Raw genomic sequence first — 144,179 nt, 5'->3', positions numbered from 1 at the left:
CCATGAGCTACCAATCAGAACAACAAATTAAGTTCAACAAACAAAATTTTAACCATGAAAGTAGTCCAGGGAGACCATGACAAGATTTTGAAAAATCTGGGTAGATTTGGAGTTGATGTCTCAAGTACGGGAGAGGAAAGAAATTAAAAAATGGAGCCCTGTCTTAAGTGTACCCCTTACCCTTAGTTTTTTTGAAACCGTGCACCCCTTACCCATACTTTTTTTTTTTGAATGGTATCCCTTACCCTTACTAGTCATTAAATTAGGGTACTTCAGAAGTTTTACGCCAGGTATCAGAGGTTATATCCATATTGCAAGTCAAACTTGGGAGTCTGTCAAAACCCAGTGAGAAAGTAGAAACACAAATGGAACTACGAAGTTTGTCCTCTCCTATATGGCTATACATAACAGTCATGGCTCATGAATTTCATAAGGGCTCAAGAATTCTAAAAAATAAAAATGAAAGCAAACGGCATGGTGTAACCCTTAACTTTAAATAAATCAGGGTTCAAGAATTACATTTCATAGTTGCATATCCAAGCAGCATCAAGAATTACATTTCATAGTTGCATATCCAAGCAGCATAACTTTCTGCCACTAAAATGCTTCCCACAATCAGTAATTTTTTTTTCTTTTTTATTTTTGAAATGGCATTCCCACAATCAGTAATTAATTAAAGTTTTCCAGGGTCCTTACCTTGGCCGAGGGCTACGGCTTCTAGAACTGCCGCCTCTTGTCTTTGGAAATACTTCTATGATCCTTCCTTTCTGACTCAGAATTGAAAAACATAATAAACCCATTAAGTGATCACCTCAACTACCCCAACAAGTAATAGGAAAAAAGTATAAAGCACTTTAAAATCACAGAGACATAAATTAGTGCACGTAGAAACACTAGAGTAAGAGCAATATAAGAAGAATAACAAGCGCAAGCATAAACTTCAGTGAGAACTCGATCATCTATAATATATGATCTTGAGATGATTCCAACAGTGCACTGTCAAAAAATCCCTACAGTAATGGATAGTGGTCGATAAACCACACACCAAATACCGGTGCTACCGTGCTAGTTTATCCACCTGGTAATTTCTCAAAATAATAACTGTTTAAATTGGCTGATTCTGTATTTCAAACAATGAGAATAACTGGAAACATTTGAAATACAAAACAATACTACATTGTCAACGCATAGGACTTTAAGTCTGAAGATATATAGCAAAAAATGGAACCCTAAACTAAATTTCAAGTTTCATGGATAAAGAGTAAATGAAAATGGGCAGATGCAAATCTATGAGGCAGAAATGAGAACACAAGAAACATCCAACCAACCAAGTGGCAAAAAGTAGGGAGTTAATAAACAGGCAATAAAAGAAAGAATCAGAATTGCATAAACTGAAATGGGTAGCCCTCAATTTAGGTTGAACACAAGATATAAGTTTCGGTCAAGAAAGAACCAAAATTATAATATCATCTAATCAAGTTCGTTTTGTAATGGTAATTGAATCAAGTTCGTTACGATATTGAAATCTTAAAACTGAATTCTTTCAGGGGCCGTTTGGATACACGGATTTTAGAATCTTGAATTTCCTCAAAATCTTGGATGGGAGACAATCCGTTTTGCTTCTCTTTAGAATCTTGGATTTTAAGTAAGAAAACCAGGTTTTAAAAATCTCTCCCCCATCCTGAGATTTCTAAAACCTCGAAACATGGGATGATCTACTACTCTCTTGCTGAAGAAAAGAAGTGCGAGAAATCAGAAAACGAGTGCTGGTCTCCTTTTTCTCTCGTCTTCCATCTACAATTTTGAGGAAATCCAATATTCTAAAATCCGCTTATCCAAACAGCTCCTCAATGTCATCTAATCAAGTTCGTTTTTTTTTCTTTTGGAAGGTAATTTAATCAAGTTTGTTTCTATGTTAAAATCAGAAAACTGAAAATTCCCAACATTTCGATCTCTAACTTACATAGGTGCTGCATTGGGCCCATACTTATTCTCTAACTTGCATAGGGCAGTTCGTTACGATAATAAAATCTAAAAACTGAAAATTCTTTCAATATCATCAAATCAAGTTCGTCTTTAGTTTTTTGAATGGTAATCTAATCAAGTTCGTTACAATATTAAAATCTGAAAAATGAAAATTCTTTCAATATCATCTAATCAAGTTTGTATTTTCTAATGGTAACATAATCAAGTTTGTCACGATATTAAAATGAAAAGTGGAAATACCCAACATTTAGATATCTAACTTACATGCATTCTGCGTTGGGCCCGTACTTTGCAAATTGAACCATAATATCCCTACCATCAACATTTCTTCCTGCCATAACTTACATGCGATGGGTTTTTTAAATGAAAAAAGAAAAAACTTGCCATCGAGCTTGTCCACAGCCTTCTGTGCCTCATCCGCGTACTTATAACGAACAAATGCAAAACCTCGTGAATCTCCAGTCCTACATATAAAAAAAGGAGCAAAAGCTAAGGCCCTAGTGGATTGCAAGAAAAACATTTGCTGAGGAAATTTTTTTCTAAGAATTTGTTTTATTTCTACAATTTAGAGGGAAATGATGGATTTTAGGGCTTGCATTATAGATTAAAGGTCCTTGTAAATAAAAATTGAACGGCCGTGGTGCAAATTTCTTTTTTCATGGGTAATCAAACAGTGGAAAATCGTGAAATTTTGGAAAAACAAGCCCTAAAAGATGTTAATAACAAAATCCATGAGAGAGAGAGGAAGAGAAAAAAAAAAACCTTCGGTCCCTAGGGATGAATATATCAACGACTTTCCCATACTTATCGAAAAGAGGAAAGAGATCATCGGCTGTTGTTCCTGGCAAAGAAAAAGAAAACAGATTACAAATAAAAAAAAGGAAGGAAAAAGCGGGAAAAGGGTTAGGTCTGGGAAAGAGGGATTTTGATGGAGTGTAAAAACAGCAGCCTATAGCAGGCCACCACCTGTCCTTGGATGGGTAACCCCACGTCATCAACTTTCCCTCTATAAAAAGAGGTTCAAAGCTCAAACCAATGGGTAATAACCTTCCTCTCCACCCAAAACTCTAAAAACTAGCTCTGCACTCCTGCTCATACTGACTTGAGTGTCGAAGGGCTTGTCCGGAGTAACACCCGGGTCGGTCTTCTGACCTCGTTTGCCTTTGTGCAGGACTTAGCTCTCTAAGCAGGACTCAGTCCCCTCACTCCGCTTCACTCAGCTCCCTCACCTCGACTTCTCGGGTCCTACAGCTCGGCTCTTACGTCACTATCGTACCTGTTACCGATTTTCGGCCTAACAGATTTTACTGAAAGTAATGTTGAGAACGAGGAGAGAGAAGGTGTCTCTGATGTCTGGAGGGCCAGATCTTCCGAAGTGCGACATTTTTCTTCAAAGAAAGAGAGGGTTAGGGTTTCAACTTCAAGGGCGACAGAGCTTCAGGACAGAAGTTTCTAGTTAGCTCGACGAGCCCATTAAAGATATTTGGGGGAATTCTTAGCCACGATTAGACGGAACTTGCGCTATGTCCGCCGTACACGTGGCATTCATGTCATGGCAGGCAAGCTCAGTCACTATTAGCAGATTTTTTTTCCTTGAGAAACTAATTGCAGACCCGTGCGATGCACGGGGTGCTCAGTTTGGATGCAGAACTATTTTGGTTCTTGGGACTTTTGTGGAACAAAAAACTTCCTGGGAGATTGGGGGGTAAAAAAACTCCCTGGAAGTATCCCGGTAAAATAAAAATCCCACGTTTGGTTGACCAGATTATGGTGGGAAAAAAAAATCCCGCTTTGTTTGATTGCTTGAACTGTTGGGAAGAAAAAAGTTTTTCTTTTGGTTATTTTGGTCCTCGGATTTCGTGCGGGATTATTTTGGTTCCTAGGATTTTTTTTTAGCTTTGGGTTTCGTGCGGGGTTATTTTGGTTTGTGGGATTCTTTTTTGCCCACTATATAACTAGCAACCAAACGTGGGGTTCCTGCGGAAATTCCACAAAAGTCCCAAGAACCAAAAAAAATCTGGCATCCAAACGGGGAAAGAATGCTTTATAACTTATTTTTTTAAAGCTCTTAGGTAGTTCCAAAGGACCTTAATTTGTAGAGCTTACCACAGAAAGTATCAGAGAAATAGAGGAAAAAATAAAATTAAAGTTGCTCATTTTGATCAACTAATCAGTTGCTATATACATAAAAAAATGGGAAAAACATCAAAGAAAATAGAGTAATATTTATTTTTCAGAAAATATTTTTCCATGAAAATATTATTTTTCATAATTTTCATTGGGAAATGATATTTTCACCCCTGCTGCATTACTTGCACACCCCCTTATAACCTGATTTGGCGTGAAAACTGAAAAGTGGGCAACTTTATGTCGAATCACGTTATAAGGGGAGTGTGCAAGTAATGCAGGGGGTGAAAATATCATCACCCTTTTCTTTTCCCTAGATCCAAACACCGAGCACATATGCCACTGTACACTATGTCATGGCTGTTTTCCTTAATAAAAAAGATAATCTTTGCAAATCAATGTGGTAAACTTACCAATCAAAATAAAAAATCATAAATGCCATTGATGTTACGGATCGAAAAAAATTCAAAGTTACACCTACTTAGATTGGCCTACCAAAAGCAAACACTAAAAAGTCAGGGTACACTCAAAATTTGGGCACCTTTAAATTTCTTATAAATAAACACCTCTTCTCTCAGACCAGAAAGAGAAAAACATGGCCTTCACAAGACTTCCAATCTCTCTTCTTTTCCTCCTTATGCCTGGTATTCTCCCTTTTCTTTTCTTTTCTTTGTGTGCTAGATCCATACCTATTTTAAGAAGGGAATTTATATGATGCCCGACTGTCAAAGCAACACTAGCCCTTGATTTTTCATCTGGTCAAAACACTCGACCAAATGAAAAATCAAGGGCTAGGCGGTTGTGGCTAACCGCCTAGCCCTTGAGATTCTCAAGGTCGGGCATCATATAAAAACTCTTTTAAGAATGTATGCAAGAAAATTATATTTATAGCCCTTTTTTATGCATACTCCCCTCTTCGTCCTTTGAACTTCAATCACTGGTACAGATCAGCTGAAACAAGTGCCAAGCAGCCAAAAAAGTTTAAAGCAAAGGAATGGGTGTATCTATCTAAACAAAGAGTGCAAATATTAGGTTTGTATTAAGTAAAAGAAAGAAGTGATAGAACTGACCCTGTTTTCTTTCTTTTTTTGTTGTTTTGTGTTGATGGAAGGTGTGATTTTGGTTGGGGTGATGGAAGGGGGTGTGCAAGCAAAAGTTTGTCCCCTGGTTTGCTTGAATGTGGACTATATGACTTGCAAGTCTAGTGGTAATGAACATCTACCTGGGAAGTGCAACTGTTGCTTTGCTTCCCCTGGCTGTACCCTTTATATCAGGGGTGGTGGTGTAGTGAATTGTCCTTGAAAAAAAAAAGACTTCATGTCGCTCTGAAATGGAATAAATAAGCAGCTTTGGGTGCTGGTTCTGGATAAATATAATAAAGGTTGTGTTTGGTTAAGTATGATTGGCCTTTGTTAGCAAGGTAGATGGTAACTTGTAATAATCTTTTCTTTTATTTTTCAAGGCTTTATATGTTAAGCTCGTGCCTTAATTTCTATCCAATGAATATTTCTATGGCTTACCATATAGGTATGAAATACCCACATCTGGTTATCTCTGTACCGTCACTAATTAACATGACACTGGCCTTTGAATCGAAGCCAATTTTTCCGCCAAACAAATAATTTCCATAATTGTCTGAAACTTTTGTATTAAGGATAGAGATATTACAAGGTCTTCTTTATAGATAGTATGATCCACTTTGTAATTTAGACTTGCAGAAGCTATTTGATCACCTTTGCTCATAAACTTTATCACAGAACGTGGTGAACCATGTAAATCTCTTGTAACCCCAACATTTTCACAAAATAACATGACAGGCTACTCAAAAATATAGGATGTATCAGTAGTTTGTCTATCTAACCAAACAAAATTTGAGTAAGGGAATTGATGTTCAGACCGATAAATATAGGCACTTCGCACTATGTTAATTTGTCTTATTTGATCTAGTTTTACATCTGTATTTATCGAACAAATTGACATAAGTTTATGGCTGTCTAGACTCTGGACAGCCAAGACAACCATAGAGGAAACATTATAGTATAAACATTTATAGGACGTGAGCTGATATGGACACACCAAACTAACCTTAGAGGGATGGCTGCTGATATGGGCACACCCTATTCTTCACAAGGACACCGTTTCTTAGGGAGCTCATATACACACCACTGTGGAGACCTGCGTCGGCTTCTTTGCACTAGTTTTTAAGTATCCTGGCGCCACTTTTATTCCTTTTTTTTATCTGTAGTGGAACTTGATCCCTGATCTGAAGACCAGAAATCAGATTGCACTGCCTCTCCTCACATGAACAAAAGTAGGATGGGGAATCGAGTAGAGTCGCCACCTAGGATGAGGGACCTTATGACGACCCTGTAATCTAGCTTATGTTCCCAGAGAAAGGGTATGTTGCTTGACTACGAGGGTGGAAGGTGTTAGGCACCACCCTTGCCCAAAAATATTCCGGTCTCTATGCCGATGTTTGCCAATTTAGGTAAATTACAAAGGAAATGCAAACAAAAAGTGACCACATTTGGGTTCATCCTTTCATGTTCTCATTTTCCTTTCCTCTGAGCATAAAATAAAATTTCCAGATTTAACACAGCCGAAATTCCCAAAACCGGAGCCAAAATGGGATGAAAAACAAGAAAAGAAATCTTGTATTTGGGGACCGAATTCACCCCTAATTTGTGGGGATTTTGGTCGATGGGGACTGATCAAATCACTTCTATTTCATCTCCGAGAAGTAATAAAGAAGGGAAGAAGAGAAGAGGAGATTAGAAAAAACCTAATCCCCCGTTATAGAAATTCCTTAAAAATTGATGATAAAAAATATCCTCAATCTTCATTTAATTCCCTTAATTGGGATTACATCTTTTGAATCAAACTCATTCAATCAGGAGAATTTCTGTAAATTTTAACTAACCTAATCAACCTAATTATGTTAATTAGATTAATTAAGCTAATTGGACCAATTAAGATAACTTAATTCCTTATAACAAAATGAAAGTTATCCCTGCATATTGGATTCTATATTACTATTTTGTTAAAATTCTATTCTTTTGTTTTGAATTTTGCTACAATATTGTTTTGAAATTATTACTCTTGCAGTAGACAACAGCCCCTGAGCCCCCTCGGACTATTTCAATGAATAAGACAAAATCTGCTATGAGGTAGCTGTTCTCTCCTACAACAGTGAGTAAATGAATACGACAAAATCCGCTGCAAGGTTATTGTTCTCTCGGCAAAAGTGAGCCCCGCTGCCCCAGAATGGTTTATCTCAAAATTGCATAGCATATTCCATTATTCCTTGAACTATATTGGAAAACAACAGCCCTCTAAGCCCCTATCCGTTTCAGATTATGACAGCGGACAACATCATCGGTGGTCTCAATCTGAAACGACCAGGGCCTAATATGTATAGGGTTGCAACTCGGTCGGGCGGGTCGGATTTTCCAAAACCCTATCCAACCTGAGAAATTATCTCAGCTCGGAGTAGGTCTATTTTTTAATGAGAAACTTGACCGTACCTGATATAGTTTCTCGGGTAGGGTTTGGGTGGGTTTTTTATTTTTTATTTTTTTTTTAACATTGGATGTTGACTATTTTTTCATCAAGTGTATAAATTTAAAAAGGAAACTATTTTCTCACATCATAAACCTGATCACTTCAATGAAAACAATTATCTCAATATACAGGAAAATACTTTGTCAGGTTATTCAAGAGATAATTAAGAAGTCACTGTACACCTATATGAGTTGGGTCGGTTTTGTTTTTTTTTTCTTTAAATCCAACCCTAGCTTCCCAAGATTGGGTCTGGTTTTTAACCTAAAACCCAACCTAGACTAGTGATTTGTAAACCCGACCCAGGTTATTTTCTGGTCTGATCAAGTTGCAAGTTAATACTTTACCCGACCCAAGTTGCAACCTTGGCTCTAAATGCTTGCGGTCAAGGACCAGTTTGAATTAATGTCTATCACCATCATTGTCCCATATGTCACTTCCTTATACAGTCAAGGTTAAAACTTTTTCAGTGGAAATAATTATCCTTTCAAAAGAGAAACGGTTTCAGCACATGCGCTCCTACCTTGCTTGGTTTAGTATTTAATTAGCTTGTAAGTGCTTTTTGAAACCGTAATAACATTTTTGCAGCTCTTTAACTACTAAAAGACAAGCTAGGTGCGGGCATGTATCAAAACACGTTTGTGTTGAAATTATTTCCCAAAACAAAATCCTGAAGTGGTCAAATTTTTGGCAAACTCATTTTCTATGGATTTTTTAGCAAAATTGAAAATTTTCCTTGTTTTTCATTGTGCAAACATACTTGAACCTGGGATTTTGTTTTCCAGGGAATGTTTTTCCCACAGGAAGTATAATTTTACATATTTTTTTTCCCTATACTAGATCCAAGATTCCAAACTCCCCCTAAGATTTCATAAAGTTTTTGATTCTTTGGATGCCTCGATCTTGTGAATGAGATTTCTATTCGGCACCAAACCTAGTCTCATTGGGTCACCCTGTATTCCTGTAATGGTTGTTTTCGTTAATCAAAACGAGATCATCTTGCAAGCCGAAATTTAATCATTTACTAATCAATGGGGTAAACCTAGGAATCCAAATAAATAAATCATAAATGGCATTGATGTTACCCATAGAAAAAAAAATCAACGCTACACCTACTCAGATTGGCCTTCTCAAAAGAAAAAAATTCAGACTAAAAAAAGTCAGGGTACACTCCAAATTTGGGTGGCTTTATTTCTTAAAAATACCCAAAAACTTTTTTCAGACCAGGAAGAGAAAGACATGGCTTCCACAAGACTTCCAATCTCTCTTATTTTCCTTTTGGTGTCTGGTACTCTCCCTTTTCTGTTCTTTGTGTGCTAGAACCATACCTAGTTTAAGAATTTATGTTATGAAAATTATATTTATAGCTCTTTTTTTATGCATACAACTCTCTCCCTGTTTTGAACTTCTATAAAAATTATATGGGATTTGCTAGGGTCCATCGCAAAAGGCATTTCGCAGCTGGTATGTTGCATATCAGACCAGCCACCTCATGAATGAAGACAACAGCTTTTGTCTCTATTCACGAGGTGGGTGGTTCTGACATGCGACAGACCAGCTGTGAAATGCCTTTTTTGATGGACGCTACCAATTGGCGCGCGAAACGGATAAAATCCCCCCCTTTAACGGTTTCTGTGAGAATGGTTGAGGATAAATTCATCCACTTAAACGTCTTTCTTTGCTTTCAAAACCTACCGAATATAAAGTTAAGGGGGAGATTTTATCCGTCAGAACGGCGCCGGGGGGGGGGGGGGGGGGGGGGGAGGGGGGGGGGGGGTTGGGCGGGCGCTAAGCGAGGTTGAACTTCTATCACTGATTCAGACCACCTGCAGTGATAGAAGTTTATCAATGAAGGGGCGTATCTATCAAAGTAAAGGGTGTAAATATCATCTTTGTATAAAGTAATAGAAGGAAGTGACAGAACTGACCTTGTTTTCTTTATTTTTGTTTCTTGTTTTTTGTTGATGGAAGGTATGATTTTGGTTGGGGTGATGGAAGGTGGTGTGCAAGCAAAGGTTTGTCCCGAGTTTTGTTTGAATGTGGCCTATATGACTTGCAAATCTAGTGGTAATAAACATCTCCCTGGGAGGTGCAACTGCTGCTTTGCTTACCCTGGGTGTACCCTTCATCTCAAGAGTGGTGGTGTAGTGAATTGTCCTTTAAAAAAATGACATTATGTTGCTCTTAAATGGAATAAATAAACTGCTTTGGGTGCTGGTTCTGGTTAAATGTAATAAAGGTTGTCTTTGTTTAAGGATGCTTGGCCTCTGTTGCCAAAGTAGATGGTAACTTCTTGTAATTTGTTTTCTTTTCTTTTTTCTTCTTAACTTTTTTCATTTTATATTTATCAGTACATGTGGCAGGACCTTGGCCTTTGAATATTCGTCAATTTTCCTGCCAAACATATAATTCCAGTATTTGGCCGAAGTTTTTGTATTTTGTATTGGGATTAGGATAGAGATATTATATAAGGTCTTCCTTGTAGATAGTATGATGGGCTTTATAATTTTCACTTGTAGAACCCATTTGACTGGCAGTTTGTCTATCTCACCAAGCAAGATTAGAGAAAGGGAATTGATACTCACACCCATAAATTTATCATCTCGCAACATGTTAATTTGTCTTATTTGGTCTACTTTTACATTTATACATACCAGTAAAAATGCACGTGCTATCCATTTAAATTATCCATTTAAAATTGTACAAACCACATCATAGGTTGATCTAAATCGTCCATGTGATGGAACACAACATCAATAGGCCGTGTCCGTAAAATCATTTCCATAGGTTGATCCTAGCCCTCCAATCTATAAAGGTTTCCATGATTGTTGTCCCTCTTAAGGTGCCCAGAATTCGTCAATATTTTTACAGGTGTCCTGCATTCGTAATATCAACATTTCTGTAATTTGACCCGCACATAGTGAATAAGGAAAAGTAGTTTTTTCGTCATTGTTAGGGGTGCAACTTGGGTGTCAACCCGACCCAATTCGGGTTGGGTTGGGTCGGGCTGACCCGATTTGATATGGTATTAATTGTTGACCACCTAAACTCAGACCGGGTTGTTTTGGATTTTGAGAACCAATAGTGTGTCACCAATAATCAGTTTTAACTCACAATCGGTTCTCAAAATCCAAACCAAACAGGGACTAACAATTAACAAAGGAAAATATTATTCGCACTACTATATTTTGATGATCACACTCCTCACTTTATTCAAGTACGGTATGGCCCGCACCATAGAATTATCCAAACCGTCCATTGTGGACTGTGGAGACTATTTCAATGTTGAACAAGAAAAACACAAATATACAGAACTTTTTCAGATGGAACCCAAATTCGGGTTTCGGATCAGGTCAGGTTGCCCGACAGCCCAACCCGACTCAACCCGATTTCCAATTGGGGTTGATTTTTCCCAACCCAACCCAACCCAATTTGCGAAAAAGCTTAACCCGACCCAACCCAAATTCGGGTTGAACCCGACCTGCGTGAGAACATCCAAGTAACAACGACGGTTGGAAATTATATATAGTGCTAATGTCCTCACTACCGACTGTTTGAAATTATATATATTGCTAATGTCCTCACTACCATATTTTATAATGGCACTACTCATCGTATTTTGATGATCGCACTCCTCACTCTATTAAAATGTTCGGTATGGCCCATACCCTGTGTCGGTACTTTTCGTATGTAGATTACGATTTGACCCTAAAATAATTTCTCATAGAGATAAATGTTAGATATCAGAAAAGGGGTTAATGGTAAAACAGTAATGCTGACGTGTAAATCCCAGATAAAAAGAAAAGAAATTTCTTTTGGATGGGCCACTTCCTACATAGGTTGTCCCCCAAAAACAATTTTCAGAGGTTGATCCGAACCCTCCGATCTATAGCGGGTTATAGGTTGATCTAAATCGTCCATGTAATGGAACACAACATCAATCGGTTGTGCCCGTAAAACCATTTCCATAGGTTGATCCTAGCCCTCCAATCGATATAGGCTGATCCTAGCCCTCTGATCGATAGGGATTTCCATAATTGTTGTTCCTCTTCAGGTGTCCGGAATCCATCAATATTTTGCAAGTGTCATGCATGAGTAATATAAATTAGTTCTTTCGTCATTGTCATATGTCTTTACCTCTTTTTGGTAGTTTTTTGCCGTAATTGTCATAGACAGGTACCCTGTGTCCATACTTTCCGTATGTAGATTACAATTTTACCCTCAAATAATTTCTCATAGAGACAGATGTTAGATATCAGCAAATGGGTTAATGGTAAAAGAGTAATGCTGACGTGTGGATAAAAAAGTGGGACACAAGCGGAAATAACGGCAAATGACACAAATGTCCTTACATGTGAGATACAATTGGAATTATGGCAGTGAGACACAAGCGGAAATAACGGCAAAGGTGGAAGAACTTAACCCACGATTCCGCCTTTACCCTTACATGTGGGATACAATTGGAATTATGGCCAGTGGGACACAAGCGGAAATAGCAGCAAAGGGTGAAAGAATTTAACCCGCGATTCCGCCTTTATATATAGTAGTTAGATTAGATTAGATTAGATTAGATTAGATTAGATTGGGCAAATAGACCTAAGAGTGTCTAGACTCTAAACAGCCAACCACAGAGGTAACATTATAATATAAGCATCTATAGGATGTGAGCTGATATGGAGATACCCTGTTCTTCCTATATAAGTGACACAGACAACGGAATCATTCTTTGTCCTTCGAATCAAATTTCAGAGGCGCAGTAATTTCCAAATCTTGCTGAAATAAGCTTGGCTTACCATGAGGGAGGGGACGCAAGGAGTCGAATCAAGAGCGTAATCGGTGAAAAGGCACACTTGCATTCAACAAGAAGAAAGTAGGTGGGAGAAATGGAGAAAAGCTAGAATCACAAGCTTGCAACTCCAATTTCAAGTAAAAGATGAAGATAGAAGAGAAGATTTCAAAAGACAATCTCTACCAACCTCAATTCATCAAAAACTAAGGGCATGTAAGAATGGCTTTATATATGAGCCCTATACAAAGTTACTTCGTAAACTACTTCTAATAGGGAAAAAGACCACTAAGGGAATGCACTAAATGCAAAAATGACATGCATATGCAATTAAAAATAATAGAAAATGATTAGGTAGTCTACTAATTCAACTACCCTAAGGAGACATGAAGGTTGAACATAAAATACCCAGGGGATGCTCCCAATCCCAAACCAATCTTAGGGGAACGGCAGCTGATATGAACACACCCTGTTTTTGAGAAGGACACCCTATCTCAGTATGCACATCACCTGCTTGTTATTAAGACACCCTATCTCAGTATGCACATCACCTGTTTGTTATTAGGACACCCTATCTCAAGAGGATTTTGATCACATGGGACACAAGAATGATACACATGACTGTAATGGGCATTTAAGACTAAGTCATGCTGTTTTCCTTAATAAAAAAGAGACCATCTTGCTAGTCAAAATTTAATCATTTGCTAACCAATGTGGTAAAATCTACCAATCCAAATAAGAACTCATAAATGCCATTGATGTTACTCATCTAAAAAATTTAAAGCTACACCTACACAGAGCCTGCCCAAAAGCAAAAACTCAGAACTAAACAAAAAGTCCAGGTCCACTTTCAAAATTTAGGTACCTTAATTTCCTATAAATACCCAACACCTCCTCTTGGACCAGGAAGAGAAAAACATGGCTTTCACTAGACTTCCAATGTCTCTTCTTTTCCTCCTTGTGGCTGGTATTCTCCTTTTTCTATTCTTTTTGCACTAGATCTACACCTAGTTTAAGAATTTATGTAAGAAAATTATATTTATAGCCCTTCTTTATATCTACACCCCTCTCCCTGCTTTGAACTTCGATCACTGGATCAGACCAGCTGCAACAAGTGACAAACAGCAGTAGAAGTTAAAAGCTAAGAAAGGGGTGCATCTATATATCAACACAATGGTATAAATATAGACTAATAGAAACAAAAAAGTGAAATAACTAACCTTGTTTTCTTTCTTTTTTCTTGATTTTGATGGAAGGTGTGATTTTGGCTGGGGTGATGGAAGGTGGTGTTCAAGCAAAGGTTTGTCCCGACATTTGCTTGAATGTGGCCTATATGACTTGCAAGTCTAGTGGTAATGAACATCTTTCTCCAGCGTGCAACTGCTGCTTTGCTTCACCTGGATGTACCCTTTATCTCAAGGATGGTAGTGTAGTGAATTGTCCTTGAAAAAATGACTTCATCTTGCTCTGAAATGGTATGAATAAACTCCTTTGGGTGCTAGTTTTGGATGAATGTAATAAAGGTTTGTCTTTGGTTAGTAATGCTTGGCCTTTGTTGGCAAAGTAGATGGTGACTTCATGTAATCTTATCTTAGGACCGTCACTACACGTGGCACGACTCTGGCCTTTGAATCGTCACTAATTTTCTCGCCAAACATATAATTTCCATAGTTGGCTGAAACTTTTGTATTGGGATTAGTATAGTGATTGTAGCATGTACCAGCAGTTTGTCTATCTAACCCAACAAGATTAGGGGACAAGGGAATTGATATTCACACCGATAAATTTAGGCATTTTGCAAAATGTTAATTTGTCTTAATTGATATACTAGTTTGTTTATTGTTATATAGATAAACCTAAAAAGAAAGAAGGAAACGTGTGGTTATCTTATCTAGGTGAGTTTTGGTATGACTTGGTACATCACTAGTTTGTGGTGGAGTTCTACTAGTAGTTGGTTTTGGTTTTGGTTCTCTCTCTTTTGGCTTTGTGTTTTATTCTCGGTTTTTTCTTTTGCTTTGATTTTCTTCAACAACCACGAGTGTCAATGGAAATCTCAATGGATAATCATAAACAAAATACATAATATTACTACATATTCCTATATATGAACATAAAAATGATAAATCGACTCCCCAAATTGATAAATCGACTCCCCATGTGTCTTTCTCTCTCCTTAGGTTAGAGAGAGAAAGAGGAGAGAGATAGACACATGGGGAGTCGATTCATCCATTTAGGGAGTCGATTTATCACTGCCCTAAATTTAACATATACAACCCTTTATACCAAGTAAATAAGGTTTCTTGGTTTGTAACAGGGGATTTGCTAGCGTACATCGCAAAAGGCATTTCACGGATGGCATGTTGCATGTGAGAGCAGCCACCTCGTGAATGAAGACAAAATCTGCTGAAAAGTGAGCCCCTGTGGCTGCTCTCACATGCAACAGGCCATTTGCGAAATGCCTTTTGCGATGGATGCTAGTAAATCCCTTGTAACAATTAGGTAAGTCCAAAAACAACCTAATTTTTAACCCGGGTTGAGTTCGGGTCAGGGTCGGGTTCGGGTTGAGGGCTTGGGCAACCCGACCCGAGTCAACCCGACATTTTTAATAATTTTTTTTATTTTTTCAGCTTAAAATCTCGGGTCGGGTTGGGTTGAACTCGGGTCGGGTTGGGTTCAGGTTGGCAAAAAGGGTTCCTCGGGTTGGGTCGGTTTGAAACTCGGGTCGGGCTCGGGTTCGGGCTGAGCAAATGGTTGGTTGGGTCGGGTTCGGGTTGGCCTCAACCCGACCCGAGTTCCACCCCTGAAAATACCCAAAGTATGAAGTTTTCTTCATGGAAAAATATTTCAATGTCTTTTAGGTTTGAAAATTTCCTTGAAATATGGAAATTTTTTAATTTTGGGAAAAAATTACCATGGAAAATGAGTTTAGCAACCGTTGGAAAGTTCATTTTCCATAGAAGAAAATGTCTCAATAAATTTTTTCACGATGTGCGAGAATGCCCCCCTTTTTTCTAGAAGTATTTTGGAGCACTTTTAATAATAATTATTTTCATTCCCCATAAGATAGTAAATCCCTTCCTTATAACAAAAAGAAAAGTTATCCCGATAATAGAGGCATTCATAATTAGTATTTTGTTAAGGGAAATGATATTTACGCCCCTGATCACCAGTGACACCCGATGTCAGTGTATGTTGCAATCAAATGCACTGGATTTTTCTGACATCAAGTGCATTAGCCCCCCTTTTGTCATTAATACACTGACACCGGGTGTCCCTGGTGATCAAAAGGGGCGTAAATATCACTTCCCTTTTGTTAAATTTCTTACCTTTTGTTGGGGATGTTGTTCGTGAGCTTGAGCTCATAAAAAAAGTCAGGGTACACTCCAAATTTGGGTGGCTTTATTTCTTAAAAATACCCAAAAACTTTTTTCAGACCAGGAAGAGAAAGACATGGCTTCCACAAGACTTCCAATCTCTCTTATTTTCAGGTAATCTCCTTTTTCTGTTCTTTGTGTGCTAGAAACTAATTAATAGAAAAAAGAGATAGAACTAACCTTGTTTTCTTCATTTTTTTGTATTGATGGAAGGTGTGATTTTGGTTGGGGTGATGGAAGGTGGTGTGCAAGCAAGGCCTAATAATTGCCTTTCACCTTGCTTTAATGTGGCCTATAAGACTTGCCAGTCTAGTGGTAATGAACAGTTCCCTGGGGGGTGCAACTGCTGCAATGTTCTCCCTTGCTGTACCCTTCATCTCAAGGATGGTGGTGTAGTGAACTGTTCTCGAGACAAACATGACTCCATGTTTCTCAGTACCGGTCGTGGTTCAATGAGTTTGGCCAATTTTGTCATGAAGCAACAAACCAATTGTGCAATCTCTCCAGGCCGAGGTTCGTGAGCCGCTGGTTATCTCTAGATCATCACGACATGTGGCATGATCCTGACTTGACCTTTGAATCAATGCTAATTTTTCTGCAAACATGAGCCTTACTTTTCTCTTAATTATGTGATCAGATCCGTTGATTTTAACGACAACCATAGGCCACCCGATCAATGGTCTTGATTAGGGCGTTTATTTTCCTATGAAAACTTAATCGGTAATTATAGATAGGCTTTAAAGTTGCAAACAAAAAAAGTGGCCTGTTTAACCCTTTTATGGGTTTGTAGGGCCTACTATATTACCACAAGACCATTAGACCATGAGCCCTCGTGCTCGTAGTACCCAACCACGAGATCCAGACTCTACCTACATTACTTTTGAAATTTCAACTGAAGTTGCCTTTTTTGCACTCAACGGAAAAGTTTATACGAGGAAGTGGTTTCCCAGTTTCGTGAACGGCTGAGATTAAAAGAGAATTGTTACGGTACTTTCTGGCCGTTAGTTGTTCCTCCGACGTGGCAACACGAGGCAACTTTCTAATTTGCGTGGGAATTATATAACGAAACTACCGTTGGACAACGGTACTTTCACGCCGTTAGTTGCACTTGTAACGTGGCACACGAGACAGCTTTCTAATTTGCGTGGGAATTATCTAACGAAACTAGGTCGACCGTTGGCGGTACTTTCACGCCGTTAGTTGCTCTTCTAAGTTCTAACGTGGTACATGAGACAACTTTCTAATTTGTGCGTGCATTATTGTATAGGGAAATGATTTTTTCAACCCCACTATAGGATTATGCGCCCCACTCTTTTAACATGATTTGACGTCAAAAAGTGTTAAAGTCTGCCCACAAGGCCACAATTCCGTCACAAGGGTGCGCATAATACTAAAGTGGTGGGGGCTGGAAAAATCATCTCCCTTTTATTTAAGCCGTTTGTTCCCTTTTGTTTTTTTTCACGCGTTCGAGATTTTGTTTTGGGTTCTTGCACAGAGAGAGAGAGAGGGAGGAAAGACATTAAAAAAAAACAGCATTATCAGGTGCATTCTTTTCTACGGTTTCAAACCACAGAAACCTTCTCTTTCACTTTCAGAGTTCCCATTGTTTTCCTTAGGACACACAGCCTAGTTACACATAGGTTGTAGGAACCACCTGCATTAGTTTAGGGCTAACCTGCATTTAGTTAGGGCATATAGGGTGTCCTAAAATTCACAATCCACTGGAATTTAAATAATCGCACAAGAAGCTTTAATAACTAGTCTGATCTTTTAGGTCGAGTCTAGAATAGAGGTCTAGATGTCTCCGGCATCATAGCTTAGAATAGGTGCGAAGAACTACGTGACTCTGATTCTCGTGGAGGCGGGGATACGTAGGCTTATTTGGATGAATGTCAGATCATCTAAGGACTCGGGTTTAGGCCTTAGAGTCTTAGAGTTTGTTGTTAGTACTTTAAGATTTGTGTTTGTATATTGATTGTGATTTCTTGCATAGGATTATGATAGTGTGTCATCATTTATTTAGTTACTCGCATGTTTAGCTATAACAGTCACCTACTTATTTACCTTGATCATATGCTTAGCTGTAGCTCATTTATCTTCGTAGCTTATCGTATTTGTTATACATTGTGCAGACTTTATATCTTTAGCTGTAGCATGTGTGTGTTTGTTCATCAGAACTTAGACACCAATTAGGCATGACACTCATAACCTATTTATTCTTAGGTAACATTTCTTTCATTTCTTTTGTGTATGCTTATTATTCATCTCCGAGACGTGCATGATTAGATAGAAGTCTTCTCGGAGATATATGTTCCCATTTCACATGATTTTCGCTCAAAACTCTTCAAAATTAATAAATAAATGGCATAAGAGACCAGGTGCTTGCACTTGGGCGGATGAGGTGCTCTTAGGACGTTCCAAATTCATAACCAGGCACGAACTTTTTGTATCTTTGGTTACCATTGCAACAGAGCATAGTTTGGGATCTAGGGCCGACTTCCTTAGATGGCGACTCTTCTTTGTCTATGGTACGTCTCGAATATGGGCTAGTCCCCGAATCGAGAGGTATCTCACTTTACATTGTCACTCATGCTGTGAGAGACACTTTTTTAAGAGTTCCTTGGTAGAGCTCTCCTTCACGTGGATGATCTAGAGACTTTCGGGGGCTCGTCCCCCGCCTCTCTCGGATCGGGGTCCACAGCCGTGTTCTTATCCTCCTCCTTTAGCCATTTAACTCTCGACTTTTGTCTCCAGGATATTTCCTCATGCAGTAGTATACCATTGTGCCCTTCCTTAATTCTACCCAACTCCTCTCTCAAGATGATGTTCCCATTCCCCTCACCCTCAAGAACATTTATTTCCCCTATCCTATTCTCCAACTATCTTTTACGATTTTGGATTTTGATCTGAGGCTCTTTTCTCTTTTACCCATTCCCTCAGCTTTTTCTTAACAAATCTGAGCTTACTACCTATTACCACATCTGAAGGCCCCTCCTATTTAAGAAAACTCCACCATTCCCCCAACCTTTCCTCCATACTAGGAGCTTGCAACCATGCAATCTCAAATCTAAACGGAGGAGGACCTCAAGATTCAAGCCTATGATCTAAAAGAATAGGGCATTGATCGGACACCGAGTGAATCAGGGATCTTTGATACACATCAGGAACCAGATTCAACCAACCGGGACATATAAGGAACCGATCAATCCTACTCTGACTCTCGCCTCTATTCCAAGAAAAACGAGCCCCAGCCAACGGAAGATCAACTAGCTCATGGTTAGCAATGAAATCATCAAATGCTACCACGTTTCTTGTTATTCTCCTACAACCATTTCTTTCACATATGAATCTAATCTCATTAAAGTCTCCGCCTATGCACCATGGAAAGACCCACCGGTCCCTAACCACATTTAATTCCTCCCAAAACCTTCTATTTTCCACCCTTAAGGAAGGCCCATAAACCCCAGTGAACAACCTTTGATGCATCCTCCACCCGCTGGAGGACAACGGAAAGTGAATAATTTCCTATCCATTCATTCACACTTATCCAACACAGCTCATCCCATGCTACAAGAATACCCCCCGAGGCCCCATTGGAACCCATATACGAGAAACTCCAATCCCCCCTAACCCCTAGACTCTTCAAGGTAAACCTATCTATTACTTCTAGTTTTGTTTTCAAAATGCATATCAAAGTTGGTTTTACTTTTCTAACAAGGTCTTTGATTTGGGCCCTTTTTGCCAGGGCCCCCAATCCATTAATGTTCCATGAGAGAATCTTCATAACGAAACAATTTTGATGAATTTCCTCCCCTTTCTCCCAGTCATCTTCTTAGCAGATGGAGAGACCAACACCTCCACCTCACTCGTTTTCCCTTCGTAATTTATCTCGGATTTCAATCTCGCTAACTCCCTAATGCTGTGTTTGGTTCTTTTTGGTGAGTGGGATTTGTTTGGAATTAGAAGTCAAACGAGAGATGGGTTGGATGTCAGTCAAAGAGGAGATAGGTGGCGTCTTTCAAAAGTGTAGTTTGGTTGTAAAGGCAAAAGGTGGAAGTGGTTGAAAATTCCATGCAAAAATAAATCCCACAAAAAAAACTCTGATTTAGTGGTATGCAAATGGGCTCTCATTTGTATTCCATGTCACCAGACAAGCTTCCGACAATCCCAATAGTCAAAAGGAGTTTTGGGCCAAAAAAAATCAACCAAACGACGTTCGGCTTTTCAAATCCCGTGCAAATGCTACAAAAGTCCCATTTTTAAGGCAACCAAATACAGCCTAAGCGACTTCTTAGAATACTCAGCAAAACTAGACTTCCTAGATTCACCCCCTCTCCACCTCTCTAATTTCTGCCGACTTTTATCATCTCACGGTAATTTTCCACCGGGCCTCTATACTTCACTCCTAATTTTTTACTTACCTCGATAGTATGATCTACCATTCTATCCACCTCTCTAGCCCTCTTTCCTTCAATTAGCCCTACACTACTCTCCATCCCTCCCACAGAAATATCCCTAATCAGGGAACAAGAATCAGGATCCCTTAACGGATGTTCCAAATCAAGTGCTATGCTTCTAGTGTAATCGACATTTAAATCAGAATATGGTAGTAGAATTCTCGGATTTAATCTATCAACACATTCATAAAGGCCTCTATAGCCCAAATCAGTTCTCTGCACATCAACACAAGGAGAAGAAAATTCATTAGCCAAAACCAAATCAAAGGAACTCATACCTTCGACGGACATGCCTCTAGGGTTACAAACCCCTAACCCCAGTTGTAGTCTGATGAATTGATCCCGATAACTCCCACCCTCTTTATCTTCTGTGGGTGTACCGCAAGGGCTACAAATATCATCTTCCATTTGAAACCTGATTGCATGGTTCCGATCATTTACACCTCCTCTGCCTAGAGGATTTGGACTCCTTCCATCTTCCAAACAGAGATCTCCACCCGGTACATCAGAAACCTGATCTACGCGTGATGAAGCTATGCAAGTTGCTACATTAATTCTATGGAACACAACTTCCGTAGAAATTTCCTTCTCCACCTGATAATGGCCTCCTCTTCTCGCTCGAGGATCTCTCTGGTTCAATATATATCTCCCTCCAATCACCCCATACACTCCTCACCACCGATTACCCTTTCTGCCCCAACAGATACCTCCCTCCAATCACCAAAACTAAGTTCTTGTGCATCCAAAGTTACGATCCCTATCCCAGGAGGTGATAAACACTGGTTTGAAATGGGAGAGAACTCAATCAAAGGTGGAAATGCAATCCCGTGGGACAATTCCCTGCTTCTAGAATTAGAAGGCGTCTTGGGCCCATAAGCATGAACCACGTTGGCTTTCAGAGTGCTGACTATATTATCCACCATTTGGTCCTGATGTAGGACGTTAGTGGTAGATTAAAAATGCTCTCTTGAAATGACTTCAATGTTGTTGCTCTTAAAAAAAAATGACTTTAATGGGTTGCTCTTAAAAAATGTTGTCTATTGAACTGCTTTCAGTGTTGAATAAAGCAAGTTCTGTTTCAGAATGTTTGGCGTATGTGATAAAGGGCATGATAATATTGGAAGCTCCTGATGTTGTTGCTCTTAAAAAATCAAGATGATCTGATAGTTTGACAATCCTAACCGTCTGATATGTGATGTTCAGATTGGTGGAGAGGAAGATAACTGAGCGATGGTCCACATTCAATTCCTCCACTAGGATCATCTGAAATGTTTGGCATATGTTATAAAGCTAAGAGCAAATGAAAATTACTTTTATACCACTTCCTTGTAAGATATTTATTGAGCCTAGCTGAGAACACGATGATTAGAGAGACTCTTCCTGTGATATCGATATCCAAACAAAACGCAAAGGCAAAACAGGGGAAATGTGTTTAGAAGCTGGTATTGACCACCTTGTTACTGCTTTACCGCCCCATTGGTCCTACAGGACTCATAAATGGGAGGCTGCGGGCCCCCTCCTGGTGCCAAAATCAAAACTTCCAGCGTTGCGGGTCAATGCACGTCATGACATCCAAATCAGTTACTACTTCCCAACTCAATTATTTTTTCAACAGTCAAGGATATGAAATTGCCAAAACTTCGGAAAATTATATGCCATTTATTGGGAAAGGGATTTGCTAGCGTGTACATCGCAGAGGTAAGGGTCCTTTAGGGGATTAGAATGATAGTGGATAGAGATGTGGATAATCTCATGGTAGAGGGTAGATTCCCTCAAATATCATAACCCTCAGAGATTTTTAGAGTTCATAGATTCTTTTGGAGCATTTGGAAGGCCACTTAGTTTGCTTTTGCCATGTCAGGACATCAGCAAATGGAGCAGCATCCGGGTAGTAGGCATTTCCATAATAATCTCCCATCTCCCATCTTCACGATAAGATTTATAACGGGGATCAATATTCATTGATTCAAGTGCCACGGCATTGTTTAGAATATACACAGCAAGCTCAACTTCAGCCAAAAATTACTTAGCTCAACTTCTTTGAGGTGATTATGAGGGCACACTGGAGGCCTTAGTATATTGTCTGGTGCTTTACACGGTCTGGTCATCAGACTAATCATCTGCAATAAGAGAGAGAGAGAGAGAGAGTCACTTTTAATTCTTCTAAGGACCATCATTTATAAGACTATCAACCGAATACCTTGCTTTTGACTCGGTTTTCTTTAATTTTCTATGTAAAGTGAAAGCGAGGTTACTTGAGAAACAGAGGGCATGGCAAGGGGAGAAAACAAGGAGATGAGTTTTGTATGATGCTTTAAAACGAATAGGGTTTGAGAAGTAAGAGCATTAAAGAATAACTGGAATGACATTAAAGCAGAGAGAGAGAGAGAGAGAGAGAGAGAGAGAGAGAGAGAGAGAGAGAGAGAGAGAGAGAGCAATGCTAATTTTCAGGTGATTTGATCAATTAGCGACAGCCGTCCATGAAGAAATTGGTTATCTAAAGAATCAATCACGATCGGCCTCCCTGGAAGCATCCAATCATGAAAACAACCCGCAACATGGAGTTCGCCAAAACGCCGACGAAATTGATGGACCACGTCGACCACCTACTGACCTACATATCATCGGTTCGTTAAACTTGACTTTCCATGATTAGATGAAGCAGATCCATCCGGATGGGTTTTCAATGCCGAAAAATTCAAAGATTTTAACAATATTCCGGATGATCAGATGGTAGATCTAGCTACTATCTATCTATCTTACTAGTGATGCGACGCACTATTGGCCAGATGACATGGCAGCAGTTCACTCGTGCTTTATGCACGCGGTTTGGGCCTAGTGAACAGGAGGATCCAAATGGGGCACTTGAGAAACTCGAGCAAACTTCGACGGTCCGAGCCTCCCAATCAAAGTTCGAACGCTTGGCAAATCGCACCTCGCGTTTACCGGAATCATTTTTGGTAGGGTGTTTTATATCTGGTTTTTGAGAGGATATCCATGTAGGTGTAAGAAATTCACAGCCGACTAGTCTAATACAAGCTTTCCAACTAGCAACATTGCATGAAGAAGCCATTTATGCACAACATCGCTTTAATCATTCGAGTGTACTAAAGTTTATTTGTAGTCCATCTAATTCTACACCAAAAGAGGAGATCCCCCAACTAAACGACTGATGGGATGGACGAACGCAGAAAAAAGGGGCTTTGTTACAACTGCGACGAACGATACAAGCCGGGTCACCAATGAAAGGTACATCTTGCCATTATAATCAAGCACGAACAAGAAGACAATGAGAGCGGTAACAATTCCGATCAAGCTATCGTGTCTCAAGATCAGGAGGTTTCCCAACTTCAACCCTTTGAGGACAAGGGTGTTTTCAAGGACGGGGAATGGTACGACTATTTTTTAGATTACGCATGCCAGTTGTAATTAGTTTTTATTTGTTATTATCTTATTAGTATTATGCATTTCCTTATTGGTGGTTAGATAGGGTATCTTTATCTAAATAGGTTAGATTTATTTCTATCTTTCTTTTGGTTGCTAATAAAAGAGCTGGCTGTAACGAGAAGAAATTAGTGAATGAAAAAGTCTGGAATTAGGAGGTCGTAGCCCTTCTATTGGCTATTTCTCTTCCCTTTCTCTTCTCCAATTTTTTTACAATATGATCTATGATCGTATTAGTGTGAAGAAACCCTCCAGTGTGAAGAACCCTCTGTTTTCTATGAGTGCTTGTTCTCCTCCGTGAAGAAGCCCTAGTCCCTGTTTGGTTGCAAAAACCATGGAAGACGGCTGGGCATTTTCCGGCATATGAAACACCAAACGTTGTTTGGTTGTCAAATTTTAGCTTAAATTGCATTGGACTACTAGACATGGAGGAGACATCATTATTAGATTTTTTTTTTCTTAGGTGGCGCCTATGTGGCGGGAGTGTCCCCTCTACTAATCTTCCAATGCAAAACCCCCATTTTGGTGGATTTTAGAAGGGAGAAGAGTGAATATGTCTTGTCTTGTGTAATCATTATTTTCTCTCTCTCTCTCTCTCTTTCTCTTCCCTTTCTCTCTCTTCTACAATTTATTTTGTTAATGACACCCCTATATTCTCCACATGCTTTGACATCCAACCAAACACACTACCACTCTTCCCCTAATCTCCTCTAGACAACTCTACACATCTCCCATCCTTGTCACCTCCCTGTGACTACTTCTTCCACTAATCTCCCAGTGAACCAAACACACTCTAGGGTTTGTGCGAACCAATTCCATCTCTCTCTCTCTCTCTCTCTCTCTCTCTCTCTCTCTCTCTCTCTCTCATGAAGAAACCCTCCCGCGTGAAGAACCCTCCATTGGTAAGTTATGTTTTCTATGAGTGTTTGTTTGATGAAAAGCTCTAATTTTGTGATTTAGGGTTTGTGCGAATCGATTATTTTCTCTTTCATTGTGAATCTCGAGGGACCTCGGCTTTGAAGATTTTTTTTTTCATTATTGGACTCGCGATTGTGAAATAATCAAATCCTAAGTTTTCCCTAACCCAAAATGTTTGTAGCCTTGCACGCTTACTGGCTCCACCGTGTAAGCGTGAGCTCCTATCATGTGCCTCAAGGGTCTGGGGCGTGACAGATTGAAAACCCAAAAATGATTTAGGGTTCCTCCATGAATCAGTTGGGGTTCACAATCTGTTGGCACACTCTAAAACGAACAAGGCCTTAATTTGAGTCCAAGAATCAGTTTGGGGCTGTTAATAGGCTGTAAAAAAAAAATTAATGCCCAAATTGATTCCGGTTTTGAGGAAGGCTTGTTATTTCAAAAAAAGTTGGAAAAGAACTTGATTTGGTATGGCAGGAGGTTTGTTATAATTTATGTCATAGGCATTCTTTCACTCCATTAACTGCTAGGTGAGTTCTTTTAACTTATCACTATTGATTATGAAAATGGGTTGTGCCCATAAAAAATTCAAATGATGAGACTGTGTAGGGCAATTTTCATTGAATTTTGACAGTTTTTGAAATCTCAAGGTTTTTATAGCTATTAATTTGATTTATTATATATGATAGCTATTAATTTTCATTCGGGCTGGGTCCACTCCAACTTTCACCCGTTTGAGTATATACAACGGGATTTGGTAGAGTCCATGGCAGAAGGCATTTCACGGAACGTCTGTTGATGGACCCTAGCAAATCCCCATACATAAATAAGAGGGCCAAAGAAAAGCAAAAGTCAAATTTTGATTAGCGTTATGTGCGTGCTAGAGTTTTGAATTAGTGTCTAATTGCCCTAACTTTCACGTATATAATTTCCTAATCAAACAATCAACCTCGAAATTGTCCAAAACCACCCTTTTTATTGTCGTTCATGCATGGTTATCATCGTCAAATATTTCATTTCTTAATCAAATAATCAAGGTCAAAATTAACCTTGTTCATTTGAAGAGCACTTAGTTTTTTTAAAATTTTGGGTACCTTCCTTAGTTTTCCTTATAAATACCCGACACCTCTTCTTTCAAACCAGAAAGAGAAAAACATGGCTTCCACAAAGTTTCCCATCTCTCTTCTTGTCCTCTTTGTCACAGCTGGTATTCCTTCTCCTTTGTGTGCACTTGATCCTTATCAAGTCTAACCATCTCTATAAGAAACTAAAATTTATACCCCTTCTTGCTATATACACCCTCTCAGTTCAGATTTTCTGAACCACTTTCATTGGTCCAGAGCATCTGCAACAAGTGAAAACCAGCAAAAGATATTTAAAACCAAGAAAGGGGTGTATCTATTAAAATAGGGGGGGTGTAAATAATACGTATCGAACTTTGTATGAAATATTAATATAAAGAAGTAATAGAACTGACCTTGTTTTCTTTCTTTTTCTTGTTTTGTGTTGATGTAAAGGTGTGATTTTGGTTGGGGTGATGGAAGATGGTGTGCAAGCAAAGATTTGCCCTGATATTTGCTTTGAAGTGGACTATATGACTTGCAAGTCTAGTGGTAATGAACAGCTCCCTGGGGCGTGCAACTGCTGCTTTGCTTCCCCTGACTGCACCCTTTATCTCAGTAATGGAGTTGTGATGGATTGTTCTACAAAAAAATGACTTCTTGATGTTGTGACATGGTATAAATAAATTGTTTTGGGTGCTAAAAAAAATGTAATAAAGGCTGTGTTTGTATAAGAATGTTTGGGCTTTGTTGATGGAAATGTAATGGTACCTTGGTGTAATCTTTTCACCTTTTCTGCCTTTTTTGGTTCGAGAATAATTCATATGGCGGGCATGATCGTAGATTTCTACTCAAAATATAGGATGAAATAGCAGTTGTGTTTGTCTAAACAAACAAGATACAGAGAAAGTGAATTGGCATTCACACCCATAAATTAAGCCATTTTGCACCATGTTAATTTGTCTTATTTGATTTGCATTTATTCTTCCACATATAGGATAAAGTCGCATAGTGTCATGCCTAATTTTACGGTTTTCCATCCCACTAACATTCGAGGAAACTTATGCACCTAAAGTCATGTAATGGATTGAGCTTGGAAGATTCGGCTACAAACCATATCAAATTGATGCAATTTAGCACCACACCCGTACAGGTGTGGCTCTTTGGCTTAAAGTCTTGGGTATGATCCCCAGACGAGAGTTCAAATCCCCCTGGGCTTGGCCGATGCACATGGTTTACGGGTGATTGCGCGCATCCAGAGGGAATTAGCCCCGCTCTACAAAGTGGGGTGGGGACACCCTACATCATAAAAAAAAAAAAAAAAAAAATTGACACAATTCAATGGAGAGTTTCGAGAAAGCAAAAGGGATGAAAGAGCAAACTTTATGGGCGTAATCTTCATAAAATTAAAATTCCAAAACTCTCCAAAATTGGGTTACATGCAGATATATATACTAATTGCCAAGAAAGGCAAAATACTAAAATACCCCTGATATTGAAAGGGAAATGTTATCAGCACTACTGTATTTTGATGAGGGCACTCCTCACTTTATTAAAGTATGGTATGGCCCGCACCATAGGATGATCCAAACCGTCCATTAGATGGGCCACAGCCTAAGCAGGTTGTGCCACAAAAATTATTTCCATAGGTTGATCCTAACCTTCCGATCTGTAGAGGGTTAGGATCAATCCATCACATAAAACGAGGAATTTGTGTAGGAACTTAAAGCGACACATTAAATTTAATTTGTTAATAAGAATAAAAATACAAAAGGAAGACATAAAACCTTGCCTCTAACTCATAAAACAAGAAAAATAAGACATTAAACCCCCTTTCTCCCCCCCCCCCCCCCCCCCCCGAAAAAAAAAAACAACATTATTTATTGCATTATGTAAGGAATACACAGTTGATCGCATCTAGCTGCTCCTCTAGATCGAGTTCCTTGGCAGGCTGACCTAGTCTCAAAAGACTGAATTTATGCTTGTTTCGCAGGCATAATTTGCCAAGCCCTCCATGACAAGATTGCCTTCCATGTAAATATGAGGGATAGCAAAATCCATAGCGGATAATATGTTTCTTATTTCATATATAATAGTCGCCCGGTGTGTCCTTTCTTATAACTTGAGAAATTATACGGTGCCCGACGTGAAGTACCATAAAAAAAAGTGGTCTGCTGTTGGATCAAATATCAAGGGTGGTACCAATGATGTAGGGCCTTGATGGGACTTCACGGTCGGCAACCATATAATTTCTCAACTTATAAGAAGGGAGCTGATATGAACTCACCGGGCGAGTCAAAGGAGCTGTTAATATACAACACCTGTTTTTTATAAGGACACCCTGTCTCATGGATCTGCCAACAATGAGATGTAAGAAATTTACATCCCATTGTTTTATAATGGACACCCTTTTGGATCCCGCAAAAATGTGGGACCCATGGAAGAAAAAAACTACATAGCAGAAAAGAGTGGCCTCATAAATACAAGGGGGGAGGCTGTCCCAGGTAAGAAAAAGGGGCGAATAATCACTTCTCCAAAATTGCTTGATCCCTGAAGACTCCGTATCTGGTCAAAAGTGCCAAAGAAGAAATTTCGAGTTTGCCGGTGAAGGCACTTCATGTTGTGTCAACATTCAACGGTCAAAGATATGAAATTAACTTCACACTTATTAATGAATTGACGACAATACCCTCAACTTCATTTGAAAATATCTTAGCAACCTGCGCAACATTTGGCCTAATAATCTCAGGGGAAATGATATTTTCACCCTCTTTACGGCATCCATTCCTCTGGAAAAAGTATAGGTGGGGCTCCCCTTTTAAACTGTTTGGTCTTGCTGTGGAAACAAAATCATCATTCATCTCGAGCAAATCTAACCCTCCGATTTATGGCAGTTCACAGATGGTTACTCCTTTATCTCCTCACCATCAATTCGGTGGCCACAAATTGGAGGGCTAGAATCATTCAATGGGATCGGACAAAAGACCTAACATATAAATGCTTTGGACCATTGAAAAAGTGGACCCCACTTGGTGGCAGCCAAGATAGCCTTAAACTTACAATCTAATTTCTCCCTCATTGATCGAACGGCTAAGATTGTACAATCAGATCATAGTGTCATCATGTGTCTAAGCCAAGCTAATGCTTCTTCATGCTTTTTTTTTTTTTTGATGCCATAGGGTATCCCCACCCCACTTCGTGGGGCGGGACTAGTCCCTAGGGATGCACGCAGGCACCCGGTAGACCACACGCATCGGTTGAACAAGGGGGGATTCGAACGCTCGTCACTGGGGAGCATACCCATGACTTTACGCCAAAGAGCCACACCCTCCCGGGTTCACCACTTGAAAACATTGGAAAAAAATAAATAAACAGGTAAGGTCTATTTTGTCATCCTCCATAGTTGCATTTATGTGTTACCTTTGAAATTGGGTGCAATAGATATGATCTAGGTCAATAAAGGATTGCTGCTCAACATTTCCACTCAAGCTATCTGATTTTTTCATAGCTTCCCAAATCGACCAACCCAAAAGGGAAATCAACTTCTTTTTCTTTATAAATACCCAATTCCTTCTTCAAGATCCGCAATTGAGAAACATGGCTTCCACAATACGGGACGTCTCTCTTCTTTTCCTTGTGGTTTCTGGTAAGTACAACTATGGCTAGAATAAGCATTTATGGATTGCACCCCTTGTTTCAATATTGGCACTCCTCTCTTTATTTTGGACTTCTATGAATAGTTGTTGTTGGCAGCTTGATTGAAATTGTAACAGCCAATGACAGGAACAAAGAGAGGGATCCCAAATTGCCAATATCAAAACAAGATGGTGTAAATATCAGTTTCCTAGATTCACATGAAATAATTATTTAAAAGATAATTATATGGATATTTGGCACCAAGCATGGGATTCTGCCTTCATTCGCCCCCCATCATAGGTGGTTAGGCCACGCCTGGTGCCGTATAAAAACTCAGATGAACAATTTTTGGGATCCCAAATTGCCAATATCAAAACAAGATGGTGTAAATATCAGTTTCCTAGATTCACATGAAATAATTATTTAAAAGATAATTATATGGATATTTGGCACCAAGCATGGGATTCTGCCTTCATTCGCCCCCCATCATAGGTGGTTAGGCCACGCCTGGTGCCGTATAAAAACTCAGATGAACAATTTTTGGGACGCCATTCAGATTTGGATCAAAACATGATCAGTGTTTTCAGTAGACATGGAATAATCATACTTTTCTATGGAATAATCATACTTGTATTATGTAAAAAAGAGGTGTCTTAAGCAAAATTTTAATTTCTCTGTCTTTGTTGTTTGTGTTGATAAAGGCATGATTCTGCTTGGAGTGATGCCAAATAATATGGAAGTAAAGGCATGTCCTCAATATTGCTTGGAGGTGGATTATATGACTTGCAAGTCTAGTGGTGCTGAAAAGCTCCCTCCCAAATGCAACTGCTGCCTGGCTTCTAAGGACTGCACTCTTCATCTCACTGATGGGACTGTTATGAATTGCTCTTAAAATGACTTTAATGTTGTTGTTCTTAAATATGTTTCTTAATGAGCAGCTTTGAGTGTTGAATAAATCAAGTTATGTTTAGAAAGTTAGACATGTTTTACAAAGGGAGTGATAGTATGGGAAGCTCCCACATCATACGCTTGTGGTTTGGCCCACACATATACCATCTTGATGATATGATAGACAACCTGTACGGGTGTGGCTCTTTGGCTTAAAGTCATGGGTATGCTCCCCATTGAAGCGAGTTCTAACCTCACGGGGTGTGTGGTTTAAGGGCGAAGGTCACGTTCTGATATGGGTCATTGTGTCTAAAAGAAAGGCTAAAAATAAAGTCAGTTATAGGTATAAGGCACTTGGTAGGCCCCTTGGCCCCACTTTTGCCTCATTTATATGATCAAATCTTGACCAAATGCCATTGAGGACACATTGATCAGGAAACACCTAGGAAACGTACACCAGACCTAGCCTTAGACACACCTAGGAAATGTAGCCTAGACCTAGACTTAGGCTAACTTGGAAATCTCCGTCTCTCTCTCTCTCTCTCTTTCAATACCCCGGATATTGAAAGTGCAAAAAACACCCATCAAATGATATTGGATTGACGATCCAAGTGCGTTGTGACATGATTGTCAATGAAGGTCACGTTCCACAATATTTTTTGATTGGTCACGTTCCACAATAGAAATATCTTCAATGATGTACCCACGCTCCTCTTTTTAAAACCAGGAATTTATATTGGAACCTGGGGCCGCACTTTAAATTTTATTAATAAGAATAAAAAATACAAGACGAAGATACAAGAAAAATAAGACACTAATTAAACCCCCTGTTCCACAAAAGAAACAACATTACTTACTACGTATAATACACAATTGGTTGCATCCAGCTACTCCTCTAGAGTTCTTTTGTAGGCTGACCCAATCCCAAAAGACTGAATTTACGCTAGATGCTGTGACATTTGCCAAGCTTGATTCCGACAAGATTGCCTTCACTGCAAATATGAGTCATAGTAAAAATCCATAGCCGATAATGTGTTTCTTATTTCTTTTAATATAATAAAGTATGTGCCATGACCCTCACTTCATCGTAAATATTGTATTATAATCTAGTATTTGAAAACTTGGATTAAGATAATAACTCGGCCAACGTAAAAAGGAGTACGTAGGTGGACTCGGGTGAGTCAATGATTTACGTTGCCAATTTTTTATTAATTCAGGGCAGGTCAGAAGAGTTTTGATTGAATTGAGAGGCAAACTCGGGCATAAACGAGAAGTTGGCACTTTGACGAGTCGATGATTGACTAGGAGAATTTTTAAGTAGTGTTGTGATCATTTATATAAAAAAAAGGAAGCTGATATGTACACACCCTATTCTTCGTGAGGTCAAACTCCACCTATCTCGATCAGGGATGTGCCAACAGTGAGATGTAAGAAATTTAATGGACACGCTCTCAGATTGCCCAAAAATGTGGGACACATGTAAAAAAAAACTACAAGGAGCAGAAATTCTTGGATAATTTGTTCCGGGAATAGGCTTACTCTAGTTGGATAAGTTTGTATTGAACAAATCCGTGGAATTTGTTAACTTGCTTGTATAATATAGATGAGCACAGCTAGGAAAACGGGATTCCGTGGAATCGGTCAAGACCTTGTGTTAACAATCAACAGTCAGAGATATGAAATTGACCAACTTTACACTTATTTCTTCTTTTCTTTTTCTTATTACCTTTTTCATTCAATACTTCTTTTATTTATGCCTCATTCTCGATTCCATGTATATTTCTATGGGCTCTTAGAGTTACAATATCGGTCAGAAATGCCCACATCTGTAATGACTGCTAGGGAGAACATATGTAGTCCCCAGGAGAACAAAATGAGAGCATTTAAACTAGGACTCGCAGTTTCTAGATGAAGTGAATGTATGGTTGTCACAAGAGAAGTTTAGTCAGAAGTCTTGTCTGAGTTTTGTGTTATCTAGAATTCTAGATAAAGCTAAAAAGAAAGAAGGAAACGTGCGGTTATCTTCTCTAGGTGACTTTTGGTCTGACTTGGTAGATGACTAGTTTTAGTTACGGTGGAGTTTGAGTAATAGTTGGTTTTAGTTTTAGTTTTAGTTTTAGTTTAAGTTTTAGTTTTGTTTATAAAAATGGGAGATCAAAACGTGAAGGGTGGTTTCGTGGGTAATGATTTGAAATCAAATTCAGTAAGGGCCCATTTGGATACCTCTTGTAGACCTGGCAAAAGCGACCCGTGCCCGCGGGTCGACCCGACCCACCCGCAAATTTGCGGGCACGGGTCTAAGTTTTAGTGACCCGTGAAAAACTAACCCACGGGTGACCCAACCCGCAAAAACACGGGTCGGGTCGGGTCAACCCGCGAGCACCCGCATTTTTACGTATTTTTTAATTTTTCTTCAGAATGTTATCAGCACTACTGTTTTTTCCGAGGGAACTCCTCACTTTATAAAAAGTACGGTATGGCCCGCACCATAGGATTATCCAAACCGTCCATTAGATGGGTCATAGCCTAAATAGGTTATGCCCCAAAATTATTTCCATTTGGTTGATTCTAACCCTCCGATCTATAGAAGGTTAGGATCAACCCTCTAACATTCAGATTGGAGGGTTAGGATCATCCTATGAAAATGATTTTTGGAGCATAACCTATTTAGGCTATGGCCCATCTAATGGACGGTTTGGATCATCCTATAGTGTGGGCCATACCATACTTTTAATAAAGTGAGAGTGCGCTTATAAGAAAACAGTATTGTGGATAATATTTCCTTCGGTTTTTTATTTTACAAGAATTTGCTACCAAACTTCTCCTATGGCACCTTCTCGGCATGTGGCCATCGTCGTGCAACGAGGGGCACATGGCAAATGTTGCTAGCAAATAAAAAAAAACAAAAAAAAAAGTAATCATTACAGAAAAGTAAAATAGCTAAATTATAAAGTTTTAAATGAAAAATAACCTAGAAATATTTATAAAGTTCTAAAATTACGAAAAAAATACAAATAAAATATAAAAGGTTATGACAATTACGGAAAAAAACAGATGCGGTCAAATCGGATAATTATTACAATCACATATATTTGCAGGTGACCCGGGGTTGACCCGTCCCACCCGCGGGCCGCGCGGGTCACCTAAATTCTGACCCGCAAAAATGCAGGTCATTTCCTCACCCGACTCGTGGACTCGCACCCGCATCACCCGCAGGTTGACCCGGCCCGACCCACCCGTTTGCCAGGTCTAACCCCTTGGATTTGGATTTCCAAAATCCATGGATTCAAAATCCAAAATTTTAAAATTCACAAATTTATAAATAATGTCGTTTGGATGACCACTTATAGATTTTGATTTCAAATCTAAATTAATTTTTTTTTGTTCGGATGCTCTTTGGATTTGAATTTGAAATCTAACAAAACCAAAAAAACCCTAAAATACTTGATATAGCTGCATTTCAGCCATTTTTCATGATCCAGGGGTTTTCTAGTCATTTTACCCTATATGGGGCTGTTTTGATCATTTTTTATGTCATAAGGGTGTTTTAGTCATTTTTCATGACTTAGGGCACTTGGTCATTTTCACCCGATATAGGTGTATTCCGGTCATTTTGCATGACCCGGGGGTATCCTAGTCATTTTACCTAATATGGTGTATTTTTATCTTTTTTATCTCATGAGGGTATTTTTTGTCATTTTAGTCATTTTTCATTAGCCATGGGTCATTTTACTTGATATAGGGGTATTTCAGTAATTTTTCATGATGTTGGGGTATTCTAGTCATTTTACCCTATATGAGGTTATTTTGATTATTTTTATGTCATAAGGGTATTTTAGTCATTTTGCACGACTCGGGGTATTTTTCAATTTTTACTTGGTATAGGGGTATTTCAGTCATTTTGCCTCACACGTCATTTTACCTAATATGACATATTTTTTATCATTTTTATCTCATGAGGGTATTTTTAGTCATTTTTATGATCCATGGGTCATTTTTACTTGATATAGGGGTGTTTCAGTAATTTTTCATAATCTTGGGATATTCTAGTCATTATACCCTATATGAGGTTATTTTGATCATTTTTATGTCATTAGGGTATTTTAGTCATTTTGCACGATTCGGGGTATTTTTTTCATTTTTACTTGGTATAGGGGTATTTCAGTCATTTTGCCTGACCTAGGGGTTTATAGTCATTTTACCTAATACGACGTATTTTGATCATTTTTTAATGTCATGTGGGTACTTTAGTCATTTAACACTTCTTTGGTATATTTTAGTCATTTTAACCCCTTACGGATCACATTTAGATTTATAAATAACCTCTCGCAGAAAGGATTTATAAATCCAAAAAATTACACTAACACGAGGAATTTATAAATCTTGTGGATTTCACTCAAATCCAAATCCAGATGTCATAAAGGTTTACCAAACGTCGAATTTGGATTTAAAAATCCAAATTCACCTCCAAATCCAAATCTAAGGGGTATCCAAACGGGCCCTAATAATTTTCTCTTTTAGCTTTGGGTTGTATTCTTGGCATTTTTCTTTTGCTTTTGTTTTCTTCAACAACCACGAGTGTCAGTAAAAATCTCAAAGGGATAATCATAAACAAACCACAATATTCTATATATGAACATTTGTTTTTTGAAAATTTTAATTAATTAAATTTTTAACCCTGAATTTATCTATGAACCCGATGCGGAACCTTAAATGTTTTTTAATATGAAAATAATAGTAACAAGAGGAGGACATAGAACCTTGCCTCTAACCCACCATGATATAAGAAGAAGAAAAACCCTTTTACCCCTTTCAAAAATCAAACGATATTTATTTAGTGTGAATATAAGGAATACATAATTGACACATCTAACAGCTCCTCTAGAGTTCTTGGGTGAGTAGCTCATTCCCCGAAAATTGCATTTGTGTTGGAGTCACAAGCATGATTGGCCAAGCCATCCACAACAAGATTACCTACCCTGAAACAGCATAATAACGAAGCCCATTCCTGTACACGAACAAAAAGATGATAAATTTAGGGCGATGATATTTTCACTCCCTCAGCATCATGCACACGCTCCCCTTATAGCGTGATTTGATGTGAAAAGTGAGTAGCCTTAACGCTTTTTGACGTCAAATCACATTATAAGGGGAGCATGAGCGTAATGCAGGGGTGAAAATATCATCTCCCTAAATTTAACATGTATAACCTTGTGTAGCTAGAAGATAAGGTTTTTTGGTTTGTAACAATTAGGTAAATCCAAGCACATGAGATATAGACCCAAGCCCAACCCGAGTAAATTTAAAGTCAAACACAAACAGCTGTCCTAGGTGAGCTACTTAGTCGGGCTTAATTTTGGTCTCGACCCTTCCCTACATTCACACCCCTATGAGAATAAGGGATCTGCTAGGCAATTTGGCCGAAAGCCATTTCGCAGCTAACTTCTGCATGAAAGAACAACCGCCTCATATAAATTAAATGAATAAGACAAAGTCAGCTGAAAAGTGAACCTGTGGCTGTTCTCTCATGCAAAAGTCAGCTGCGAAATGGCTTTCTGCCAAATTGCCTACCAAATCAATGAGAATATACATAAAAAAGAGGGTCTAATTAAGAACAACAAAAATCAAACTTTGATTTGGCTCTGATGCTTGCAGTGATGGTAACTTTTAGACATAGATATTATGGTCAAAAGCACCAAATGTCAAATTCACGTTCATACCAGAGTCTGTATTAGTGTCTATCACCATAATCTTCACAGATATCATTTCTTGATCAAACAGCCAAGGTCAAAATTAGCCAAAACCACCCTTTTTCATCACTGTTTAGTTATCATCGTCACATATTTCATTTCTTATAAATACCCAACGCCTCTTCTCTCAAAACCAAATAGAGAAAGACATGGCTCCCACAAGACTTCCTATCTCTCTTCTTTTTCTCTTTGTCACTGGTATTCCTTTTTGTATTTTGTGTGCACTTGATCCATGTCTAGTATAAGCTTTTATATAAGAACGTATATTTATAACCCCTTTTTTTGATATATACAGTCTCTCCGTTCAGAGTTTCTGAACTATGTTTATTGTAAATAATGGCTATCTTTGTATAAAATAATAAAAAGAAGTGGATGAACTGACCTACTTTTTTTTGTTTTTCTTGTTCTGTGTTTATTTAAGGTGTGATTTTGGTGGGGGTGATGGAAGGTGGTGTGGAAGCAAAGCTTTGCCCTGATATTTGCTCTGATGTGGCCTATATGACTTGCACGTCTAGTGGTAGTGAACAGCTCCCTGGGAAGTGCAACTGCTGCTTTGCTTCCACTGATTGTACCCTTCATCTCAGGAGTGGAGGTGTGGTGGATTGTTCTTCAAAATAATGACTTCATGAAGCTGTGAAATGGTATAAATAAACTGTTTTAGGTGCTGAATATATGTAATAAAGGCTGTTGTTTGGTTAAGAATAAATGAACTTTGATTATGGAAATGTAATGTTACCTTGGTGTAATCTTTTCTCCCTTTTTCACCTTTTTTGGTTCATGAATTCATACGGCATATGTGAATATGTGATTGTAGATTTATACTCAAAAATATATCTTGAAATAGCATTTGTGTCTATGGTTGGGAATCGAATTCGAAACCCGGAGAAAAATAGAGGGAATATGTGAAACGGGCTAGAGAGTAGATATATTGACTAGGCGCTAGGCTATCAATTTCGTTTTCCGAAACGCTTTATTCGATCCCGTCTGAAAACTGAACAGAAACACCTTATGTTCTGCTTCGGCCATAATTTTGTTTTCTTACATCGTTTCATCCTATGTTGTTAAATCTTTGTTTCGACCGAAGAAGTTGTTTTTCTTGTTTGTTTGAAAAAAATTATAGTTTCACCCTTTAGTGGCTTTTTTTTTATTTTTTACCATTTTACTCTTATTTTTAGCTATTTTTTACTATTTTATAGTCATTTGAAAGATACTCTTCGTCTTTTCCTCCCCAAACAAGAAGACCGTATATAAAATATAAAATAATGAAGGCAATCTTGTAAACATTCAACAATTTAATTTGGATTTCTCACATTTGCAGCCCTTTTTGCATTGTAATTTGGATCGGATCAAATTCTTGTATTTCTAATTCAGTAGCTAACAGTGAAAATATCAGATTTCTAAATTTGCCATGGAAATAAGAAATTGGAAATCCACAAATCTCCTTCACCCTCTATGCTCCTTAACCTCTCCCCTCCTCTAGGAAGTATCCCCTTCCCTCTCTATCTCCCTCTACATGAGCTGCCGGATCTATTCAATTTGTATTCAAAACTCAATTCCAAATCCAAATACAAAATGGGAGGTATCCAAACAGGCCCTTAATTCATCTGTCGTGGTTGTTCTCTCCTGCAATATAGTGAGCTGCAAAATGGCTTTTCGCAAAATTAATTAGCAAATCCCAATTTTGTATATAAAGTAGAGGAATAATAAAATAAGGGCACCCTAGCAAAAACCAGTGATGCAGGAGCATCCCCTTGGAAATACTACATGGCCCTAGAAAACTCATTAGCATAGGAATTTTCTCTTTTATTTCATTACTTAGAAGTAATTTAGCCATTTTGAGCCTTTTTTTATCCATTTTGGTCATTTTCTCTAGGTGAGGGTAATTAGGTATTTTCATGTTGTAATGGGCTGTATATGAGGTCTAATTTCTCATTTGTCAGGGGCTTCTGATGAAATAAAACATTAGGGGTTTTGCTTTGGGGTTGGGGAAGAGAGATTTCTCTTCTATTTTTCTTGGGAATAGGGTTTAGGGTTGTTGAATGCAGTTCCTCCTCTCCCAAATTACATTTTTATCTCCTTGTTTAGGAAGGATTTCAGTTTTAGAAGAAGGGCTTTGCGTCCCCTCGCGCTTGGCTGCTGGAATTTGCACCCGATGAAGCTGAAATCCATAATGCTTGGGTAACGGTTGTCATTCTCTTTCAAAGCTTTGTAAGTAACTTGCCTCAATTCATTGTCTGCTCTGTAAACCTATAGAATTTGGTGGAAATTGGAAAGTTTCATAAGCCATTTGTCCGGATCTGATTTTGAAACCCTTAAGCTACAAATTAATGCTACTTTCCACTATTAGATGCACTCATTTCTTGACATATGGTATTAGATTGCATGAATTTAATATATCCAGTAATTGAACCTCTATTTTAGGTACGCTCCCTAAAAATCCTATCGGCATTGAGGAATTTCTTTGCCTTGCAAGTTAACCGTCCACTCACAATCCCTCAGCAAGGAGTGCAAGATTTGATGCTAATTAGCACTCAACTCTTAATTGGATTATAGGTCAGAGAGAGTGAGACTGCATGCTAGCTGTTTGATTAAAGGCCTGTGAGAGTTACCTAGACTTTGGGCATCATAATTAGGCATTTTGACATGGGTTATGGCAGCTAACCTTCATTAATTAATGGATGCTATTTTGGGCTATCTTGAAAATACCATAGAGTGCTCCAACTTGGATTCCACGTTTTCCAGCCATGTGGATTTTGTCTTAGCTCCTTTATGTTGATCTTATTAACTATTGACTTGGAATGGAATTGCATTATATGAAGAGCATGCATTTGGTGCGCTTGAGCACAGAGACAGGGTGGGGCCACATTTTGGGTGGGATCCAAAGCATTCATTTGATGGGCCCTTTCATGGGTAGGGTGTCCACCAAAAATTAGCTCCATTGGATCACCTTAGGGTGTCCATTTGTGGGGCAAAAAATGGACAGATTTGGATATCCGTCTATTTTTGGCCCCACAAATGGACACCCATTGGTGATCCAATGGAGCTGATTTTTGGTAGGCCTTCCAAATGAATGCTTACGATCACCCCCCAATGTCCCCACCCCCCTGTTTCTGTGCTCGAGCGGGCCTAGCTGCGCTCGAGTGCAGCAACCCTTTCCTCTTATATGAATGTCAGTGGAAACCCCTTATTTGAATGCATGTGTAATGCTTGCATAACTCCATGTGAAGGCTTTGAATTACTCTTTTTTTTTGGAGTGAATCGTCCAACATAGGTGGATCAAGTTTGGAGTTTAAAAAAGATTTAAAATTTGCTCCCATTTGACAGGTGGATCAAAAGTTATGGTCACAATAGTATTTGCTAGGTGCCTCAACGTCACAAGATATTTATTTTGTTGGATATTGTCAAATTGAAAAATGAGATTTTTCAATGAGACTTCCTTTTTGTGAAATGGTATTTTCATTTGAAAAGGTGTTATTTTAAATGAAAGGGTTCATTTGAAAGGATGCTTTCATGTCTCTTTACCTTCTATAAAAGAAGGCTTGGGATCTATTGTTCAAGGAGTCTTTCTCCTCTTTTATTCTTCTCTATTTCTTGACAGTGTTTCCGGAGACTTATTTCCATAGTAGCCACCTGCAACACTGGGGAAATTAAAGTCTTTAAGGGAAAGGTTTGGCTTGCCTTGCCTACTGTTGTTTCTCTTCCATTCTTTTTCTTTACTCTCAACAATTCGTTCATCCATCATATACCAATTTGTCCCAACGTATGTACCTGCACTTGTTCTTAGTGTAGGCATTGTATCCTCGGGACGTATTTCCATAGTAGCCACCTGTGTAAGTGGGGAAATTAAAGTCTTTAAGAGATTAAGCTTTAGCTTGCGTTGCCTACTGCTGTTTCTCTACTATTCTTTTCCTTTACTCTCAACAATTTGCTCATCCACAATATACCAATTTGTCCCAACATATGTAGCCTGTTGCTCTTCCAAGGTTGTTTATGAAGGTCACGTTCCACAATATAACCATTTACCATGACCCGCACTTCTTTTTTTAAAACGAGGAATTTATATAGGAACCCAAAGCGACAAATTAAATTTTGTTAATAAGAATAAAAATACAAAAGAAAGACATAAAACCTTGCCTCTAACCCATAATACAAGAAACATAAGACATTAAACCCCCTTTCTTAAAAAAGAAACAACATTATTTATTGCTTATATAAGGAATATACAGTTGATCGCATATAGCTGCTCTGCTGGAGTACTTTGGTTGGCTGACCTAATCTCAAAAGACTGAATTAATGCTTGTGTCGCTTGGCAAACCGTCCAAAATAAGATTGCCTTCCATGTAAATATGAGTGATAGCAAAAATCCATAGCGGATAATATGTTTCTTATTTCATTTAGGGAAATGATAAATGCGCCCATTTTCATCACATGGGACACCCAACTTCAGTGTACATGGCAATCAAATCTGTTGAATCCTTCTGACGTGAAGTACATCAGCCCCTATGCAGTCATTGATACGCTGTTGTTGGGTGTCCCAAGTGATGAAAAGGGGCGGCATTTATCATTTCCTTTCTTTTCATGTATAATGTGATAGTCATGACCCACACTTCATCGTAAATATTAGAATCTAACCTAGTATTTGAAAACTTGGATTCAGATAATAACTGGGTCAAATGAGAACTCGGGCAGGTCAGGAGAGTTTTGATTGAATTGATAAGCAAACTTGGACTCAAATGAGAACTCGGCTAAGCTTAGAGGGAGGCACATTGTATTATTGAGTAGGAGAATTGTGATGTAATCACTTATAAGAAGGGAGCTGATATGAAAACACGGGGAGAGTCAAAGGAGCTGCTATATACACCACCTGTTTTTATAAGGACACCCTATCTCAGGGATCTTCCAACAATGAGATGTAAGAAATTTACATCCCACTGTTTTATAATGGACACCCTTTTAGATTCCCCAAAAATGTGGGACCCATGGAAGAAAACAACTACATATAGCATAAAGTCTTCGATAGGTTGTTCGGAGGATCAGCTTACTCGGATAAGTTTATACCTAACAAATCCGTGGAATTGGTTGACACTAGAGGGGGTTGTCCCAAGTAAGATAAAGGGGCGAATAATCACTCCCCCAAAATTGCTTCCGAATCTGGTCAAAATTGCCAAAGTAGAAATTTCGATCTTTGACGGTTAAGCCACTTCATGTTGTGTTTACATTCAACAGTCAAAGATGTGAAATGGACAAACATCACACATATTAATGAATTGACGAAAATACCCTCAACCTCAATTGAAAATATCATACCAACCTGCGCATCTATAAATACTAGCTAGAAGACAAGATAGGTATATAAAAACACTACTATTCAAGGCCCATGATATGCATGTGTAAAATAGTGGCCCCACATCATCAAAACATGAGTTGCAAAATGGTGAGCCCCACCCAAGAACTAGGGCTGCAACTCGGGTCGGGCGGGTCGGGTTTTGGAGAACCCAACCCTACCCGAGAAATATCTCGGGTCGGGTCGGGTCGGGTCGGGTTTTTTTTTGGAAAACTCACAATTCCCAAACCCGGCCCTATCCATGATAAATCTCGGGTCGGGTCGGGTTTTTTCACATTAACGCAATTTTTTAAGGAAAATTCTTGTTTGGCAAGGCAACTCAACTTATAGAAGCAGAAATTACACTCACATTACACTTGAATCAAACAATGTTGTAATTACAATCAAACAATGCTGAATCAAACACTTGAATCAACTTAACTCATAGAAGCAGAAATTACACTCACATACAATAACAGTGGGTGCGTAGGTTTTCACTTTTAACTTTTAACTAACAATAGAAAAAAATGTACATACTATAACTTATGTAACTCGGGTCGGGTAAAACCCGGCTCAAGTTGCAGCCCTACCAAGAGCGATAGAAATATCGGGTGATAAAAAATTGTTTTAGAGGGTTTGCTGAACTAAACATGATGCTTAACATGTTTGATTCCCATAATCTCAAGGAAAATGATATTTTGATATTTCCACCCTCTTTGCGGCCCCATTCCTATGGAAAAACTATAAGTGGGCTCCCCTTTTAAATGATCCAAACCATTAAACTGTTTGGTCTTGCTATGGATGGCCCATGCATCAAAATCATCGGCCATCTCATGGAGCGGATCTAATCCTCCGATTTATGGTAGTTCAGAAATGATTACGTGGTTATTTCCTCACCATCAATTTGGTGGGCAGAAGAAATTGGAGGGCTAGAATCATTCAATGGGATTGGACAATCTAACTGCACCTTCATGGATCGAACGGCTAAGATTGTACAATCAGATCATAGTGTCATCATGTGTCTAAGCCTAGCTAATGTTTTTTCACGCTTCTTCACCACTTAAAAACATGGGGAAAAAATAAACAGGTAAGGTCAATTTGGTCATTATCTCTAGTTGCATTTATGTGTTACCTTTAAAATTGGGTGCAAATGTGCAATAGATATGATCTAGGTCAATAAAGGATTGCTGCTCAACATTTCCACGCACTGACGCACGCTATCTGATTTTTTTCAAATATTCTAAAAATTAAAAATAATGGGCATTTTTGTAGCTTCCCAAATTGACCAACCCAAAAGGAAAATCAACTTCTTTTTCTTTATAAATACCCAATTCCTTCTCCAAGATCCGCAATTGAGAAACATGGCCTCCACAATACGTCCTATCTCTCTTCTTTTCCTTGTGGTTTCTGGTAATTCTTTTTCCTCTTCTATGGTTAGAATAAGCATTTATATATAAGAGCCCGGACGGGTGTGGCTCTTCGGCATAAGTCTCGGGTTTGCTCCCTGTAGATGTGTGATCGAATCCCACCCGGGCTTACCCGATGCCCGTGGTTTACGGGCTATTGCGCGCATCCGTAGGGAATAGTCCTACTTCCAAAGGGGGGTGGGGACACCCTACGTCACAAAAAAAAAAGCATTTATATTGCACCCCTTGTCAACACCCCACTTTATTTTGGACTCTATGAATAGTCATTGGCAGCTTGATTGAAATTGTAACCATGGTTTTAAATTTGGTTTCGGTATGCATTTCAGCCCTCACTGAAACCAAAATTTCAACTGAAATCCGATACACCGTTAAAAAATAATATTTTATTTAATACCAAAATTTAGGTCAAAATTTTGGAAAAATATTATATAATTAAAAAATTGAGATTTTTGGTTTGACTTCATATAAATTTCGGATGAAATTTTGAAATTTTGACCGAAATCCGGTAACATTTCGGGTATTGCCAATTTCGGTTTCGGTACTGATTGAAACCCGAAATTTCGGATTTCGGTCGAAATTTAAAACCATGATTGTAACAGCCAATGGCAGAAACAAAGAGAGGGATCCCAAATTTCCAATATCAAAACAAGTTGGTGTAAATATCAGTTTCCTAGATTTACATTGAATAATTATATAAAAACTGTGATATTTGGCACCAAGCGTACGAGGGAAACCTAATCAAAGGGAGAGCTACACTTTCTACTTGCAGACAAAATAAGACACCTAAACCCAACAGTCTCCACCCTGACTTGTTTCTAGCCTACCTAAAGATTTTTCCTTGATGTCTCGAACTGTCTGTTATCACCACAAACTACCATTGGCCTTTTTAAGCTCCAGCTACGTACCATTCAATCATCTTGGTTCTAACTCCACTTGACTAGATCAACACGACCAATGTACAGTTGTAGTTGCACCAAGTCAGTTTTGCAATGAGACCTCGATCCGTCCTCCCCACCAATAGGAACTGTCACCTTGTCATCATTTGTAGCCTAGAAATCAGTCTTCACAAACTACGAAATAGACACTTTATGTGCATAGTTCACTCTGTTTTCAATCAAACATCGGGCACTAAGCATTAGGGGTGGACATGGTTCGGGTTTGAACCGAGGAACCGAAGCGAACCGGCACATTTGGTTCGGTTCGGTTCGGTTCCATTTCTATATGGCTCGGTTCCGGTTCAGAAATCCGGGAACCGGTGCAAATTCGGTTCGGTTCTGGGTTTGGGATCCCGGAACCGAGAACCGAAGTGGGTCCACAAATATTCCTTGAAATAATTTTTCATGGTTATTTTTTTTTTTTTGCCCAAGAAATGTTGGGCTAAAAACAAGGAAAAAAAAACTATTGAAAATATGATTTATTTTCTCCCTGTTTTTAAAAAAAAATTACACCCTCTCCTCGCTCGTGTCCTCAAGTGTCTCCTCCCACCCTCCTAACCCATCTCTCTCTACTATAAACTAATATTTTATGGATAAAAAAAAATTATGGTTTCCAAACATGGCCTTATTCTATATCACCACAAGGTATAGAGTAAGTGAGATCAAGACCGTTGATCTTCTATATCACCACGAGGGAGCCCACATTGTCTTTGTCCCATGTTGAACAGAATAACCAAGTGTAACTCATTATTCATATATATACAGGGCCATTGGTGAAGGTTGGGTAAACCCAGAACCGAACCGAACCGATTATATATGGTTCTGGTTCGGTTCGGTTCCATACATATATGGTTCGGTTCTGGGTTTAGCCCAAAACCGAACCGAACCATGTCCACCCCTACTAAGCATACCATCTTTTGTCGTGTTCTTCACTAGACAATACAAACCGTCACACTTCTTTCCTTTCATTGGAATCATGCAGTCACGTGTGAGTTTCCTGGCTTCATCTACAGTTGAATACCTGCAAATACTAGAGTTTAATAGGCTCAAAAGACACTAGATTCTTCTATATCTTTGAAATATATGCTACACCACCTAAAGAATGATCAATTTTGTCGAACATCTTGATCTTCACTATGCCATTTTCTACGACGTTACAAGTGAATCCATCACCCAAGGACATTGCACCTTCCTTTCTTCTGTAATATATCAAAATATTTCCTTTTGGAGCAAATATGAATAGAATTCTATGAATATAGAATTCACTCATCATAAGAAGTGTGATTATTTGTGAAGACTGTGGAAACATCTTCAACAATTTGCACTGCTCATCCGTACTTTCGCCATCATATTTTGAGCACCATGGTCCGACTTGCCAGCCTATTTTGAACAATCTCACATGGAATGACCCCAACCCTTGCAATCATAATATTGGACGCCTTTTCTTCGTAGAATCTCATCCTACTATTTCTAGATCCCTTGTGGAACGACCTTCCATTTTTATTATTTAGGTTGCATTCTTTGAGTGTTGATCAGAGAAGCGTTTATTATTTAGCTTGCATTTTTTCTTTCCTTTTTTTTAACGCCTTCCGCTAATTAACATCCTAAGAGTGTCGATCAGTGGTCCACCCATTGGTCACTGCACCAATCTTAGAACCCCAACACGTTGATCGTGACTTTGAGTGTTGATCACAGAAGCCACCTGCCAATCTCATAAAATCCAGCTAAAATTTAAGAGTGTCCACACCCATCAAAACCCACCAATCGCCTGCCAATATCGATACGCACTAGCTAGAATTGGTAATCACAACTGACAATCTAATAGATTCTCTCTACTGCAAATTTTGTGGAAACCCGCAAATACAATTTGATTTGATTAGAGCCAGATCCAAATTGCTTCTAATCGATTGTAACCTCCTTCAATCATCCTCTTTTTTTTTTTCAAACACCAAATCAAACAAAAACATTGCCCTACCTTGAATTATTTGGTCATGCAATCCTTACTGAAAACAAAGAACAGAAATCACTTCGACCCGTCATAGTTCGCAACATTTTGTGGCGCCAGATTGGCCGAACCATCTATGAAGGAGGAATATAACTTCGTGTTGGTTTTTTTTTTTCTTTTCTTAATAAAAAGCTCGACCACTAAGAACAAATTTTTTTATGTGGCACTTTAACCATTCATTTGTGATATTGGGATCGCGAAACAAGAGATTAGAATTTTTTGGTAATCCTATCTTGGAACATAGCTCACAGACATTAATCATAGCTATGTAAAGTAAATAAGAGGTATCTTAAGCAAAATTTTCATTTAATTCTTTGTTTTTTGTTGTTTGTGTTGATGAAGGAATTATTTTGCTTGGAGTGATGCCAAATAGTATTCAAGTGAAGGCATGCCCTGTATATTGTTTGGATGTGGACTATGTGACTTGCAAGTCTAGTGGTGATGAAAAGCTCCCTCCCAAGGAACCTCCCGTATGCAACTGCTGCCGGGATTACTATAAGGGCTGCACTATCCATCTCACTTATGGGGGAGTTCAGAACTGCTCTGAATGACTTCAACGCTGTTGGTCTTAAAATGTGTTTTCTATTGAACTGCTTTTGGTGTTGAATAAACCATCTTTTGGCTTAGAATATTTGGCATATGTTATAAAGGGAATGACACATTTGTTGTTGGCCCCCGAGAAATCATCTCCATAGGATGGTCCTAGCCCTCCGATCTATAGGGGCTGTGTTTGATTGCACAAAATCCTATTGCATGTTTGCTATTGCTCATTTGGTTGCCATTATTGCATTGAACTTACATGAGAACCTCTTGAGAAGTCTCTTGAGTAATTATTGCATGTCTGCTAAAGTGTATTTTTTGTTCTCTTTATAACTTTTAAACAAAATTTCACAAAAAAAGAATAATTTTGCTAGAAAAATCCTGAGAATTGTGCCTTTTCTCTCTTTCTCCCTCTTCTCTTTCTATCTTTGCTCTCTATATTGGTAATGACACCCCCTACTTATTCCCCAACTCTTCAAGTCTATGCCACGCAACCAAACACTGCTTACCACTATTCTTTGAGGTAATTCTAGTCAAATCCAATGCATGTCTCCTCCCCGTTGACTCGTTATGCTACTACTCTTCAAGTCTATGCTGCACATCCAAACAGACCCTAGGATGTTTCGTGCCCTAATAATTGAGGGTTAGAATTGTTGGATTGGTTATATAAAATCAGCGCATTTCTTAATCTTAGGATTAACTTCTTTACAAAGAGACATTCTTGGAATGTGTTTTATAAGTTCACTAAAGAGGACTTTTATCTTTAATTGGGTCATTATTCTCAAGGATGAGTTAGTGCTCACAATAAAAAGTGTTTCTCTCCCCCAAGGGTTTCCTTCTTATCTTGCAAGAGCCTCCAAGGTTATTGGGTACTTTTATGGTGTTTTCGGGTTGTGAAGAGAGAGTTAGGCATTTGCTTAGTTAGGAGGGGTATTGGTGGATTTTTACCATCATTGGAGAGGTAAGGGTTCTCACCTTTTTTGTAATTTTTCTTTCTTGTTAAGAATTTCTACTTGCTGGATTGCCTGTGAATGTAGGCCAAGTGTCAAACCACATAAATCTTTTGTGTCTCTTGATTTCTTGTTGTCTTTATTTTTTTCACTACACAATTGAATTTTAGCACAAACTTGTTTGTGCCTTTTTCGTGAGTTGCCAGCAGTTATTTGTTATTGCTTTGAGTAGTTACCGGTAACCAGATTTCTAGCGACAAGTCCTTGACATAACAAGAATCATCATATGAGATGATTTTCGAGGCACCAGCCATTTAAGTTAGGGACCGACAAATGAATGAATTTGATCATGGAATTATGTAAGTCCCACTGTATTTTTTAGACAGTTCTTGGAATCATAGCCCAAATAGAGTAATCAATCATTGTGGACCCCGATCCGAGATAGGCGGCGAGGCGAGGGAAACTGGTCCCTACCACCCTCTGGATCTCCACATGTGAAGGAGAGCTCTACCAAGGAACTCTCAAAACGGATGCCACCCTCATAGCATAGCACGAGTGGCGATATAAAAAGAAAGTGATATGTCTCGATCCGGAGCTAAGGCTCGAAACCAAGACATACCTGAAATAAACTCAGAGTCGCCATCCATGGATATGCCATGGAACCCTAAAATCAAATCCTCTGTGCAATGGATAACCAGAAATATATATGGGTTCGTGCCTGGTTACGAATGGGGAAGGTCTGAGAGCACCCCCAATTCGTCCGAGTGCAAGCACTTGGTCTCTTATGCCATTTTTAGTAACTCCAAAGAAGTTTGAATAAAAATCATGTGAAATGGGAACAATCCTCAGGACTCGTCTACCTAAGCATGCATTTCCTGAGGATAAAAATAATAAACACATATAAAATAAAATGAAAGATGTGCCACCTAAGCATAGCTAGGTTATGAGTGACAAGCCTAATGGGTGTCTAAGTTCTGATTTGCAAACACATGCAAGCTACAGCAAAAGGTATAGGATCAGTACGAGAAAGTAAGAAAACACATCAAAACATATAATAACAACATAATAAATCCTAAGACTCTAAATTATTAGCCCGAGTCCTCGGATAGTCTGGTATTCATCCAAAGAAGCCTACGTATCCCCGCCTCCACGAGAATCAAGGCAACGTAGTTCTTCGCGCCTATTCTAAGCTATGATGCCTAAGACACCTAGCCCTCTATCCTAAACTCGATCTAAAAGACCGGACCAATTATTAAAGTTTATTATACGATTATTTAAATTCCAGTGAATTGTGAATTTTAGGACACCCTATATGCCCTAACTAAATGCAGATTAGCCCTAGGCTAATGCAGGTAGTTCCTACAACCTATGTGTAACTAGGTTGTATTTCCTAAGGAAAACCAAAGGTGGACTACCGTATCCTACTCTAGTCATCACTCGGCGATGTGGATCGCCGACTGACCGGACGGAGGCACTCCTATAACTCTAAGACAGACCCCTAACTCTAAAACAAGCACACAACAAACAAACAATCAAACAAACAATCAAACAACCTATCAAAAGAAAAATCCTAACTCTAAAACTCTCTATCTAGGAGAAACTCCTAACTCTAGAGGAAGATCTTTTGAAAACAAGATTTTAAAGGTTTTTGAAGAAGGTTTAAAACGTTTATTTACAAAAAAGTTTGACTGGACTTGGGATGTAAATCCCAAGCTGCACTACGTACCTCGTGGAAGAGGATCAAGCCAACGTAGTTCGAAACGAACTCTCTACCTAACAAACACTTACAGCAAATCAACTATTTTTTATGCTTTAAGTTTCTAATGTTTTTGAGATTTTTAATGATTTCAATGTTTATGGATTTTAAAATTTCTGATGCTTTCACCCTTTTGGCCAAAGACCGGAGGGAATATACAAAATAATACCCTAGGGACAAACCCTAGGGTGAATAAGGGAAACTATGCTCTAATAACACCGTTATAAGAGCAAATGAGTCAAAGACTCTCTAATAAGAGTAACTAATAACACTGAAAATGAGATAACGGAGTCAAAGACTCTCTAATGACTGCAAAAGGAAAGGCGAGTCAAAGACTCTCTAATAAATCCAACTGAAAGTACAAATGAGTCAAAGACTCTCCAAGAAAACTGCGAAAGAGATAAATGAGTCAAAGACTCTCTAATAACATCACCAAAGGAATAAATGAACCAAAGATTCTCTGAAAGAAAAGGAAACACGATTCAAAGACTCTCTAAGAGAGATGAAAACACGAGTCAAAGACTCCACTGACAACAACTAAAGGATATACGAGTCAAAGACTCTCTAAGAGATGAAAACACGAGTCAAAGACTCCACTGACAACAACTAAAGGATATACGAGTCAAAGACTCTCTAAGAGATGGAAACACGAGTCAAAGACTCCAAAAACACCGACTGAAGGATAAATGAGTCAAAGACTCTCTAAGAGATGGAAACACGAGTCAAAGACTCCACTGATAACAACTAAAGGATACACGAGTCAAAGACTCTCTAAGAGAGAAAGATTGAGTCAGAACTCTTTAATAACAACACCTGAAAGACAAATGAGTCCAAGACTCTCCTACAACACTACTGAAAAGACAAATGAGTCAAAGACTCTCTAATAACGCCACCCAAAAGGCGAATGAGTCAAAGACTCTCTAATAACACTATCTAAAGGATGAATGAGTCAAAGACTCTCTAATCAAGGCTGACTCCTATGCGAATGGACTATTGACTAAGGAGAAGCTTACAAGCAAAAGGAATAAGAGACCTTGTGCATATTTGGCAAAGGTAAAAACACCTAGCCGGGCCGGACAGCTACCTAGCCCTAGGGTGCAACAAGTGTGCAACCCAATACCCATAAGGGTAGGGGTATGAAGCCAAGCCGAGTAGGGTGTTCTCCCAAAATCAAAAAGCACACAAAGAGGATTAACGAGAGAATGAGACCGGACGGGTATCCCAAACACACACAAAGATGGGCTCTAAACAACCTTATCATTGCCCTCAAGGGGTAAGCAGGGCTAAGACAACTAATTGACCAAATTGGTCTCTAATTAACAAAGGAACAAACTGAGGTGCAATCTCAGAGAGGATTCTACAAATGAGGCTTGCCTCCAAAGGAGGATTGCCTAACGAGACAGAGTATGTCTCCCAGTACAGGTTCTATTATCTAAAGAAGTCTAGAAGACTACGCTAGTCTATCCAAAGAGAGAAGAAAAAGGTTACCAAGTAAACTCAAATTTCCATTCAATTATTATAAAAACAAATCAAATATCCGTAAAGTAAGATCTACAACTAAAGAGTGCACAACATGTAGCAATCATAAAATGATAAACAACATTAATTAGTCCAGACCAGCCGCTGGATAGCCTAATAAAGTAAAAACAATATCAAACACTTCAAAGCCAACCACAAACCCCAATACGGGGACTCCAATGAAATCAGATGATGCCAAAGTAATCATCTGATTTCCTACACAATAATATTTCTACAAACCGCCTTGAAATCAGACGATATTCGTGTCAAGGACATCGAATAGTGCAAATCATCTGATTTCCTTCTTCAATTAAATAATTTATAAAATTAATTAGCCCAGACCAGCCGCTGGGTAGCCTAATGAAATAAAAGAAAGTATGATAAGGTTTCAAGATAGTCTCACCTGAATAATCCATTCATCACCATCTTCAAAACCTAACTCAAAGCTTAGTATAAGAAGAGTATTAGATTTTCAACAGATTATACGAATATATCAAATGATATTCCCAATTTATAAAAATTTTAGTGCAAAACATAGTTGAAAAGTGGACAGATAAAGCCAGCTCTATAGAGACACAAATTGTCTCTCTAAATGGGAGGCTCTAAGCAACGAGGCTTGTCCCCAGAGGAGAGCTGCCTAACGAGACAAAGCGTGTCTCCTAGAACGGTACTCGCTAATGAGACCACAATGGTCTCCTAAATGAAGAAGAGAAACTACCATCTAAGGGCGTCTAAAAGACTGAGAAAGTCCACTAAATGGGAGAGGGGATTACTATTAAGACCAGGTAAGTCCCCTATAAGATGGGCTTGGGCTAGCGCCTTCATCGCCCGAAACAAATCCTCAAGATTTCAACCACAACACCTTTTCTTCTTCCGACAAATGCGCCATCAAATTACAACCCCAAACCCATTACACTAAATTGCTCCCTTCTTATTCTGTTTTGTTCAGAAACAGAAGAAGAGCCAAACAGACCTCAAATTCATCCAAGGGGTATATCCAAAAATGAAATTAAGCATGCCCAAAATGCTATGGATACCCATGGCATTGAATTAGCAATACAATGAACATCACTTGATGTACAAATTCAAAATCTCCAATAAAATGATTTGGTAACTCTCAATCACTTGGTACTCAATAAGAATCATTAGATTAAGCCTTTACCAGGTAGACATAATAAAGGTTTCTAAGCAGGCACGCGCGAGATTTCGGATAAAACTGATTTTCTGAGCCCAAAATTACTTGGTAGCACGATAAAAAATTATGACAAAAAAAATACTTCAATGAGCGATTTGCACAGATAAGCATAAAGAAAATCATCTAACGAGCAAGAATTCACTAACCAAATGTCATACAAAAATTTGCAGACTCGATAGAAAATTTTGACTAATCCAGAAAATTCGTACAAGAAAAATGAAAATCTTCCTTTGAAACTATTTTACCAAATAGCATGACAATATACCATCAAATGAAAGTCAGAATTAGAGATTCTACCCTATACTAATCAGTCACCAAAATAAACTAAGGAAAATGATCAAAAGCATTACCCGAGTCGGTTGAAATTGCAATGGTCAGGTGCTCTTCGGATCTTTGGTGCAGACACCGGAAACGATGGAAGAGAGGTCATCAACAAAGCTCGAACGTAGATAGATCAGACATGAAGGACAAGATCAGCAACTGATCTAATGGTGATTCAAGAATGAAAACGGTGCGAGATGACCAGAAATGGTGGATCTCGTCAGAAAATGCAGAAAAATGCTGGAACTCTAGTCTTCTCTCGAATTTCTCAGATCTTCTTTCTCAACTCTTTTATGAATTCTTCCTCAAAACTCAAAAAAAAAAAATCATCAGAGATCACTTCTCCTTCTTCGGTGCCTCTACCATATCTCAAATCTAAGCAACAAATCTGGTTAAATAAAGCAGATTTGATAATAACGATTCTCAACAGGGTATGATAGTGTAAAATGATCAGAGAGCGATGGATCTAGGACTTGGATCAGAAATACAATGAAATTCCGCCGATATTTGCCGGAATCAATGGCAATCTAAGAAAATAAATGGATCAGATGGTGAAGTGAGGAAGATCAAAGTGGTGGCGGACATAGAAGAAAGATCGGAGAAGAAGACTCGATTTCCTCACTCCCTCTCTCTGCTCTATCTTTGATCCTCTGCAAATGAGAAAATCCCCGATCCCCTTTTCTCCTCTCTCTGCTAATCTCTCCTCCTCCCTCTGCTATTAGGGTTTCAAAATGGGTTTGGGTGAAGTTGAAGGCTGGAAATTGAGAGAATGATGGTAGTGGGGTTTGATGGTGGGAGAATGGGTAATAATGGGTTTTGTAGAGGGAGCGATCGGATTCCGGCAAGGTCCCGAAATTAATGGAGATGATGGGGACGATGGTGGTGGTAATGGTTGGTGGGTTTGGGTTTTGAGAGTTAGTAGCAGATTTGGGTAAGGTAGATGGTGATTTTGAGTTGGAAAATGGGTTTTAAGGGGTTGAGAGGGTGGAGATGGAGGTGGCGATGGGTGTGGCTCCAATGGCTTTGCCGGATTTCGGCAATCCCACCGGAGAAGATGGGTTCTCACCTTCTCTTGCTCTCTGCCATTTTCTTCTGCAAATGGGGTTTTTCTTTTCTTTTCTTCTCTTTCTGCCCAGAAGCCGAACGAAAATGAGATCCTCCCTTTCTTAATCTCTGAAAATCTCAGATTCAGATCTGAGATTTTCTCTCAAAATCTCAGATCTGAATCTGAGATTTCCCTTTCGAATCTCCTCCTTCTCCTCCCCTCTTCTTCCATTTCTGTTTCAACGAGAATCTGCCCTTTTCTAAAAAATATATATATATATATTTGCCTTCGTTTTTCCCAGGGCACCCCCTAGTGCAGATAATTCATCCCCCTTCGGATTTATACTGCGCACCCTCTCTCGGCTCGTCCTAACTGCCAAATCAAGTTGGATTTTATCGAAATTTTACGGGGATCTCGCTGAGACCTTAAGCTATCTTAGGGTAGAATTTGGGGTACCCATTCACTCTTTGGACGGGGTTTCGCGCAAATACAGCGAACTTGGGTCCGGTCAAAATGGGGTGTCTACAATCATACTTATATAAAGTTATTAAAAAAAAAGGTTATCTTAAGCAAAATCATTATCTCTTTGTCTTTGTTTTTTGTTGTGTTGATGAAGGCATGATTTTGCTTGGGGTGATGCGAAATAATATGCAAGTAAAGGCATGCCCACAGCAATAACATTGATGGAAGGTGGATTATTGGACTTGCGGTAGTGATGTAAAGATGTATCCCTTTTTTCCTCACAAATGCCAATGCTGCCGAACATGGAAGCACTGCACTCTCCGTCTCACTGATGTAAGGGTTGTGAACTGCTCTTAAAATGACTTCAATGTTGTTGCTCTTAAACTATGTTTTCTATTGAACTGCTTAGAGTGTTGAATAAAGCAAGTTGTGTTTTAGAATATTTGGCATGTGTTATGTACAGCATCAAGATGACATAATCGTGGTCTGGCACCCATATACAGCATCAAGATGATCTGATAGATTAGAAAAATCCTAACCGTCTGATATGTGATGTACAAATTAACAGCGTAAGATAACTGAGCAATGGCCCACATTCAATTCCTCCACTACGATCATCTGATGTGTCGGCATCTAATGGAAACTAAAATGAAAGTTACCTTTATACCCTTTCCGTGTAAGATATTTATTGGGCCCGCCTCACTTACATGATCAGATCCATTTATCCGAAAGGCAATCATCAATTCTAACCGTTGGTTTACCTGTCCAGGTCGGGGCCATGACCATGTTGGTTGCCTCGTGCATGGTGTTAAATTTCGACCGAAATCCGAAACGGGTATTTGGCGAAATTAAATATTTCGCCATTTACCAAATTTCGCCCAAAATTTCGGTAATTTCTGTCCGAAATTTTGAGAAAATGCAATTTTTATTTTTTTAAAAAAAAGTTACAAAATTTCAGCTGAAATTTCGAAATTTCTATCCGGAATTTTGAACGGGAGTACAGAATTTCAGTTTTCCGAATATCCAAAACGGTTACCGAAACCGAAATTTTAAACCATGGCCTCATGACGTTCTATAATATCAATGGTGCTGATTTCAAGATTGAAGGACCCCATAATTGCCTTTTACCATTGATCGTAAAAGTAGCTTTCAGTGGGATCATTGTAGGCGTGACTATGGCCCATCAGGTGACCAGTCTAGATGATGGGATAAACATATCATATCCAAAGCAAACAGAAAGATATCCATAATTTTGCCCAATTTCCACCATCACGCGGATGATAGGAACATAGTGATAACCAATGGAAGGTTAGAAAAAAGGGATCCCTAGAAATACAAGCAATTGTCCATAGGGAAATGTTATGAGCACTACTGTATTTTAATGAGGGCACTCCTCACTTTATTAAAAGTACGGTATGGCCCGCACCATAGGATAATCCAAACCGTCCATTAGATGGGTCACAGCCTAAATAGGTGGTGCCCCAAAAATTATTTCCATAGGTTGATCCTAACCCTCCGATCAGTATGTTAGAGTGTTGATCCTAACCCTCAATAGATTGAAGGGTTAGGATCAACCTATGGAAATAAATAGGTTGTGGCCCATCTAATGGACGGTTTCAATCATCCTACGGTGCGGGCCATACTGTACTTTTAATAAAGTGAGGAGTGCCCTCATCAAAATACAGTAGTGCTGATAACATTTCCCTTGTCCATATTCAATAAGAAAAAGGTCGCCCACCACATTTCTGTACTCTCCATCAAGAACAAACTTCTAAGCATGGTTTTGAATTTCGACCGAAATCTGAAATTTCTTACCGAAATTTCGGATTTCGGTGAGTACCAAAACTGAAACGTAGCGAAAACCAAAATTCCATAAATTTTTCGAAATTTCGAAAATTTCAGGAATTTCGTAGAAATTGAAATTAAAGCAATAATATTTTAATGCGTTTAAGAATTTTGAACGAAATTACTAAAAGTTTGGTAACTTCGATCGAAGTTTCGTCCAAAATAATCAGGATTTCATGATCATGTACAAAATTTCGCCTGAAATTTCGGTTTCGGATAAGTCCGAAATTTTAGCCGAAACCAGAATTTTTCTTAGGAATTTTGGGGAAGGGTATTCACATTGGGAAAAGATTTTTTGCCAAAGGCCATTTACATTGGGCCCCAACAAATGAATGGTTTGGATCTTTGAAAAAAGTGGGCTCAAGTGATAAACTTTATACGGGTGCACATATTTTTTTTTAAATTCTATCTTGTTCAAGGATCTAAACCATTTTATTGTTAGGCCTTGAGATTCGTAAGAGGGAGGGAGGGAGAGAGAGGGAGGGAGAGAGAGCATCGGTTATAGAGTTCTTTAGAAGTAAAATGGGTGTAAAACAAAATTTATCTCTATTTTTAAGTGGAAAAATGGGCTCTGTTTCTTTTCGTTTAGAAGATGATTCTCCTTTCTTGAGTTTCTCTTTTCTTCCCTGCCCTAACCCTAAGCCCTAACTTTGTATAACGTAAGCAAGACCTAGGACACTCCTTTGGATGGTCCGATTCGAAATGGATGTGACCCAGACTCAAAAAGTAGCAATAAGTAAATCGAGAAATTATATGGTGTCTGTCAAGTCCCGCGAAGGTGGTATGTCAAATGTACCACCCTTGATATTTGATCCAACGGCAGCCTCTTAAAAAGTGGGCTGTTGTTGGATCAAATATCAAGGGCAGTGCCGATTTCATGGTACTTGACGATCGGGCATCATCATGTAAATCAGTGATCGACCAGGACATAGGTGGATCCGATCTGAAGTGTGGATCCGTTGAGAGCCCTAGGCTATGCCCCCTTTTTTTATAAATAGCCCAAGGATTACTATTCCAATGAAGAACAACTCGACAGAATTTTCAAGGATTGTTATCCTCGTGGTGAACAATGACCATGATACTTGAATGGGTCAATTAAATATGATTTTGTGGAAGCCGGTACACCATATGATTTTGTGGTCTTAAATAGAGAGAATCCTTCTAGAACTCCTTCCAACAATTAAAGATTGTCGCTCTCGGTGTGGGTTGGGGTTTGAGATGCGTATCTCTTCATGGGTGGGGACCATTATTGTCATCAATGAGTATGAGAACTCGGTACAGAAATCAATCCCTTCAGCAGAAAGTCTCTTCGAAAGAAAGAAAAAAGGCAAAACATGACAAAACCTCCCAAAGAAGGTGGTAGAAAAACAAACATGGGTCCCTCTCCTCTATAAGTTTCTGATATCATTTGAATGTTTAGATGGCAAAAGAGAAAAAAATATCTTGTTTAGCTGCTGGGATTTTATTGGAAGAAGTAGTCAACGGAGGAGGTGACAAGCATGGGAGTTGTGTAGGCTTGTCTAGGGGAGAAGAGTGGTAGTGAAAAGGAAAAAAGTGGTAAGGTGTTTGGTTGCTAGAAGAGATGTGGAAATATTTGGGTGTCATTATTAAAATGGGTGGTGGAAGAGAGAGAAAAAAAGAAAAAATGAAACGATTATACAAGACAAACAAATCCCACTCTTCTTCTCACAAAAAAACTCCAAAAATGAGGTTTACGATTTGAATTTTAGTAGAAGAGCCAGCTCCGCTACATCAGCTCCACCTAGGAAAAAAGCTAATGTTGATGTCTCCTCAATGTCTTGAAGTCAAATGAAATTTGAGCTCAAATTTTACAACCAAACAACATCTAGCATTCTATATTACCTAAAATGCCAAGCCATCTTCCACCTATTTTGCAACCAAACATACCAAGACACCTTTTCAATGATCCCAATAGCAATTAAATGCCCAGTTAGCAAAAATACTACCTTGTTCAATGATCTAAACCATTCAATGTTTAGGCGCTGCTATTTCTAGGTGGAAGTTGGAAAAATGGGATCTGTCTACTAACACAAACTTTAAGTCCATTATTAAGCAAGCCTAACTAAGTACGGCTCCATTGCCGAAAATGGGTCCCACTCCGCATCTTGTTACGACTTCCAAAGTCAAATTTTGCAGCTTTGCCGGTCAAGCCTCCTCTTGTTGTATTCACAACCTACTCATTTATTATTTCAACGGTCATAGATATCAAATTGCCGAAATTTTAGAAAAAACCCTCGCACTTACTAATCAATTTCTGATAATACACTCAACTTCACTGGAAAATACCTTCCCATCCCTCGCCACCTAAAAATTATTTGCCTTATATTGGGAAATGCTATTTTCACCCTCTTTTAGGCTCTGTTCACTTGCTTTCCCGGGAAAGGAAAAGAAAATGTTTCTCGGGAATCTGACATGGCATTAAGAAAAGAAATTCAGGGAATCTGTGCAGGAAAATGTTTCCCTGGACTGTTTCTGGACTGTTCACTTGTGCAGGAAGAGGTTTTCAGGGAAACTTTTTGCCCTAGTTTCCCAGGAAAACGAAATCCGTGTGTTTTTTGTCGGAAATGAAATCCCTAAAGGGGGGGGGGGGGATGGGCTTTTCCATGTCATTTTTTGACTTATTGCAGAAATTCCACATGTATAATTCTATTTTCACTGGAAAACAAGTGAACACCAGAATTCTGTCTTGTCAGGGGATGGGCTTTTCCATGTCATTTTTTGACTTATTGCAGAAATTCCACATGTGTAATTCTATTTTCACTGGAAAGCAAGTGAACACCAGAATTCTGTCTTGTCAGGGGATGGGCTTTTCCATGTCATTTTTTGACTTATTGCAGAAATTCCACATGTGTAATTCTATTTTCACTGGAAAGCAAGTGAACACCAGAATTCTGTCTTGTCAATGTCTTGTCAAGGAAAAAAGAGACTGTTTTCCAGGGATTTGCTTTCCAGGGAACGCAAGTGAACAGAGCCTTAGTCTTTTCCATCCTGCCTTCCCAAAAGATACAAGTTGGGCCCCCTTGTTAAATGATCCAAACCCCCCAATTTGTGGCCATCAAGACAGACCTTTGCTTCTTTGCTTTCTTACCATCTATTAAATATTAAATGACTTAAAATTGAAGGGATAAAATCGTCCAATGAGAGTGGATTTTGGATCATTACACAAGTGGGGCTTGCTTGTACTTTTGCCCGCTCATATTTTCCTTGGAAAAAATTTGCATCCAACATAAGAACCCTAGAAATGATCACGTTTCAATCCCTTTGAAAATTGGGTGCAATATATTATATACATATATGTGACCTTAGCCAACAAATGGGCGCTCCTTTATTCAACACACATTATCTGAGTCTTTTTCTCTATAAATACTCTATTCCTTCTCCCAGGTCTGCAAGTGAGAAACATGGCTGCCACCAGACTCCCAATCTCTATTCTTTTCATTGTGGTTTCTGGTAATTCCTTTTCCTTTTAATTGTTTACTCTTCTGTAGTAAGCACAAGTGCACAACCATGGTTAGTATAAGCATTTATGTATTGCACCCCTTGTTTCAATATTGGCACTCCTCTCTTTATTTTGGACTTCTATGATTAGCTATTGGCAGCTTGATTTGAGCTCTAACAGCCATGGGTGAAACGATGGAAAGAGAACCCAAACTGGCTGCCATTATCAAAACAAGAAGGGAGTGTAAATATCACTTTCCTGGATTTACATAAAATAATAATTTCAAAGATACTAGCGCATTATCTTGTTTTTGATAAGGGGCCTAAGGGCGATGATATTTTCACCCCCCTCCTGCAGTACGCATGCGCTCCCTTTAACGTGATTTGCTTCCAAAAAGCGTTAAAGTTACGAACTGTTCACGTCAAATCACGTTATAAGGGGGGCGCATGGCGTACTGCCGGGGGTATCATCTCCGTTTTGATAAACGCACACCAGATTTTATGCGGTGTGAGCACAGGATGTCCTGTATCTTTCAAAAGGTATTGTGGTTTCACTTCATATAGGATGATCCAAACAGTTCATTTGTTGGAAGTTATATTTTTCAAAATGTACTGTGGGTTCACTTGATAGATGACCCGAACAGTTCATTTGTCGGGCCACAACGTAAATAGGCTCTACACTGTAGATCATTTTGATAGGATGATCCTAACCCTCCGATCCGTAGCGGGACTGCACATTATAGCAACGTCTATAGATCTGTGGGTTAATTAAGATCATCTTATGGATCGAGAAGATCTACAGGGTACAGCCTATTTAAGTTGTGACCTGACAAACGAAAGGCTTGGATCATCCTATGTAGTTAGACCCACTGTAGTTTTAAAAAAATACTGGACTTCCTCCGATCTGCAGATGTTCCTATAACATGTCGTGCCCTACAATTTGAAGGGTTAAGAATCATCCTACTGAGATGATTTTCAGGGTAGAAACAATTTAAGTTAGGGACTAACAAATGAACAGTGTGGATCATGGAATAATGTAGCCCCACTGTATTTGGTGGTTTCACTGTATAAAAGGGGTGTCTTAAGCAAAATCTTCATTAATTTCTTTGTTTTTGTTGTTTGTTGATGATAAAGGCATGATTTTGGTTGGAGTGTTGCCAAACAGTATGGAAGTAAAGGCATGTCCTCAATATTGCTTGGAGGTGGATTATGTGACCTGCACGTCTAGTGGTGCTGAAAAGCTCCCTCCCAAATGCAACTGCTGTTTCTCTTCTAAGGGCTGCACTCTCCATCTAACTGATGGGAATACAGTGACTTGCTCTTAAAATGACTTAAAATGCTGTTGCTCTTAAAATATGTTTTCTATTTAACTGCTTTTAGTGTTGAATAAATCAAGTTCTGTTTTAGAAAGTTTGGCATATGTTAACAGGGGGATGATAATATGGGAAGTTCCTATATGACACACTTGTGGTTGGGCCTACATATACAGCATCAAGATGGTATGATAGATTAGACAATCCTAACCGTTTGAAAATGTGATCTACAGAATAACGGCCCAAAATAACTGAGCAATGGCCCACATTCAATTGCTTCACTGGCATAATCTGATGTGAAAGTAACTTTTATGTCTCTTCATCTTGTATGTGTCATGGCATCTAGGGCTGCACACGGTTCGGTCCGGTTCGGTTCAGGGAGTTTTTTTTAACCGAACCATTCACATCGGTTTGGAGAAAATCAAAACCGTAACCAAACCGATCCGGTTCGGTTCACGGTTTTTCTGGTACAAATCCAAATCAAGTAGTTAAATACGTTTATCTATTAAAAAAAAAAAAGGTTTAAATACGTTCCCCACCCACCCTACCTTCTTCTTCTCTTGGACAGCCCCTCTAAGTATTTAGGACTATTCTTTTTACACTTCTAAGGGTCGTTTAAGAGGAAGGGGTGAATGTATTCTTTACTTTTGAATATAGGGAATTGATATAGACACACCTCCCATGTTTAAACCACCACTCTTCTCTTTACAAATGATATTAACTCACCTTAGATTTGATAATGACACAAAATCATTTCATCTTTTCCTCCATTTCTCGGCTCGGTTAATTTTCGGATTAAAACTCTAAAACCGTGAACCGAACCAATGGGATCGGTTCGGTAAAATTCTAAACCGTGACCGAACGAATGCCGAGAAAAACCAAACCAAACCAAACCGAAAGGCCCGGTTCGTTTCGATTTATCGGTTTGTCCGGTTTTTGTGCAGCCCTAATGGCATCTAAGGGATAAGGCTAAAAATAAAGTTACTTTTATGACCCTTCCTATAAGATCCTTATTGGGCCCACTTTGGCCTTATTAACATGATCAGATCCATTGATTTGAACGGCAATCATTGGTCAGGCGAGATGCTGTTGATAACACCTTGATCGGAAGAGCCTAGACCATTGATCAACATGCCACTTTTAGGGTTCTGCCAATAAAAGCCAACGGTTGATTTCTGTAGTCTTTTCTCTACCGTTATCAAGTGCCATTTCAAAAAAAATCAAGTGCCATTATAAATGCCCTCGGGATGACGTGGATCCAACAGTGCAGCCCTTGTAGACGGTTTCTACAAAGGCTCCTGTGAGCTTCGCATCCTTTTTTCTATGTTGTCTCTAGAGTACAAAATTCTCAAGAAATTCAACACCCAAAACGATTACTTCAAAACTTCATGTGCCAAACTTCACAAAGGAGGGGAAGCAAGAAACAGATTTGCATAGGGCCCCCCTTAACTTTAGTTAGCATCAGATGCAACTTCTGAAAATGTTTGAAATTGCAGGGAAATGTGGAGAAAACCCAATGCAATATGGGGCGCTTTTTGCACTACATTTACAGAGAAACAGTTACATAAAACACATTTTAAACATGTGCTTAACTACCCAAACTACTTGTGTTTGAAATTCAAAATATATAACTAATAAACTTCCTAATCTACCACTACATGATCCAATGGTTAGATCTTTCTATATCTGATCCCATACATTCTACTATTCTAGCATAGTAGCATGCCCCCTCAAACGTATGTGGATAGAAAATCAACATACAGTTGATTGCAATAAAATATCCCTTAAAATGTAATTAATGGGTCATTTTGGATAGCAATCCTTATGGAAAGAGGTCACTATGGACCTGGCCTTAATAGGTAAATGTGAGCATCAATGGGCTTCGATGATCGGTTTTGAATACCGATCCATATAAAATCTTGAATTAATCTCTTAGGCACGCACCTCGGACCGAGCCACCTCAATTGGGGAGAGAAACCATTTCGGGCACGCACCAAAAATTAGGTACCTCAACCCAAATACAACAAAGAAAAGGAGAACATTGAGAAATATGGCTTTCAAAAGGAAAAGAGAAATTAAGAAAAACAAAGTAGAAGTAAATACGAGAGCGACAATCAGAGTCTGAATACAATGACGGCAAATTTGACACTGTAATAATTGTATTTTTTTGTTCGAGGGAGTGTGCATATCAAATCTGGGGAGATAAAATTAGTGGCTGTTTGAAAGACATGGAGTGTCAATATCAATATAAGGAGAATGAAAGTTGGATGACAACATCAATATTGAAGGGTGTATAGAAATGAAATGGTGGATTGGGTCTCCGAGTCCCGGCAAAGAAGAATTGGGATTTGGGTGTTTGTTGTAGGAAATAGAAGAAGAAATATAATAATAATTTGGGTTTTATTTAGAGATTAAAAAAACATATGGTCACCCGATTCGGACATGGAAGTCAGTGATGCAATTAGCGCACACACCCCAGGACGAAACAGCCATTGAAGAGAAGCACGAGTAACTCAGATCCTTAACAAATGTCTGTTGGAATTTCTGCGTAACAGACAATGGATTTGACATTGGGGCAGAAGTTGTGGGCAGAAGGAACAATGAGAGGAAATAGGAGAATGAATAAATGAAAAACTGCTCCATCTTCTTTTACATTAGAAATCAGGCAAAGCAGAGACGTTCAAACTGAAATATGAATTGTAAATTTCAGGAAAGAAAAAGTGAGTGGCGATGGCGGGGCGGACGGCTAGATCGTCCACCCGCCGGAGAATGGATTTGCAAATGTTTTACAGGGCAGAGGATCGATTTGCTCTGATACCATAATATCCGCCTGTTTGGTCAACGAGAGCCGATGAAAACAAATGACAAATGCAATGCAGAATGTTAGCATTCCCTCGAACCATAACAGAAAGCAATGCAGAATGTCAGCATTCCCTCGAACCATAAGGGGGAGTTTGGATACGTGGATTTTAGAAGCGAGGTTTTAGTTTGAAAGTGGTGTAAAATTCTGGATTTTACAATCCATTATCATGGATATCAAGTAAGAAATGCAGGTTTTAGAAATCTCTCCTCCATCTTGAGATTTCTAAAACCTGAATTTAGGACGATCTCCTAATCTCTCGCGCGATGAAAAGAGGGGTGAGAAATCAGAGAACGATGGAACGCTCTCCTTCTTCCCGTGTCTGCCATCAACCCTCAGGAAATCCAATATTCTAAAATCCGTGTATCCAAACAGCCCCTAACAGAAGTATGCTTGTGCTTCATGAATTCAATTTTGCATACCACGCAAAAGCAAAAATCCCATATCGGAGAAGTCAATGGATGTGGAAGGGCTTATATTGGGTTGGATGTAATAGTTGGATTCGATTAGGCAACTTAGTTGATTAGGATTATCTCTCTCCAAATCTTGGCTAATCTCTTTCCTTGTTTATCGCCTAAAATGCACTAGTTAGGGTTTAATTGTGATCAAGAGATTGACTAAGATTTGGAGATTTAATCCTAATCAACTAAGTTGCTTAATTTTTCATATATTCTAATACACTCCCCTTAATGACTACTTTTGAGGAAGAGTTCTACTTGGGTCCTAACAAGTGGTATGGGAGTGGTAGCTCCAGTGTACCCTGGACGATGGAGAAAATCTCTTGTTTGCATTGCAATAATTTCTGAGAAAAGTTTGGAAAGGAAATATTTTTCTAAAATTTCCTACCTTTTTTACACACAAAAAAGATGACTTGAATCAACCCTATTCATTTTTTACTTAAGAGGGGCCTTCATTGGTTGATAATGTCCCTCTAAATTAACCATAATCATATTGTTTCCCTCTACATCATGGAAAGAAAAAAATCCCAGGAAAATAACTTTCGTCAGAAATATTTTCCTTCCAATCCAAACATGGCCTCAAGGAAAATCTCGGTAACCCTAGTGTACGGGGAAGATCTCGTAGTTCCCATGTTACTTCCACGTGCAGGAGAGATTGTTGGGGGTTCCATGCTAAAGTAATAATCACACATCAGAAACGTGAATGGATGTGGGAGAGCTTATACGGACTTGAGCCGCAGGGCTAGCTTTTAAGGATGAGTTCTACACAGGTCCCAACATAAATTACCTATTAAAATAGTGTATAAGAATGAGTTCCACCCTGGTCCCAACATGAATTACCTATTAAAATAGTGTGGGTAACAAAATTATGAGGAAGAGAGTAAATCCCACACGTTCAAAGATATGTTAAACACAGAGGGCAAAAAGCAGCAGAATGAGTTCTTGAATAGTAAATTGAGATGATAGGAGATCCACTTCATAATTCTATAACTGGAACTACAAATATTTTACCCGAAATATGCAACAGATTTAAACTTGTAATTATCGGACACACACTACTTCGACCAACAACAAAATCTAGAGATGATGGAAAAGAACGGCCAAAAGTCACACTGATCTCACAACGACATCCAAAGCCAGCTAGATATAGCAGGTCCACCTAGGTGTATGATAAAATCAAAGATTTTTTTAATTTATCAAGTTGATTACAATTAGGCTTTGATGAGGGTTTACATAAAACACTCAAAGAGATAAACATAGAAAGGTTAAGATAAGAAGGGAAAGTGATAAGAATAGAACATTCTAATCTAACATAATTGTTAATCTAATCCAGTTGCCTAATTTATCTAGGCTGTCTCATCTATCCAACATGCTTAATCTATGACCAGGATGATCCAACGGTGAATCTCAATCCAATCCAACAGTGAGATGTCATATATTCTAACATGCCCCCTCAAATGTGCTCGGATAGAAAATCTATATAGATTACAATAGATTTCCCCATTTAAGAAATGTGATTAGAATTTCCCAATTTGATGCCTGCTGCTGAATATTGATGACCGATGTCTGCCGATGATGTTGTATGTTGTTGGTGTCGCTTAAGAATGTGTTGCTTGGAAGATGAGCCAAGAAGTGAGCTTAGAAACCTCAACGAATGATTCCCAAGTGAGCTTAATAAAAACTAAAAGGGCAAGTCATCATAGGCCGGTTTTAGAATATTAATCCTCATAAAAGTGGGCAAGTAAGAACTGATGCCTCAATGGGCGAAAGGAAGCCTCAATGGGCAAAACCTAATGGATCGGTTATTTGTACTAATCCTCATCAGATTAGACATCATGGTTCGGCTTTTTGGTATTGATCCTCATGGAATTTGAAACTACTCTTTCAGTCATGCACCTCAAGATACTATGATGTTTATGCTCTATGCAGAATGAAAATTTTTATCGAAAACTTTTAATTGAATATTTTATTTTAAAAAATTTCGTTCCATTTTCTGGCGCATCAAAATAGGTTGTCGATTCTGATTCCTGATTCTGACTAGGACAAAATCAGAATAACACCTATTAGGGCAAGAAATAGATTCTAGCATTTTTTGCCTTTTATTCGGCACCAAAGTCATTCCCGCCTGCATGCTTCTATACATTTTTGAGACAAATGTTAGAATCGAGCGGGATCGGAATAGGATGACAATTATGATTTTTTATTTAGACCTGGGCAACATTACGGTGCATTTGGATCATGCTTTGGAATTGGCATCCTATTCTTATTCCGCTTGATTCTAGCATTTGACTCAAAAAATGTATAGAATCGTAGACTCAGGAGAGCTTGACTGATCGGGGCAGAATTAAAGGGAAAATATGCTGGAGTCTATTCCAGCCCCAAGAGGTTGTATTCTGATTCCGCAAAGGTTGCAATGAACATTCTATGAGAATCTACTAATTAATTTTGTTTTCCAATTACCAAATTCCGTTTTGAAGAGAACCGGAAGAAGAATCAGAATAAGATGTCAATTCCAATTCCTGATTCAATTAATCCAAGCATAGCCTTACTGGAGTAGGGCGCCATGGAATTGGTACAAAATTTCCCATATAAGCGGTTTGGATTTGATGAATGGCCCATCCAGAGCAAACCCTAACAGATAAGCGGTTTGGATCATTGAACAAGTGGCCCACCTGATTTTCTACCTATTCATATTTTTCCTTGGAAAATATGCATAGAATGATTCTAATCTTCTAATTTCGTGACATAAATACAGACTATTGATTCTTCATTTTCTCACCTTCCATTTAAGGGAGGCTTAAAATCATCCAATTGTAGTGGATTTTGATGCATGCCCATCCATAGCAAAACCAAGCAGATAGACGGTTTGGATCATTGGACAAGTAGGCTCCACTAGTACTTAACCCCATATTTAAGATCATTTGACCATTTAAATATCTCCAATATTCGCACCCCCTGTAGGATGATTCGCACCCGTTATAACGTGATTTGACGTCAAAAAGCGTTAAAAGTCTACCACAATCCACTTTATATGCGGTGCGAATCATCCTACAGGGGGTGCGAATTTATCATCTCCCTAAATTACAGCCTATATAGCCGACATTTGGGCGACATCTACTTATGCCGGTGTAGGAAAAGGGCAGTCACCTACGAATCTGGAGAGATTCCAAAACCCTAGAATCGAATCTTTGAATTCATTAGAATCAGCGGCCGCCTTAAAATTAGAAATCCACGCTACGAGCAGGATCTCTCTCTCTCTCTCTCTCTCTCTCTCTCTCTCTCTCTCATTTTAGAAACTGATCTAAAACCCTAAAATCAGAATCTTTTAATAAGAGTAGAAATCTCTCTCTCTCTCACATTAATTTAAGAAGTGAGAGAAAGAGAGAACCTTTTGCCTCTTGTTTCTTCTTCTCTTGGTTAATCGCCGCCATGTGTGGAATTCTCGCAGTCCTCGGTTGCAGCGATACCTCTCAGGCCAGACGATCTCGAATCATCGCACTCTCTCGCAGGTATTTTTTCTAATTCCATCTCTCTTATGAAAATGGCATTCTCATGAGAAATTTTAATGGCATTTAGGCTCTGTTTGACTGCAGATATTTACCTTGTAGATTAGTTGTATAACATGGAGGAGACAAACATTTGATTTACCTAGAATTTACCTAGTAGAGTAATGATAGGAGTGTTTGGTTGCCAACCTCTGTCTCATTACCAATATAGAAAGAGAGACAGAGAAAGAACAAAATTTTCCCAGCCAAATTCCTCCTTTTTTTGAGAAATTTGGGTTGGAAAGTATTAGGAGGGGACATTGATGCCACATCACCAGACATGGAATTATTTACCTCTGAAACTTGTCTAGTAGTCTCCCGGGATTTCAATGTTACATTGGCAACCAAACACCGTAAAATTGAAGAAAAGTGCGTTTTTTTTTTTTTTTGCTTGGAGGGATTTGGAATACGATTCCTTTTGTATTGGAAAACGCCTAGCGGAATATACAGTCATTCTATCATAACTGTTAGGAAGAATGAACATGTTGCATGCGAATTCTGTTAAATTAAATCACGGTTTAGGGTGCGTGCAATTCCCGCTGAGTTGATGTACTTGAGTCTCCTTTAAGAATGTCCAAAATATTTAGAAAAACCTTTTCAAGAAAATGAAATCAGGGCTAGTTTGTTTTCATTAAGTATAGATTGTGGATGGATTCTCCTTAGCATTTCTGTTGTGACGCTAAAAAGGGTGACATCTGTACTTTCTTTAAGGAGTTCTTTAAGGGTTTAGTGTTAGACAAGAGCACATGATCCACATTTATAGTTCTCATTCCTAAACTAAAAGGTTCCTACAGAATATTGGACTTCGTGTCGGTTAGTCTGGTATGGTGACTCTACAAAGTGCTAGCAAAAGTGTTGGCCGAAAGGATGAAGAAATTGCTCCATAAAGTGATACCAGTCAATTTGTCGGCTTTTGTCCTCGGCCAACAATTCTTAGACAACACCCTTATAGCAAATGAGGTGATGGATCTCTATGCCAAGACAGGTAGGAAAGGGGTGGATTGTAAGTTGAGTATGGAAAAGGCTTACGGCGGAGTGGTATGAGACTGCTTCGATTACTTGCTAGGTAGAATGGATTTGAACTGAGATGGCGATGCAAGCTTGGATGATGAGATTCGTATTGTCAACATGGTTCTCCATTTTGGTTAATGGCCTTCCCAAACCCTTCTTCAAGTCCTCTCCTGTGGTTTGAGACAAGGAGACCACCTCTCCCCTTTCCTATTTTTGGTTGTTGAAAAGCTCTAAGCAGAATGCTAGGAAAAGTAAGAAGTAGTGGGCTGATCGAAGGCTTCGACATAGGGTACCAGGATCTAGAAGTCTCTCATCTCCAATTTGCTGATGACACCCTAATATTTAGCAAGGAAGATGAAGATAAAATCTTAAAGCTCAAATCTATTATGTGGTGCTATGAGGTTGTGACTGACCAAAGATCCAACTTCAGCAAATCAAAATTGCTCGGTATCCACCTGGATGAAGCAAAGAAAGTCAGTTTTGTAAGTCCCTTACAGTGTTCTATAGAGGAATTTCGTACCACATATCTAGGCCTTCCTCTTGGAATTGGTCATCCAAATAAGAGAGCTAGGGAGGAAAGTGTGGATAGAAGACTCTCTACTTGGAAGCGTAACTTGGTATTGCTTGGTGGAAGAATCACTTTAGTCAAAGCAGTACTGGCCAACATCCCGATCTGCCATTCGAAAAAAAAAAAAAATCCCGATCTGCCATCTCTCTCCCTTCAGATGCCCAATTAGTCAAAAGAATTGAAGAAATTCAATGAATTTCTTATGGGGAGGCCGACGATAAGAAAATGTGCATTTAGTCAGTTGGAAGGAAGTCTACAAACATAGTTTAAAACTCCCCTCCGTCATCGTGGACTCCCCCGAGTTGACTCACTTTTACCTTGGCCGCGTTCCACATTTTGCCCTACAGAGTCAAGAAAAACTCATTTGACCCTCCTGAATTATGACCGCGTCGTCCGAGTACTCATCCATGTCAACCGAGTACTTGACCCCGTTTTTAAACACTATTGCAAACCTATAAAAAAATGGTGGGTTTGGGATTTGCCAATTGAGAGAAGTCAATAAAGCATTTCTTGGGAAGTGGTTGTGGTGTTTGGTAAGGAAAGATCCCATATTTGGACAAATGTAATTGAATCAAAATATGGCTCCAAACCTGGAAAATGGATCTCAGATGACAAATTCAAACTCATTACATTAGTAATTTGGAGGGATATCTTGAGAGAATTCAAAATTTCAAGAAGGCATAAGGTAAAATTTCAAGATGGCATAAGTTACAGGGTTTATAACCATTCAAAAAAAAGGTACAGAGTTTATATTGGGGCCAAAGTTAGGGTTTAGCGTGACAAATGTTGCTCTTATGAGTCTCTTATGGTCTTGTTCTTGGATCTCTTTCGAGCGTCCTTGAACACGGAAGCTTTTGTGCAGGACTGTTTTGCGAGAGAAAGAGACAGACCTCTTGGAAAATTGAATCTAGGTGGAACTTCTTTGACAGGGAAGTGGACAGGGTAGCCGCTTTGATTTACTTGGTAAAGTCTGAAAGTGATAAATGGGTTTGGATCTTGAACACCTCTGGGTCCTTCATAGTAAAGTCATTCTACCTCCATCTCGCTTCTTGTTCCCCTCCCTCATAGCTTTCCAAAATTTGGAGCATTCCAGCCCCACCTAGAATATGTGCATTCGGTTGGACGCCATCCCGACATAAGATCAAGACTATTGACCACCTGACGGTGCCACATGCTAATTGTTGATCATTGTGCCCTTTGTATGGGTGTGGGCGAGACAATTGATCGTATGATTATTCATTTAGGTACGCTAGAGGATTGAGCCAAAATATTAGATTTGTTTGGAATCTTGTAGGTCTTTCCTTCGCACATTTCTAAACTCCTAGACAATTGATTCTTTGTTCATTGGCCTGACAAGGGGAGGATTTTATGGAAGCACGCATTGTTGGCCCCTATCTGGGTTGTTAGGAAAGAGTGAAATGCTGACACTTTTAAGAAAGTAGCTAAAAGTGCACTCTCTCTTTTTTTACCCGCGGGTCATATCTTTAGTCATCTCCTGGGCTTAAGTCCTCACCTTCAATTTGTACTTATATATTGTAGGAGATTTGCCTAAGCAGGGATTGTGTGGCGATCGTTGCCACAAGATGGAATCCCCTTATCCTTGGCTCCTTGAAGTTAAATTTTGATAGTTCTAGCTTGGGAATCCGGTCCCGACGGGTATTGGTGGAGTCCTTAGAAACGAAGATGATTCTACCAAGTGAGCCTTTTTTTGAGCTGATCAGAGTAAAGGATTTCAATAAGTCGGAAGTGATTCCAATTCTTTAGGGTATTAGATTGATGGCTGATAGAGACTTGGATAATCTTTTAAGGGGAGGAGACTCCATCAATATTACCAGATAGCTGGATCAGAGATCTCCTCACCCCTGGAGATTTTCAAAGGTCATGGATGAGATCCTCGACCGTGTGAAGGGTCAGATAATTCTATTTCATCATGTGAGGAGGTCGGCGAATGTAGAGGCGGACCAGCTAGCTCGTGTGGTAGTGACTAGGTCGGCGTTAGAGATTTTCAATTTCTTACCTTCGTGAGCTCTGTAACCCTATTAGTTTTTTTTCTCTTTTTTGTTCTATTTGAGCCCATGACTGTCACGGTCGTGGTCTTGCATTGCTAATAAAATTTCACCATTTCAAAAAAAGAATGCCCAAAATCTTGCTTGGAATTTAGTCAATTTTTTTTCCGATAGTTTTATTATCAAATTTAAAGTTCCAACCCATATGTTTTTATTATTTTCATTATTTAGTGCGTTCACGTTCATTTTTTTCTGAATTAATTGCTTCCTCTTCTACTATGAGTATTCACTTCCATTTATTTTTACACAAACAGGCTACTGAATCTAATTGCTTTGGTCTTTGATGTGCTCTTTTTCTCAAACCTAGGTTGCGACATAGGGGTCCTGATTGGAGTGGCTTACATTGTTATCAGGACTGTTACCTTGCTCATCAACGATTAGCTATTGTAGACCCAGCTTCTGGAGACCAGCCACTCTACAATGAAGACAAAACAATTGCTGTTACTGTATGTGATTATCGCTTGAGCCTTTATTTTGATCAATCACATACATTTTCTGAGAACCTGTTATGTTATTGAGGCTTATGTGGTGTTGCATCATTTCCATCTCACCAGATCATATTCTAAACTCCCTAGGAAGGCCTAATCTCCATGTGTCAACTTCATGTTAGTGCTACACAATTGGTTTTTGAAAGCCTGCCCGTACTTGTGTCAATGGGATGTTTTTACAAACAATCTACAACAAGTTTAGAAAGTTCATAAAACCTGCTGATACAAGGTTTTTTTTTGGATTTATCAATTTATTGTTTAAAATAAGGGGGATTTTTTTGGAGGAATGCTCTCTCAAAAGAGGAGATTTTTTGGATTTTTCTACGAATAATTAACTATTGTATCTGCAGGCTAAAATTTTAGTTTGCATCTGCCTGTATGTATCGCATCAGTATGGAGAGAGAGAGAGAGAGAGAGAGAGAGAGAGAGAGAGAGAGAGAGAGAGAGTTTATATGGGTGTAAGCCCGCATTGTCCAGTATTTTTTTAAAAGTGCTGTACGGTTTACACCTTAAGCGGATCCAAACCGTTCATTTGATGGACCACGGCGTAAATAGGTTGTGTCCCAAAAATTAATTCCATAGGATGATCCCAACCCTCCGAAATAATTTTTGGGACACACACACAACCTATTTATGCCGTGGCCCATCAAATGGACGGTTTGGATCATCTTATGGTGTAAGCCGTACAATACTTTTTGAAAAATACTGGACTATGCGGGCTTACACAATATAAAAACTCTCTCTCTCTCTCTCTCTCTCTCTCTATATATATATATATATATATGAGGAAACTGTTTGTGCGCTTAAGCGCATGGAAATTTTGGTGCGCTGAAGGGGTTTTTCAAAACGCATGAATGAAGTGGTCCCACTATCGAACGAAAAAAGAAAAACCCACTCTCGTCTTCATCGTCTTCTCTGCTAGCATCTCTCTCTCTCTCTCTAACATCGCCGACTCTCAAGCTCTCTCTCTCACCGATGCTCTCTCTCTCTCACCGATGCCTCTCCTCGTTTTGTAGCAGACTCTCAAGCTCTCTGTAAGTGGGTTTCAAGTGGGTTTTTCTTTTTTCGTTCGATAGTGGGACCACTTCATTCATGCGTTTTGAAAAACCCCTTCAGCGCACCAAAATTTCCATGCGCTTAAGCTCACCAACAGTTTTCTCTCTCTCTCTATATATATATATATATATTTTGAACTTTGTCTAGAACATAGCTCCTGAATCTCCTTCAATATGGTTTCAATTTGTTCCACTATGGTCATCATATGATCATTTGTTGTTACTTTCGTCATTAGTGCTTGCTTATTTTCTTTTGATATTAATTTTCCATTGATTGATCTGATGCTCACTTCTGTTCACGGTGAAACTCCTATTTAACTCTCATTAAACCTTGTTTGTTGTTTCCGATTAGTTCTCCACTGACTAAATTTTTGGATTCCTGTATTTTAGCCTCCAAATTGCTTTATGGAAGGTCCAGTGACCCATTTAATGCTGGTTTCTATTACATTATTGAACAGTTTCATTAAACTATTGATTTCATCTATGATTTGTGGACACGGACACGGGTGTCACGTGTCGACACGGACACTGAGTGTCAGGCACGGCGAACCCCCAAAATTTAGAAACAGAAACACGGCTAAAATAGAAAGTGTATATATTATACAACAACAAATATTAGTTATAGAAGAGCTAAAAAAGAGTTTATAATAAAAGAATAATTAATAATAAAAGAGGTAAACACAATATGCAACAATAGAACAAAATGTCATACTTGAAATGGCAAAAAAATGTGTCCACACGCCCACATTAACCCCAACACTTATAGCACTAAATAAAGAAGTGTCCAAAGGAGTGTCGACATGGGTAGACACGCGTGTCATGTCGGACACGGCAGGACACGTGTGTCAGCAATAAATTCGAAGTGTCGGCCAAATCATAGGATTTCATCCATATCATGAATATTTTATTGATGTAGAATTTATTTTTTCTATTGCAAAATTTTGTTGTATAAATTCTTGGGTACCAGTATTTATCTTCTTGGTTTGTTTTATGGAAAGTTTCTGGGTTTTTATACCTTAGGTTAATGGTGAGATCTATAACCATGAGGAACTGAGGGGCAAGCTGAAGTCACACAAATTCCGAACCGGTAGTGACTGTGAAGTGATTGCTCATCTTGTAAGTAATTGGTAACTTAGTGATATTCCTATGGTCCATTAGCACCCCAACTTGGGATGAGAAGTAAACTTGCACTTTTTATATCCTCCAGTATGCCTTCCATGAAGGCTAATGGTTTGGTTTTGTTTTTCTTTTTAAACTGATGGTACTGGCAGTCAGTGATATGTCTATTTATTTTTCTGTAATAGTATGAGGAATATGGAGAGGATTTTGTGGACATGTTGGATGGTATGTTCTCCTTTGTTCTCCTTGACACCCATGACAAAAGTTTCATTGCTGCACGGGATGCTATTGGTGTTACTCCACTCTACATGGGCTGGGGTCTTGATGGTACGTGATTGTGGCTTTGTATATGAGCTCCAAAACTGCATGTTTTCTCTTCAATTAACATTTACAGCCTGTTCGTTAAGATCACATAAAGATTTATATCTTTGTGAATACAAAGAAGATGAGGGCAAATGAATGTTTATATTCTCATTTTCTTCCATGCTTTTTGAATGATAATGTATATAGAAAACCCATTTTTGCATTTCGTAGGGAGGCTGTTTTTTTTCTTTCATTATGTTGATCGACCCTATGTTACATACTTACATGGTTGGCAGGTTTGCTTGGTGTGGGTTTGGGATTGTGGTACAGAAATTCCGTATGAACTTGTTTCGTTAGATTTAGCTTCTTTTGCTTGCTTCGGCTTTGGTTTGCTCTATCTCTTAACTTCAGTTTGGGTTTGCTCTATCTCATAACTTTTGTTATTATATAAGCTTGTGATCAGAGCTGTAACCTAGATTCAAAGATGAGATGTTCTAGTCTTCCCAAGAGGAACATCAACAGTTTTCACTTTCATCTGATTGAATTTCTACCCAAAAATGTTAGACAGCACCAGATTGATCTTACTGTAGTTGCTTTGACTACATGACTCACACTTGATCGTCATATCCATCATTCCATTTAGCCTGCAAGCTTAACATGTTCCGAGACATATTATAGCTTGAGGAATTGTGCTAGAAATAACTCACATTTGAGTATACATTAGTGGCGCATCATTTAACTAATAGAATAGCAGTTCTGAAATTCGTGGAATTTGTGTTATTATGCAAGCTAGTGATTAGGGCTGTAACCTATTATGAATATGCATACTACAAACTCCATGAATTATGTCAGTTTGCTCTTCTATTCATATTTCACCCTCCGTCTTTTACACATCAGATTGCAAGAGTTTTTACAATATGGATGTTTTATATTATTGAACGTCGTGGGTTGAACTAATCTAATTTATCCACAATTCTCGTTGATGTCTTGAATTTCTCTAATTTTGAAAATGCTAATCAGATAGGAATTTTCTGAGTTTGTTTATGTTGTGCTTGTGCATGCTTCATTTTTATGTATTTTATCTTCAGGATTGTGTGTATATATATATATATATATATATATATATATATATATATATATATATATATATATATATATATATATATAATGATTTCACTTATTGGGACAAAGGCTTTGTTGAGTTGAGTTGAATGATTTTCACTTATTAGCCTCTGCTATTTTTCAGGATCAGTTTGGTTTGCTTCAGAAATGAAAGCTCTTAGTGATGATTGTGAACGTTTCACTGTCTTCCCTCCTGGGCATATATATTCCAGCAAACACGGTAGGCCATTTATTCCAGTGTAATACTTTTCAGAGTTCTCTGTTTTAAATTAAGAACCTGTGGAAGTTTGATTGCATTTTCAAACAGAATAAATCGGGATTTAAAAAAAATAAATAGTCTAACGCCTGTCATTATAGCTGCTCTTGTGATTTTCCTCTGCACATATGCTGATCCAATTTCCTTTGAAGTCGAAAAATATTGCTTTATTTCGTTTTTTTCCCGTTTAACTTGGGAATGTCTGCAGGAGAGCTCAGGAGATGGTATAATCCACCATGGTTTTCTGAACAGATACCATCAACTCCTTATGATCCCTTAGTTTTGCGTGAGGCCTTTGAGAAGGCACGCCCTGAACTTTTCCTACATTTCGTAATTCCTTAATGTTAATGATTATTTTGTGCAAGTAATATAAGTTGCTTCGAGACACATCTCTATTTTCTTTTCCCTGTAGAAAATACATTCAGAATCCTTGTTGGAGCTTGTAACCTTGCATCCATCTCTAAAATAATTGTATTGATTCACGAGAGAGACATAAACTCCTTTTACTGAGAAGAGGTAGGGTTAGAAATATAAATTTAATTAATGTGGGACAAAACCTCCCACTGATAGGCATTATGTCTTCACCTGCGAGTACCTTTGATCTCTAACCCTCAATTTTTTTGTTCTAGATTTGATCATCTTTAATACAGAGACAAGTGTTCTTTAACCTTTTATATTCCTATTTTGAATATGAAGTAATGGTCAATATCTTCTTTTCCTTGTATTCAAATTTATTGGTAGAGCATACTTTACAAGGGCTGACCTTGAAAAGTAAAAGGCTATTAAGAGTTTATAAAAAGGGCGATAATATTTTCACCCCCCTGCAGTACGCATGTGCCCCCCTTTTAACATGATTTGACGTCAAAAAGCGTTAAAGTTGCCCACTGTTCACGTCAAATCATGTTATAAGGGGGGTGCTTGCGTACTGCAGGGGCCTGAAAATATCATCTCCCTATAAAAAAAAGTCAATTTGTAAGTAACGAAATTCATTGAATCTGGTCACTTTTTTGGACATAAATTTTGAATTTGTGCCCACATCTTTCTTCAAGGGAAATGATATCACAACCATGTTTTGATATTTTCACTAAGTCATCGTGTCTTTTAATATTGAAAGAGCTGTCAAAGGTTATTACAATTCCCCAAAAGCTCTAAAAAGCCAATTGAAAAGGAAAAGACAACCTGGGTTTGTGCAATTACTAAAACATGGTTGTGCTGAGATCATTTCCCTTCTTTAAATTATAAATTTTGCTTTCTACTGCTTCAGTTAACTCCTTGTTATACATCTCAAAATTTTCATTATTATGTTCAAGCATGCAAGAAAATTTCAGCTTGTAATACACATTTGATGTTGTGGCTTGACTCGTTACTGAATTCCTCAAGTTGATCTTCTCTTCTCAGTGCCATTCTTTTGTTTTTTCTTGTATCATCCAGGCTGTGGTAAAGAGACTTATGACGGATGTACCCTTTGGCGTACTCTTATCTGGAGGACTTGACTCATCACTTGTTGCTGCTGTTGCTTCACGCTACTTGGCTGAATCAAAAGTTGCTAGACAGTGGGGATCAAAATTACATACATTTTGCATTGGTTTGCAGGTCATTATACTTCTTACTGTGGGCTCTGCGATTTATTTTATTGGAAGTAAACCACATACTTTGCCGAGCTAGAAACTACTTCAATCAGATATTTTTCCAAGGAAATTGGTAGACTTGTGGAAAATTTACATTCATATACAGACCTATTATCTGGACATTTATAATGTACACTTATGTGAACATGTATTCACACATTGTACCAAGAATATATGATTTGAGACCTGATACTGTTATAAAACTGTTAAGCTATGGATTACTATGTGTATGTTGCACATATTAATTAAGAGTTAGAAAAATATTTAAACAGATCTGATATATACTATATGCTTTTTATCCAGGGTTCGCCGGATCTTAAAGCTGCCAAGGAGGTTTCTGATTATCTTGGCACTCATCACCATGAGTTTTACTTCACGGTGCAGGTATCTTTCTCTTCTCCATGACCTAAACAAGATCAAATCACATGTTGGATGTGGCATTGTCACATGTTGGATGTGGTATTGTACTACAAGACAGTAATATTGGTTTCTCTTCTATTTCAGGAAGGCTTAGATGCACTCGAGGAAGTTATTTATCATATTGAAACATATGATGTGACCACCGTTAGAGCCAGCACTCCAATGTTTTTGATGTCTAGAAAAATTAAATCATTGGGTGTAAAGATGGTTCTTTCTGGGGAAGGTTCGGATGAAATTTTTGGAGGCTACTTGTACTTTCACAAGGCACCGAACAAGGAGGAGCTTCATTTGGAAACATGCCGAAAGGTAGTCTATGCAATGGTTTCTGCTTTCAATATTACTTAAGAATTGGTTTCCTTGTAATGATCTCAATTTCCCTTCCGCTTGAACTGATGTTGGTGGTTTTCATGATTAGAATGAGCCATCGTGCAGTAGAATTTTGCATAAACAGCAAGGATTGAAGTTCAATTCATAGATGCAAATATGGTTATAGAAGTTGGATTCGATACCATAGATAAAACACGTTAGAAAATACCGTGCAGGGGTATTTTGGTCACTTTTCAAGCATTGTATATAATCCATTTTATGTTCATTTTCAAATTTAATGAACCTCTTTTTCTCATGTGTGGCTATTTCTATCTCCTTTCTCACGTCTCTCCTTACGGGTCATGATCATTCTTTTACAGGAATTTCTTGTGTCTACTGGTTTTTTCCTGCATGGGGTCCTGTGTTTTATTCTTATGACTATTGCTAAAACTTCTATGAAGCCAAATTGGATATTATGCAATATGTAATTTGGTATATTTTATATTTGTTAGCCTGCAATCTTCTTCAGTAATGTAGTTGATTAATGAATCGTTTTCCATTTTTTTAGATTAAAGCTCTTCATTTATATGATTGCCTGAGGGCTAACAAATCAACTTCAGCATGGGGTTTGGAAGCTCGTGTACCCTTTTTGGATAAAAATTTCCTAAGTATAGCGATGGACATTGATCCAGAATGGAAGATGGTATGTATGGTTGGCCATTTTTTGTTTTCTTTGTGCATACTGTTATATGTTTATATTTTTTCTCTGATCATTTAAGTGAATCACGTTTAAGGAAAATGTTACTAGTATTTCACACAATGATCTCGGACGAGGATGACCACCCAAAAGTTCAAAAAATGAGTGTGTTAAATTGATCACTGCAAATATGCAGATTCACTAGCACTAGGTGGAGTGAATACGGCAGTTTTGGTTTTTAATAATTATTTCCTGGTAGTCGAGGGACCCCGTGTGTCTCCATATTTATTCTTTCTTTTTCTCTTCTTTTTTTTGTCTAAAGCCATCTTGGTCATGTCCTTTATTTTACTATGGAGAATTAATATATTTTTCAATGTAGTAGTGTAATTCTGATGGTTTGTAATTGTCGCAAGTGGGGACATCTTGTCCCATACTTGTTGCCTATTCTCGGTAATAAAAGTCGTCTTTAAAAAAAAATGTCCTTTGTTTTACTTCTTTACTCCTGATTTTGAAAGCCTTGTGCTATCTTGAAAAGAAAGAGTTAAAAAATGACAGTACCACTGACCTTGCATGATTGCCAAAACTGAGGACATATGTTTTACAAGGTGATCTGCTTTTGATTTTGTGTCCCTGTTAAAGCAGGATGCTGTCTTGAGCAAATGATCTTTAGTTTAAAATATGGTAGCCGATCTCCTAGGCTTTTGGGGGCAGGAGCGGGGGAGAGAATGGTTTAGCAGGACCTAAAATATGATGATTTTACAGAAACAAAAGTGCATGTGTACTTGGTTTGGATTTCAGTGTAAATGTATTCTTTCATGAGCACACCTTCATTTCCTTCAAAATACTAAGATTTTATTTCTCTTGGGAAACTAAGAATTTGCCTATTAGTTAGTTAGATGTTTACTTCAGTATTGACAGTGATCTTAAGGCATGAGATGTCATGAAGGCATACCATTATGCGTCAACACTCAACAGTCATCCATACGAGACATTCCACTGTAAAATGACCTGTCAAGATGATGCCCACAATAGCTAGTTCGCAGTGGAGCCAAATATTATTCTGATATGTTACCACAATAACCTATATTTGGGAGCTTCTATTAGCACAGCCTGTTTTCTCTATTCAAATCCATTTTCTATTTATGCATTTGAAAGTGATGTTTTAACATAAAGACACAGAATAGTTGTTTATCTAAAACTCAATTATCGAAAATTTACATCTGTTCACTTGTTAACTGTTCTGCTGATGATCTTATCTGTCAATTATAGGTTAGACCTGATCTTGGTCGAATTGAGAAATGGGTTCTGCGGAATGCCTTTGATGATGATCAGAATCCGTATCTGCCAAAGGTTTGTAGCTTCTTTTCTTCAGCAACCTGACTACGGTTTAACTGTCCTCACCTACTTAAATTAGTGGATGGATATTTGTTTTGGGACCAATTTTCTTGAAGGAGTTGACATTTTTCTTTGACCTTTATTTTCAGCACATCCTCTATAGGCAGAAGGAACAGTTTAGTGATGGAGTTGGGTATAGCTGGATTGACGGCTTGAAAGACCATGCCAATGAACATGTACTTTATCCTTTTGACATTTCTGAATATAAGATTGATGCAATGCATCTTATTTATGTTTCGATTTAGCTATTCATCTCAGTTTGCTAGCTTGACACTCTTATTTATGGGTTATGTCTGAAATTTTTCATGGTTTTAGGTATCTTAACTAGTGATACACTGCTATTAATGCTTCCTGTTTCTAACTGGTTAGGTTTCCGATGCAATGTTGACGCATGCAAGCTTCATTTATCCTGAGAATACTCCAACCACAAAGGAGGCATACTATTACCGAGCAATCTTTGAGAGGTTCTTTCCTAAGGTGGGGCTATTATTATTTTTTTTACAACTTTAATTGTTTTGTTTCATATTTTACTTTTCTATTTCTTTGGAAAATTCTTATGAGTTTTTTTTTTTTTTTTGAATGGTAAAATTCTGAAGAGTTTTAAATGGACAAAATAATATTTCTCTCAAGCTTTAGGTGGAGGAGTTGCCACTAAATATCTTTCATGATCCAACTAGTTAATGAATGGATATAGCTTCAGAAGGGAGAGTCTAGCCACTTCTCCACCCCTCTATTTTACAGGGTTCTTTTGCATATCACAGCCACCACAAGTCACCTCTTTTGCATATCACAAAATTACCTAGCCTTTCATTTCATAAAATGGAATCTTTTGCATATCACAAAATTACCTCGCCTTTCATTTCAGAAAATGGAAGTACGAGGGATTGCAATTTTTTATAGAAATAAAAACTTAAACTCAAAACCCACGATAAGTTTATTCTGTGTAAAACTTGTTATACATTTTGCAAAACTTAATTATACACGAAAGGTATTTAAATCATGAAAAAAAGGTAATTGTCGATGTTAATCCTTGATTTTCAATTTCCGACCTCTTTTTGACTATCCAAAAAACTGATATTCATGTATTTGTGCTTCTTGTTATTTTATCATAACCTAGCGAGAGTGCAAGACCACTGATTCGTATGCGGTTCTCATTTAATTTTTTCACGTCTTCTATATTACTTTCCAACTCAATTGAGCCATTTATTGAGCAGAACCCAGCAAGATCAACGGTCCCTGGAGGCCCAAGCGTGGCATGCAGTACTGCCAAAGCATTGGAATGGGATTCAGCGTGGTCAAAGAACCCTGACCCTTCTGGACGGGCTGCTCTTGGAGTTCATGCTGATGCCTATGAAGAAGCACCATGATCACCACCAGTACCCAACACTGCCATTTCGAAGTTTGGTTTCTGCCAGAAATTGCAGAAAGGTGTAATGCAGGTAACTACAATTACAGTCTAGCCAACTTTGCAGATAGGAAAGTTATTTGATTAGTCTAGCTTTGTTATTAAATGATGGTTACTTAATTCATTTCCTCTTCGAGGATTGATTTTTGTAAATTTATGAGGAGAATTCAAAGAAACGTATTCGTTCTTTTTCTTTTTTCGTCATCCGCAAACTGTCTCCCATAAAAGTTATCATAATTAAATATCTTTTCTGCCTTTTCACGGATATAAAGCATGTAATTCTTTTCCATGATGCACCTTCAACCTTATTACTGAACTGATGGTATGTTCAAATGTTCAATCACAACCCCATGTCTTCACTTTCTGTGCAAGTGACTGCAGGCAGTGGACATGGCAAATGGCACATACAATTTGTATGCTAAGGTAGAACCAACTGCCTTCTTTTTATCAATTGCACTTGGTCCACAACCTCAAGCTATGTCATATGATTTTCTCACTGAGATACAATATTGCGATTTTCACCAGTACTAGCAAATTACGAACCAGCATGAAAGGTAAGCAAGTTCAATTCGCAGTTTGAACTTTCAACTTTCTTTTTTCCACCTTCTGTATTTATTTTGAACTTTCCTTTTCTGATTTAACTTTCTGCCTTTCATATATTTAAGAATTCGAATGTTTCTCAAGTATAACTACCAATAGGGCTAGAGCAAAACAAACTCGAAAACCGAAGATGCCGACCCGTAAACAAACCGGGTTCATAAGAAAGTTGTGAATGGAAAACCTGAACCTGAACCGGTTTAAGTAAACCGATGGAAAGGATAAAAAATGTAAAAATACAGGAACAACTGATAACATTCCCATCTCAACATAGACTGAGTTCTCCGGTGTTCAAATTTAGATTTTCTCAAAAAGATCTATTGGACTGTAAGCTGACCAGAGTCTCCTAAGGGGATGTGAAACATAAAAATGAGCCTAATTTGAATAGCTGCCATATGCTTAGCAGTATGGTTCAGATGACTAGATGATATGCACAATCTGCACTGACCATGTTACTAAGGTATATAAATCCTAATCATTCCCTCGGTGGCCTTCAATGGGTCCACATTAATCTGCCAATAGTCTGTTCATTGGATGATTCAGATTGCCCGATAGGTAGATATAGCTGAGTCCACCATATGGGTCGTTTAGACCTTCAAACTACAATGCCACATGTACGGCAATTGGTAATTAACAACATCAGAGTTGGTTACAATTGAAATAAAAACCACCTAAGTATCTACCCGCTACACTTTTCTACCCTTTTGGAAGTATGACAATCAACCTATTCTTCATAGGATGGGTCTAGATGGTTTATGCGACACTTTAGTGCCCATCCACTACTTGAACAATTTTGGTGAAGTTGGCTAAATGGTCTTTTTCAGTCCCTCATTGTATTCAACTTTATAGATGTATCCTCTGAGATTGGATTTACAAGAGCTGTAAGCAATAGTTACTTGGAATCTGTGATAAGATCAAACATAGAACAACCTAAAACTATCTTGAAATTATCTTAAGTTGTTACTGTATTTTGAAGTTATCTTGGACAGATTTGTGGAGGTTTATGCCCATCCATTTTAATCTCCACAAATGGAAAGGTTAGGATGATCTTGATTTTTTGTGCTATCTATATAAGGAACTTTCAAATGAATGCTTTGGATCATCCAAATCATGTGGGCCCACATGATTTTTAAAGGGGCAGCGCATAAACAGTTTTGTGTGTGTGTGTGATTGTCCATGAGACTTGTTATCTTGACATGGGTTCTTCCGAGAATTTTTTTTAAAAGTTAAAAAGAGGCGAGGGTCCACACGAGGACTTACCTTGAGGTCAGTCATCCTAGTACTACTCTCGCCCGAGCATATTTAACTTTGGATTTATTACTGTTAGTACTATCTCTAACCCTATCCCATGTTTAGTCATTGAAGGCATTTATTTTCATTTACTTTTTCGAACCTTCACTTCAAATTCAATGCACATCTAACTCTCACCCAAAATGGTTGAGGGTGATAAATAGTCTTACCTTTCATCATAATTTAGGGCATCTTTGTATGCCACCAACATTGGTCCCTAGCAAATCCCTTGTAAATAAAATGATATGCAAATCAAAGAAGCTCTTGGATACCATACATGAGAAAAAATAAAGGGAATGCTCTGCTGCTCTTTAATGTGTTTCAACCACGGCCTACAGATAACAATCAACTACACTACTTGTTGGTACAGCTTGTTGGTGGATTGTGATGCCAACAATCAATGGAAAATATAGAGGGGTGCTTCTATCAGATTAAGGGGTTGTAAAAATCAACTCCATTTCCTCTTTATTCCGGCAGTTTAAAGCTCTCGAAGGTTGATTTGGTAGTGTAACCTATTTCCATTTTGGATGCAATTTCTGTACAAATAAGTCAGAAAATGCGTGTTAGGATGTGCTTGAGTTCAAGTGTAGGGGTGTCAAGGGGCCGGACTCAAACATGGGTTGGCAAAAAATAATAAAAAATGGAAGCCACAGTCCGAATTGGGTCCGATTGCAAGTTAAATTCTGGATGTGGCCGTTTTGATCCCATTAACATGTTTGGTTTCCTGCTTCTTTCGACCCAAAATGGGCGTAAAACAAATTTTATGCCCAATTTTCCCACTTAAAAATGTGCATAAAAATTGTTTTACACCTATTTTACGCCCAATGTGAAGATAAATCAAAAGTAAAATTTCCCCGGACCCATTTAGGATTTTTATGCTCAGGGCATGTGCGCATAGTACTAAAACTCGTAAACTCACCTGAGTTAACTCAACTCGTCAACAAAATCTCTTTACATTGATAATAAAATGTTCTCGAGTCTCTATTTGAGACAGTTTTCACTAGTTTGAGTTGACTACATCTACTTTCAAGTTGAGTCAATCAAAGAACAGCAGATTTAAGGTGGAAAACACTCAAATGTTGTTATAGTATAAAATAATAAATAAAGCCTTCTCCAACAGCTTAAGCTTTTGGAGTAACTGGTTGTTTCACAAATGTGAAGGGGTAAATGGCAGGACAACTTTGAGAGAAATTCACCATTACCATTGAGGGATATAATGTCTTTTTTCTCAAGTTTTACCCAAGACTTGAGATTTATGGAAAGAATGGAAGAATGCCAATAATTTTCGAAGACGTTATTTAAAAAAATAAACAATAATTTTGGAGGAAATACAGATTTACCTCACAAACCCAACACAAGACAACTCTTTCCCACCTCTAAAACTAGAGGATGAGAGATAACGTATTAGGGTTCCCAAACCCTTTTATTAGTTAAACTTCATCTTTCTGCAGAAAAACTTATTACCTGATTTACTTCTTACCACAATTTGAATCCGGCTCGTAGTTACCCTTGTTTTAATGAGTATTTCAATGTTCTTGTATCGACACATTTATTCGGATACTATATGTGATTATATTGAATGCTTGGGTGCTATCAGTTGAGTTAGTTGACTATGTATTAATAGGCTGGCACACCATTGAAACCCAAGTCTGTACAAATGAATGATGACATATGGAGAATTACCTCGGACTCTTGATGGTCCATCATCCACCAAGAATGACCCTGGGCCAGGGTTGTCCCAAGTTAAAGGCTGGCACGCTATTACGTATTAAATTGGGACTCTTGATGGGAGTTATCTTTAGCTAGCCAAAAACCCATAATTAGAAACCATCTACAAAATTAACTTAGACAAATCAATGCTGGCGATCCTTATGGAAACACTATTACCTGCCGTAGGATTCTACCTTTTTTCGCCAAGGTGCTGAAGCCCATTCTTCTAAGGGTTCTGACAACATCCCCTTTCTCTTATCAATAAAATGTTTATTTAAGCATCAAATGTAAAATAAAACATTGGATTAAGAAGAACAAGCATTTAGAAATACAGCTATCTAAACTAATGCAACACATATTAATATAGATTTATCATCAATAATCCACCCTTTCTTTAATCCTAACCATCAGCCCATAGTTCATAGTAAGTATAGTAGAAGGTTTCCATATGACAGGGTGCCCCTCCACCACTTGAACATCGAAGTTGAAGAGAATAGTAGCAGCTGCTACTTTCATCATAGTAAGGGCCATGTCCTTCCCCAAGCAAGTCCGCGGCCCAACGTTGAACACGGGATACTTCGCGGCCGATTCGTGCCTCAGTTTCCGATCATCGCCGATCTATCTCTCCGGCTTGAATTCTAAGCAATCCTCTCCCCACACCCACTTCATCCGCCCGACCGCATAGATTGAATAAACAACTCTCATTCCCGGCCGTATGATCGTCCCGTCCGGAATCACATCCTCCTTAACAACACTTTTGAAGTCATTAGGAACTGGGGGATGTAGCCTTAGAGCTTCACACAATGCAGCATGCAGATAGACTAGTCCGTTTAGCTCCTCTGAAGAAAATACCCATGGCCACTTGGCACACACTCTTCTTCGCAGAAAAAAGATCCCTTAGCTCATCCAAGATTTTTTATTCCACGCGGGGTTTCTTCGAAATCAACAAGAAGAACCAAGTGAGACCTAAGCTCGTCGTGTCTCGCCCCACTGTGAGCATAGTTAACATCGTGTCACGAAGGAATTTGTCGCCTTTGGAGAATAGACACCTTGCTTCTTCTTCTTCTTCTTCTTCTGAAAGATTCATGTATGTTGAAAGCAAATCATTCCCTTGATCTCCTCCATGCTTAAGTGAAATGTACCCATCTATGACCTGATCCGCGGTTCACCATGCCTTAGCCAAATTCTTCCCCTTCCCTATGTTCAAAAACCTCATCAACTTCCACCATGTGCTAGATATTATAAACCGAAATAGTATGGCGTTATTCGCCTCATCGATGGAGTCGGAGAATTCGTTCTTCGGAAAACCTAATGAAAGATACTTTGGATTTCTTCCAAAGATGGAAGCAACAGTAGTATCAAATGAGAACCTCGTTAACACATCTTGAAAATCTATGTTACATTTTTGTCTAGCCACATGGGCTAACTAGTCCCATTTGTGTCACTTCCTCGCTCATTTTTGTGTAGAAGCTCCGAAACTCCTTTGACCCGAACCAAACATGCGCCATTTTTCTCTGTAACCGCCATTTATCCGAATCGACAATAAAGATTCCGTCCCCGTCGCCTACCACGTCGAAGATCTCATTGAAACTCGTCCCTTTGGGGTAATTCACGAAATTGGTCTTAGTAATGTGTTCAGTGTTGCAGGGATCACATGTGATAACGATCTCTAAGCCGGTGAACATGGGGCCTTTTAGAACTAGGGTGCCGCCTTTCTCGTTGAAGGCTTCTACCATCAAGTCGTTTATGTGAGTTCTTACTATACAATTCCTTTGTTTGTGGGATCATTTTCCCTCAAGGGGTAATGAGAAGAATTATAGAATGGATTGTTAACCATGCTTAGATCTCGGATAAATGGAAATTTTATTGATAAGACCTCTTCAATTGTGCCACATTATCCAAAGTCATTTAAGCAAGTCTCAAGGTGATTGAAGAGAAGTATTTCCGATGTGGCGAGCATCTATTGGTTTACTCAGTGTGAAGGTGTGCAGCTTCCACACCGGATTGCATCCTTCACTAGACTCAAGCAAGAGTTAGTGTGTCCTATAACAGAAATCCCAACTGCCAACGTTTGGGATCCGCCCCGCCCTGCCCCACTTGGGGAGGGGAAGGGGATGGAGTTGGACCCGCCCCGCCCCGCATTAATGCCATTTTTTTGTATTTTTTTTAAGTGTTTTTTTTTGGGAAAACTACTAGAAAGCCCTTGGATCGAAACATATCTACGAGATTCCGCCAAAATTTTCATAATTACCATTAGTACAGTTTTGTCCCTGAAATAGCATTTTATATTTTCTTTTACCCATAACCTATTGGGCATTGGCCCTCATTATATTAGTATATTACTAGAAATCCATAAAATCTCTCCATCGAGCCATTACTAAAAGGCAACATTAAATCCTTTGAATCTCTGATGAGTGGTGAGATTTTATATGGTGTACGCTCGTCTAGTCCATTATTTTTCAAAAAGTAATGTATGGGCTATGCCATAGGATGATCCAAACCGCAGTGGGGAGGGGAAGGGGATGGGGATTAGATATTCCCCGCGGGGAGGGGGTTCCCCACTATCCCCGCAGAGGGGAGGGGGAGGGGGGAAATTCCCCGCAGAGGGGAAGGGGTAGGGGACCCCAACATCCGGCCCCGACCCTCCCCGTTGCTAACCCTATTCTTGTGTCTTAGGCGCCATGTCAAACATAGGAGAAAAATGGAAGCTACCCAAACTTCAGGCCATTTCTTCAGGTAGTAGGCCGAGGAGGTGAGAATCAATGTAAAGTCCATCTCTTTAAAATTGGATTTTGTATTTTAGAGGGAGGAGGAAGGTGGGAGATGGGTTTTTATTAGGAGTCTAGAAAGGATAAGGGTGATTCCATAACATGCCAATGGGTGCTGTCGCCATGCTAAACAAAGATCCCATGTGAAAAATCAATGCATGTAGACATCAACAGCTAAAACTTCATTACTTCATATTGTATTTTTGGAGGGTATTGCACCACTGTATTTTTAGGTTCAAGAAACTTTTTAAGTGGTTGATTAATGTATATTTTGCCCATTTTTTTTAAAAAAATCTTTTTGGCATGGATCCAATGAAATTTTGTCTTCTTTTTGGCATGAATCCAATGTCCCAATCCAAATGTCCCCTCATATGGTTATGATAAAGATGTTGGACCCAAAATCTTCTGGGCCCATTACTGGCTAGCATTAGTGGTTTTTATTCTCCCCATAGGCTGCACACGTCACTCTAAAATGTAAAAGTAAAGGAATGTTAAATGCACTTTGGTGATGTGCAGGCAATGGGAGAGCCATTTCATCAAGGGCTCTCCTCTTTTGGCGTAGGAGAGGAGAGAGACTGGTCTAACAGGAACATAAATGCAAGTGTACTTGGTTTGGATTTCAGTGTCAATGTATTATTTCAGGCCACACCTTCATTTACTTCAAAATATTAAGATTTTATTTCTCTTGGGAAACTAAGAATCTGCCTATTAGTTAATTAGATCTATACTTCAGTATTGGCATCATGAAGGCATTATTAGAGAACAAAATTTGACCAATATTAGAGTAAGATCAAATCTTCTAAGATTTGATTTGATTGGGTTAGATTAAGTAGTTGGGCAATTGAATTAGATTATTGCATCAGCGCTTTTGAAATACTGATTTAGACATGAAAAAAAGGTTTAGCAATTTCAAATTTTTAGACCAGTGAGTAAAAAGTACCCTTCCTCAGGCTTATAGCAACGTCAGGCCAGGGTTCTGAGCATCCTAAAACAAGCAGTTCCTTGGTATCATTATTTATTACTGTTAGTACTCTCTCTAACACAGTCTCATGTTTAGTCTTTAAAGGCACATTTATTTTCTTTTCCTTTTGGAAGGGTCACCTCAAATTCATTGCACATCTAACTCTCACCCACGATGGTTGAGGGTGATAAATAGTCTTACCTTTCCTTCATCATATAACAAAAAAAAAAAGCGCCGGCCATAAATTTGGGGCATCTTTGTACGCCACCAACATTGATCCTTCTTTGTACAATAAGACTAGGAAAACACTTCTAAAATGGGACCCTTGTTGAAAATAAAGAAGGGGTGAAAATGACCAATCGATTAGGCTTTTCACGTATGTCATTTTGCATTTGTGATGCTATGTACTCTCTTTTTTTGTTTGGTTACGATAGAGGGCATCGTGTTTTTTTTTTTTTTTAACGCCGGGTTTTGCTAGCAACCCTTACAAGATCATAAGCAACCCTTATTTTTAGATTTGTTCTCTAGTTAGAGTTAGAACATTTGGGTGGTCAGCTTTTCAGAGCAGGATCCAGACCGTTGATCATCTTCGTCGATGTCATTTTCTTATATATTGTTGGTCATGTACTCTTATGTATGGGAGCGGGTGAGTCTGCCTCCAACATTCTAATCCATCATGACACGTGTCAGAGCTATTGGATAGTTGGAGCTTTTCCCCTTGGCCCCGCAAGGGAAAGACCTTATGGAATATGGTGTTGATGGTTTCCATTTGGTTCTTGTGGAAAGAGAGAAATGCTTGTATCTTTAAAAATGTGGCCAAAAGCACATTCATCTCTTTCTCAAGGATCATCGCCCTTGTCGTTTCTTGGGCTAAAGCTCTCCCTGAGTTCTCTATTTATTCGGCTTGAGAGATAAAAAGATGCTGGAAGGAGATCTGCTCTTGTAGTGATGGGAAGCAATTGTCGCTCTGATATGGTCCCCTCGAACCCTGGATAGTTGGTTAAATTTTGATGGCTCAAGTTTAGGAATCCAGGACCCTCGAGCATTGGAGGGGTTCTTAGAGACAGTGAAAGTATCACCAAGTGGCTTTTTTAGGCCCGATAGGAATTGCATACTCTAATGAAGCAGAAGTGAAGGTTATTCTCCAGGGAATCAGGTTTATATCGGAAAGAGATATGGATATATAATCTTATAGTTGAGGGAGATTCCCTAAATGTCATTTGATGGTTGGAAGGCTGATCACCTCGCCCTTGGAGATTTTTAGAGTTTTTTTATGAGATATTTGATCGGATTAAGGGATTTGCTAAGCTCCATCGCATAAATTTGAGTTTAAACTAAAAATTCTGGATCTGGCCCGTTTACACCCCGTACTAAAACTTGTCGAGTGGACTTGAAACTCACCTGAGTTTAAAGCAACTCACCAACAAAATCTCTATACATTGATAGTACTCTATCCAAGACAGTTTTGGCTAGTTTGAGTTGACTTCATCCACTTTCAAGTTGAGTCAATTTCCCGAGTTTTTCAAATGAGATTTTATATGATGGCCGACCGGGTAAATTACAAGGGCTAGGTGGTTTGCCCTTGATTTTTGATCCGGTTAAAACACTCAAAAAAGGTGTTTTGACCGGATCAGAAATCAAGGGCCAGGGGTTTGCCAAACCACCTGGCCCTTGCTATTTTGACGGTCGGGCATCATATAAATTCTCTTTTCAAATACGGCTATAAGTGAGTTACAGCCCTCACAAGAGTAAGTTTTCAAGAGTAAAATATTACCCGATTCACTTTTTACCCCTATAAACATTTTCACCCGATTTGTTTTAGGTCGAAACGATGGGAACCTGGGTAAAATTTTTGATTTGAATCCGACTCGTAGTTATATACCCTTGTTTTAAAAAATAATTCAATGTCCTTGTATCGACTGTACATTTATTCTGTTGCTGTAAGTGTTTACATTTGAGTGCATTTATGCTCGCGTACTGTCACTTGGTTTGTTGACTTTATATATTAATAGGCTGGCACACCATTGAAACTAGGGCTGCAACTCGAGCCGGGTAAAACCCGACCGACCCGCATCGACCCGACCTGAAAATAGCTTGGGTCAGGTTCAGGTTTCATGGGTTTCGGGTCGAGCCGGGTTCAGCATTCAAAAGCCCGCATGAATCTCGGGTCGAGCCGGGTTTGAAGGGGCCCGACCCGACCCGACCCGAGTTACATAAGTTATAGTATGTACATTTTTTTCTATTGTTAGTTAAAAGTTAAAGGGATAATTACATTTACACCCCCTCTAGTTTCTGACACATCCACTTCCACCCCTATAGTTTAAAACGTGACAAATACACCCTTGTAGTTTCAATTTGTTTAAGGTAGGCCCCCTCAACTGAAGGTTCGTCCATAGATTGAAGGGTTAGGATGATCCGATGGAGCTGATTTTTTTGGCACACCCTAACTATGTCAGGACCCATCAAATGAACGCTTTGGATCATCCAAACAATGTGGGCCCACATTATTTGGATGATGTTTTGGTAGTGTTTGGATTCGGGTAGGGGCCCACATTATTTGGATGATCCAAAGCGTTCATTTGATGGGTCCTGATATAGATATGGTGTGCCCAAAAAATCAGCTCCATCGGATCATCCTAACCCTTCAATCTATGGACGAACCTTCAGCTGAGGGGGCAAACCTTAAACAAATTGAAACTACAGGGGTGTATTTGTCACGTTTTAAACTATAGGGGTGGAAGTGGATGTGTCAGAAACTAGAGGGGGTGTAAATGTAATTATCCTAAAGTTAAAAGTGAAAACCCACGCACCCACTGTTACTGTATGTGAGTGTAATTTCTGCTTCTATGAGTTGAGTTGATTCAAGTGTTTGATTCAGCATTGTTTGATTGTAATTACAACATTGTTTGATTACAGCATTGTTTGATTCAAGTGTGATGTGAGTGTAATTACATCATTGTTTGATTCAAGTGTAATGTGAGTGTAATTTCTGCTTCTATGAGTTGAGTTGCCTTGCCAAACAAGAATTTTCCTTAAAAATTTGCGTCAACGTGAAAAAACCCGACCCGACCCGAACCGACCCGAGATTTATCATGGGTAGGGCCGGGTTTGGGAATCGTGGGTTTTCCGAAAAAAAACCCGACCCGAGATATTTCTCGGGTAGGGTTGGGTTCTCCAAAACCCGACCCGCCCGACCCGAGTTGCAGCCCTAATTGAAACCTAAGTCTGTACAAATGAATGATGAGAGATGGAGAATTATTGTTAGTTTCATTTCATTTTCTAAGATAGAAAAATAGAAAAGAAGGTGATAAGATGTTCTCGATCAAATATCAAGGGCTGGTACCTATGTCGAACCCCATTACGAGGATAAATGAGCGATCACCATATGATTTCACTGGATTGGTTACCATAGACATCAAAGTTGGATCTTTAAAGGGAATGTAGAGAACGTTCATATCAGCGCCCTGACCGACTTTAGGGTTGTTTAGATCAATGGAATAAGCGGCTTGTTCTTTGTAGATCAGATAAAACCTTAAACCAGTAGTTTCACGAGGGAAAAGTTGCTCCCATTAGGCAACCCCTTAATTTAAAGCTTTAGAAAATAGGCTAGTTTTCCAATTTGCACTAGACTCTTGCTAACCTGGGACGCTTTATGAGAGTTATATTTTTTTTTTAAATTGACAAGTATATTCGTACTAGCAAAATTACAATGGGACGAGTAGTCCCACTAGATATACATAATATGAAATGCCCATGAGCATTCTCCTTGGCCAAAAGAAAAACACATTGCCCCTTACATTACCCAATAGCCTCAATTTAATCGAATCCAGCAAAAAGTGCCAAATTTGTGGGACCCCCAAGGCAAGATCGTGACCTGCCACATCACACTTTCTCCACTGTAATCCGTTGGCAAATTCAATTTTTAAAAATCCCGCTCGAAGGCTTAGAGCTATTGTCAGTCCTTAATCGTGCACGATAGCCAACCATCCAACATCATCATCCGATCTCCGACGACCTCTACCTCGAACCACCACTAAACACCGACGGCTCCCCATTAAAAATATATCAAATTCTTCCACCATCTTCTCCAAAACCTACTTCCACTAACTTAAAAATCATCCCATCCAAAAGTATACTCCAGCCTTAACCCTATACTGTAACCCTAAATACTATAATACTCCCCCACCTCCTTCCCCAATCAACCCTAACCATAACAACCCTAAAACTCCCATCATCTTCCTTCTCCTTTAAACCTTAACCCTACAAGGTTCATTGCCGCTATCCACAACCTCCCTCGCCTCCATATCCAACATTCTCCTTTTCCCCTTAATCCGAACACCATTTTTCCTTACATAGGCCCCTTCCACAGCCTCCAACAACTCCCCCATCCATTTTCTCCATCAACCCTAACTAGATCCGGCCCATTCACCATTAAATCCAGCCTTCTCGAGCCCAGCTCCGGCCATTCCACCCTATATATGGCCCCCGGCTTTCCATGACCCCTGGATCCGATAATCCACAGCCTCGCACCACCTATAGCTGGCCTTCCATGGCTCCAGGTCTAGCACCCAACGGCCTTTCACGGTCACCGGCAACCTTCATGGTTTTCCTCGGCTCTAGATCCAGCTTCATGGCCTCCATGGCTTCAGATCCGGCCTCCACGGCTCCCAATCCAGTCTCCATGGCCCCAGTCCTGCCTCCACGGCCCTAGATCTAGCCACCACGGAAAATTCATGTTTCAGATATGGCCTCCACGGTTCCCGATTCGACCTCCGCAGCTATCTTTTGCCAACCATGGGAGAGACGGTAAAAAGAAGATTAGCAATGGGGGGAGAGAGAGAGAGAGAGAGAGAGAGAGAGAGAGAGAGAGAGAGAGCGAGCGAGACGAGAGGGAGAAACCGCCTCCCTCCCTAGACCAACGCCCCAAGGAGGGAGCTTTTTTTATCGCTATGAGAGTTATATTTAGCTAGCCCAAAAACTCATAATTAGAAACTATCTAGACATTAACTAACCCAAATCAAAGTGGGCCATCCTTATGGAAACACATTTCCAATGTGTGTCGCATCACCGCCGCCAATCAGCAGACACAATGCATGTACTAGCTAATATCCTCCTTAGTACCCTTATTAATATAAGGTTTATTTAAGCATCTAATGTACAACGTACTAGCTAATATCCTCCTTAGTACCCGTATTAATAGAAGGTTTATTTAATCATCTAATGTAAAATAAAACATTGGATTAAGATAAACAAGATATACATCTATGTAAACTATATGTAACACATATTAGTATAGACTTATCATCAATAGTCCACCCTTTCTTTAATCCTAACCATCAGTCCATTGTTCATAGTAAGTGTAGTAGAAGGTTTCCATATGATAGGGTGCCCCTCCACCACTTGAACATGGAAGTTGAAGAGAATAGTAGCAGCTGCTACTTTCATCATGGTAAGGGCCATGTCCTTCCCCAAGCAAGTCCTCGGTCCCACGTTGAACACCGGATACTTCGCCGCCGATTCGTGCCTCAGTTTTCGATCATCGCCGATCCATCTCTCCGGCTTGAATTCCAAGCAATCCTCTCCCCACACCCACTTCATCCGCCCCACGGCGTAGATCGAATAAACAACTCTCATTCCTGGTCGTACGATCGTCCCATCAGGAAGCACATCCTCCTTAACAACACTTTTGAAGTCATTAGGAACTGGGGGATGCAGCCTTAGAGCTTCACACAATGAAGCATGTAAATACACTAGCCCTCTTAGCTCCTCTGAAGAAAATACACATGGCCACCTGGCACATTCTCTCTTCTTCGCGGAAAATACTTCCCTTAGCTCATCCAAGATTTTTGATTCCACACGGGGGTTCTTCGAAATCAACAAGAAGAACCAAGTGAGACCTAAGCTTATAGTGTCTCGCCCCGCAGTGAGCATAGTTAACATCGTGTCGCGAAGGAATTGGTCGCCTTTGGAGAATAGGCACCTTGCTTCTTCTTCTTCTTCCGAAAGATTCATGTATGTCGAAAGTAAATCGTTCCCTTTATCTCCTCCATGCTTAAGTGAAATGTACCCGTGTATGACCCGATCTACGGTTCTCCATGCCTTGGCCATTTTCTTCTCCTTCCCTATGTTCAAAAACCGCAACAACTTCCACCATGTGCTAGGTGTTATGATCCGAAATAATATGGCGTTATTCGCCTCGTCGAGGGATTCAGAGAATTCGTTCTTCGGAAAACCTAATGAAAGATACTTTGGATTTCTTCCAAAGATGGATGCAACAGTAGCATCAAATGAGAACCTCATTAACACATCTTGCAAATCTATGTTACATTGTTGTCTAGCCACATGTGATAACACAGGGACTAGTCCCACTTGTATCACCTCCTCGCTCATTTTCGCATAGAAGCTCCGAAACTCCTTCGAAGTGAACCGAACATGCGCCATTTTTCTCTGCACCCGCCATTTATCTGAATCGACGTTGAAGATTCCATCACCGAGCACATTAAAGATCTCCATGAAATTGGACCCTTTGGGGTAATTGGGGAAATTTGTCTTGGTAATGTGTTCAATGTTGCGTGGATCACATGTGATAACGATCTCCAAGCCAGTGAAAATAGGGCCTTTCAGTACAAGGGTGCCACCTTTCTCGTTGAAGGCTTCTACCATCAAGTCATTCATCCTGTGGGCGTTTAGGAGGAGACCGGGGAGGATGCGTAGGATAGGCCAGCTCACTAAGACCTTGTTCTTGTGTCTCAAGTACCATGTTAAACTTAGGAGAAAAAGGGAAGCTACCCAAATTTCAGGCCATTTCTCAAGGTGGTAGGCCAAGGAGGTGAGAATCAGTGGAAATTCCATCTCTTTGAGATTGGATTTTGTTGTTATTTTAGAGGGAGGTTGAAGGTGGGAGATGGGTTTTTATTAAGAGGATTCCATAACATGCCAGGGGCTTTACAATAATGGGCGCTGTTGCCATGCTAAACACAGATCCCATGTGCAAAATTGATGCCCTGTAGACATCAATACAGCAAAAACTAATTCATTACTTCAAATTGTATTTTTGGAGAGTATTGCACCACTGCTTTTTTAGGTTCAAGAAACTTTTTAAGTGGTTGAATGTTCATTTTGCTGATTTTTTTTTCTTTTTGGCATGAATCCAGCGTAATTTTGTCATGTTTTTGGCATGAATCCAACGTCATTTTCCCCATCTTTTTGGCATGAATCCAACGTAATTTTGTCATCCTTTTGGCATGAATCCGATGTCCCAATCTAAGTGTCCACTTATATGGGTATTGTGAAGATGTTGGGCTCAAAATCTTTTGGGCCCATTAGTACCCTTAGTGGGTTTTGTTTATTTACCATAGAAAAATTCTAATTGGATCGGATCCACACATGTCCATGTCCCGATCTGTTCAATTCTAATTGGATCGGATCCTAATTAAAAAATTCCTCGAATTCTACCTTCCGTGTTTGAATCCAAGTTCATTCAGATTCAGACCTTGATTCCTAGAAGGATCCAAATAAAATAAAATAAAATAGAAGACCTTGTATATACTTGTCATTGTAATTTATTAAATATACTTTTTAATCTACACTAAACTATGGTATAAAAATCACTAAAATAACCTTATAATTTATATAGAACTATAAAAGTGAAGCTATTTTTGCATTTGGATGAAACCTAGTTACATCAAGACATCTTCTTATGGATTTATATGTTTTCGAACCCCAAATCGGATCCTAAAATACGCATCCATAAAGGATCGCTCTGATTAAAATTAATGTCTAAATCCATTTTAATCAGATTGGATCGCTAGGATCCGTTGAATTTGAGATCCATAATAGTTGTGGTTAGGAAATTCTTTTTTTGAGATTTCAATGCAAAAGATGTGAAAAATAACATTAGCGACGGATTGGGGGGGGGGGGGGGGGGGGGGGGGGAACTGTTGCTAAAAACATATTTTTGCATATTAATCTTTTTTTCAAAATATGAAAAGGCCCATGTAGGCAGAATCGATGGAAATTCCATCTCTTGCTTTTTCTTTCTCCTCTTTTTAGTTGGGGGCGGGTGCGTGGGGTTCCATTAGGGTTTGGATGTTGGTGAAGTGTATTTATATTTGGATCATGAATCAAGTGGGCCCATGTTTCTTTCTAGTTTTTTTTGTTGGGGGGGTGTTCAATTAGGGTTTGGATGTTGGTGAAGTGTATTGATATTTGGATCATGAATCAAGTGGGCCCATGGGTGGCTCTTGTATATCTCTTCTAGCATCCATTGGTAGAGACGTTACATAGAGCAAATATCAAGCACTCTTTTGGAGATTTTTACTGCAAGTGAAATCTAGAGCTTCATAAGATCACGTTAGCTATTATTAATCCTTCTCATTTCACCTCCCTCCCCCCATCTAATGACCCGGCTACACAGTTAAGGAAGAGAGTCCACATATATAGCCAAGCAACCTTTCCTCCCCTTCTGATGTGGGGTCTCACAATCCACCCCCCTTAGCACCCAACCTCCTTGCTATCACACCGTACTGAAGAAGGTCCCGCTCCGATACAATTTTGTGACGACCCAACCTCACAAGGGTAAATAAACCACACTGTGTAAATATTGTCAAGGTCTTGGTCTCCTACCCACCCCGATTTTGTTTTCCCGTACCACTACCATGCCTGAACCACTCGATAGGGTCCCGCCCCTTGAAGATATTGAAAATGTGTCTGCATAGATAAGGGGGAGAGTCCACATACATAGCCCAACAACTTTTCCTATCTCTCTCTCTCTCTCTCTCTGTTAACAAACTGTGATTCGGCAAAAAAACGGGACAGCAAAAATTCGAGTTTAATACGCCATTGTTCAAAAAAATGTAGTTAAAAAACGGAAACACAAGAAAATGAGTTTAGAAGTTTGTCAATTACAAAATATGATGGGGGTAAAATTAGAAAGTTGGCCAAAACACGTGTTTAAAATGCATTTTAAATGTGTTTAAAACGTTTGCTCAAAAAAATGGAGTTTTATTCGTTGTAAATGTTTTAAACGGAGTTTAAAATGGCACGACAATAAAACATTTTTATTTTTATTTTTTTTAAAAAAAACGCTGTTTAAAACAGAGTTTCGCTAAATATGCTCACACACACACCCTCCCTCTCAACCCAACATTTACAAAACAATCTTTTCTAATAAGTAAACTTAGGTAGTATTAAATCTGTGAAATTTTCATGGAAGTTTAAAATTCTGAATGTGACAATGTAAGATAAGAAGACCCAAAAGCCAAAAGACTCCAAAAGTAGTGTTCTATGCTCATTTGTTACTCCAGACTAGAGTTAAGATTTTTCTTGTTTCTCATTGAAAATTTAATGGATTCTTCATAGATCATCATCATCCTCTAAATTTTCTTTTCATTCTTACGTAAACAATCTTAAAATATTTTGAGTTATCATTGAAATTTTAATGGGTTCTTGGTACATTATTATTGTTGTTTGTACACTATTATCATCTGTCCCACCTTGAATGTGACGGGAATGTGTTGGATTGGTGATATGGAATCACCACATTTCCTATGTTTGTGATTAATTTCTTTATGAAAGGTATTTTTGGAATGTGTTTTTAAGTCCACTAAAGAAGGCTTATCTTTAGCTGGGGGCTTGATTTTAAAAGAACAAGGTAGGGCTCTTTCACTATAGAAAAGAGTATTTCCTCTAAGGAGCTTAGATCCATGGTTCTCCATGCAGGTTGCTGCGCGAAGTCAAACTTTGCGATTGGATTTCTTTTATGGTGTTTTCCGGGTTACGAAGACATTGTAAAGAGAGAGTTGGGTTTTTTGTGTGGGTTGCAAGAAGGTGTTGCTGATTTCAATATACCACGAAACAAGAGCTAGAGTGCTGATATTTGCTCTATGTTTCCACAAACGAATGCTAGAAGAGGTATGGTTGAGCCTCTAGCTCAATGGTAAAGGCTTTGCTCTTTGACCTTGAGGTCGGAGGTTCAATCCCAGCTTACTTACGAAAAAAAAAATGCTAGAAGAGAAATACACTGCTCAACCACCTATGGGTTCACTTGATTCATGATACAAATATCAAGACACTCCACCAACATCCGAACACCAGTAAATGAAATGATTTTTTTGTGGTATTGAATTCAATATACCTTGTAGGGAATATCATTTAAATAAATGACGAGAGAGAGAGAGAGAGTTTATTACATATTTCCGTATTTGTCTTCCCTCTCTCTCTCTCTCACAAACATTAATTACATCACATCTGCCCCTTATCTTTCAACCACCTGTCTCTAATATCTCAAACTCGAGTAACACATAGGTTTATGTTATTAAATCATCATCAATAAACGAAGTATTGCATTAACAGCAACATGCAAATAGAAATTCTGGCAACTAACGTAAATGTACGTATGTAGATTCACAAAGAAGCCCTTTCTGTAAGCTTGACCAACAGTCCATTCTTCATAAGAAAGTTCACAGATGGTCTCCATGAGACTTGGTGCCCCTCTACTACTTGAACATGAAAGTTGAATAGAATAGCTGCAGCAGCCACTTTCATCTGAGTAAGGGCCATGTCCTTGCCTAAGCAACTCCTTGGCCCCGCGTTGAACACCGAGAACTTTGCCGCCGATTCATGCCTTAATTTCTGATCATCGCAAATCCATCTCTCTGGCTTGAATTCTAAACAATCCTCCCCCCACACCCACTTCATCCGCCCCACAGCGTAGATCGAATACAAAACTCTCGTTCCTGGCCGCACGATCGTCCCATCGGGGAGCACATCTTGTTCCACAACACTCTTAAATTCGGTAGGGACTGGTGGGTATAGCCTCAAAGCTTCACACAAGGCGGCGTGTAGATATAGTAGCCCTTTGAGTTCCTCTGAAGTGAACACCCATGGCCACTTGGCATTATCTCTCTTTTTTGCCGAAAATACTACCCTTAGCTCCACCAAAATCTTCGCTTCGACCGAGGGGGACTTTGAAATCAACCAAAAGAACCAAGAGAGGCCCGTGCCGGTCGTGTCGCGCCCCGCTAGAACCAAGCTCAATGTGGTGTCTCTAAGGAACTTGTCACCTTTGGACAGTAATAGGTAACTTGCCGCCTCTTCTTCATCTTCTCTTGGATTCATATATGTTGATAAAAGATCATTTCCTTTCTCTTCTTTACATAAATCTTTTTTTGTATTTGAAATATACTCTTGTATAACATGATCTGCAGTTTTCCATGCCTTAGCCATTTCCCTCTCCTTCCCTATGCGCAAAATACGCATCAATTTCCACCATAGCTCGGGTGTTATGATCCGATAAAATATGGCGGTATTAGCATCGTTCGTCGCTTGGGCGAACTCGTTTTTGGGATATTCAATTGAAAGAGACCTTGGATTTCTCCCAAAGATTGTATAAACAGTAGCATCAAAGGTGAATCTCAATAAGAGATCATGAAAATCTATGTTACACCCTTGTCTAGCTACATGGGCTAACACAGGGACAAGTCCCTCTTGCACCACCTTGTGGGTCACATTAGTGTAGAAGCTCCGAAACTCCCTCGATCCAAACCGGGTGTGGGCCATCTTCCTCTGTAATCGCCATTTATCGGAATCAATATTAAATATCCCATCTCCGAGGATGTCGAAAATCTCCCTAAAACTGTTCCCTTTGGGGAAATTTTCAAAATTGGTTTTGGTTATGTACTCAATATTACGTGGATCACATGTTACGACGAACTCCAAGCTCGTAAAGATGGGGCCTTTGATGACGATGGTGCCACCGTGCTTCTCGTTGAAGGCATCAACTAGCCAGTCGTTTATGCGGTGGGCGTTTTGGAGGAGAGATGGGAGGGTTCCAAGGATAGGCCAGTTCACTAAAACCTTGTTCTTGTGTCTTACGTACCATGTTACACACAGGGAACAAAGAATTGCTGGCAAAATTTCAGGCCATTTCTTCGTGAGATAGGCGAAAGAAGTAAGCATCAAAGGGAATTCCATGTCTTAGGTTATGGGAAGGAGATTTTTTGTGAGGAAGGGTGAAGGAGGGTGGCTTTATAAGGAGCCAAACAAAGCCATTGGTGAGGGTATTGAAGGACCTCAACACCCACACCAATATCTGATGATCTTAGCCGTCTGATCGAAGGACTCGGAATTGGGCAGATAGACCCGGTTGGCATGGGTGTTTGATTATTTTCTACCGACAATTAGATTAGGCAGATGAATGGTCTTGATCAAAAATAAATTGCTATGAGCGCTTTAATATTTGTCACAAATCACAATCAAGTAAAAGAAAGAATTGCAAGTGGCAGATATAAGAGGGAAGTGCTATTATGGTGGGAAAATGGGGGGATGAGTCTCCCAACCACAAGGGTCGTTGGGTTAGTACTAGCATTAATAGAGTAGGGTTGCGAAATAGGAAAACAACTCTAAGACCGGATCCCGTGCTGGAAATAAAAAGAGAGTGAAAATGACCTACGTTCAACATGGGAACCCAGACTTGCAGGATATTTTGAGTTATCATTGAAAATTTTGAGTAAGGGTGTCAATTTTGGCTCGGGCTCGGAAGCTCGCTCGAGCTCGGCTCGAATCCTTAACGAGCTGAGCCCGAGTTAGGCCAGGCTCGGCTCGGCTCGTTAAGGCTCGTTAAGAATTTAATATATTTAAATATATATATATTATATATTAATATATACATTAAAAGGGTTGTCCATGGAGTGAAAGGGGGGGGCAAAATATGTCACTTCATTTTTGGAACCCTATTTGTTACTAGGACCACCCCCCATAGTGTAAAAAAAGTAGTCAAATTACACTAGTAGGGCTGTCCAGGGAAGATGAGGGGTGTGAACATAATATAACCCGAGCTCGGTAAGGCTCGCGAGCCTGACCGAGCCGAGCCCCCTCACTTGTGAGCTTAACGAGCCGAGCCGAGCCTGGCCAAGCTCGGCTCGGCTCGGCTCGTTTACACCCCTAATTTTGAGTAATACACTGGAGGTAGCTAGATACTATATAATGAGATTTAAAATGATAGGTAGGCTTCGTGTACATGTGGACCCACAAAGAGGCTCGCATGGATTGCTGATTTAAAGCATTCATTTGTCGGTCCCACCGTCAATATGCGGTGACCCAAAGCATAGGATGATCCTAACCCTTAGATTTGTGGAGTTTTCAGTACCTTGCTTGCTGTCCATTTTAAACCTCCGCAAATTGAAGACTTAGAATCATCCTATGGTGGCTATATCTTCTTTTTTTTTAACACAGCCTATCTTTGGGGTAGACCACCAAATGAATGGTTTAGATAATTAGATCTTCCATTCATGTGGGGCCCACTATTGGTTTTAGCTGCTCTTGTTTGCCCATCCATCTATAGTATATACTACCCGGCCAGAGATTTCATATGATGTGTGGCTGTATCAACCCACGTGAGTCTTAGCCACATTCCATTCAAATCTCTTATTGGTCAGATTGGATTCGGAGTGTTCTCCAGACCCTACTTCACAATTCAAATCGGATCGTCTAGAGTGTCCTTGTAGGTCTTACTAACATTTCACACAGTTAAAATTCTCAGAAGATGACAAATGTAAACATGACTAGTTCTGCACATGGTTTTAAAAATTTTGGACCAACATGACTAGTTCTGTACATGGCCAAAACTGAAATCACACATACCCGAAACGGTAGTTTATTTCTACCGAAATTTTGATGATAAGGAATTTCACCCAAGAATCTCAATTTTTATTAATTATTTACTATCTTATTAATTATTTAATATCTTCCCGGCCGAAATTTCGAAATTTTGAAATTTCCGCCAAAATTCTGTATGAAATAAAATATTCTTTTATTCGATTTCATATGAAATTTCAAATTTTCGGCTGAAATTTCGGTTTCGGTGAGGACCAAAACGCATTCCGAATCTGAAATTTGAAACATGGTAGTGCCAAAGGTTCTAACAGTTTCCAAAAAAACTCTCAAAAGTGAATTAAAAATGAAAAGACAAGCCGAGTTTGTGCAATTATTAAAACATGGTGGTGCCAATATCAATAGCCAGAGAAATGATACCTGCACAACCATGTTTTAATAGCTGCATGGACCCAGCTTGTCTCTTCTTTTTTTAATTGGCTTTTGAGAGCTTTTTGGGAGCTGTAATAACCTTTTGAGTTTTGAAAGCTCCTTAAAAAGTAAAAGACAAGATGCTTTAGTGGAAATATCAAAACATGATAGTGCTGATATCATTTCCACTTAGAAAGAGAAATGTTATTAGCACTACTGTATTTTGATGATCGCACTCCTCACTTTGTTAGAAGTACACTTTATTAAAAGTACGGTATGACCCACACTATAGGATGATCCAAACCGTCCAATAGTGGACCACATCCTAAATTGGTAGTGCCCCGAAAATTATTTCCATAGGTTGATCCTAACCCTCCAATCTATATCATTCAGTCCCTCTACAGACCGGAGGGTTAAGATCAACCTATGGAATTGATTTTTGGGGCACAACCTATTTAGGGTGTGGCCCATCTAATGGACTGTTTGGATCATCCTATGATGCGGGTCATACCGTACTTTTAATAAAGTGAGGAGCGCGATCATCAAAATACAGTAGTGCTGATAACATTTTCCTAAACTTATCATGTGGAAATTTAATTCATAACATTAATACAGTTTACCCACCCGCGGTGGGCCATCGCCCATGACATTATTCATGTGTTCACAAAACTTTTGCATTTACCCTTTAATCTAAAAACCATTTTCTTGGTCGGTGACTGATTGTACCGGTTGTTCAATAGTGTTATACCTGTTGTGTCGCTTCACAACCGGTAAAGAGGTAATTTATCCTAGAAGGGGGCTTTAAGCATTGTAATTTGAGTTTGACTGGGAGTCTTTTCCACACAAAAGCAAGTGGGCTTTTGACTTGCGCTATAAAAGGTTATCGAGTAGAGGATACTTTGGTTGTGTGAGTGATAGGGGTGCAACTTAGGTTGAGCCTATAGGGGTGCAACTTGGGTCGGGCTCAACCTGAACCCGACGGGTTCAACCTGATTTTGGCTCGGGTTGGGTTAGGGTTGGGAAAACCCAACCCGATTTAAATTCAGGTTGGGTTAGGGTCAGAGCCTTGGCAACCCGACCCGAACCCGACCTTTTTCCTCTAATTTTATCATTATTTTCTGAGGATTATGTTTTCTTTCTTGAACTTTTCTGTTTGGCCATAGATGAAACCAATCTCAACCCGAACCCAACCCGACCCAATTTGGAGGCGGATTGGGTTAGGGTTGACGATCCTCAACCCAAGGCTTGGGTTGAGTCGGGTTAGGGTTGAGGAATGCTATCTCGGGTTGGGTTAGGTTGCCCTCAACCCGACCTCCGAGTTGAACCCCTACTGAGTGAGAGAGAGAACTATGCTGATATTTATCATTGCGTGGTTTAGCCTTATGAACATAGTAACCACCATTGGCGTGGTCACTGTTTGTATGTCAACTTATTGCCCAAGTTTATCTACAGACGAATCAACGGTGATAAGGCCATTGAATCCGTTATATGCCTAAATGCCATACAAGAAAACGAGTTGGCAATGCTTCCATCAAATTGCCACCACCCGTGCCATTATCACTGTCTCCGATCCCACACCTCAACATGCCCGAATTGCCCAGAAAGGATATTACCTCTTCCCTTCTGCTTCTACTAATATTACTTGAGGAATGCTAGACTCATATGAGCCCTTGCAAAAAATCAGGGAAAGGGCGCCCTCATTGGTCAAAACTCCTTTATGGCAGTTATGACCATGATTTTCTGAGCCATCCTAAACTTGTTTTAACCAATGAGGGCGCCCTTTCCCTGTTTTTTTCTGCAAGGGCTCCTGTGAGTGTAGCATTCCTCATATTACTTATATCCACTTTCTTTTGGATTGTCTTCTTCAATCTGAATTTGAAAAATTGTGAAAATAGAAAGTAACTCCATAATATTTGCAAGGAAAACACTTCAAAGAAGGGATCCCACTCCGATTAAAAAAGCTACTTAAGGGTTAAATTTTCACAGAAAGATGTAATGGGGCTGTTCTCTAAGGGGATAGCAAGCCAGGGATATAACGGGGAGTTCATTTTGGATAGGCTTTCTATCCTCCCCTCACGTCAATGGATAGTGCATACTTTTCTAATTAGCTGTTAAAGGCTATTACAATTACAAAAGAATGCTATCAACATCCAGCCAAAAAAGTGTTTATTGAGTGTCATAATCAAAACAAGAGAGTTCACAGATCAATGACAGATTACGACGCAAAGACTATAGTAACTGAATCATTTGTACATAGAAAGCATTCTAATACGTATGTACTACAGATTTTATCCATAGAAAGCTTTCTAATTTGTATTTATTACAGATTTTATCCAGCAGTGGTGAGCAGTGCACAACCAAATATATAAGAGGCATTCTATGTAAAAGAGTAGCATAGCAAGTGAGAATTAGAGATTCATATTTACAAAAGCTCCACTTTCAGTTGTTAGCAATACCACTACTCCACGTAAGTATAGAAGATCAAACCTGCTCTGTTAATGGTGTGACAATCCTCATGATGAAATTGCTAGAGAACAGTTCACCATCTACAAATCCCAGGTGCTTCGGTCCGGCACAGAGCTATCAATTCCTCATACTTTGAAGCATACGCAAAGCCCCACAACTACATAATACAAGACACTGGTGATTTATATGTCATAGCGAACAAAAGCACACCATTGTAGCTGATTTGAAGCGCGGATCAAACATTAAACGAGAGTAAGAGAAGGCCCAATCTATACCTCAACCTCCTTCACTTCGAAGTCTTCGGAGTGTGCAAGGCAGGAGTTGCCAAAGGTTTCCGAAACAGAACTTGACCCATTCAATCTTTGAAGAAGGAAAATTGAAAAATAAATAAGAACGTGCTACTTAAGATACCATTAAAAAAGAAAACAAATACAAGCTACATAAGATTTAAGGAAACAATAGAAGCTATATTATATGGGAAAAGTATGAAGCATAAAAACAAGGGAAAGTGTGAGAAGTTTACAGATCCCCATCCAAATAAAGCGCAAAGTGACTACCACCACCCAATGCTAAGAAGTCAGTTGAGCAGAGAGTGAAATAGCGATTAGCACCTGCATCAGTATGGAAGTTAGGCTATGAAGGGCGTTATGTTTCAATGTCAATAACCTGATTCAAAATACTTGAAAAGAAAAAATTGCCATTATACAAGCTTAAAGAAACATGGTAGGCAAATTAATGTTTGTTGTTCATATAAATACTTGACACCTGGATAGCCAACTAAGTTCGGGAAACTGAAATAAAAGTCCTAATGATATTACCAACTTAGATATGATATTGACAATTAAATGGCCGTAGATTAGAAGGAGCTCATTTATAAGAATACCACAAAATGGGGTTGGGCCTGTAGCTCACAGTTGAGGCTTTGTTTCTCAACCTTGAGGTCTCGGGTTCGATCCCAGCTCACCAATTAAAAAATATTAATAAATAAGAATACCACAATAATTTCCTGATAATACTTCCTTTCATCTTAAGAATACATCTCTGCTACAAAAATGATAGGCGACCAAGTTGCAAATTTAGTCTAGCATTAATATGAACAATTCCCATTTCAAAAATAATAATAATAATAATTTTTTTTTTAAATGGCCATTTATAATAATAAAATAATGAACAAGTGAAAACTATTAAGGATCAGCACATGTATGCATGGGTAATGAAATCAGCATCTTTTGATGTCAGTCTTTGACCAACCCATGCATGGCTGGGGTTCGGTCCGCAAGTCTATAATGTAAAGAGTGTGAGTTCATTAAGCTTGTGTTGGGACATGTGATCAACAACGGTCTTAACATCCAATCTGGAGTATGGGGCTAGAAGAGTTTATATGTACAAAGGGAGACTATTGGTGCTGATTTCCTACACATCCTACTTGAGTTAATGTAAGAAAGCCCATATTTCATATCGATGATAGAGGAAATGAAAGCATTGGCACGTAGGAATCGGTTAAGTTACCAAAAGACACAAGAGTAGCCTGTTGCATATGGCCATATAGCTTAAAATAGAAGTAAAGTGGGTCTCTTGGAAACGCGAAGCTAGAAATAAGAAAAAAAAAAGAGTAGATTACTTATGATAATTTGCTCAAATTGAAACATGAGATGCAAGGATTGGCCAAAAGGTATTTTGTTCTTCAGTTCGACAATGCAAAAGACAATGCATATGTATCATCCAAAACATATATTCAAAAAATACACCATATTTTCTGACACAATTTACATCTTAGGTAGTACTGAAATATATATATATATATATATATATATATATATATATATATATATATATATATATATATATATAGAGGAAACTGTTGGTGAGCTTAAGCTCACCAAACTTATGGTGAGCTAGCTTGCCCAATCACATGGGGGCCCACTTTGTTAGGATGATCCAAACCATTCATTTGCAAGGCCTTATCATAGATAGGGGGTGTACCAAAAATCAGCTCCATAGGATCATCCTAACCCCTCCATTTGTGGAGGACAAAAATGGGGCAGATTTGTGTATGTCCATTTTTGTCCTCCACAAATGGAGGGGTTAGGATGATCCTATGGAGCTGATTTTTGGTAGACCCTCCATCTATGTAAGGGACTTTCAAATGAATGGTTTGGATCATCCTAACAAAGTGGGCCCCCATGTGATTGGGCAAGCTAGCTCACCATAAGTTTGGTGAGCTTAAGCTCACCAACAGTTTCCTCATATATATATATATATATATATATATATATATATGAGAAAAGGGTAGCTGGGCTTGAGCACAGAAACAGGGGGGTGGGGCCATTGGGGGGTGATCCTAAGCATTCATTTGGAAGGCCCCATCATGGATGGGAGGCCTACCAAAAATCAGCTCCATTGGATCACCAATGGGTGTCCATTTGTGGGGCCAAAAATGGACAGATACTGTTTGTCCACAAATCTGTCCATTTTTTGCCCCACAAATGGACTCCCTAAGGTGATCCAATGGAGCTGATTTTTGCTGGACACCCTACCCATGAAAGGGCCCATCAAATGAATGCTTTGGATCCCACCCAAAATGTGGCCCCACCCTGTTTCTGTGCTCGAGCGCAGCAAATGCATGCTCTATATATATATATATATATATATATATATATATATATATATATATATATATATATATGTGTGTGTGTGTGTGTGTGTGTGTGTGTGTGTGTGTGTGTGTGTGAGAGAGAGAGAGAGAGAGAGAGGAATGCTAAACTCAAGGATGCCTTTGCATAAATAAGATGAAAGGGCAACGCCACTGGTTGAAAGTCACCTAAGTGCCTTAATAGTAGAGTGTAAAAGTCAAACATTAAATGCACTTTGGTGACTTTCAACCAATGGGCACATCATTTCATCTTATTTATGCAAGGGCGCCCCTGAGTTTAGCATTCCTCATAATTTTAGCATTTCTCTTCCGGGAGGACCCTTTACAAAAAGAGTCCAAAACATTAAAATCTACTCCTCCGAGAAATCCACAAGATGACTCGAGGGAATTCTTCCGGAGGACTCTCACAAGAGGATCCATTTACAAAAATCAGATTCTCCATGAAGCTCCACTTTCGGGAGGTTGAATAATCAAAATTTATATTTAGATAAGGAACCGCTTGATGAATCAGAGGTGTTTTATTTATTTTGAGAAATGTAGCTAATGGTCATTAGAGCCAGAAGTGTACGCCCCACCAAATTAATAAAACCTCTTCTCGCAAGAGGGAAATTTGATCTCAATGCATTTTATGTGTGTGAATCTCTTTTCATGCATGTGAAATTTGTTGTGGACAATGAATCATATGAAGGCCGGTCAGATCTAGATGATGAGTTTGAGCCTTGTGAGGAGCTGCGACAATCTCATGATGTACCAGGTATCACTATGAGGATAGGCTAGTGTGAGCCATAGACGGTTCTAGAGATTATGGTATTCTAGTCGATGCCAGGGATTTTCAAGGATCACTTCGACCCTGACGAGTTTCTAGAGGGGATAGACAGCATCGACCAAATCTTTGAGTGGAAAGAGCTCTGATAAGATAAAAAGGTGATATTTATCACCATGTAACTCAAGGATGCTACCCTTGTTTGATGGAACCAAATCCGAACCAGGAAAACTCAATGGGAAATGGCCAAGATTGACTGATGGGCCAAACTGAATGAAAAGATAAAAGGTAAATACATGCCGTCTAATTTTAAGGCCGTACTCTACCAATGAGAACTCGTCCTTAAGCAAGGAGTTCATTCCATGAGGGAATACCCAGAGGAGTTCCATCTCTTGACAACCCATAATGCATTGGTTGATGATGAAGAGCTAGATACTAATAGGCTGCGCTTTCAGCTCCAGTAGTCGGTTTCCCTTCACACCCAACTCAATGTTGATAACACTTCTTGATTGGACCTAAAGGCCAAGAAGATAGACCATCGTTCTCGGCAAAGGGAATTGACAGAGGCCCCTCTAGTTCCGCCATTAAAGAACCTATGACTAGGCGTATGAATCTTGCTCTTCCCACTAAGTGTAAGTGAGACAAATGCGGGCATGGGAACTCGTCCTTAAGCAAGTAGTTTGTTCCATGAGGGAATACCCAAGAGGAGTTCCATCTCTGGACAACCCATAATGCATTGGTTGATGATGAAGAGCTAGATACTAATAGGCTGCGCTTTCAGCTCCAGTAGTCGGTTTCCCTTCACACCCTCCTCATTGTTGATAACGCTTCTTGATTGGACCTAAAGGCCAAGACGATAGACCATCGTTCTCGGCGAAGGGAATTGACAGAGGCCCCTCTAGTTCATCCATTAAAGAACCTTTGACTAGGCGTATGAATCTTGCTCTTCCCACTAAGTGTAATTGAGACAAATGCGGGCATCGGCTCCTAAGTACACAAACCACACCATACCACCTTTAAATGTTTCCAGTGTGGTGAATCGGGTCAAAGATCATCCGATTGTCCCCTTAAGATATTCAATCCTCATACCAATTTAGCAGAACCCGTAGATGATGGGGATAGGATTGACCCTGAAGAACATGATCCCCATGATAAAAGAGCTCAACATGAAGGAATGAATGAGCCAAAACATGAGGGTGAGCATGATGAGACCATTCTTGACGGGGATCATGAGAGAATAGTTTCCGTCATTCGTCGAGATGTGGTATCCCCTCAAACCCCAGATACAAATGAATGGTTGAAAAACAGTACTCTACACCACTTGCATGCCAGGTGAGAAAATATGCATTATTATTGATAGTGAAAGTACTGAGAACTTGGCCTCGAATATGATGGTAGATAAGTTGAGGCTGAAGACTATGACATTAACTCGGTTGGGTGTGACGTTGAACCATTAGAGGTGTCATATTCTATGGGGTTGTACTTGGCAGTTTGATCTTAAGACCACTCATGATGGTGAGAAGAACACAGATTTCCTTCATTAAAGGCCACAAGAAATTTAAGTTAATTCTCGGATGTGTCGACATATTTAGCGACGATGAGTGCGGATATTAGGCTCCTAAGATAAATGGCTAACATTAATTTTAAGTCAGTATTAATCTGAAATGGCTTGTAAGAGGTCTACTTTTAGAACTCTTTGACGACACACGCACTACAGCCTCATTATTTGGTCCTCAGCTTTACACGTCAGACAGAGGTACTATTGGCCCTAGTTAGGATGTGATCCAGTGCAAGGCAAATCAGCATGTTAGTAGATTCGAGTTTGTTAAAGTATAAAAGATTAAATACTGCCCTTCTCCAACAGCTTAAGCTTTTGGAGAAGTTGGTAAGTTAACATGGTATCAGAGCTAAAGGTCTCGAGTTCAAACCTCCCGGATAGCAAAAATCCACATGCGATGGTCGGCCCAAAGTGGGACCACATGTGCCACGTGTTTGCCAAGTAGGGCCACACGTGCGGGGGAATGTTAAAGTATAAAAGATAAATAATGCCTTTCTTCAACAGCTTAAGCTTTTGGAGAAGCTGGTAAGTTAACAGAGTTCATTGTTATAACTTCCCTCAAGACTGCTTTAAGAGAGTCAAGTCCATCATTGTTATTGTAGAAAGGTACTCCAACATATCTCATTTCTTGCCAATTTCTGTAGCTAGGATATTCCCGAGTCATTTTTGGAGAATTAAATGGAGCAAAATCGGGGTTATATTTCACTTTGATTACACAGTCACATACCCCCAATCAGATGGACGGACAAAAGTGATCAAACACAGCTTATGGCATTTGTTGAAATGCTTAGCTTGTGAGGAATATCATCAATGGGACTTCATTTTATCCATGAAAGAGTTTGCATACTAAAATTCCGTTACCAATCTTTGATACCATTTTCGGACTTCCCATTCCAGACCTCCTAAGATACCATTTTCGGCCTTGGCGCAACGGTAAGGTTGCTCCATTGTGACATTGTGGTCACGGGTTCGAGTCACGGAAAGAGCCTCTCTGCAAAGAAGGGGTAAGGCTGCGTACATCTAGCCCTCCCCAGACCCCGCAATGGCGGGAGCCTCGTGCACTGGGCCGCCCATTCCACACCTCCTAAACTATGCACAAATATCTCCGATATTTTCAAATATAGCGTTTTTATCGCGACATTTTGATAAAACGACAAACTCCCGAACCAATCCCGAGATTTTAAAAATATAGCGATATTTTTGTTTTTATCATAAAATATCCCAATAATATCGCGATACTATCCCAATATTTTTACGATATTTTTATTTTATATTTTTTCTTAAATTTAATATTTTTATATATTTTTTAAATAATTTATTTTTACCGTTTTTTTCCCGATATAAACCCTAAAAAAATAAAAAAAATTATTATATCCCGAGATTTTCCCTTGCCGAGAAATTCCCGAGAACGACATTTGTGACATAGCTCATAAATCGTACCTCTATATTATGTCAAGGAAGTGCAATTTTATTTTTATTTTTTTGAATGGTAAGGAAGTGCAATATTGAGGAATCAAACTTCGTTTTTGGTCGGGACTTCATTCTCCATGAAAGAGGAAGTACTCCATGAAAGTTTATGGAAGTCGTAAAAAATCTTGTAAAAATCGTAGAAGTTTATGGAAGTAAATGGAAACGATGAAAATGATGAAACTTCACAAAATGCTAGAATAAGTGCAAATAAACAATTAGAAATCATCACACATAAGCAAGACAACTATCCATAATGGTTTCACATGATCAAACACCTAGCGACGTGCGTTGTGGCACATGTCTGAAGCAATAAGGATCATTCTAAATATAGATATTTCACATGTTTTGAAAGCTGGTAATCGTATCATTTCTTCTTCCAACTTACTCATCGTATTAATAGAATATTTAATGGATATATCGGGTTTTTTGTTTACATGGGTACATGCAAGGAATCAAACTTTGAACTTTGGTCAACACTTATGTTCTAAGTATTAATGTACAATAATGAAGCGACAAACAAAATAATTTACCAAAATCTCTCGTGTTTTGTTTCTCCTTATTCTAGACTTTCTTTACTCTTTAGTCGGAAAGGGCTTGGCTTCTACATGCACAGAGAAATAAATGCATTAAATTTTGCAGCTCTGAGAAGAAATTATCCATAATTTAAATAAGGGTCAACACACTATGATAGGCAATCTTGATAATGTGATTTCTTGATCAAAATTTATATGAGAAGAAATAGCTCCTAGATTCAACGTATGAATTTTCACACCAATTTCTTTAATCTTATGAAGCAGCCAATCCTTTCTTATGGATGATTCCTTTTCCTTGTCCAATTTCCACTTCCTGAGTTTCTTCTTAACATACCGGAGCTTGGATCCAATGACCACATCTGCCGGCCTGGTCACCTTATGTTCCGCCCACCAAGCCCCTAACTTTTCATCCATTTTGGGATGCTCCAACCAAGCCATGTTGAATCTAAAAGGAATGGGACCCCACGATTCGATCGTGGGAGCCAAAAGAATAGGACAGTGATCTGACACGGAGTGGGGAAGAGCCATTTGACAAACATTCTAAAACCTCTCCAACCATCCGGGACAGATAAGAAATCTATCTAATTTTCAGAGACTTTTGTTTCTTGACCATGTGAACTGAGCACCCAAAAAAGGAATGCCAATGTCAATGAGCTCTTCAGGGACCTTCTCAGTCTCTTTTGATTTCAATGAATTCTCTCTTACCATTCAAAAAAAAGACATGAATTTTCACAGATGACAACACATACATCTATTTGTTCCTTCATTCAAAAAAGGAAACTTAATAAAAATGGTATGAGCAAGTAGTGAAAGTGGCAACTTTTATCCTATGATTTACGGCGTTCAAATTCAACATGTTTTCATAACATGAACAGAAGTTATTTCCATAAAATGGGATGAAAGGTATTGACTTGTTCTCAATCTAGACAAGATAGAAAGGATAGAGACCGACCTGTTGGGCAAAATACATCGACATGACCAGATATATTGGTGAAAACAAACGTATTATTTGTTCCCTGCTTGAAATAAAAAAAATCAGTTATACATGATAGGAAAAATAAGTGATGAAGCACCATTCACAGATGACAAACTATAGTATAAATATTTCATATTCCAGTCTTCCAGCACCTGATACTTCCGTTTATTAGTTGGTCTCAGCGGCGCCTCAACTAAGCCACCAAACACTCCACCCCTCCGGTCACCAACAACCTACAAGAAACATATAAAGATTAAAAAAAGGGCATTAAAAAAGAACCCCGTAGAGTGAAGATTATATGCATTATATATATTTATAAGAGAAAAATTCAATGATGATCATAAAATCATGTGGGCCCACATTTTTCCGGTGATCCAAAGCATTCATTTGGAAGGCCCTTCCATAGATAGGGTGTCCACAAAAAAACAGATCCATAGGATCATCCTAACCCATCCAAAAGTGGAGGGAGATACACACACACACACACACACACACACACAGAGAAGTGTTCCTGCACTCGAGCGCAAATAGCTTATCTATGCTCGAGGGCAAAAAAATCATGTGGGCCTACATTTTTAGGGTGATCCAAAGCATTCATTTGGAAGGGCTTCCATAGATAGGGTTTGTACCAAAAATCAGATCCATAGGATCATCCTAACCCATCCAAAAGTGGAGGGAAAATGGACAGACACTGTTTGTCCACAAATCTACCCATTTTTTCCCTCCACTTTTGGATGGGTTAGGATGATCCTATGGATCTGATTTTTTTGTGGACACCCTATCTAGGTAAGGGCCTTCCAAATGAATGCTTTGGATCACCCGAAAAATGTGGGCCCACCTTCATTTTCTTTTCTTTTTTCATGTCCATCTCAGTCATTTCTGGGTGCTGTATTGTCCCTTCACCTTCTTTAGTAAATGTTTATCACTACCATTCAAGAATAAAGGGGGGCGGGGGGAAGACAATACCAGCAGACAGTAACCAGGGCAAAGCATGCTTCTCCTGTACAAGGTTGAAAGGGAGATTCCATGCCTCCAAGTACTGCATGAAAACAAAAGAATTGATTAACAAAGAAAATATGCAATGTTCAATCATAGAAAACTCATAAGGATGGTTCTTAATTTCGGCTGAAATTTTGGATTTTGGTCCAGACTGACACCGAAAGTACATAAATTAGGTGTCGGTCCAGATATTTGAAATATTTTTTTTACAATATCTCCAGCTGACATTTCAATCCTTCCTCATAGGAAACTCATGAAACCTAGGTTACTACACATTCCTAGATAGAATATTAATACGTAATATGCAAGGTGTGTTTTCGCACCTATAAAGCAGCACCCACTTCCTCCCTTTTACCAACGCTGGCAGAGAAATGTAGAGACTATTTCGAGTTTTTTCTGATAGTAGCAATGAAGGTTCAGAAATCTCTGGTAGAATAAGCTGTGAGACAGTCTCCTTTGGGGGTTGCAAAGGCCTCAACTCATTCTCAACAAGTTCTGAATCATTTTGCACGTTACAACCAGCTTTTTTCTCTAAGCCTTGACGTATAAAACCATTTGTCCTTGCAGTTCGGTATATTGCTCTCCTAAGTGATTGCTTCCCAATAGAAATTAGAGATTTTTTCCCAGTTCCCCTGATTCCAGAATCTGAGGCCAACTCATCCATTTCGGCGTGATACTCATTATGCTCCTCATTAGGATGCGTTTTAGATTCTGAGGATGACAATAGAGAATAGAGAAATGCGGTAAAAGAAGATGTATCAGGGCCATCCACCACAACCCCTGAATCACTTTCTGTAACAGACTCTTGTTCACTTCTTATCTCCATGTTATCATTCTAAGCCAAAAAAAAAACGAATACATATGCTCAGAAAAGCCAAGCAATTGCACAAATCTCTATCAGTCAAAGCAGTTCTACATGATAACCGCATTACACCAATTAAGCACTTAGATCAAAGATATTAACCAAAAAAAAGCCTCGTAAGACTTAGCGACTTCGTTGTTAATTCTGTGAAGTACACTACACCTTCCTCACCAAAATATTTTCAGTATAAAAACAATCAACAAAAGAAAAAAAAAATGTTTCTCTGTATCATTAGCATGAATTTTTTATGTGTGCTTATTATGTGTTTGTGAAAGCTGCCACTTAATCGCTTTTTGATTTTCTGATCTTGCTTCGTCCAAATAAGTAATAGTAACTATCTTGCAAATTAAAATAACATAATCCATCATTCAAATAAACCAAAGCAAGACTCATGGTAGAAACCCTAAGAAGGAAAACCCAATAACAGAGCAGGAAATACAAGAAAACCCATGTCAAGAAAATCCAACCAAACCACTCTAGCCAACAAACTAGACAAAGGGTTTTACACAATTTCTGTATAGATAGTAGTCTGACAAAGAATATTATCAAATTCAAGAAACATCAAAGCTTACAGAGCCCATAAAGAGAAGGTGGGAAAAAAATTAAAAGAAAATAAACTTACATGAGGCTTTTGGGGTTCATCAGAGATTGGATTAAGGAGAACAGTGGTGAGATCAGATACGAAATGCGCTGCTTTACTACGAAAAGAGGGTTCTTGACCCATCAAACAAATCCCACCTATAACCCTTTTTCTTTACCTGGAAAAGCGAAAGAAAAACAAAAAGCAAAGAAGTGGCCTTATTTTGGAAGAATCAATACCAGTTTTCTGGTAGCAACATCAAGGGTAAGAAGAGCATCTCCACTTTTTATCTATATATGTTGGAGTCTACAACATTATCTATGTATCTATCTTAAAAAAAATTCGCCCACCAAACGTGTTTCTTTCCTTTTTGTCATTAGTTTTGAGTTTTCTTTAGATGCGAAATTTTTATTGGGAAGCTTTTTCCTTGGAAAATTTTTATTGGATTTTTTTTCTACCGTGGAAATTTTTACAAATTATGCATAGCATGTGGGACCCATCTTTTAAAACACAACCCCCATCATTTTACTATGGGATGGAACCCACCATTTTACAGCTTATGTTTTGATGTGGTAAGCCCACCATCTCTCCCTAAAACTAGGGCTGCAACTCGAGCCGGGTAAAACCCGACCCGCATCGACCCGACCCGAAAATAGCCTGGGTCGGGTTCAGGTTTCATGGGTTTCGGGTCGAGCCGGGTTCAGCATTCAAAAGCCCGCATGAATCTCGGGTCGAGCCGGGTTTGAAGGGGCCCGACCCGACCCGAGTTACATAAGTTATAGTATGTACATTTTTTTCTATTGTTAGTTAAAAGTTAAAGGGATAATTACATTTACACCCCCTCTAGTTTCTGACACATCCACTTCCACCCCTATAGTTTAAAACGTGACAAATACACCCTTGTAGTTTCAATTTGTTTAAGGTAGGCCCCCTCAGCTGAAGGTTCGTCCATAGATTGAAGGGTTAGGATGATCCGATGGAGCTGATTTTTTGGCACACCCTAACTATGTCAGGACCCATCAAATGAACGCTTTGGATCATCCAAACAATGTGGGCCCACATTATTTGGATGATTTTTTGGTAGTGTTTGGATTCGGGTAGGGGCCCACATTATTTGGATGATCCAAAGCGTTCATTTGATGGGTCTGACATAGATATGGTGTGCCCAAAAAATCAGCTCCATCGGATCATCCTAACCCTTCAACCTATGGACGAACCTTCAGCTGAAGGGGCAAACCTTAAACAAATTGAAACTACAGGGGTGTATTTGTCACGTTTTAAACTATAGGGGTGGAAGTGGATGTGTCAGAAACTAGAGGGGGTGTAAATGTAATTATCCCAAAGTTAAAAGTGAAAACCCACGCACCCACTGTTACTGTATGTGAGTGTAATTTCTGCTTCTATGAGTTGAGTTGATTCAAGTGTTTGATTCAGCATTGTTTGATTGTAATTACAACATTGTTTGATTACAGCATTGTTTGATTCAAGTGTGATGTGAGTGTAATTACATCATTGTTTGATTCAAGTGTAATGAATGTGAGTGTAATTTCTGCTTCTATGAGTTGAGTTGCCTTGCCAAACAAGAATTTTTCTTAAAAATTTGCGTCAACGTGAAAAAACCCGACCCGACCCGAACCGACCCGAGATTTATCATGGGTAGGGCCGGGTTTGGGAATCGTGGGTTTTCCGAGAAAAAAACCCAACCCGACCCGACCCGAGATATTTCTCGGGTAGGGTTGGGTTCTCCAAAATCCGACCCGCCCGACCCGAGTTGCAGCCCTACCTAAAACCATACATATGGTGGGGCCCACCTTTTCCTTGCATGTGGTGGGGCTCATGAATTTACACTATTTTTTGCTAGGTGGGACCCACAAGCTCCACTCATGGCTAGGCAAGGCCAACCATTTTGCCTATGTTTTGGGGAAATGATATGTTCGACCCTTTTTTTACCCTCTAGCGTAAAAGAGTACTCGTAAGTACACTTAGAGAGGGGGAGTCTGAGGGGTGCGAATATATCACTTCCCTATGTTTTGATTTGGGTGGGCGGTGGGCCCCATTATTTTACACCCAATAATTAGCATTGGACTATCAATGGTTCTCAAAATCCAATACCTCAATGGGCCCAACGCCCACCCAACGTACGTTTCACCTGCACTAGTTGATGGCCTCTCCATGTCAACCTCGCCCATCGCCTCAACGTACACGCCAAACAAACGAATCAGTAATTGCAGCATATCAATATTCTATTATAGGGGTTATGCTAGGGACCATCGCAGAAGGCATTTCGTGCCTGGGCTGTTGCATGTGAGAGCAGCCACCTCAGATGAATTAAATGAATAAGATAAAATTTGATCATGTGTGGCTACTCTCACATGCAACAGACCAACATGGCCCTAGGAAATCATGTGTGGCTACTCTCACGTTCCAGAACCGAAATTTCGGCGCATTTTTTATAAAATATTAATTGTTTATTTCTTTACATAATGTCAGCCAAAATTTGGGTAATTTTGGTCCAAAAAACCGACATTTCGAATGCCTTTACAGAATTTTGGCCAAAATTTTGGGATTTAGGCTAAAATTCCGGTTTCGGTGAGGACAAATCAACGCCGAAAACCTTGGCACCGTTCATAAAAGAACAAGTTATAGAACTGTGGTGCTTATTGAAATAGGAGAGTGCATATGTCACTTCCCTAACCAAAATATGAGATCTTGTCTGGTAGAATACACTGAACAGGGAATGAATGGTTTTATATCATTGAAGCAGATGAAACATTTGGTGTATGGAGGGATTGAACCTCTAGTGTGAAACAATCAATTACTCCAAAAGCTTAAGCTGTTAGAATTAGTGTTATTTAATCATTTATATTTCAACATCTAGCGGTTCAAGCGGGGATGAAGACCATCAGACAACGATTTTGAGGATTCGGGACACAATCCTGTTGTGGATTTAGGGTATAATATGGCTTACCGGACTTCTGTCGAGGAACAGAAAAAACAAATAAACAACGTTAGTGTAACCTTTTTTCAATGCAGCGAGATGAGGCACGGACTATGTCGCTCTCTTTAAGGTGAATTTGCGCTTCTACGGAAACTAATTCCGATGTAGCAGATTACAGGCCACAATCGCCCCCAGGATACAACAGCCTGACGCACCGTCGATCTCCAAAAACTGCACGATCAAAGAGATTTGAACCACCTGAACACTCCAATTGCCCAACAAAAATACGTAAAATAGAAAGAGAAAGAAAGAAAACTTCATTTGTAAAAATAAGAAGAAACAGTAAACTTTTGTAATGGTTTTTAGTTCTGTTGTGAAAATACAGAGATCCTTCTCTTTTATAAGCCAAAACGTGTCCGTTCAACACACCATTTAACGTAGTAAAGACGCCCTTAAGAAAAGAGCCATTCAAAAGACATTACAAATGTGAAAGGTCGCATTCCAACAGCCACAACGTTTAGGAACGGCGCAGTTATTCGTAAAATAACGGCGGCGTTATTTACCCAGTTATTCGACGTTTCAGTAGGCCGGCTTACCTAATAACGTCGGTGTTCTTTGTGAAGAACGGCGAAGGTAAAGGTAATGTTTTGATGGACAAAAATTAAAATTTAGGGGGAAGGGAAAAACCTTGACTCACACGCGTGGCCAGCCGAGCCGCACCTGGCCCGGCGGCACGCGTGTGTGGTATAGCCAAAAGCCCACCGAGTCCACTTGGTGGCTCATGCGCGTAGGCTCCCTTTCTCCACTTTCCAATACGAGACTATTCGCTTTTGTGAAGGAATTGAGCAAACTCATTTTCAAAAACCAAAGTGGCTTCGTTTTGTAAACAAAACAACTTTGTAAAATACCAACAATTGCCACTTTTTTATTAAAATACCAACAAGTCCCACAGAGGGAGATGGAGTCATCTAGTTGGAACACGACTTGGGACACCATTCTCAATGAGCAGCTCTATAGATGGCAGATAAAAACTATGATGCGCTTAGGGGTGAAACTTGGGTCGGGTTGGGTCCGGTTGAGGCCAACCCGACCCAACCCGAAGAACCCATTTTTCCAACCCGACCCGATTTCCAACCCGGCTGGGTTCAACCCAACCCAACCCAATTTGCAATTTCCTCAACCCAACCCAACCCAATTTCCAATTCGAGTTGGGTTGGGTTGACCCGATTTGATTTGGTACCAACAATTGACCACCTCAACTCAAGCCGGATTGTTTTGGATTTTGAGAACCAATAGTGAGTCACCAATAATAAGTTTTTAATTCACAATCGGTTCTCAAAATCCAAAACAAACAAGGACTAACAATTAACAAAGGGAAATGTTATCCGCACTACTATATTTTGATGATCACACTCCTTACTCTATTAAAGTAAGGTATGGCCCGCACCATAGGATTATCCAAACCGTCCATTGTAGATATTGGAGACTATTTCAATCTTGAAAAAGAAAAACGCATACAGAACTTCAGATGGAATACAATAATATTAATATAAACTAGGATCATATGTATATGTTGGGATTAACATCGCTACTAAATGGGAATTTGAAATTTCCAATTCAGGTTGGGTCGGTTCAAGTTGCCCGACACTCCAACCCGATTTTCAATTCGGGTTGATTTTTTCCAACGCGATTTTCAATTCGAGTTGATTTTTTCCAACCCGATTTGCAAAAAGCTTAACCCGACCCAACCCAAATTCGGGTTGAACCAGACCCGAGTTGCACTCCTAGACCGCTGGAAGAAGATTGCAGGCAGGTCATCGATAGTTAACAACGGTGGAGCAGGAGAGGAGTACTTTAAGGCGTGCCCCAGCATTAACAGCAGATAGTCTTTAGACAAACCTTTAAGCTTAGAGCTGGTGTACGAGATGCCAAAGGACAAATGGCATTACCGAGAACTGGAGATGGTGCGAACGACAACCCCTCCCCTCCCTTCCCCCCCCCCCCCCCCCCACACACACACACAGGGAAAAAAAAAACAGAGGCATTAAAGATGGTTGCAGTCGGGGCCAAACTGGGACAGGTTAAGGCTTTGGTTTTCAACCTTGAGGTCAGATCCCTTCATACCGATCAACAAAATATATTTGGTGTTGAGAGTTGTTGTTTCCATATTGATAAAAAAGACGACTTCCTAGTTTCGTTGCACATACCTATGCAACAAGACAAGGCAGGTAGGGTTAAATGATGCTTCCACCCAAATGAGTTTTGGGGTAAATCTTCAACATAATATCAGAGGTTCAATCCCTTCTAGGGCAGCGAAGCTTATACCAAAGTCTCTCCACCAAGCCAATACGGCTAGGAGAAAAGCTGATGGCAAAAGATGAAACTCTTCTCTCACTTGACATTCTATTCTCTCGATGCTTTCGCTCTATGTTCTCTTGAAAAAAGTACCTTCATTCTCCCAACATCTGTATCGTGTTTGAGCACAATTTGGAAGTCATTTGACGAGGACTAGTAAGCTTGTGTACATCTATTGTCGCCTGTGGGCTGTTTTTGCAAAGAATGCCTCGAAAAAAAAGGCCGCTATGAAGCATGCTAGAAATATACTCCATGTGCAATTCATTGCATTCATTATACATCCCACTTTCGAAATACTCACTAAATCAATTGTTAAATCACCCGAGTCAACTTTGTTTTGGCTTTACCAAGTCGTAATTAGCCTCTTCTCGCTCAACGAAGTTAGTTTTGGTGTGTTAGTAGAAGACTAGTCTTTTGACGATCATTAGTTAATTCAACAATTAACTAATTATCACAGTTCATTAACATACATCATCACGCCGCGTCAAACAATAAACAAAAGCAACATTTAATAGATTAAGCAACATAATCACAACTATTAGTATACATAAATCAACATACATTCTACGTATCCATGCAAAATTGACTCGTAGACTACATCAATGTAATACAGTACTATTATGCTTTGAGTAACACCAGGGAGACCGTGAGTGCGACCGAACAGGGGACCGAACAATAGTTTCTCACCACAACATCACGAGCAACCTAAGGGCGCCCTTATGTTTAGGAAAATCAACAGAAAAGTGGATATTTTTGCACACATAGCACATTCTCGGTGTTGGGCTCTCCCATTGGCCATATTCTCAATCTCTCTATTATTTTCCTTAAGCTTTTGCAATGTTACTTGGTTTAACTCCATTTGTGACCTTATTCTTGTACATCATATTTTAACTAATTCTTAGGCGATAATCAACTATCTTTCATTTGATTGTAAGCGATTTTTATACGGGGTACACAAATCAACCCCTTTACCCAATTATTCCTTGCTTCATTTCTTGAGTTTAAAGGATTGGGCTAAATAAATGATTGACTACCTATATTTTTTCCTATTTTTCATCTAAGCCTCTGTGAACATTATTCTGCAAAAACTACTTTCATTCTTTAAGATATTTTTACTTCCATGTAAAAGTATAATTTTTGCATTTCCATAATTTTTGAATCCCATTTCTCATAAACCAAATACCGAATGGCAATTTGTAGACTTTTAAGTTGAACCATAACCACAATATATTCTATGAAGTTTGATAATATTCGTCTTAATCCCACCTAAGAGTCATACATCCTAACATCTTATATCATATGGAGCTGTTATATGATGCATGATCTTATTTTGACTATAATTTTTGAACCTGAAAATATGAGGAGCAGAAGTACAAGTGGCTACCATTGATCCAAACCATTTAAATATTAGGTTCTTTTAGTACTGTAAATGGCCCCATCCACCAAAACTTAGGGGTGTCAATGGATCCAAATGGTCCGATGGATCGTCCGAATCCGAACATTAATGAACGGGATCTAAACATATGAATAGGATCCATGAGCATATATCGGAACATCAAATTTGGGATCCGAAAAATTTTGGATTGTGTATGGGCACGCCATAGATGCCCATTGGATAGTCACGATCCGAAATGGTTTACAAAAATACCCTCCATATTTTGTTAGTGCTAACCGTTCCATTTTGGTCAAAACCGCTCTTATCACTAATGAATCGGATGGGACATAATAGGACACTTAACTTTTTAAAAAAATTAATTATATACTTAGCTTAGCGGGACATAATAGGACAATCTGATGGACGGTTCGAATTAAAATGATCGTGATCATGACTTGGAAAGTAGGATCTGAAGAACAATCCGACTCCAACCCAACCGATAAGGAATTTGAATGGATCGTGACTGTGACATAGGTGGATCCGACCCGAAGTGGATCCGTTGACACCCCTACCAAAACTCACTCTAATAAGACGCTTCAAAGCCACCAACGCTCACATTATGCAATAATTAAAGGGAAATGATATCAGCACAACCATGCTTTAATAATGAATAATAATGATATGGTAAACAAGAGGTCCGGGAGTGGAACGGAACAAATAGCCTCTTAACACACTAGAAATCTCTCCCTTGTTTTTTTGGCTTTTTTTCACCGTGAAAATGGCTTTGTTTCCTCCCACTCTCATTAATTGCACAAACTTAGTTTGTCCTTTCTTGTCTAATGGGCCTGCAAGGGAACCGTAATAATCTATGGCAGCACTTTAAATAATGGAAAAAATACACTTAGACCCCCTGTGGTTTCTGACACATTCAACTTAACCCCTAATGTTTAAAAGAAAAAAATACACTTAGATCCCCTGTGGTTTCTGACACATTCAACTTAACCCCTAATATTTAAAAAGTTACAAGTAGACCTCATGTGGTTTAAATATTTGTAAGGTAGACCCCCTCAGTTGACGGTTTGTCCACAGATTGAAGGGTTAGGATGATCTTATGGAGCTGATTTTTTGGGCACACCCTATCTATGTCAGGGCCCATCAAATGAACGCTTTGGATATCCAAACAATATGGGCCCACTGTGTTTTTGGTAGTGTTTGGATTCGGGTATGGGGTTTGGAAGGGTGTATGAGGTCTTCATTAGCACTGATAGTGTTTCAAAAGAGGGGGCCTACCTTATACAAATTGAAACCACATGGGGTCAACTTGTAACTTTTTAAACATTAGGGGTTAAGTTGAATGTGTCAGAAACCACAGGGGTCTAACTGTATTTTTCCCTTAAATAATAAAAGACAAGATGGGTTAGTTCAGTTATTAAACATTTCTCTAATTAAATATAATTTAAATTTATTAAAATGTTTTTAATAATACATCAAAAAGCGACTCCATGGCCCAATGGATAAGGCGCTGGTCTACGAAACCAGAGATTCTGGGTTCGATCCCCAGTGGAGTCGCAATTAGCCCTCTTCGTCGCTTGCTTTTACAAAACACGATTTATTTTGGGCGCTGATTTTTTCGCCCCCCATGTAGAATAATGCGCCCCTCTCGTAACGTGAATTGTGAGGAGATTATTTTTACGCCCCCTCTGTAGGATTGTGCGTAGCTGTGATTTAACGCTTTTTGACGCCAAATCACGTTAAAAGGAGTGGGGCGGACTATCCTACAGTGGGGCTAAAAAATCATCTCCCTTTATTTTTTCCTAAACAAGGAAATTACTTTTGTCAGAATGCGTAAGATGTGGGTCCCACCACGAAAAGGTTAGGGTCCCGCTATTTGTACAGGCGCCACGCGGCCCACGCCCTACAGCTGTCTCGCACAGACAAATGCTATTTTCGCCGCGTAGTACGAATGAAGACAGACAGAAATGTTAAAAAATAAAAGGGAGATGATATTTTCACCCCTCTGCAGTACGCATTCGCCCTCTTGTAACGTGATTTGACGTCAAAAAGCGTTAAAGTTGTCCACTGTTCAGTTATAAGGAGGCGAATGCGTACTGCAGAGGGGTGAAAATATCATCTCCCAAATAAAATCTCTGAATTTGATTTTATTTCCTTTCTGGAAAGATTCTTCTGCCATGCAATGCAATGTAATAATTTCTCTGTGTATATTTATTATTTAAAGGCAACTCTATCATCTCATTTTCCATTAGACAAAATAAAAAAGATATCAAAATGTCGACTGTAACAGTTCCCGTATCGGTTCCTTCTCCGATCGAAGATAGTGAGCAGCTCCGAAAAGCTTTTGCAGGTTTTCAATTCCCCTCATTTTTTTTAATTTTATCACAATCGGACCTGATAGATCTAAATCTTACTTGTTTTCTGTTGATTTCGTTTTTTACTTTTTGGGGTTATCTTAAGAGATTTTTTTGTTGGTTTTCTGTTTGATAATTGGCATTCCCATAATTTCAATCTGATTTCATTTCTATGGTTCTGTATGAACAGAAGTTAATCTTCTAGCTGTTGGGTTTTATGTCAATGTGGTTGTGTTAAGGACTAAACTCAATTTTGCGTGTTATGAGGTTGTGATAAAGAATAAGATCAATTTCATGACTTTGTATGTATAGATGTCCAATTGTTATGCACGACTGCATGATCATGAGACATCATGGATTTTGTATCAAGGCTTATCATAAAGGCCCTGTTTGTTTGAGATTATGCCAACTGATTGCCAAGACTTCTGTCATGACCGAGTCGATTGGTCTGAAACTACTCGGTTTCAGCCACCTTGGAACTGGAAAATACCCAACATTTTCTGTTTGTTTAAGAATTTGTTGGGTGGAACATTTCTAATGACTTGGTTTCCTCCCACTCTGAACAGAACATACCCTATATTTTCGGATTTGTTTCGAAATACCTTATTAGTTGGTACTAAAAATCATTTTGGGCTCTCCCTAATAATACCCTCTTGTGAAACATCCAATTACTCCAAAAGCTTAAACTGTTAGAGTTGGTGTTAGTTAATCATTTATACTTCAACACTCCCCCTCATGTGTAGCCCCTCTTATTTATTTATTTATTTTGGTGGGGGTGGGCGGTTGCGGGGGTGACCGTACAAGTGGCACATGTGGCCCCTCTTTTGGGTTGGCCATACACATGGATTTTTAATATCAGAGAGTTGTTGGGTTTTGAACCTAGGACCTGCCGTGAGCAATAGCTCTGATACCATGTGAAACAACCAATTACTCCAAAAGCTTAGGCTGTTAGTCTGTTAGAGTTGGTGTTATTTAATCATTTATACTTCAACACCTGGAACAGGGTTTTACATATGCTTGCAACACATGATTCTGTAGTGTAGTAGTTCTGTTGTGTTCAAACTGGACTGACAGCAATTTTGATCAATCTGTTGCAGGATGGGGAACAAATGAAAAACTGATCATATCCATATTGGCTCACAGGAATGCAGCACATCGCAAGTTAATCCGGCTAACATATTCTGAAACTTATGGAGAGGATCTCCTTAAATCACTAGAAAAAGAACTGTCAAGTGACTTTGAGGTGAGTTTGGTTACATGCAAACTTTGAACAGCCAATCTGTTGCCAAATAATTTTATTTAGTGGCACAGGTCTCTGTTGTCACCGAATGCTGGTTGTTTGACATTGAGAATTTTGTGTTTCTGTTTCTGTTTCCTTTTCATTTGATAATTTGTAAAGTGTATGAAAAGGTGCATTTACTCACAAAGCACCCTACCTTTAGGAGTATTGGGGATGGGGAGTGGGGGATTTCGTTGGTTGTCATTCAACCCTGTAACACGTATTTAACTCGGAAACATACAAGATTGCAAACACAGTAATGGGATCTTCCATTTCCACATGGGTTGGAAACATATAAGATGGCCAACATAGTAATGGGATCTTCGATTTCCACATGGATTGCAAACCCTGTAACACGTATTTTACTTTGGGTATCTTCCATTTCCTTCCAGGTTTGATTTTTATGCTCAACAATGTCCATGATTTTTAGCTCTGTGGAGGCTATTCCTTGATTTCCGTAGGATTACTAAGAAGATTGCAGAGTAGACCCACAATGTATTATTTTTTGTTCCTATTAATTGATTTTCTTTCAATTGCCTGCCGTCTGCCCATGATCTTGTTTGATGATGTGCTTTTGGTTTGTAAAACGAGTATAGAAGGAAGCACCTGGATTTCTTGTTTTTTTTTTCTCTTTTAATAGATGTCTTGAATTTGTCTATTACCCCCTCTGATGCCTTTACTGTATGGGAACTTCATTTTAATCAGTCTGTATTCCTTACTGTTTACAAGTGATTTGGCAAAGCCATTTGTTTAATCACCGCCGGTGCTTATAAATCTGAAAACCTTTATGGCTTGAAATTGTTTTCCTTAAACAGAGAGCAGTACTGCTATGGGCATTGGATCCTGCCGAGCGTGATGCTGTGTTGGCCAATGAAACTGTAAGGAAGTGGAATCCTAGCAATCACATCCTGATAGAAATAGCCTGTGCAAGATCTTCCAATGAACTATTTTTGGTGAGGCAAGCCTATCATGCTCGTTATAAGAGATCTCTAGAAGAAGATGTTGCCGCTCACACAACAGGGGACTTTCGGAAGGTATGGTTTTCACATCTAGGCCTTGAACTAGTTAATGTTCAAGGAGCTTTTGTACTGCATCATTTACTTTCATAACCTTCTTCCGGCAATTACTTCATTTGTTTGACAGTACATCTACTCATTCTTGAAAGGAATCATTGAATCAAGTACTGAAGTCTTCCATTTATTTTAACAAGAAAAAGGTTATGGGGAATGCTTAAATATAATTCATGGAAAGAAATTAGACACTATATGACTAATTTATGATAGGGTGCAAATGCTGAAGAATTGTATTATTATACATGTGGGGGTTTATCATACATGTGGCTTATTCATAACATTTGGCTTAAAATTGGCCCTTACATGGGGGTTATCATACATGTGGCTTATTCATAACAATCGAGACTGTTCATTTATTAGACCCCATCATGGATGATCAATAATGCGTATTTATCTTCCTTCAAAGATTTTTAAATAAAATAGTCATTTTACTTTTCCTCAAATTTTGTGAAAATATTTATTATTATATTATCTTCCAACTTAAATGACTAAAATTCTCATAATGATGTGTGTGTCTGTGTGTATATGGATGTTATGATTGGATGTTGATACCATCTTGAGTATTGTAACTAACACTGACAAGCTAACTAAAAAAGTGAAAAACAAAGTAGTGCCATGTGTGTGGAGAGAGAGAGAGAGAGAGAGAGAGAGAGAGAGAGAGAGAGAGAGAGTTGTGCGTGGCTGCCCAACTTCTTCTAGTTATATGTCTAGGCATTTCGCACAAAGCCATTTTGCGAACCGTCTTGCTCATGTGAGAAGAGCCACCTCAGAGCTGAATTGTCTTATTCATTCAATTCACATGAGGTGGCACTTCTCTCTTGAAAGGGGCTGTAAAATTGCTTCTCAGAAATTGTGTAGACTCTCTAATATAGATATTGCTTCTGTGAAATTGTGTAGACACTATATATATATATATATATATATATATATATATATATATATATATATATATATATATATGTTTGTGCTATTACTGGACCTTTGGTATTTTGTTATTTTCAAGAAAAAAATGGTGTTTGTTATGCTGAGCAGTCTTAGGTACTTACCAAGTTCTTACTTTTGTGTTCTCCCTGAACGGAAGATTGGTACTAGTCAAGCGCTATGCTTTTAGTTCTAACTGCTGATACTGAAGCAATAATTGCTGTTCACTGCAAAGGACTGATGAATGTTGAACCTAAGAAAACAATAATGAAATTAAGTTTCAGTAATAACTTATTAGACTAAGAAGTGCAATTAAGAAATAAGAACAAGATTTCAGTAATAACTTATTAGACTAAGAAGTGCAATTAAGAAATAAGAACAAGATTCCAAATATTTGGTATTCTGTCTAGCTTTTATAATGCTTGATTGCGAATGGTATGATTAGTATTGACTATCGAGTATAAAATACTCGCTTATTTATTGTGTTTACATCCTGAAGAATTTTGTGGAGATATCTGTCAGAAGATTTTCTTGACAACCAAATTATGGCAAAAAAAAGATAAAGAGAAACATGAGGCAAGGTAGCTTATAATGATGTGTCATTGGAGATTAACCAATCCTACTCCCCCAAATTTCAATATTTGATTATCTGTACATCTATTCTTAACTAGGAACCCAGGAAGCTATTAGAAGATTCATATTCTGTTGTAATTGCAAAGCTTTTGCTGGCTGACTACCCACTGATACTTTATGTTCCCCTACTATAGCTTTTGGTGCTTCTTATAACCTCATACCGCTATGAGGGAGCAGAGGTGAACATGACTCTGGCGAAATCTGAGGCTAAGATACTGCATGGAAAGATTTCTGAGAAGGCTTACAATCACGACGAAATCGTCAGGATTCTGACTACAAGGAGCAAAGCACAACTGTATGCAACATTCAATCAGTACAACAATGAATTTGGGAATCCAATCAATAAGGTTTGAACTGATATTTGGTTACTTTTAATGAACTATTGAAATTGATATGGGAACCTTGGATTCCTATGTTAACACAAGTCTTAAATCTTGATTCAATTTTCTCAAACTATAACTGAACTTGTATACTACTTTCCCAGGATCTGAAATCCGATGCCAAGGACGAGTTCCTCTCCGCTTTGAGAGCTGCAATACGGTGCATGGTTTGCCCTGAGAAATACTTTGAGAAGGTCATTCGACTGGCCATCAACAAGATGGGAACGGATGAGGGAGCTCTTACCAGAGTCATTACCACTCGGGCCGAAGTGGATATGAAAGTGATTAAGGATGTATACTACAAACGGAATAGCGTTCCACTGGATCGTGCCATTGCCAAGGACACTTCAGGTGATTATGAAGACTTTCTTCTTTCGTTAATCGGCCATGGAAGCTCCTGAACTTTCCTCGTGTTTTATGTCAGATACTCTGAAATGGGTGTTAGTCTATTTTCTTCGGTTTGATGTCTAGTAAGTCTGTGTTCGGTTTGATGTCTAGTGAGTTTGTGTTCGGCATCTAGCATATGCATGTGTCTTTTTAATGACTGCTGCCTCTGTAAACTCTGGAACTTCCCTCGGGGTTTTTGTTGGTTTTGGGAGAAGAAATAAGGGCTATGTGAGTGTAGCAGCTTGGCTGGTAGTACCTACTATGTCATGTTGTTAGTAGTAGTACTAGTAGTATGTCATGTTTCATATGTTTCAGCTGTCCATGGATTTGATTTTCTATTATAAAAGAAACTATTATGGTTTAGAATTTTTTTCCTAACAACTACTTTTTGGGCCCCACCTGTGCAATGTGAACATGATTGGTCCGTTGATCCAACCGGTAAACACAAGTCCGTCATGGTTGGCTCTGCGCTGTTTCAACGATCTTAGCTCCTTGGTCGTGTATTAGATCTTGTTTAGTGCTCCAATAGAATCTAAGCCATTGATTTTTTATTGGTCTTTATCTTGGGCCTGAGATATTTGTTTGGCACAGGACCATGACTGTTTCAGCCCCCTCATGATGGTCCGCCAGTTCAAAGGTCTTAATTAGACAGTGGTATGGGAACCACTGTGTATGATCCTAACGGTGATCATGGGTCTAGTTGGACTCCTCAAATCTCTTTTAAGGTAAGCACTAAGCTTACCTTGGTGCTCACAACTATTTGGGTGCTATGGAAAGTGAGAAACGCCAGGGTGTTTAGGGGTCTAGTAAAGACTCCTCGAGTCCTTTTCATCAAGGTGATAGCGTTGACAATTGCATGGGTAAGAGTTCTACCTAGCTTCAGTTTCGCATAAGCAGACACGCCTGGCGTGACCGGAAAGAAGTTTGCTTTAGTAGAGAGCAGAGGCAAATTGCAGCTCAGTCTTGGGATCCACCCTTGGAGGGATATCTCTAGCTGAATTTCGATGGCCATGATGAATCCCAGGTCGACAGGCATAGGTGGCCTCTTTCGTGGCCACGTCTGTCAAACCTCAAACTTGCTGGGTGTTCTCAGGTCCCATTCGAGTTGTGGATTCCAACTTGGCGGAGGTTAGAGCCGTGCATCAAGGTATCAGGCTGATTGACCGATTGGTGCGGACAAGCTAGTAAGGGATGGAGCCTCTAGGCTGGCCTTGGAATTGATTGATTTTCTTCCCCCTTGATTTTGGGTGCTATTGTTCTTTTTGTTTTCTTCGCATTCTCGGGCTGTAGTTTGATCTTCTCGATCCCCTCGCTGATCCCTGGTACTTCATTCATTTAATCTAATTCTCTATCATTCCAAAAAAAAAAGGAAGAAGAGGAAAGCACTAAGCTGGTAGTTACGTAGGGGGGCCTACCTACTGCCCCACGTGACTTTTTCATTGCAGGAATATCCATTTATTTTCCCTTCACATGTCATACAGTGACACGACTGTCACTGATTTTATTTTCCATGGAAATATGCGGAAAATGCTATGAAGACATGCTGGTTAGGCTTTTCTTCTAATATCCACTTTTGGGGCCCTACACATGTCACGTAAATGTGATCACGACCGTTGATCCAACCTACTTACACTGACCCAGCTTATTTATGTTCTCCGCACATGGAAAATCCTAGTTCCTGATCTATTAGGTCTGATCCTCAGATTTATTAGGACTCATTCAATGTTCCACCGAGGAAAGCTAAACCGTTGATCTCTTTGTAGCCCTCATCTTGCAGATGGGATGTCCGTTTGGCATGGGACCAAGACCATGTCGCTCGCCCCAAGATGGCCCAACAAATCAATGGTTCATTTATGAATACAGGCCCCCCGTGTTGGGCCCACCATCGATGGTTATGATTGCTCCTAACAATATCCCTCCGCCTAATCCGACTCAAACTTGCAACATCTCTTTTAGAAGATCACTAGCATGGACCACCATAGTCCCATCTGCTGGTCCGAGCCAAGTAATTAATGGTGTCCTCAAAACCCTGGGCCTGTTTGGATGCACTAAAAAGTAGGAAAAAGAAAGTAAAAGGACACATTTTTTTATTTCCCAGTCGAGAGAATGAGAAGCCTCGCCGCCCTAAAGAAGCCCTTAATTTTTTTTTGGCTCATTCCTAGATGAGCCACTGATACAGGGGACTTGCCTGCTAAATAGGGGTGCAACTTGGGTCGGATTGAGGCCAACCCTAACTCAACCCGAGTCTCGGGTTGAGGATGGTCAACCCTAACCAAACCCACCTCTAAATTTCTCAACCCTAACCCAACCCATTTTTTCCAAATCGGAACGGGTTGTCGCGTTGGATTCAGATTCACCTAGGGCCAAACAGAAAAAATCATAACCCTAAGATAATGATGAAAAATTAGAGGAAGGAGGTCGGGTTGCCAAAGCCTCAACCTAACCCAACCCGAAATTAAATCGGGTTGAACCCGTCGGGTTCGGGTTGAGCCCGACCCAAGTTGCACCCCTACAGTGCTAAGGGTGGTGCCCGTAGGGATATTATCTTTGTAACGCAATCTCTCCTCCCTTTGTAATTTTCTCTATTCTTAAATTAAATCTTTTACGGTCTAAAAATGAAAGACGAAGTTTCAAATTTGCCTTGTAATAAGTCAGACTCAAGCTTGAGCCATTCATGTTTTTTAAGAAACCAAATCTCTGTTAAAATATAAAAGATAAATAACGCCTTTCTCCAACAGCTTAAGCTATTGGAGAAGTTGGTTAATTAACATGGTATCTCCCAGATAGCAAAAATCCACATGTGATGGTCAGCCCAAAGTGGGACCACATGTGCCACGTGTTTGCCGAGTCGGCCACACGTGCGGGGGAGTGTTAAAATATAAAAGATAAATAACGCCTTTCTCCAACATAAGCTATTGGAGAAGTTGGTTAGTTAACAATCCCAACAACTGAACGTTCCCACCGCTACAGATGCGCTGTGATCAAAGAGACCTATTGATATTCAACATATTGAAACTTTTCCTATGGATGTTTGAAAATGGTTTGGAATTGGAGTAGTGTTATTTGAGAGAATGATACGAAATTAGATCAATTCCAAAGTGAGTTCCACTGGCAAGTGGATGGATCAAGTTTAACTTTGACAGGAGTAATAAAAGCAATTCAGGTCAGAATTTTTTGGATTGATTGGTGTATGTGATTCTAGTGAGGCGGAAGCTAGAGCACTACTTTGAGGATTAAAATTGTATACAGACTCCTTTCAAGAACCCTCAAAGGATAATCATATTCCAGAATACATGACCCAAGAATAATACAATAATGACAGGGAAGATACTCAGAACATTCACATGTCATATATACTTAAGCAACATGAAGCAAAATTGCTTATTTTTACACTCTATAATCTCATGCATGTCAATTCCATGCAACCCAAGTCATTTGAGTTTCTTTGGGACATCATCACACTTACAGTTGATTTTCTAAATCTAATGGCTACGATTTGTTAGTAATCATGGAGAACAACAACATGCTTGTTACCACAAGGAATGTACATTACTTCTTCAAAAGGGTCCTTGACAAAATCCTCCTGCAATAAGAGCATTACTTCTTCAGAAGGGTCCTTGACAAAATCCTCTTGCAATAAGGGCTGTTTCGTAGGACCGCTGCATGAGGTTGAATGGCTTCGACCAATGACGCGTGAATAGGACCCTAGTTTCCAATCAAGAGAAAAGAAGAAGAAGAGTGAGATTAGTAATTTTTTGTCAATCAAAATCTGAATATAAGGCTGGTCAAGTTGTACTGTTTATGATACCTTGGAAACTTCCAGAGCAGATTGAATAACATAGTTTGCATATGGGTGCTGCAGTAACAACTCGAATTGAGAGGTTGAAAGCAATTCATGAATGATCCTTGACCGGTTCTTTTCACCTAGAATTTTGAGACATTTTTCCACCACATTACTACTGAATTTCTGCATCGAAAGGTGTACGTAATTTCCTTCAAATTCAGAAATTAAGGTGGCGGTTGCTGATGGGATATTCAAATCCAAGATATATTGCACGATGTAGTTTCTGAAACACAACAGAAAAGCTTCGTAAGCTTGAGGCTGCAAACAAAACCAAAAAGGGACCACCCGAAACTTATTGGCAAAATGCCAATTAACTGTCACATATAATTGTAAAACTAAAAAAAAGAGAGACAAGGAATTAAACAAGTATATATTACTATTTTTTAAAGCTGAAAAATAAAGGATTTAGGAAAAAATGAGTAAATTGCGGATTAGTATCTTTATCAAGATGGACATCAACTAAAAAACATGGTTGTCTGTGTTTGTTGTTAAAGGAACATATGCTGTTTTTCCATGCATTGCAACCACGGGAAATATGTGAGACAAATTTTCTCTAGAATTGAAATCCTCACCTGCCTTTAGTATCATCAGCTCTCTTCTTCCAAATGCGAGAAAGAATTATATACTAAACAGAACTTTGAAAGTGATTATTGAAAGACACCGCAGTAAGATTATCTCAACTACTCAACCCAAAATGGCATAGAAAATGAGAACATAAATGAGACCACACCCCATTTCCATAAGTGTGAGATTTTTTCCTTTATGTGAGTGTTTATTTGGGAAATATTGGGAGATGAACACTAACAATTTTAAAACGGATGATATCAACCCTCCCTTTGAACATGAAGACAGGATACAAACAGGACACCTATACCGAGTTAAAGCAGCCCATTGAACATGTTAAAACTAGAAAAATACTTGAGATATATCTCTTGCACAGTATATACAAGTTCATTTAGTGAGGTAACTAATAAAGATAGCATAGTAGCAAGATTCACATTTGATGGAATAGGAGCTGACCTCCATGCATCAGAATGATAGATGTAGACTAGAATTACAATCTGAAGATAATTTCTTATGCTTAGCTAATTTACATATAAAAAGAAGTCTCAAAGATGTTGGAAGCTCAAAGGGGAGACAGCTCTAACTCCGTTCATAGTTCATATGTCTAAGAGGATATAGCCAACAAAGATATCCATGTCATAAGGCATAAAAAAGGTCATAGATAGTGTCCGGTTGTTCTTTCTCAACTCCCCACCCCCATCATAGGGGCAACAATATTTCCTTTATGTGAGAGTGTTTTGTTGAGAAATAATGGAGGGATGAACACTGACAATTTGAAAACAGATAACATGAAACCTCACACTGAAAAATGAAGGCGGGATACAAATAGGATATCTACGGATTCTACACTGATTATAAACAGCAAGATGAACTGGTCAAAATAGAAAAATACTTCAGATATATCCCTTGTACAATATGTATATTATGGTATGGACTACCCGGGTATCTAATCATGTTCCCTCCCCATGTTTTCACACCCCAATGTTGGTAGGGACCCAGAGAGCTGCCTTCGTACATCTAAGGATGTTGCCCTTACACAGAAAATTCCTCTCTCCTCTTTCTCACTCAACTGAATTGGTTTCGAGAGCATTCCGCCACTTTTTTAAGAATTTTCCCTTTATGCCCAATCGTTCCGAAGAAAACTTGCCCCACCCCCTCCCCCCACTTACTGCGGCTCACGAAGTTAGCCGGGGCTTCTGCCTAGAGTCCTATCATGATCATGCACTCGACGAAAGAGCTTTACAAGCGGGCATTGCCCCTTCTTCACTCAAGTGATATTGTTGGATGTGACATAATTTATGACTAAAGAATCAACCACTTTCACCAGCCTTTTGCGAACAACATACCTTCAGTTAAAAAAAAAAATTTAACAAATACTACTTCTATCAAGAAGATCCTTGATGGACAATGTGAGTTTCAGAAATTTGCATGTTTCATGGGACAAAAATATTCTGCATTGATTTTGTGATTTCATCCAAATATTTACCCAAATTCGTCTTGAGCAAGGAGAAGTCCATTGGAAGAAATTTCTGCAGCCAACTTTTCTCTTTGTCTCCCTGTTGAATGATCTATGCAGCGTTGAAGGACACGGCATCCATGTTGATGAGTTGCAATATCAACACAATACCTTGCAGCGGCATAAAAAATAAACTGCCCAAATACCATATAGAAATGTTTATATTTGACTTAATGAAAATAGAACAGGTTCAATAAGGAAAGAAAATAAATACAAGAATTTAAAATGGGAAAGAGTAGCAGACAAATGAATGACAATTTTTTTTTTTTTTTGGGAGCGAGTAAGTCAGGTTTACTGCCCAACATCAATTTGGAAGGTCAGCTAACTCAAATTTCAGCATTATTTCAGAATTCTTAGAAAACAATAAAAAATTATGTGGCTCTTCAATAGATCACAAATATAGCTCAAGATGAAGTTATGTTCTGACTTTTTCCCTAGATAGTATTTGGCATTGTGCCCTGTGAGACTCACAATATTTTTCTCTTATCCCCTCTGAGATCCATTAGCAAATGCAAAATCAAGGAATTAAAGAACTTCTTCCAAATATGTTGGTTCAATCTTACTGGATCTAAAGATTCACACATGAGACATTAAAATATTGCATGTTACACGTGAGACTTAAACATTTGGAAAACTGATACGCTTTGATAGTGGTACCTTACTAGTTGAATCCAACTTTTATCCTTAGTGTTTCCCCGAACTGCTCCTGAAAAGTTTGATAATGAGATAATTCTAACTTGTTTCTAAATTATTTTATAAGTATTTTGACATTAAAAAGTAGTTAGGAAAGGTCCAGGGTGTGTGTGTGTCTAGGAAGGAAAGAGTTTGGGAAAACAACACTCAACAATCTTGCTCTCTCCATTGTTCTGCTATTCTCTTTAAATATTCTATTTGTTTTACATTGTTAAATTTCCTTATCACGTGGCTGCAAAATTCAATCCTACTAGCCTTAGGGCAGGTTAATCCCTGCACCAGCACCAGCATTGGACTTGTGATTTCTCCCTCCACCAGAAAAGGGATTTCAGGAGATAGTTCATGGATTTTATTCTAAAAAAGAATAATATCACACACATACCATTTGCATTAAGTATAAATTACCATTGGCAAACAAGTTATGCATACAATTATACGTAAACTGAATTATCATCGATCCACCCTAAATTGTCGAGGATAATGACATAATGATTACTAGTTGGAACACTTTCCCATCATGATGCTAGAGATTGCCCGTGTTATGAGCATTGAAGGCCAATTTCTGATAGCTCCCAGAGCAACTCATATGGATTCTATAGAGGAAACTGAGGTACTCAATATTCTCCTAGTAAAGGCATTCTAATATCACGAATTGAAGAGTTGATTCACCCATTTATTCTTATAGGGACGGGGCTGGATCACCCACTCGTAGAAGATCAGCTATAGGTCACTCGACTTTCTTTTTTTTATATGGCAAGGAGATTATTTTGAAAGAAAAAGGAAATACCTGAAGACCGAGATAGTTAGATACAAGCCAAGCAAAAAAAAGAGAAGAAAATACAATAAAAATATCAAAAAGGAAGTTAAAAAAATTCAATCCTATTCTGGCGATTCCAGGTCGAGCTAGTTGATCTGCTTCACTGTTGGCAGAGAGCCACGAATGTTGGAAGAGCACAGAATATCCCTCTACTTGGTTAAGAATCTCCTTGATCGCATCTGCGAACCTCTAAGGGAAATTGGCATCCTGTTTAATCCATTGAATCACTTTTAGAGAATCTCCTTTCCACAACTGGAAGGTCTAATTTTCTTTTTCTAACAAGTAAATCCCGACCAGCAAAGCCTTGACTTCCACACCACTCGAATTCGTGAATCGTAGTGGCCCAGAAAAAGGCTCGCTTGGTATTACCATCAGCCTAAAAAATAAGGCTCCCAAACTAGGAGGTCCTAGATGCGAAAGGCTTGACCCTTTGAAATTAAGCTTCACGCCTTCACCCATCAAGGTGGAGGGGGCACCCATTCAGGAGTAGGTCGCTAGATATGATGCTGCGCACCCTAGTCTCTGCCCAAGGTTTGCGTAAGGAGGATTCCTATATGCTCTGAAAATCAGGGAGGATCCCTGCCCAACACATATTGTCACTCGATTTTCCTTAGGGGTGATCTTTTCATCCGGAAGAGTAAGAAACAATTTACTATAATGAGATCAAATGATGAAGTGGAATACAAACCAATGGCATCGCATTTGTGGAGTTCGTGTGACTGGAATTTGTTATTTGAAGACGTCTTTTGTGATAACTGATAATGAAGTAGCTAAGCAGATATATTGTGAAGTGCATCAAGCATATAGCAGTGGACTGCCATCTTGTAAGAGAGAAGAAGGTGATAGACAAAATCATCAAGACTCTATCCATAAATAGATGAATAGCAAAAAAACAAGGTAAAGAACAATAGTGAAAGATATTCAAGTAATTCTGACTATTTGACAAACATTTTCTATAAAGATCTATTATATAAGACAGTCGCAGGTAGCAGCTGGCATCATCATTATGTGAAGCAATGTAAAACATTCAATTTTATAATCAATTAAACAGAAAACATCTATAATTATGCATGGACAAATGGACAGTGCGGAAACAGAAATCCTCCATGACCAGAAAAACAAACACCAGAGACCTTTATAAATAGAAGAAGGTATACCTTATTATCTTCATTGCTAAGACATTCCAGGCAGCGTTGGACAACATGATTTCCATTAAGGTCCTTAATAAGGTCAAGAAACCCTGGTTCAAGTGCCAAAATAACCAGCAAAATTTGCTGCCGGGTTTTGAGTGTTTCTATCAACTTCTGTACAACCCGAGTGCTGAAAAACATAATAATAACCAAATAAGGTGCCGAATGTTTTAAACATAAAAGCTATATGAAAGAAAGGCAAGCTTAATTCTCATAAACAAGATACCCGTATGTGTTTAAAGAGATTTTGACAAGCATGCCGGGTTGTCCTGTTACCACAAGAAGAATCTGAATTCTCTGTTCTTCATTGCACACATCCAATAACTTTTGAATGAGATAATTCCCATATGGGTTTATCACAAGTTCAATGACATGATCAATGATCTCATTAAATATCATTTGCACATCTTGGGGAGTTCCCTCGTCGATTTTCCTTTGCAAAAACCGACAACCGTGCTGATCTTTAGCAATAAAGTATATGTACCCCTTCTCTTCCATCAATGAATTATACTTTGCTAGCATAAGTGAAGGGCAATACATAGATTGAAATTCCAACTCAGAATCTTTTCTATTTGAGTGCTCCCTACCAATATCATAGTGAGAACTTCTCGTACAATTACTTGAAAGGTTACATCCATTGTTTGTCACATTATTGAAACCTTTCCCTTGTATGATGAAATTATCTTTGGAACCAGAAAGCTCAAAGTTTTGCACAGTTCTCACTGAAGAATGGGATTGAGGAGCCCAACTATGTGGTGAAGTTCCCATCTTATTGTTAAACACTGGCAACCTATAATGGGGAAGCTTTCCTACAACCAAAGATGGCTTTTGGGGCATCATGTGAGGTGAACTCAATGAACTGAAAACACCAAAGTCTCTACTAGAATCATTTCCATTTTTTTGCAAGTGAAAAAATGCATCACTAATAGAAGGCTTCTCTAGAGAAGGGGTCATCTTTGGCACCTGAATTCCCCCCTGATAACAATTTCCACCAAAAGGAGAATCGACAGAGAACTGTAAATTATTTAATTCGTCACCACTAGAATGCTCTTCGGCTTGCTTCCATGGAAAATTCATCAAGTCTGGATAGCGACCCATATAAGAAAAAGGAGCATTCAATTGAGGAGAAGAGTTATGTAACCCTGATAAATTACCCATATGACATTTCCGCCGCAATCCCAACATCGACAACCTCCTCTCCTCATCTAGCATTGCGGGATTTGGAAGAACAGAGCAATTTGGAAGAACAGAGCAACCTAACCTTGAGTAATCATTAGATGACCCATTCCTACAATCCTCAAAGGGACTAATTGTGACAAAATTGCCACGGTTAGCCCCAACAGAAGAACGATCATCGAACTGAAACCCACGCTGCAATCCCAACATCGATAACCTCCTCTCCTCATCTACCGTTGCAGGATTTGGGAGAACAGAGCCTCCTAACCTTGAGTAATCATTAGATGACCCATTCCTACAATCCTCAAAGGGACTACTTGTTACAGCATTGCCACGGTTAGCCCCAACAGAAGACCCATCATCGAATTGAAACCCATATGATTCAATCGAGTTCCCAAACGATGCCGATCGATCGAACCTCACTGAATCTTCTTCTCTGTTTCTATAACCCATATGACATTGCTTCTTCCCCTCATCTAGCATTGCCAAATTTGGTAGAACGGAGCGTCCTAAACCTGTGAAATCATTAGATAACCCATTCCTACAATACTCAAAGGGACTACTTGTTACAACATTGCCATGGTTAGCCCCAACAGAAGACCGACCATCGAACTGAGACCCATTCACGTCAATCGAATTTCCAAACAACGCCGATCGATCAAACCTCACTGAATTTTCTTCCTTGTGTGTAATATGCATTTTAAGGAGTTTATCAGACAGACCCAGTTCATCCATCATCATCACATCAACGTTCTTCCCGACAGGAGAATCAGGCAATTCAGATTCTTGAGAACACCAATACCCATTTGGGTAATGGTTTTTTCTCTGAGGAATCTGAAATTTAATCTCCTCAAATGGCAAGCCACCATCGTCCACAGAGAGTCCGGTGAGCTCGCTCACCGAAGAGCCCTCAGACCGCACAGGGGATACACATACATAACCATGACTCAATGAGTCATTATCATACATGCGATGAATTGTCTGTTTATGAGCATGACCATGAACATGAGTATTATGTTGATGTTGATGTTCATGATGGTGATGATGTTTTTGATGATGATGATGAAGAGGGGGAGATGTTGCATGAGGGATCTCATCCAATAACATCTCAAGCTCCTCATCATCCTGCCTTTCTAACTTCATCGCTTGTTTATCTATCCAAAGCTCTTCAAGCTTTCAAAATAATAGTACCATAAAGGGAAGAACAAAAATAAAACAATATCAAAATCTCAAGACCCAAATCAGATTGCTATATAGAGATAGACTGAAAAGCATATAATCAGAAGAGATTACCACTATTTTTATGTGGGGATTGAAAAGGAGTGGTGGGTAAATTCAATAGCATTTCATTTGGGCTTTTGAGTCTTTGAGATGAGTTGGTGAAGCATGCAAAGAGGAACAAGATGAAGTTAAATAAATGGGAAAGAAATAAAATGGGTTTTTAGTTACACGGTTTTTGGAGCATATAAGAGACTCGCCATTAAACAACCAAAAAAGCACATAAAGATAGCCATTAAAACAAAGAAGAAGAACAGAGAGAGAGAGAGAGCGAGAGAGTAGTGTATAACTGGAGATATATATCAAAGTAAATTTATTTTGTATTAATTAAAGTTAATTAATTACACGTCGTCATTTGTTGGTAATTAATTGATATTGGAAATGATATTTACCCCCTTTTTACTTGGGACAGCCTCCTCTGGTATAACAGGGCAGTCATAATTCATAAATACACCAGAGGGGGCTGTCCAAAGTAAAAAATGACTGAATATATAACTTTCCAGGTCAGCAAATTTTTTATTTTGAAAATATAGGGGGTCAGGGTTTGGTGAGATGACAAAACCACCCCTCCTATGGAACAGGCGACTGTTGCAGTCTTGCTGTTCTTCTTTCCTTTAAAGGATGTTTTTCTTATTTTAAGTTTCTTTATTTGTCGTGACAAAAATAGAAAAATTACCAAAAGGTAATTTAATAATTTTCTTTGGTAATTGTTTTTAAATTTTTGAGATGAAGGTTACTTATACGGTAGCAATGTTTCTGTAGGCTAATTGGAGCTATTGTGGTAGTACACCTACCTTTGGAATGCATGAATTATTTTCAAAATTTTAGAAAAATTAAAATCTTTCTAAAATTTCTTGATTTTCAAGTGTTTGGTTACGCATGAAAAAAAAAAAAAAAACTTGAACAATTATTATTTTTATTTAAATGAACCTTTGATTTATGCTGATATATCTCTAAACAAGGCATAACCATTTCATTTCCTTTAAAATTGTGCTAGGGAAAAAAAAAATTCTACCTTATATTTTGGGAAATGTTATCTGCACTGCTGTATTTTGATAAGGGCACTCCTCACTTTATTAAACGTATGGTATGGCCCACACCATAGGATGATCAAAACCGTCCATTAGATAGGCCACAGCCTAAATAGGTTGTGCCCAAAAAATCATTTCGATAGGTCTATCCTAACCCTCCGATCTATAGAGGGTTAGGATCAACCCTCTAACATTCAGATCGGAGGGTTAGGATCGACCTATGGAAATGATTTTTGGGGCACAACCTATTTAGGCTGTGGCCCATCTAATGGACGGTTTCGATCATCCTATGGTGTGGGCCAATACCGTACTTTTAATAAAGTGAGGAGTGACCTCATCAAAATACAGTAGTGCTGATAACATTTCCCTATATTTTTCTTGCAATCTAAATAGGTCCAAGAAAATATCTTTTTATTATGATAATTAATTTTTATATTCAGATATATGTAAATGATAGTCATTAGGGATAACATATTATGGAAAAAAAATTCTAGGACTAGAAGGTCTGAAGTATTCATTTAGAATAATGATTTTCTTAGAAAAAAAATATTTAGAAAAGTTGGAAAATTCATTTTTCATGGAAACAATTTTTAATAAAAAATTTCCATGCTTCCAAACATCCCAAAAAAAAAAAAAAAAAAAGGTCATTTGTAGGAAAAGGCAAACAAGACTGGATGGAAATACTGGAAAAGGGGGTGTAAATATCATTTTCCATAAATCTTACCCATTAAAAGTTAAAAGAAAAAACAAAAAAATTAAGGGAAAATAGAAATCTCACCTACCATATCTCCAAATTAGATGATGAGAATAATTTAGATTCACAGTTAAAGGGATGGGTTGGGATCTTCCCCAAATATCTGCCTTTCCGATTATATTTCTTATTTCCATTTATCATACATGTTTGTTACAACTTTTCCATGGAAATTACTTAAAGGCAATCAGAACAAAGGGTAGGTGGCGATATAAAAACAAAGGGGTATTGTTCGCAAGTGGAAAGACTGATATGCCTAGGAATGTATGAAAATTCTGCATATAAATTGAGAGTATTTTAGTCTTTTACAATGGGTGCGTAAGTTAATCTATCCTATGCCAAATGCTGACTCTAGCGGCATAGACAAATATCTTTTACTCTTCTTGGGAAGAAAGCGAGAACTTTATTATGACTCCACGTTTTCCGCACTTTATATCAATCCGACGACTGTGATGAAGACACGTGGCCCATAAACTGCCAAAACTCGAGTCCGGTGGCAAATATCTAAAACTATTTAGCTACGGTGAGTCGCGCGAGTCAAATAATACACTGCAGCAACGCGACTACCTTTCTACACTATCTCTCTCATGTACACGTGGCGATTGAGATGATGAACTATCACTCGCGAGTTACAGTAACATTCTAGCGTTACATGTTAATTCTATGTTTTCCCGCATAATCTCAACTAAAACATTCTAGAGTTATAGGCTCTGTTCACTTCTTTTCTCCTTTTAGGAATTCCTTTCCCTGTGACATGGCAGAAGGAAAAGGAATCCAGGGAAACTGTCAAGAAAAATGTTTCGTTTTCCTTGGAAAGCTTTTTTCCGATATATTTAATCTGAAACAAAATCTCGAGTATCAGAGAAAAAGTCAATTTCCACGTCATTTTCAGCTTTAAATAAGAAATTCCACATCATAATATTTTCCCCTGAAAAAGAAGTGAACACAGAAATTCTGTTTTTGTTAAGGTCTTGTTAGGGTAAAAAAAGGGGGAACAAATGGCACCCACCAACTCAATGATTCAATCCACTCATTTGTGGGGCCCACTATGGATTGGGTTATAACTGAATAATCACTCCCGTCAGTTGATTTTAAACTTCCGATGAAGAGAGATTTTCTCACTGAATCTTGACCATTGGATTTTACATTTCTTTACAGGCCTTTTAATCCAAGGGGCGAGATTTTGCAGCATGGCCCACCTGTGTTGGCAACTCCCCACCAGTACCTTTTCCAACTACCCAAGCTCCACATTTATGAGGTGCAATTACTAAATTCTCCACTCTGTCTCTTTCTATAATGGTGAGGAAACATCACCTAACTGGAACGCCAAATTTACCCTTTTATGGAAATTCTGCATATAAATTGAGGGTATTTTAGTCTTTTACAATGGGTGCGTAAGTTAATCTATCCTATGCCAAATGCTGACTCTAGCGGCATAGACAAATATCTTTTACTCTTCTTGGGAAGAAAGCGAGAACTTTATTATGACTCCCCGTTTTCCGCACTTTATATCAATCCGACGACTGTGATGAAGACACGTGGCTCATAAACTGCCAAAACTCGAGTCCGGTGGCAAATATCTAAAACTATTTAGCTACGGTGAGTCGCGCGAGTCAAATAATACACTGCAGCAACGCGACTACCTTTCTACACTATCTCTCTCATGTACACGTGGCAATTGAGATGATGAACTATCACCCGCGAGTTACAGTAACATTCTAGCGTTACATGTTAATTCTATGTTTTCCTCCAGAATCTCAACTAAAATATCTTATAGGCTCTGTTCACTTCTTTTCCCCGGAAAGGAATTCCTTTCCAAGTGACATGGCAGAAGGAAAAGGAATCCAGGGAAACTGTCAAAGAAAATGTTTCGTTTTCCTTACAAAGCCTTTTCCGATATATTTAATCGGAAACCAAATCTCGAGTAACATGGAAAAAGTTAATTTCCACATCATTTTCAGCTTTTAAATAAGAAATTCCACATCTAATAATATTTTCCCCCGGAAAAGAAGTAAACACAGAAGTTCTGTCTTGTTAAGGTCTTGTCAGGGAAAAAAAAACTGTTTTCCAGGGAAAACAACACCATGAAGGAACAAATGGGACCCACCAACTCAATGATTCAATCCACTCATTTGTGGGGCCCACTATGGATTGGGTTATAACTGAATAATCACTCCCGTCAGTTGATTTTAAACTTCTGAAGAAGAGAGATTTTCTCACTGAATCTTGACCATTGGACTTTACATTTCTTTACAGGCCTTTTAATCCAAGGGGCGAGATTTTGCAGCATGGCCCACCTGTGTTGGCAACTCCCCACCCGTACCTTTCCCAACTACCCAAGTTCCACATTTATGAGGTGAAATTACTAAATTCTCCACTCTGTCTCTTTCTATAATGGTGAAGAAACATCACCCAACTGGAACGCCAAATTTACCCTTTTAAAGGGCAAAATTAATAAATTACATTTTCTTGGTAGTGAAAAGCAATATCCTTAAAAGGACCAATTTTCTATTTTAATATATAAAAATATTAAGAGAAGGCAAATGTTATTAGATAATAACTTAGAAGAGTTTATTACTTAAGATGAAGTCCAGAGTTGGGGAACAGTAATTTTAGATGTTAA

General features: G+C 38.9%; 6 protein-coding genes, 5 long non-coding RNA genes, 1 other non-coding gene and 3 pseudogenes across 12 annotated transcripts; 9 read left to right on the top strand and 6 right to left on the bottom strand.

Annotated features, from left to right (window-relative positions):
* Positions 1-262: 262 nt before the first annotated feature.
* Positions 263-3,370, bottom strand: LOC143848970 (serine/arginine-rich splicing factor SC35-like). Its single transcript, XM_077358009.1, has 6 exons — positions 3,295-3,370; positions 2,749-2,827; positions 2,367-2,450; positions 2,251-2,313; positions 697-771; positions 263-332 (listed from the first exon to the last, which is right to left on the bottom strand). The coding sequence occupies exons 1-6, from the start codon at positions 3,368-3,370 to the stop codon at positions 263-265; spliced, it is 447 nt and encodes a 148-aa protein (XP_077214124.1).
* Positions 3,371-4,625: 1,255 nt separating this feature from the next.
* LOC143848540 (uncharacterized) lies at positions 4,626-5,637 on the top strand. Its single transcript, XR_013235411.1, has 2 exons — positions 4,626-4,757; positions 5,225-5,637. It is a non-coding gene; the product is annotated as an uncharacterized LOC143848540 (long non-coding RNA).
* Positions 5,638-7,968: 2,331 nt separating this feature from the next.
* Positions 7,969-10,052, top strand: LOC143848871 (uncharacterized). The gene is made up of 2 exons (XR_013235494.1): positions 7,969-8,959; positions 9,643-10,052. It is a non-coding gene; the product is annotated as an uncharacterized LOC143848871 (long non-coding RNA).
* Positions 10,053-13,187: 3,135 nt separating this feature from the next.
* LOC143848522 (uncharacterized) lies at positions 13,188-14,431 on the top strand. The gene is made up of 2 exons (XR_013235407.1): positions 13,188-13,424; positions 13,714-14,431. It is a non-coding gene; the product is annotated as an uncharacterized LOC143848522 (long non-coding RNA).
* A 14,767-nt stretch (positions 14,432-29,198) lies between these two features.
* On the top strand, positions 29,199-30,325 carry LOC143849065 (serine-type endopeptidase inhibitor). Its single transcript, XM_077358108.1, has 2 exons — positions 29,199-29,357; positions 30,049-30,325. The coding sequence occupies exons 1-2, from the start codon at positions 29,309-29,311 to the stop codon at positions 30,237-30,239; spliced, it is 240 nt and encodes a 79-aa protein (XP_077214223.1). The 5' UTR covers positions 29,199-29,308; the 3' UTR covers positions 30,240-30,325.
* A 5,670-nt stretch (positions 30,326-35,995) lies between these two features.
* On the top strand, positions 35,996-36,741 carry LOC143849168 (uncharacterized). The gene is made up of 2 exons (XR_013235581.1): positions 35,996-36,183; positions 36,407-36,741. It is a non-coding gene; the product is annotated as an uncharacterized LOC143849168 (long non-coding RNA).
* A 21,862-nt stretch (positions 36,742-58,603) lies between these two features.
* On the top strand, positions 58,604-60,223 carry LOC143849194 (uncharacterized). Its single transcript, XR_013235585.1, has 2 exons — positions 58,604-58,778; positions 59,901-60,223. It is a non-coding gene; the product is annotated as an uncharacterized LOC143849194 (long non-coding RNA).
* Positions 60,224-66,513: 6,290 nt separating this feature from the next.
* Positions 66,514-81,036, top strand: LOC143848605 (asparagine synthetase [glutamine-hydrolyzing] 2). Its single transcript, XM_077357581.1, has 14 exons — positions 66,514-66,906; positions 70,895-71,033; positions 73,151-73,246; positions 73,435-73,576; positions 74,799-74,894; positions 75,139-75,233; positions 76,362-76,523; positions 76,862-76,942; positions 77,063-77,284; positions 77,853-77,987; positions 79,251-79,331; positions 79,466-79,552; positions 79,746-79,853; positions 80,591-81,036. Exons 1-14 carry the CDS (start codon positions 66,827-66,829, stop codon positions 80,741-80,743), a joined length of 1,677 nt encoding a protein of 558 aa, XP_077213696.1. The 5' UTR covers positions 66,514-66,826; the 3' UTR covers positions 80,744-81,036.
* A 3,717-nt stretch (positions 81,037-84,753) lies between these two features.
* Positions 84,754-86,125, bottom strand: LOC143848969 (cytochrome P450 86B1 pseudogene; annotated as a pseudogene).
* Positions 86,126-93,411: 7,286 nt separating this feature from the next.
* On the bottom strand, positions 93,412-94,959 carry LOC143848968 (noroxomaritidine synthase 2 pseudogene; annotated as a pseudogene).
* Positions 94,960-98,195: 3,236 nt separating this feature from the next.
* On the bottom strand, positions 98,196-100,143 carry LOC143848439 (alkane hydroxylase MAH1 pseudogene; annotated as a pseudogene).
* A 4,135-nt stretch (positions 100,144-104,278) lies between these two features.
* On the bottom strand, positions 104,279-115,347 carry LOC143848282 (TLD-domain containing nucleolar protein). The gene is made up of 8 exons (XM_077357183.1): positions 115,032-115,347; positions 113,871-114,382; positions 113,515-113,587; positions 112,701-112,781; positions 112,525-112,588; positions 105,119-105,206; positions 104,871-104,955; positions 104,279-104,752 (listed from the first exon to the last, which is right to left on the bottom strand). The coding sequence occupies exons 1-8, from the start codon at positions 115,131-115,133 to the stop codon at positions 104,669-104,671; spliced, it is 1,089 nt and encodes a 362-aa protein (XP_077213298.1). The 5' UTR covers positions 115,134-115,347; the 3' UTR covers positions 104,279-104,668.
* A 7,806-nt stretch (positions 115,348-123,153) lies between these two features.
* TRNAR-ACG (transfer RNA arginine (anticodon ACG)) lies at positions 123,154-123,226 on the top strand. The gene has a single exon. It is a non-coding gene; the product is annotated as a tRNA-Arg (tRNA).
* Positions 123,227-123,851: 625 nt separating this feature from the next.
* Positions 123,852-129,062, top strand: LOC143848169 (annexin Gh1-like). The gene is made up of 5 exons (XM_077357032.1): positions 123,852-124,019; positions 125,121-125,266; positions 126,118-126,336; positions 128,064-128,276; positions 128,414-129,062. Exons 1-5 carry the CDS (start codon positions 123,944-123,946, stop codon positions 128,708-128,710), a joined length of 951 nt encoding a protein of 316 aa, XP_077213147.1. The 5' UTR covers positions 123,852-123,943; the 3' UTR covers positions 128,711-129,062.
* A 2,962-nt stretch (positions 129,063-132,024) lies between these two features.
* LOC143848372 (uncharacterized) lies at positions 132,025-140,021 on the bottom strand. The gene is made up of 5 exons (XM_077357302.1): positions 137,547-140,021; positions 137,288-137,450; positions 134,591-134,754; positions 132,505-132,763; positions 132,025-132,401 (listed from the first exon to the last, which is right to left on the bottom strand). Exons 1-5 carry the CDS (start codon positions 139,637-139,639, stop codon positions 132,294-132,296), a joined length of 2,787 nt encoding a protein of 928 aa, XP_077213417.1. The 5' UTR covers positions 139,640-140,021; the 3' UTR covers positions 132,025-132,293.
* Positions 140,022-144,179: the final 4,158 nt, after the last annotated feature.

This window comes from Tasmannia lanceolata, unplaced genomic scaffold (genome assembly GCF_043159265.1).
Source record: "Tasmannia lanceolata isolate RefF3 unplaced genomic scaffold, GAP_Taslan_0.1 ptg000016l, whole genome shotgun sequence".
NCBI lineage: Eukaryota > Viridiplantae > Streptophyta > Magnoliopsida > Canellales > Winteraceae > Tasmannia > Tasmannia lanceolata.
Note: the sequence above shows the minus strand (reverse complement) of the source record. Positions and strands in the feature narration are given on the sequence as shown.

Coding starts and splice junctions, on each gene's coding strand:
- LOC143848970 (XM_077358009.1), bottom strand. CDS start 3,370: ATGTCGCACTTCGGAAGATCTGGCCCTCCAGACATCAGAGACACCTTC. Junction 2,828..3,294: donor CGTTCTCAACATTACTTTCA/GTAAAATCTGTT, acceptor TTTCTTTGCCAG/GAACAACAGCCGATGATCTC. Junction 2,451..2,748: donor TTCATCCCTAGGGACCGAAG/GTTTTTTTTTTT, acceptor TTTTATATGTAG/GACTGGAGATTCACGAGGTT.
- LOC143849065 (XM_077358108.1), top strand. CDS start 29,309: ATGGCTTCCACAATACGGGACGTCTCTCTTCTTTTCCTTGTGGTTTCT. Junction 29,358..30,048: donor TCTTTTCCTTGTGGTTTCTG/GTAAGTACAACT, acceptor GTGTTGATAAAG/GCATGATTCTGCTTGGAGTG.
- LOC143848605 (XM_077357581.1), top strand. CDS start 66,827: ATGTGTGGAATTCTCGCAGTCCTCGGTTGCAGCGATACCTCTCAGGCC. Junction 76,524..76,861: donor CATTTTGCATTGGTTTGCAG/GTCATTATACTT, acceptor CTTTTTATCCAG/GGTTCGCCGGATCTTAAAGC. Junction 79,332..79,465: donor AGAATCCGTATCTGCCAAAG/GTTTGTAGCTTC, acceptor CTTTATTTTCAG/CACATCCTCTATAGGCAGAA.
- LOC143848282 (XM_077357183.1), bottom strand. CDS start 115,133: ATGGGTCAAGAACCCTCTTTTCGTAGTAAAGCAGCGCATTTCGTATCT. Junction 113,588..113,870: donor AAGTGGGTGCTGCTTTATAG/GTGCGAAAACAC, acceptor GTTTTCATGCAG/TACTTGGAGGCATGGAATCT. Junction 112,589..112,700: donor CTAATAAACGGAAGTATCAG/GTGCTGGAAGAC, acceptor TATTTCAAGCAG/GGAACAAATAATACGTTTGT.
- LOC143848169 (XM_077357032.1), top strand. CDS start 123,944: ATGTCGACTGTAACAGTTCCCGTATCGGTTCCTTCTCCGATCGAAGAT. Junction 126,337..128,063: donor CAACAGGGGACTTTCGGAAG/GTATGGTTTTCA, acceptor CCCCTACTATAG/CTTTTGGTGCTTCTTATAAC. Junction 128,277..128,413: donor TTGGGAATCCAATCAATAAG/GTTTGAACTGAT, acceptor CTACTTTCCCAG/GATCTGAAATCCGATGCCAA.
- LOC143848372 (XM_077357302.1), bottom strand. CDS start 139,639: ATGAAGTTAGAAAGGCAGGATGATGAGGAGCTTGAGATGTTATTGGAT. Junction 137,451..137,546: donor ATCTCTTTAAACACATACGG/GTATCTTGTTTA, acceptor TATGTTTTTCAG/CACTCGGGTTGTACAGAAGT. Junction 134,755..137,287: donor TTAGCAATGAAGATAATAAG/GTATACCTTCTT, acceptor GTATTTGGGCAG/TTTATTTTTTATGCCGCTGC.